We start from the raw sequence: 144,179 nt of genomic DNA on the forward strand, positions 1-144,179 counted from the left end.
CCTTCATGTATAAGTGCACGCGGCATCTCATGTTGATGTTGAGGTGGCATGACAGTCAAAAGTCAGGGGAATGTAAGAGAACCTTCATGTTCTCTTACATTCGCGTACATGAGATGCCGCGTGGGCACGCGGCATCTCATGTTGATGTCGAGGTGGCATGACAGTCAAAAGTCAGGGGAATGTAAGAGAACCTTCATGTATAAGAGCACGCGGCATCTCATGTTGATGTCGAGGTGGCATGACAGTCAATAGTCTGCTAGACGCTAGACTGAGAATGGTAGAGGTATTTCATCCGGATGCGGAATGCGTCCAACCTGGGCGGCAAATTACAGGGCATTCGCCAATGATGTTCAAATATTGAATCAGCGAGATAATGTGGCTTCAATTACCTACACCAGAAGGTCAACATGGTGATATTTTTAGTGGCTTATTAGATTCCACGTAGAGAATAATAATTGGAGAGCCTTTGTACAGGTAAAATTCATGCAACAATTGCAGAAAAAAATATGGACTATTTAAAAAAATTCGCTTGACTCTTTGTTTTGCAGTCCATTGATATACGACATCGACGTGGAAGAAGATTCCAACTTCACTACAGCTTTGCCCATACATATATTGACATATATTTTTTATACATATATGACATATATTTTTTAAAGTCTAATCAAGTATATTTTGACAGCAATGGTTCCGGTCGCTTAATTATATAGCTTGTCAAAATACAGCTTGTATTTTGACAACTATAGATAGGCCGTATTTACCCCACATGGTGGGATACAGGAGGCTACGAGATGTTACTTAATTGAAGTTTCGATCAAAAGGATGTATTAATTGACTTGAAATCCCTACGCTGCTTAAAAAAGCGAAAAATTTACTATAATTTTATGTTTTGTTCTGCGCATGCAATCATCATTCATTGAAGACTGAGAGACTGGTTTATCGAAATACAGAGACTGGTTTTACAGCAACACGAGTGGCAGCAAAAAAGCAAAGCAAGCATTCAGATGCAAAAGCACTTTTACCCAAGGACGCCTACGTAAAGACTACACAACCATTAAATCAGGTTAAATTAACAAGGAATTAAACCAAAGCCCAAAGGCAACCGCAATATTTCATGGATTAGAAGTGAAAATAAACCACGAAGGCACATGATTTTATAGTACAGATCTCTATAATCGCACCAAATAAACTGTAGCGACCGCTGTCCTCTGGGAGCATCTGAGCTCGGCATATAACATTCTAAGGCGATTCTATTTTGTTAACGTACTCAACTTTAGGGACAATAATTTGAGTTCGATTCAAGATACTTCACTGAATGAATAATTTTTGCATAGGCTGAATATAATATCTTTAAATGATCTAAAAGAAAAATTAAACGTCTATCTGAGTTTAATATTATGTCTGAATCATGCTTCAGATGTAATATGCAATTATAGAAACTAGAAGTAAAACAAGTTCAATAATGGAAAGACGTTTCCTTATGAATTCAATTTCTGAGAACGAAGATTTACAAGGAATGTCGGTATACTGTAAAGTGCTTTTGTTATATACATTTACTTATATAGGCATAATACTGAGATTGTGGGAGCCGTCGGGGCGGGACCAGCCGGCGATAACGTGGCAAATGCCAAATAGCTTGTGCATTATATAGGCCGCGTCGACAGCGCTACTATACATGAGCACTCGGACCTCTTGTATTCAATTTTCAGAAAGATGCCGCCTGCCCACACTATAAATACACGTATACAACGCAGCCTCCACAAAATTCACATGGAAAAATAATATTCGTAATTAAGATCAACAAGATGTTTTACAAATTTTTCGAATAAATGTAGTTCCACAGCTGCAATTAAAATGACATAATTAGAAACGTTACTTTTCAGTACTGGTAATAAATATATTGCAGGGTCGTGTTCCGTTCAGTTTGATAAACGCCGCAGTCCTTTTCTGGCACGCTGATGCCCTGCAGCGTTCGCAGCGCCAAATATTATTGACCAGCAGACGTGACCGTGGCTTTTACAAGGCCTAGCTACGCACGTTGACATTTAACGCGCCCGTATGCTGCTAGGTTATTGATAGGAGTTGATTTGACGTGTAAAATTGTCAACAACGCCCCTGGTAAGAATATGCATGAGCTCATTCTGGGATAAGGTTCACTGCAAGCAAAGCCAGCAGAATTTGATCTCCTGGAGGAGGCAAATAATAACATTACAACGCAAATAACTATTGAAATCAATTTAAACCTTCTTTTTTAGGAAGAGAATTTAAATTTTTACTGTTGTTATTTTTCGCTTTCTTTTGAAAAAAAGTGCAAAAAGAACAGGAGAAACCTGTTAAAAAATAAATGGATGATGGGTACGACTCTTATTTGATTCACGCATTCAGTAACCCATGGAAGGACAAGAAAAAAACTGAGGAGCCATGCAAGCACAAGCCTTATAATCGCTGCAAGTTACGAACTCGAAAATTAGACCTGGAGTTTAAAGGAATATGTCATGTCTGCAAGTATCTCCATGCACAAGTGGGCCTAAATTTTCAAGCGTTCCCCTGTGTACGGAACTGTTAAGTAATGCTCATATGTAGTTACACGAATGCAACACACTGATCGCAGGAAGATCGCTGTTCTAATAGCGGGATCAATGGACGAATGCAATTTTTAACGAGTTATTTAATATGGCATATGACGGCGAATTTGTCAACATAACTGTTGAAGATTTTTTTCCGATTTGATAACTTTTATAAAGCGATTGCCTTAAAATAAGCCATTACATAGGTACACAACAAAGTCAAACGGTAGAATTCTCCTTAGTGACTTATGTAATAATGGCTAATTAAAATGATTAGAATTAGTGGAGAAAATGTTTCAATTCCTTTGTTAATTACGCATAGTAATGATCGCGCTCAATACTAAGCAAAATACAATGATGCTTGCTAATAAAATATTCTTCTTGTGTTGTTGACTTGTTGTTGTTGCCCGGGGTCTGGTCACGGTATCACTGGTCCAGTCGTGGCTGGAGCCCACGCACAACAGCAGCTGGGTCTATCCAAAGATGCTGGGGGTGTTGGGTTGTTACAGGGCAGTCGAAGAGGTGGAGGCACATCATCCGGGAAGAGATGACAGTAGCTGCATACATTACTGATTTTGTTCTTGATTACGCTTTTGTAGCTGTTCAGGAGTATGCAGTGACCGCAGCGAAGTTTTGCGCGCGCCCGTATTTTCCCTGCGCATGCATTAACTGCAGCAGCCGAGATCTGGAATATTCTGGCGAGGGCAAGTTCGGGGTAAGGAGTGGCAGGTCCAGTTCTCGAGCACGCAGTTCATACGTCAAGCATGGATGAGTTACTGCAGCTCAAGCGCGATTATTGTACGCGCCCCAGCTATGATGGATACACAGCTTTTAATCGTGTCTGACATTATTTTTTAGTAATTTTTCAACTATTGTATACAAACGAATTTTATGGCTTTTATGAACACGTTTGATAATTTACAGACAGAATGGAATTAATTCACATATTACTCGTAGAAAAAAACGAAAACAATTAAATTATTCCAGTCTCAAGGCTCTAATTTTCATTGCAATAAAAATCGGGTGCAGTGTTCTTAAAGAGCGCCCGCTTACGATCTCGCGCTGCACGCCGCCCGGCATGGAGGCCATAGCTCGCCATCAGCGGCGTCACACTGCAGCAACAAGGTCATTGAAATAAACGACTATAAAGGTAAATAGTTATCCTCATTTTTGATGGCAGGAAAGCTGCTTAATTAACAAATACATTGCACGGATAAAAATCGGTGAAGCCTTTTCAGAGAATTCGGGTGGATAGACATTAAACTATGTTTATTCATATTCGTGTGCGGATGAACATCATAAAATCATGTACATCATAACACCATGAACATCATAACACCATGAACATCATAACACCATGAACATCATAACATCATGTACATCATAACACCTGTCTCTTATACACATCTAGATGTGTATAAGAGACAGCATCATAACACCATGAACATCATAACACCATGAACATCATAACACAAGGCATAGGCATATAATATCACCAGGAACATCTTAACATCATTACACCGAACAGTTATCACAATATGTTTACGTATATTTTTAGCTAAACGTTCGGTTATAATTATTTTTCAGTAATTTTTTGTGAGGCTTATTTGTTTTTGATCGTAAAGAAGCGAATTTAAATTTTAATTTGAGACAAAGTTCATATATTGCTGAAAATTTAATGAACACTAAATTTTATAGTTAAATTGTTGGCAAGCCTTACTGTATTTTTTAATAATGCGTCGCAACTCACAAACTTTGTCAGAATTAACCAATTAACCATCGACATCGTTCACAGGTGCTAGCACAAGTGAAGATCTCCATGTCAACATTCATATGATGAATTATCATATGATGAATCTGGTCATACACAGGCAACCAAATTGCAACCTTTAACCAAATTGCAACCTGAGGTGCGAATGTGCAAATATCATAGTCATTGTTTTGCCATTTAGGTTATAATAGTCACTGGTTATCATAGGTGAGCATAGTCATATTGCTTTGCCATTTTTGGCACAGGGGGCCACAAGAAAGCTACCCTACATGCGCGATCTGGTCAAATCTGGACTGTGCCAGATGGGGGAAGATTTTTTGCTTGGATTAGGAGAGGAATAATTCTAAATTGCAGTAATTTCCCGGCGCACTCTCTACAAACGAGTCTTGGGTCACCTTCAGCTGCATAGAGTTGCAGCGGGTTTTCCACGAAAGCCCAACACGAGAGGTTAAACCGCATCCAGGCCTCACGTGTACCTTTTAACCAGCTAGAAGATTATCGATGATGTTCGAGGTTCACTGCGCGATATTTCCTCCTATGTAAAAATATAAAACCAATTGTTTCAAAATAGGAAGGTTTATTAGATTAATATTCATTTCCTTGGCAGTCAGAGAGGACAAATTTTTTAAAAGCGGATAAATACATGGCTGATGTTAAATACCAAACAAATATGCAAATACGATATAAATTCAAGGCTGATGTTAAAAAAGAGTCGTACAGCATTCATGGTAGAATAATTTGAAATTGCGCATAAACGCATTCACACCGCACTGAGGCTTGGATAACAAAAAGTAAACTAATTATGCAGAAGCGCAAGTATTTCTAGGGTTCTTGATTCTATGAGCTAATCTCGGAAGAAAAAATTTAGGGTATAGGAAATTGAGTAAATGAGTCGAACAGGTCCAGCACATGCGTGATCTGCGCAGTAACGGCAATCCCAAGAGGGTAACGGCAAGGAGGGGTGAATACCAGCAGGGTAAAGGCATGGCGACCGGTTGGGATGACGTCACTCCTGCAGATGCACGTGCCAAAATAAAAGAGGTTCAAGGTTGTGTTACGGAGACACGAACAGGACAAGTACAACAACAAGCTTTGGCATTCGTTAAAAGCATAAAATATAAGGAAATCGGGCCAGAACCAAAAATTTTAGCAGCGAGAATTAAACGTAACTTAACCTTTACATCTGTTTTTTTCCCATTGAAGGTGAACTGCTCCGAGGTATTAAGGTATATATATGCAAGCAAAATTCTAGGCGAAAATTCTTCAGTCGTTTGTCGCGGCTGTCACTCATACAATCTTAATATAGTTCTTCATGCTTCGAATTGGTACGAATAAAACAAGCCGAGACCGTGGTTCACAGATCAATTTAAGTGTGGTACCCGCAACTACGGCAAGATCTCCGTGCTCAGTTCTTAGATAGGGCAGTTGTTAGACTCTAAACAACAATGTTTAATGGCAAATATTTACAACATGAAGTCTAATTAAGGAATTTCTGGCTTATTGCTTCGAGTACACTAAATTTTACAGCCAATAGTCTATCAAAAGTTCAAATTTTTAATGAAAAATACTAAGCCAAATTTATTATCATCAGGACTGTTGCAATGCTAATTTTACATGCGTTTTGCTATTAGCATTGATTGCAAATATATGGCAGAATAAAAGTGGAAAATTCTCATGGCTATCATATTTACGCGAACCTATTTGCTGAAAGAATCACGAGGAACCTGCCAAGCCTGTCCACCAATCATAGACAAGAAAATAGAGCGTAAATACTTACGTTCACTTAGCGAGTTTTGAAAGTATGGCCGCTGGCCTGCAGGCCTTTTTAACTCTATAGGACTATGTCGAAAATGCCAGGTTTCAAAATTTGCACGAAGATGCAAAATCATGATGCATTCGAAAGCCAAGCCTGATGTTAATAATCGATTAATATCCTGCTTGCTGAAGACCCAATCAATAACTACCAGCCCGCAACGAAAGTTACTTTCACTCTGCATTTGCAGCTGTTTGGTCTATCTTAAATGCGTATACGAGCCGGATAATTTTGAAACACAAATTTCAACAGAAAAATCTTTATGGGCTTCAGATATACGAGTATGTTGCGTCTTTTAATATTATCCCACAGACTTTTCTTTCGATACACTGGACAATACTTCTCTTAAAGGTAGTTAGAAAAAAGTATTGCATGCATGCATACATAGAAAAAATTCAATTAAAATTTCAGGGTATTTTAGAATGTTTTTGTTTATGCAAGATGGGAAAATGCTTTTGCAAATTTTGAAAGATTTTTATGTGTGAAGTACCGCTATTTGTCAGGTACATTTCGATTCACTTGTTATTCTTTTTAACATAGATTTCTAATGCTCTTTGCTTTGGCTCCTTATTTTGATTTCTAATTGCCGAGTATAGATAAAAATGGTATTTGGAATCAATTAAATTTACGTTAGCCTCCGATAACTTGAAGTCAGTCTTTTAGGTTAGCGAACAACGCAGTAGCTTTAGCAGTGTCAAACTTGTCTCCAGCTCGATTTATTTTACAAGAAATTGAATCCACAAAGGAATTTGATGCTATCTCTAATACAACATTTCAACGGGATCGATTGTTGTAAAAGAAATCGAAGCCATGCGGAAACACTGATGCGATATGTGAGATGACATATCAAATACATCGATTTATTCAAAGATTGAATTGAAGCAGCCAGGCAATGTTGGTGCGATACGTCAGATAACGCGATGGCTGAATTTTCCAATCAAGTTAACGCTTCACAGGCAATTTAAAATATCTGTTTTTTTTTTATAATGTTACAAGTAATTTTAGGTCTTAAAACGTTGGGTAGCACACTGGCGAGGATGAACTACAGGTGTCATAAGATAAAAACATACAATCTTGGTGGAATCATTTATAAATTCAGGATTTGAAAATACGTCTCTGAAAGTTAAAATCCTATCCTCAGTTTTACAATGAAAAGTTTCGATATTTTTAAAGAACTAGTTATAAAACTACCCTAAGTGTTAAAGTACAAGCAGTAATAGTCATGTACGAGTTAATAATAACAAACCCCCAACATCTATTTTCTGCAGACGATATGGACTATTCTAAAATGTGCAATAGCTCGTGAAGTAGAGCACGTGTACTAGGCCATTGGAAACAACATATTTAACACGCTATAAGATATATTCAAGATAATAATTACATGCATCATATATTAGCATGATTATCGTCATGCTGTGGACATGCAGCAGCTTCAAGGATCAGTTGGAGTGTCGCGATACAGTTATTTAAGACGACATATTGGTAGGGGTGACAGGCCTCCAGCCTCGAAGTGACAAATGCATTGACAGTTTAGCAGACTGCATCTCCATACAAAAGAAAATGCATATTTTGGTTACTACTTCCATCTACCACATACAGGTGTTGTAGGTCCTTATAAGTACCTCATACAGCTGTTGGGGGCTGGAACCATGTCATTTTTCATTTGCTGAGCTCACTAGTCCCAAAAATTTCGGTCGACCCAGACTGAATACATGTTATCACCTTAACGAAGACTAAATTTGCCCAGCTGCCTGCGGGACTGAACATAAAACAAGGACATATATACACAACTTTATTCAGCTGCTTCATACAGCTGATGATCCAAGTTTTCTGAGCCATGTTTGTTCTACTGTGTCTGATACTATAATGTCCGCGGTACAAAACAAATCTCGCAAGGGAGGAGGGACGCAATACAGACAAGGCTATGATCACGGGCAATTTTATTCATACGGAGTGCATTGCTAATGGCACTCCGGAATACATTCAATTTCATATAAATAACATGGAATGTAAGCTGTTGAAAATAAAGTATAGATTACCAGGTGCAGACGTATGATGTACTTGTACAATTAAAAATTAGCATTTAAATTATTAGTCTAGGAATAGACTCGCAGATAGATTAGGTATAGATAAAGTGGGGAAAAAATTGTTTCCCGATACTTAATTCTCTGCAGTGTTGAGAATTGATGAAGTAAAAAGAACTTTATCAGCTGAATTAAAAATTGGCAAGTTTTGGGCGACGCTGCATTTATAATTAACACCTAATTTTAATTAAAAAAAATTAACGCCTACGCTTCCAGTAAATATCGGCTTATGACACGTTTTCGCGTCAATGTGAAGCATGAATTCCCAGCATGCAAACAATTCGACCAGAAAAGCTCACACTTGCGGCGATACCAGTTTCCGGTGTGGAAGAATGCAAGGTAGATACGCGCGGTGAAAATTTGCGTTGTTTCTGCTTGGCAAAGCTGACTAGCAGATAAGCTTTCTGTGGAGATTTTGAATTTAGAACTTCAAAAATGCCGTTTTCCGAAACAATTTTTTTACATTTAGCCTTAATCATCTAATGAATAAAGAAAATAGCCCTGCAATTTTTGGTTTCGAATATTTGCATGCACAATTTTTTAAAAAAATATTTCCCTTGCAATGTGAAATAACGCGTATTGTGCGATAGCTGAATATTTCCCTGCAGCTACAGGCGCTACTCGTTGACCGTGACAGGGACAATTGTCACATTTGTTAGCCGAGCCTCCTCCTGTGCTGCTGCAATTGAAGGTTTTGCCGTGCTTATAACCGAAGCTAAAAACGATGACAATGACAGGTTCATAGTAATTTATATTTTGTTGTACAGTCTGTCAATCTTGAAAGTTGTGAGGGCTGCCTAGTAAATACATTCATCGATTCAAATCTAAATACAAGATTTGCAAGAGCATTCTTTGGCGTCCTCGCTTTTTCTGGAATTGATGGAAATATCGTCGTTAAGTCGTGTGCATACGCAGCTTGCGGTCAGCTACTTAATAAGTTAATAACCATGCAACTATTAATACGTATTGGTCAGAAAATATAAACTTGAACGAGTCGATGAGTCAGTCGAGAAACAAATTATTCCACGTCACACTGCTCAGATGTACTCACCGCTTGAATGGATCAAAGTTGTGCGGTTTCTAACAAGAACGCAAATCGCGTCACGGTCACTTATTTAAAAGTCACGTACTGGATGGGTCGAACTTTTGGTAACACGAGCGTCTGTCGACCACCAACCACACAGGGAGCTTCACTACATCCAACTGCAGCTCATCTGCCATTTCAATAAGACCACAACGCTGCCACCCTCAACAGGTGCAGCTCCTGCTCTCCGTCAGGAGAGCAGTTCAACACCACAACACAAGCAACACCCACAACACTAAGTTCCTCAAGTAACTTTTCGGAACAGCGCAATGCACCTCTACGATTACCTGCATAGTTTGCATTATAAAGCTTTATCGGTTGACATCGGCCATGCGTTTGAATAATGTTTCATGCCATTGCTTTGCGTCATCCATTAACAAAGACACATGAAGAGACGTCAAGTGAGCTTCTGTATGGTTGCCACATGCGACAGCTGTTTCCTATTCACTGATACATACACAGAACAATTGTCGTGTCACTTGTTCCTCACGTTCTTCAACCGGTTCCAATGCTTGTACGTTGAATATTGGTCAAATCCAGATGACAAACCATTTAAACTTATTCATTTAATTGATATTATTATGATCATATATGGAAGAAATTTGCAGATTGAATTGAAACAACGAAGTTGTCCAGGTGGGAGCAATACAAAAGCAATCTGAAAAGGTAGATGAAAACTGTCTGATATTGCATCCGCTTATTGCTTAGACTGTATTGCTGAAATATGAACTGCGGCATTGTAGAAAAATGCGGAAGGTTCTGGACAATACAATTCTTCTCGCTTGAAAAGATGTAATTATACTCCAAACGTAACATTTTTGGGAGGAAATACTCCGTCACTGAATTATTCAAAGGTACTCGAATTGCTGATAATTTCGTTAGTCGTAATCAAAATTATTATTAATCTGAATGTAGGTAGGATCACAAAACTGAAACGACGAATAAGATCCACCGTTTATTTATAAAAGAAAAGAAATAGATTGGAATGGCTATAGAAATCCCTTTCTTCAATTTCTTTTCGATTAATCATATCCAGAGTGTAAGTAATGATATTTACTCACATATTTATTCCACTGCTCGACACTTATTTAAGAATCGTAGTCAAGAGAATCTCTCGAAACACAAATATGTATTAGACTCAAATTTTAAAGCAGAAGGCCAGAAGCCGAACAATAACAGCGGTCTTTTCCGGTTGACGTCTACCTTGACACTAACACGGCTTTATTATTATGGCATACACTGAAGAATGCTCCTGCGGGTTTCCCCAATTACTTAAATTTTTAAGCAGCCAACTGGGCCTGAGATATCTCGGGTATTGGCCTTAAACTTATAGCATTTGGCACGTCTCGTGGACCTTCTTTATCAGAAAGATGCTCATGGAAGTTTCCTCTCTAAGAGACTATCGCGATGATCTCAGTTCCATTAGGCGCACACATTCCTGGATGTGAGGATAAGCAATTCACATCGGGATAAACTGATAAACTTTTTCGATAAATTTAGACCGTTTACCCAGGAAATATGAGTATGTACGTTAATGTACTTGTACATCATCAAGTTATCCCTCAATTAATCGACTGATTTACTACTTAATGTTCTTGCAACACAAAAGCTCTCGTCATGTAGCTTTGCCCTGAAAGACTTCTTTGTAGCTTGATTTCTTCATCCCTGCCAAACAACTGTGCCATTCGGGAATGCAATGAATATTTGGGTTCAATCTCACAGAATCATATGTAAACTTTATTTAGGACATCTAAGCTTGTTAGACTCGGAATAAGATGACTGCAAATAAGAGTGCCTTGGTGAACGGTTTCAGGAATGAAGCTACTATAACAAATATTTATCTAGAAAAATAAATGAGGCATCACAATTACGTCTATTACAAGTCAAGTCAACAACAAGCGCTTAAATAGAAGTAAATATACGTAAGTCGGGGGCCCTGCAGAGTACAGAGAATCGCTTGATAAGGACTTCAATTTCAAAAATCCATCGTATAAATCGATGTCGCACGTTATTGAGAAGGGGTATCTATGCAGTATAATAAATAATTTTAAATGAATATAAAACTGCTTGATATCGCCGTAGATCTTATATACAAAACGCGACAACAGAAAAGTATGGACGAAAGTCAGGTCGTTATATATGAAGGCACGTCCTGAAATTGTCGCTACTATCAAATGCACAATACCAGCTACATGAGACCCAAAATCATCGAACATTTGCAGAGAATAGTTACATCAACGTTGAGTTAACGCATTTCATTAAACACTTGATTACCAATTGTTATATTTGACGGATGTATAGTTAGGAAAATCCTTGATCCTGTGCCCGGTTCTAAGTTTAATTCCAAACCTAATTTATAACTCGTAATCTTAAACCTGAAACGGAGCTTTCGCCATCCACTGACGCATGTCCAATTACGCTTCAAACCTGAGCTGGACGACATCGTTCTTTTCCATTAACGTCTCCCGAAGAGAGTAGAGATTAAGACAAGAGAGCTTCATTGAAGTAACATCTCTTTCCGTGAACAATGAAGATAACTGCTCAATTAGCCCTAAAGTTTGGATGAGAAGAAAACCATGAATTTAATATAAAGACATGCGCTTGTGCTTCAAAGTCTACTCTACAACATAAGACCATAAGCAGGTTGCTGCCAAATCTAGGGTTCATTTTATTGAAATAATTTTGATTCTATTTATTTGTGCGCTGATCAGCATTAGAATTTCAAAGTAAACCATTGAATGCGCAAAAACCCTACGATTTTTCTCCTATATTCAAATACCGCAAACAACCTAAAGGTGCCGAGTTCGCACAACTATTCTGCCTAATGTATGTTAATGCGACAAGAGGAGCATATATTGGTGGTATACTTGGCACCCCATATAAAGAAACATAAAATTGACGTCATTGAGAGCAAATACAGTACACCGGATGCAATCTTCCCGAACGTCAATGTTATTACCTGTGATGTCCAGTAGCACACAACAACCTTTTAAACCATTAAAGTGAAGGGCAATTCTATGCCTGAAATTATGGTAGCAGTACCTTGACGAAATGACGATTACAATCGAACTTTTGTTGGGTTACGCGCATGATTCAAACCGTTTATCAAACATGCACTTACAGAAAGGTAAGTGTAACGAAATTAATAAATTATCAATTTTTACTCATATTTTGTAAGTATTTATTAACGAAAAATTGAAAAATGAATTGTTTGTTGTACTCAAATGCGAACCTCACCTGAGACTCGAAGGCGCCTCAGCCCCGGAAAAATAGCACTCGTCGTCTTCCGTTGAGAAGCTAAGACTGCTGTTCTTGCTGAGCTGATGTTTGTCTGTGCTATCACACAACCGTGCCTGCTTGCAAAGCTTCCGTCTGTCCAGCACAACATGGCGCTCGCTCAGCTCCGGTGTGAGATAAACACTCGCTTCATATTCAGTTTCTTCGCCGGACTCCCCATCTACTTCCTCCACCTTATCGTTTGGCCCCATGAGGTCGAACGATGACGTCATGAGCAAGGAGTCGAAACAATTTAGGAGAGTTTTTAGAACATCGCCATAGTAATTTCATTTGAATTCATTTTGTTCAGTGGCCATTTTCAGCCTTTGATCTGTCATAGTTACATGACGGTTTGTCTGATGAGAAGATGAACTAAAAGTCTCAGGATTTAACAGAATACAAGACATTCAAACAAATGTTACTTATGCCTGGGGGAACCATGTTGGTTCTCTAGTGAGCGCCCCTTTAATAACTTCAAATCTTAGCTCCTGAGCAAACCGCTGTCAAAAGAACACCGCGTTCGACTCTTTATTCGTATTTGCTTTTCAAAATTACTTTATAATTGCATAATCACCATATCTTTGACAAATTTAAACTGAATTACTTTCAAGTTAGGTTCTTTGATAGGAAAGTGCAGTATTTCCCATGACCAGTCGTGGCTACTATCCACAAGTTTTCTATGTTAGTAATGTAGAGGCGGTATAGTGCTAGAACAAAATAATTAAAATGGTCCTCATCCAATACAATGTCTCGCTACTACTCAAACAGAGCCGTACGCAGTTCAACGTTTTCTGATGGTCACTCTTGCTGCGTGTGAAAAGACCTGACTGAGATGTATTGCATTGGAATAGTAATATAGGCTATATAGCCACAGAACTATAATCTCCAGGTTACCTTCTTTCCTTATTTATTTAGTTATTTTTATGTTTTATGTATGAGTCTTCTGAGAGTATTTAATACATAGAAAGGTTGATATAAAATTAATAAAGTTGATTCTGTTTGGATATATGAATGAGCAAGCACCTTCACAACAACTGGCATATTGATTAACTTTAACTACCTCTCACACGAAAATGAATTTTGGCAAAAATACACCACGTGACTGCATGTCACTTTCCTTTCATTTACACACCGCTTTCTTCTGCACTCTCAGCCACTTGTTAACGCCTGCAAACAGCAGATCGGCTCTAGCAAGTTTATTCTATGCATTACCGAGGGTTAGAGCAAATTTTATTGTCTCTAATCACGTACAAGACTTTCAACAAGTCGTAGTGGAGCTGGCAGAAGCTACACATAAAGATGCACTGATCAGGATTACAGAATATCAAGCCGGTGATACGGCGAGACCGACCCTGAACTAGAACTGCCACAGCTGAGCGAACAGCTCGCCAGCGTCGTCTGCTATGCGTACTAGATTCATCCACTCACCCCTCGCTCCTCCTCCAGTCGCCATAACCCTCGTTCACCCACCCTCGCTCCTTCATCAACATCATCACGCACGCAATATCGTTATCACAAACCTCGTCTTTGTGTTATTTTTTACTCGACAGTTACTCTTTTCAACTCCGATATTTAGTCTGCATGCCGTAACTTGCTTAAGTCACTCTCATCCTGAATAAGAAAGCATGCGCTCCACTTGCTCCCCTTCCCCACTCGTTTCCCCCGCTCTGCCATACCCCATCTCAGTTCATTTCCTTCCCTCGTCGTCTATATTTGCGTGCGCCTCTTGACCTCCGGGATCTTGTCGGTGCCCTCACCGGTGCGTACTTGCTCTGGTCGCCTGCGCCGATGCTTGTCTCGCCTGCGCCTCGACCAGGTCGCTGCGTGTGCCCAGTCGCCTGTCCCGATGCTTATCTCGCCTGCACCTCGACCTGGTGGCTGGATTGGCTGTGTGTGCCCAGTCGCCTGTCCCGATGCTTGTCTCGCCTGCACCTCGACCTGGTGGCTGCGTATGCCCAGTCGCCTGTCCCGATGCTTGTCTCGCCTGCACCTCGACCTGGTGGCTGGAGTGGCTGCGTATGCCCAGTCGCCTGTCCCGATGCTTGTCTCGCCTGCGCTTCGACCTGGTCGCTGCGTGTGCTCAGTCGCCTGTCCCGATGCTTGTCTCGCCTGCACCTCGACCTGGTTGCTGCGTGTGCCCAGTCGCCTGCACCGCTGCTTGTGTCGCCTGTGCCCAGCTGAGTCGGTGTATGCAGTCGCCTGCACCGCTGCTTGTGTCGCCTGTGCCCAGCTGAGTCGGTGTATGCAGTCGTCTGCACCACTGCCAGTCTCGCATGTTTTGCACTACAGACGAAATAACTTCATACGCTAAATTTTTACGTTAGTTTTGAGCTATCGTTCGCCAAGTGTTGCTATCTAAGGCAACGGTTTCATTTCTAAACTTTGAAATTTGTACCAAACGCGAGGGCTTTCAAGGTAATACGCAAACACTTTTGTGTTAGGTAATGATATATAGTTCGTTTTTTAATTTCGACAAAATCTCTCCTGCCTAAAATAAAAAAAAAATCCTGTAAAGATTTGCAACTGTTGCCATACGTCACCAACCAGATCCCAGCAACCTCGCTTAATTCAAACTGTGTACCTAATTAATACCCCAATTATAGGAGCATTGGTTAAGACGAATAACATTACACATCTGCGAACATTTTTATATTATTGGAACGCGGTGGGACCCTGTGGTACGCGGCGACGGTACGACCTGCAAGTGCATGTACTCGGGCGCGTCAAGTTTGGCAACCCCAGTGCAGTAGTACCACTCATCTGCAACAATAATATAATCTGCCTAGTATATAATAGAGTAATATATATAATATTAACTAATATTTAATAATAATAATATAATCTGCCTGGTTACCTGGAGTTGAAGCTTGTCTAAATTTGGAGTTTATTTTTGTCTACTGTTTGTATGAATGTCAGTATATTAATAACTACTTGTCTATCCTTACTAGAATTATATGATCTGTCGATAATCTCCAATCGTCCTGAATTAATATTCGAAAAATATAAATTTAAATTTATTTACCTCGTATTTTTTGCTCCGATAAATCTCAGTTGTCCGAGCTGAATGATGTAATATTATCCAAGTTGTGTTTTTTTCAACTTGCTGTGTTTCATTCTAAATTATTAAAGCAATAATGAAGTGCTTCTATCAGTATCTTATCAAACTGAAATTTCATAGTGTCGCCCGTGTCGCAATACAACTTCTAAAATTTGTCTTCTAGTTCTTGAATAATTTCTTTGAATGCGATCCTGACGTCCAAGCCGACGCTCAACTCGGCGGGGACAACATTGAACTGCACACCACCTTGCAGCATGGTTAATTAAGTTCAGAGTCGTGACATCTCCAAGCTTCAGAGACGGGTTGATTTTCAACAAATTTCCTTGTGTTCGATAACTCTAGAAAGAGTTTATGACTTTTTGGATTTTTCTCCTGCAGTGTTTTTTTTTAAAAACTGATACCCATGTCCGGGTTTGCCGGCGCACCGTACGAAAAATCTCCAAACTGGGGCTCTAAACTCTGCGCTTTCTGTTGAAGAGACGAAACTCTTTTGATGGACTGCATAGCTTTCATTCAGAGCGGACCCAACGTTCAATTCTTTTAAATCTTCCATTTTGAAAAGCTCCTTTATTCCCAAAATGCTTCCTATTTCTTCATCAAGCGTATCAACTAGGTGCACTGTGCGTTTCAACGTCACATCTTCTCTTCTGAACGTTGAGACAGCCTCGATATACTGAACACCAACGCTCTTCAAGTCCTGCGTTCCGCGACCAAAGACGTCGCCGTTTTCTTCTTTATGTATATTGAAAGGATCGTATTTCCATTCATCAGCGAGTACAGTCACTACGTCAGTATGGGAACTGAGCGTGTAATGGAAGCCTCTTACTCGCAATCATGGCCACACAACTATTGCTTACATCTGAAGTGTGAGCCAAGTTTGGTAATTGTTACTACAGATCTGCTCGGATATCATGCAGAAGCCGATATGCAAGCGCATGTTATTGCATAATAATGCAACGACTGTTGCTACCTGCTATCCAACGCAGAGTAGCTCTGTTCTTCCTTGTAACATTGCAGTGTTTACTCCGACTCGGAGGTTAAAAAAAAAATTACGTGAATGTTTCTTACTCGCCGGTGAAAATATATTTTTGCAACAAATCTCAATGTTTCATTTAATAAAACTACGCTTATGAATTATTTTGAATAGCCGTTACTTGGACATTTTTTTAAAGTTCCTTAGAAATGATAGCCCCGCAATATGATTAGGCCACTGTAAACATAATAATAGAGGGGACATCGTTTATTAGGCCGTAAGTCTGTAGCCGTTTTTTTTACCTTCACAGAATATTCACAGCATATTGCGGTCTCGAACACGCAACTTACTGCTCCAATTTTGCTGTGCTTAACCGCCCGGCCTCCTGGCCAAATTTGACCAGAACTGTCGCACAGAGCTGGGCTTGAACCCGCAACTCTCAGCTCCAATCCTGATCCTCTGAGCTGTAACCACTGGACTTTGATTTTTGTTTCAGCTTTCAGCGTTTAGTAGGCCGTAGGCCTGTCGCCGATTCTTAACATCGCAGAACATTCACAGCATTTTGCGCTCTCGAACTCGCAACTCACTGCTACAATTCTGCTGTGCTTAACGCCCGGCCTCATTGCCGATTCTGACCAGAAATTGACGCTCAGAGCTGGGATCGAACCCACGCCTCTGTGCGTCAATCAAGGTACTCTAACCACTGGCACTGGGCCACCCTTCGCTGTGTGTTAATGAGGCATTAACTTTTCCATTGTGCAACTGACGATGGTTAGTAGACAACTGTCGTCTTAAATTAATTTTAAATTGTATTGATTATTTAACAATCACTAGTTCCAACCACGCGAGCAAAGAAGTGTGTGATTTCTATAAATACATAAAAAGATTTATAATATATGCAACGTGTAGTGATGTACAAGACAGTTCGCCAGTAGTTATGCACGAAAGTTCGTAGCAAATTATATAGAAACTCCCATACAATTGTCAGTTCATTTTCAACATTATAGATGAATAGCAAACAGTTTTTATCTTAAAGTTTTAACAAAAATAAGAATTATCCCTAAAATGAGTGTACTTTAATTATCAATGCCGGGTTTTCTTTCAGGGCTTACTGACGTAGACGGTAGAAATATCAAATATAATCAATCCCGAAAGTCACTAGAGGAGGTCAGTCAGCAGACTGTCAGCTGGTGCGTAGTTATAACTTCTGCTTATTTTTAAGCAAAAAAATTTTTTAGAATGATTTTACAGTAATTTTAAATATGATTCTACTTGTGCTCATCCTTCGCTGTGTGTTTATCATTTCATCTGTGTTGCTACTGTATTCATTCTCATTATGGTCGTTGGTATCATACCGGCCTCATCTCTTGAGGCTATCAAACAGTACCCAGAATATCTCCGCATTTGCTGAAGACGACTTAGAATTTCAGTTAGACCTTGATGTTGGATCAGAGCAAACGCATAAATCCACTCACGAATACTATCAGCCTGTAAGTGAAATTATATGTTTCAATTGTTTGTCTATTACTATTGCTGTTAATAAAGCCTGTTAGCTGTTATACCTAGCTAATCAGCTCAGACTCTCAGTTATAGTGAACTTGAACGGACCGAACCTGGCGTGTTTGTAAGGAACTAAGGATGTATTTTTAGTTAACCTATTTAACTTTTAAGCATTGAGGCACAAGCAAAAACTGAAAATTTTAATTTAATTGCATTCCTGCCTAAATTAAATAGTACCTATATTCATTGAATGAATAAGGACATACCTTCTTATTATAACACTTATCTTTAACATAACTTCACCAGTCTTGTTGCCTGTCTGCTACAAATCTTATAAGCAACATTTAACACACAGTACACACTTCTAAGTTCTACCCTTTAACACACTTCTCCAATTGATCTACCGTAGCTTAAGGCTAAGCTACCTACTTCTACCTCAGATCGTTTGGAATTTTGGAAAGGTAGAACTCGTAGAAGTGTGTTAGGCTAACTAAATGTTGCTATAAGATTTGTACTTTGTAGCAGACAGACAACAAGAACTGGAGAAGTTAAGTTAAAGAGAAGTGTTGTAAGAAGAAGGTATGTCTTAGACTTATACTTATAGTGAACTTGAAGTTGAATGGGCCAAACCTGGCATTGTTGTAAGTTTGTAAGCTGTAACTGTAAGGATGTATTTTCAATTAACCTATTTAACTTTTAAGCTTGAGGCATAAGCAAATAACTGGAAATTTTAATTTAATTGCAATCCTGTCTAAATTAAATATATTCATTGAATGAATAAGGACATACCTTCTTATGACAACACTTCTCAATTCTTATTAACTTAACTTCTCCTTTTCTTGTTTTCTGTCTGCTAAGCCTATGAAAGTTTGATATGTACAAAATCAGATACAGAGCATTGACTTGTATTAGTTGTGTACAGTGTACTTACTACTTAGTACAAATCATCTCCTAAGTCATAAGATAACAAATTAGTACTCATTTCTCATACCTAATGCTTGTTACCTAATTGATTTGAGAAATTTGCCTTGAATGTCTGAGATTAACTACTATGACAGTCTGTTTCTTAATTGCTGCTATGCTTAGAGTTAAATTAACTATAGGTATTATGCATGTTCTAATATTGTAATTAATAACCCCACATTTTTCTCAGGATCTCCACTTTCCAACAAGTGTTCCTGAACTACAAAATCTAGTTTCTGTCCTGAAGCTCTACCATGATGAACACTTCAGTTACCTCATCACCCTCTTCTCCATGGCTTATGTGTACAAACAAACATTTGCCATCCCAGGATCTGCCCTCATGGTAAATATTATAGTTTTATAGTTTTTATTATCAAGGTAAATATTTTAAAGTTTTTTGTATTAGATTGTGGTCTAAATTTTGAATGGGAAATATATCAATTCTTCAAGAAGCTTTTCACTACCTACTCATGTATGTATTTATTCAAAATTTTTAATGAAGAAATTTGTTGAAAAATGTATTCTTTTTTTTTTTTGTTCATTCATATTCGAAATTATCTTGTTTTTTCCTAATTTGTTATCAGTTTATACATGTTAAATTGATGGAATTCTGTCATTGGACACATGAGACACTACCTACTGTTCATAGGTTGATGCCCCCTTATCATGCAAAATCAAGATATCTCATAAAATCAATGATATTGATTACTGATAAGGTACCGTAAACTGGGGTAACTTTGACCACTTTTTTTTTCATAATGCCATTTTTTAACTAGATAAGTTAAACTTAAATTGAAACATGCAAAATACAGGTCTATACTCTAGCTTTACTCACCATAAATTGCTGGCTCCTGCCTCTCATAGTTTTGATGTAATTAAAAATAAATCGCTGGTCTTTTTTACCCCAGCTCTGGGGGTATCTTTCACCGGGTGGTCTTAGTAACCCCATTGGGTGTTCTTAGTCATCCCATCTTGGTTTAAGTTGCCCATAATGTTAATAATTTTGCAAGTATTTAACAAAACACTTTATTTATCTTCACTTACAGGGAATACAATATTAACTTTTGAGCAAAATACACACAAATTGAAAAAAAATTCAATTTTTTGAACATATTTCAAAGAAATAAACATAATAGCTAACTGTTCCTTTTGTAAATATATGCACTAACTTCCTTTTGTTAATAAGCATGATAACTTCCTTCCATAAATGTAATAACTTTTTTTCATAAACATAAAATATGTTCCTTTCGTAAATAAAGATCGAGTCACTGACCTAAGCTAATGCCTACAGACTTACATCAAGAGCAGCATTGAACACATACTGCTCTCTACTATTAAACTTACAAGGCACATCAATTATCTCACAAATGTCCTTCATCTCCACTGAGGCTGTGTCATCTTTAGCCACTGTAAATACAGTCTTGGATTCACTTGCATGGAGGAATGTGACAGACACCTCAGTCTCATCAAACTGATCAACAGTGGCTAAATATTTTCGATGTTTGTCACACCTGTTGTTGACATAGACTTTGGTAATCACAAAGCTACCCACTTTAAGTGCACTGCTTTTGGTTGTTGTTGAGGTAGAGGATCCTTCATCAGAGGCACTGATAGGAGCAGTTGCTTTTAGTTTCTTGGTAAGGTTGGGTTTTACTTTGTTAGATGTATTACCTACTGTAGGGGTCCCAGAACTAGGAGAGGAAATTTCTTTCTGCACCTTTGATGGTGTGCCTGCTGGTGTACCTGTATAGGGAATACAATATTAACTTTTTACTAATGAACACACGACTAGCAAAAAATTTTCATTTTTTGAACATATTTCAAAGAAATAAACATACCTAATGGCTAACTGTTCCTGTATTACCTGCTGTAGGGGTCCCAGAAGTAGGAGAGGGTATTTCTTTATGCACCTTTGATGGTGTGCCTGCTGGCGAAAGCATTGGTGTCAATACTCTGGCATTTCTGGAGCGGGTAGGCTTGACATCATATATTTCATCTGGGTCAGTATCCATGTCTGTGCTCTCTGACTCAGCATTATCTCCTTTTGCAAGCAAATCCAGTTTCCTCTTAACATTCTTTTGAACTGCGTATGCAAATAGATCTTTTGATGTTGAAGGGTGCATGTCTAAAGTGGATTGGCTAGATATTTCAGCTTCATCTTGGCTTATTGTTGACACAACACGAGTGCCAGCTTGAATTTTAATATCATTGGATACTCTCTTGCTGATCTCACTATGCCGCTTAATGAAGGACAGGGCCCAGTCTGGGCCTGGCAAATTCATAGAAAACATGGGAACAGTGCACCCTTCTGAATCAAGGTAGCTTTTGACTATGATGCGTAAGTCCATTGGTTGGAGAGGGAAGCCATAGTCACTGCACTGAAGTGTCCTCTTCACTATCAGGGCCTCCTCTACCTGTGAGAGAATAGTCTGTCGTCCAGGACTAAGCACAGTTTTTCCATGCACTCTGTTGAAAAGAGCACTTTTGCTGATGCCATACTGCTTTGCAGCTTTTGTCAAACTTTTTTCCTTTTCTTTGATCTTCTGCACTACTTGATCAACAAGATCTCCTTTGTAATTCTGGTAGGTACGAGCCCCCTTCGGACGTTTGTAGGACCTAGGCATCTTGAACTAAGGTTAATACTTATAAGTTTAAACTCTATATCTAACAATAATTAGAGTCTGTAGAGTCTGAAACATAAAGAAAATACATTAATAGGTGTATCAGACATAAAATATGTTATTTATGGTCATTTCAAATTAATTATCCACCCGGTCCATGTTACCCCATCATGGCTGCCATTAGGTGGTCAAAGTTACCCCATTGGGGGGCGGTGCCCCCCATTTGCAAACTATGACACTTTTCTCAAATTTGTCTTTTGCATATGTAACTAGAAGAGTTCTACTACAATGCATCAAAACCTGGAGTTATTTTGCCAAAAAATAAAAAAATTGGAGGGGTACTCTGACAGGCTTTAAAAAATAGCTTTTTTTCGTGGGTCACATTTGAATTTTTTTAACCTATTTGATATGCAAACTTTTCAAATCTTTCTATTGTGTTACGTAGCCTCAGTATTAGGTCTTTAATGCCCATTGACAAAATTTTTCTATGTCAAATGGTTTTTGAGTTTTGGGGGTTTTTGTTAAAAAAACCAAAAGTGGTCAAAGTTACCCCACCGGTCAAAGTTACCCCAGTTTACGGTAGGCATTTTCTAGGAAGATTTCTAAAGTTATACATTTTTATCCTCCTCAAATGCAGCAAGTTGCATATCAAAGCACTGATGATTAATCCAGTAACTACATATCTCATGTCAAAATTGCAAAATTGCCAATTCTATAGAATTGGCAGCCAGTTTTCCAAATCAGGAAAATCAGCATTTCTATACTATAGGAATCTTAAATTAGGTTAGTCAGCCAAGTTCTTTTCTTTTTAATATTTAAATATAACTGTCAATTTATTTTCTAACGCTAACCTTAAATTTTCTGAATTATATATGTTACAAAATAAAGCCTTCTCTATAGCCAAATAAAATTATTATTCCCATTTATAACCATTGTCTTGAAAAGTGATGATGGTTTGTGTATGTGTTCAAATCCCAGTTTGTGGATTGTTAGAATTATGTTGCTTAGTGTTGATGATAATATAAATATTTAGAAGAAGAAGTTGAAGCCTGGTACCTTTTACTATCAAAACCATTATTTTTTTTTGCCAGAATAACCATGGTTATTGTGTGCAGAACATTCTGGGTGGAGCTTTGCTGGGGGTATGGGTGGCCTTACCAGTGGTATGTATCCTCGCAGCTGTGGGGGCCTCCTGCTGTTATCTGCTCTCCAGCATCTCCCTGTCTCACCTCCTCATACACTGTGAAAAAGAGAGAGTAAACAAACTCCGAGACAGAGTAAGAATTTTTTTCCCACAATATACATGTTTCTGAGTTGTCCTTTCCTCTCATCAGTTATGCTCAGTCAAAACGTGTACAGGGGGAGTGAGAGGAGGGAGCATGTGTGCTTTACAAGTCATGGAATTTTGAAGGAAATTGAAGTATGTGATGGTGTAATGTAATGCTTACAAGATGGAAAACATGTAATTATGCTGGTGATCCTGAATATTGTTTTAAAAGTAGGTTGTGGGGCATTAGAAAATTGCAATGTATGTGGTTTTTTTAGAAGAAGCAATTGTGGCTGTGAGTGAATGAATATTGAATGTTAGTGTAATCCTAGCTACTGGCCATTGGTGCATTTCAATGAACTAGAATCAATTGTACTTTTACAATTGCATAATCTATGCTTCATTCAGCATGAGCATGAATGTGTACATCTTTGAAAGTGGGTTAGTGATTTGGAATCCATTTAATTTTAGGTAAAAATATGTGAACATTAGTCTTTATTGTGATAAGCTGCAACACCTCTGTTAGTGTTATGGAATTAACTTAGTAATCCAACTCCTGATGTCAATGGCATTTGCCTAATTTGATTTGATCATCTAAATAACTCAATGGTGATTCAACTTTATTCAACTTTAAAGTTCAATTTAACTTTATTAACTTTTTTTATACGGTACTCACTCTGAAGATTCGCGGCAACGACAGTTCACTCTTTCTGTTTCTGCTGTCACTGCGCATCTTTCCTGGGACCTCAAACTGGTTCCTGAACATGGCCTCACCCGTGGCTGATGTGCCGCTGCATCTATTCTTTTTTTCTGTATTATTAGGTCAGTAACCATTCACTGAGTTAATATTCAAATTCAATTCTGCTCTGATTTTCATCAAATGCTTTATCTTCCACTGTTAATGCTGCGTGTTACAATCTGTCATATTCCTATGTGAAGCTAATTACAGCATAGTCAGTTGTGCCAAAAAATATATATATGTCTTGCTCTACAACTTGTCTGACTTATTGCAAAGTTAACTAATTCTGAAATTTTGATCGTTTGAAGGTTCTGGTTTGTGTTCAAAATGTATATAAGTTCTTATATTATCAGTCTGCTTATATCGCAAGTTCACAAGGAATTTAAAAGCAAAGAAAACACCAAGTTTATGGTGAATTTGCTTGGTTTTTTCTTTGCTTTTATATTCCCTGTCCTCACTACGATAATGGTTGCTAATCCATGTCTGACGACAGGCTTGGCGCCCTACAACGCCGTGTGTGTGGTGGCGGGTGCTAGCGTATCTCAGCTGCGCTCCGTGTCAGACTTGTGGTCTGCTAACTCTGTAGCGACGCTCGTGGTGCTCGCTGTCATTGCCTACACTGCCAGCAGGCTCATGCAGCCCTACCGGTGCACCATTAGCGCTGCTTCAAAGAAGAAGAGGAGCTAACTCAGCCACGAGTCGTGTCAATCCATGTTATGGATCGGGCAGCTTATAAAAATGGTTAACTAATATCTTTATCATTACTTGCATAGCCCCTCTCAAATTTCAGATTCTCAATTCATTCACTAGAAAATTACTTAGTATGTTTCCTGAGTTTGCGTGGCTTATACAAGTTACTTGCAAGGGTTGCAAAAGAAATGTGATTGCCACCTCGTACCAGAATGCGTGCCGGCTTTTCATCAAAATGTTTCACCTGCAAGTAATACCTGCCACAATTTCGTTGTATCCGTTTTTTTAAGTTGGATGCTGCAAATTTTCACATGTCCTATTTTTCATTCATATGACAACAAGCTCTTCAACTAGGTATGATGTTAACCTCTCAGTTTTACTGGCGTCACTTTGCTTAGACGTCGCCATTGATCCATCATCACGTTTGGAATGTAATTAACCCATTCGTTGGTTGCGTCATGGTTGAACTAGTAAGAGGTTGACCCATGAGCAGCTCATTTTTGCGGATGTAGCTCGTTGTTCGCTTGTGACGTCACTGATCTGTGACGTCACGGGCATTAACTAATCACCGAAATGCGATCAAGCCAGTCGACCAATCCGTCATGGGAATGACGGGTTTGTTTACGTTTCTTGATCTACGTGACGTAACAAGAAAGCTGAACTGAAAGACGGAACTTCTCGTGGGTCAACCTTATATAGTTCAACCATGGGTTGCGTTCTGTCATGCAAGGTGGAAACATTGTGATGCCTTTCTCCTATTAACTCCTCCCTGATCACTCAGATCTTGAGCGCGTGAATTATTGGAGTAATGGAGATGAATATTCATGAAGTATAAATTTTGAAGACAATCTGCATAGTTATGCAAACATGCATACGCGCTCATCATGCTTTTGACACGTCTCTACTCTTCATTTTTGGGACAGTCACCGATTGTCGCTAATTTACCAGCGGAGAAAAACTACTTCCTTAAATATTTATTGTTATTTATTGAATAATAGATGATATCATTGAACTTATTTTTTTACACTAGTGCTGGTAATCCCCGAGGTAGCGTATTTGGGCTTTAGTTCCAGTTCGTGACGATAGATTGACTTTAACCTCTAAAGTGTATAGGTCGTTACCGTCGAGCTCGTTGTAATTTAGTAAATATATATTTTACAAAGAGAAAATTGGTAAGATTTTCTCTCAATTTAATCATTGCCAGATTATTTGGGGTTACTATTAATAGCAAAGAAGTTTCATATAACAACACTTATATTCAAGTAATTATTACGAATGTGAATTCAACAAATCTGAGGATCATTGGAAGGTTATCTTGAGCACCTGTCCAGAGTTTGAGTTAAAAGTATTGAGGCAAATCTACATTCATTTAGATCATATCCTGACATAAGCTATGCTCGATCTCATTTGGTTGCCACCGCAGCCGCAAAGAGTTTGTCATACATAATGGTTTAAAGAACTTGTGTTTCGAAACTTTCCACTGTAAAGTGAGATTCTGAATGTCCATGGTGCATGTAGCTCGATATTAGCCGCCGTGAAAGATCTAGTGTGATGCAGAGAGTTGGTTTCAATTTGGACTAATTCGGAAATTGCATACTACATCCTACATCCTGCCTGCCTTAAGCACATGTAAATTTTGTTAAAAATTAAGAGAATGTTCAGAAGGGGGCAAATAATAATATATAAGACATTAGTTGAATAACTAGCGCATCATATGGCATAAATTATTAATAGTCAAACACGAACACGGCTGTATTTGCCAATATCTAATCATGCCGAGTGGTTACAGTTTAGATTTTATAAGTGTCGTTTGCAAGGTAATGGAATCTGTTGTGAGGGATTGATTGATAGACCATTTGACTGCTAATAATCTCCTATCAGACTGTCAACATGGCTTTATTGCCGGGAGATCCTGCACCACTAACCTCTTGTCGACTCTGAACGAATGGACCCGCCTGCTGGACGAAAGGGAGCCAGTAGATGCAGTGTACCTCGATTTTGCCAAGGCATTTGACAGTGTTCCACATGAGCGGCTGTTGCATAAATTGAAGTCTTTGGGAATTGAGAGTAATGTACTCAAATGGATCAGAGATTTTCTAGTAGGCAGGCGACAACGTGTCAGTATTAATGCGTCCGTATCAGACTGGGCTTCAGTGCACAGCGGCGTGCCACAAGGAAGCGTTCTCGGGCCTATTCTATTCGTTGCGTTTATAAACGATCTGCCAGAAGCTGTGTCTAGCGTTTGCTCGATGTATGCTGACACAAAAATTTATAGTACTGTGAGGAATACGTTGCAAAAAGTACAGTTGCAAGGTGATCTTGACAGGCTGGGTGACTGTGCTGATAAGTGGCAGCTGCGTTTTAACGCTGACAAATGTAAAGTTATCCACCTTGGCAAGAATAATGAACAGCAAGATTACAGTATGAGAAGACACGGTTGCAACGACAGAGTGATGATGTCGAAATCGACAACGGAAAAGGATTTAGGAGTTAATATCGACAATGAGTTGAAATTTTCTAAGCATATTGAAGGTCAGTTAATGAAGCCAATAATCGACTTGGACTGATCAGACGCTCTTTCGAGTTCCTAGATGCCGAAACGATGAAGCAGTTGTTTGTTGCTGTCGTGTGCCCGAACCTAGAGTTTGGAAAGGTCGTATGGTCACCGAAATTTGAAAATGACAGAAATTTAGTAAAGAGTGTTCAAAGACGCGCAACAAGGAAAGTTCCGGGCTTGAAAGGCAAGTCCTATGAGGAAAGATTAAAGATTATGAAGCTTCCAAGCCTCAGTTATCGACGTCTACGTTGGGACCTCATTGAAGTATACTCATGGCTTATACTAGGTCCTTAAAGGATTACTAGAATTTGAAACAAGAACCAACACCAGGGGCCACGGCTATAAACTAAAAAACAGCGTTGGAACACATCCATGCGACAACATTTCTTCTCGCTTCGAGTCACCGACATGTGGAACAGCCTCCCTGATAGCATCGTTGACGCTCCGAGTATGAACATCTTCAAAAACAGACTAGGTAGACGAAGCTATGCAGGAGCATATGTTCAGTCTTAAAATGCCTAGCAAATTACGGACCAGGCAATAAGTCCAGCAGCTATCTCAATCAATCGTCAGAATGCCAAAATCGGGCAGGTGGCCGGGTGGGTGAGCGAACCATGATTGGAGCTGTTAGTTATGAATTCGATGCCTCAGGAAGATGTTCGAACTATTTCATGTCCTACATCTGAGACAACCTTTTTTTCAATTCAACGCTGACCCTAAACTTACTATTACCGCCGCTCAGAACGTAAAATGATGTTACAGTACTACTTTCCCAATGAAACATAATGATTATCCAAAAATCGGTTATGTTTACTTTTTAATTCCGGTTTATGATAAAATAAGAATTAAGAATCAGAATACGGTAAATTGTGAAAATAAAAACAAAACAAAAATTTGATTCATTTTATTTACCCTAACGTCGAGTTTGCTAGGGTAAAAAAGTTTCTACCGTAAACAGAGGGTGGGAGCAATGATGGCGGCGTGTATAGTGTTAAATAACATTGCCGTTTCTGGACCTTAGAAGTGATAAGGCAAGTTTGGTAGCCCAGCATGAGGGCAGTCAGGCATTATTGCGTCTGCTGCCGCGTCTCTAGAGAGAAAAAAGCTGGAATTGAATTATTATGTGGGCTACGAGCAGTGTAGGATCTGATGGCGGCAGCGAAGCTTGGATATCCCAACAAAAAGTGAGTCATACTAAACTTGGTGTGTTAGAGCAACAAAGTTTTAATTTTTTTACATTTGGTCAGTGGATTAGGATTTATTTAATTTCGAGGTTTTTCAATCTATTCTTTTTCTAAATTTTGGTATTTTAAGTCAGAATGAAGCTTCAAAGTCAACAAATTTGTAAGTCAACCATTGAGCAATGAAGTGAATGAACATTTAGAAAATTGAGCAGAAGTTGCCCATAAATGAGACAAAAATGCTAGTACCTATATGCAGTCATCTTCACCCCTTTTTATGGCCTTTGCCTAATTTACTTTATGGAAAAGTATGTTAAATTGCAAATTTTTGCCCTAAAATATTTAAATTCCCTTTTAATGACAGTTTTTACCAGGAATTATTGAAAATTATGCCCAATATTCCATGGATTTCTGAATAGGTACCTAATATAATGAGTTCTGTTTGGGTACGGTAAACGCTGTATATTCCGTCACATTAAGGTCATTAAGGATGCATCGAGAAATGAAAAACTATAAAAAAATAACCGTATGCGTTACTCAAGTTCTGTTTGCTTTATGTGACTCTCAAAACACCACACTACGTGTCAGCAACAACGAAACGTCACAAAATGTTGCCATATTTATTTAAAAGCCTTTAGAATGCAAACCTACCAAATCCCTATATTCCGTCACTGTGTGCGGCAATATTCAACACGTGGTGAGGCCTATTCCGTCCACGCTTCAAATTCTACTGATACGTAATGCCGTCATCCACGTGTTCGAATTCCATTTGCTGTGTGAGCTGTATTGGAATACAACACGGCTTTGAATTAGAACACTAATGAATATTGAACACTACTTAATTATGCTTTTAATTAACAACTATTAAGCTTTTTAATTAAGCAAATTTTAATTTTTGTACACAGCTTGGAACGATCTGTGCATGTCCAATTCAAGTTGTGACGGAATTAGTTTTCATGTGTCGAAATCCATTTCTCAACTTGATCATCTATTAATTTATTTACCACTTGAAATCAGCGAATACAACTATACTTAAAGGATTCCTAATATATTCACAGACGTATTTAAAAGTCTCAAACCATAATATTCTTCCTATACAAACAGTTATTCACTATTTGGTAGAGCAAAGTCAACTGTAAAATTTGATACATTTTTTGATGATCTCACTGGGTAGCGTGCATTGTCTCTCTTTGGATCTCAATATTTTCCCGCTAGATGGCCAAGACCTAGTGTTTTGGCAGTAGTTTGACATGCAAATGTATGATGTCACCATTTCAACCATCAACGAATGCATGGAACTAAAACAAAGCTTAATATAAAGGAAAAACTAAAGAGGTGACGGAATTACCCACGATGTCGGAATATACCGCGTTTACCCTAATGTCAAATTTTATTTCACAATGAATAGATTTGATTCACACTGAGATTTAGGTATATGATAGGAATTCATTTCAAAATTTAAAACCCTCTTTATAGTCTACTCATCCAGCTATGAATTTTCTTGTGTTTTGCATGATTTTGTAGATGCTGTTGTACTGACTTCACTTCGGATCTTGAATGATTTGACTTCTATGTTTTTGAACGTCTTGTGTCTTTTAGAAAAAGTATGTTATTTATAAGCAAGACTTGCAGTAGTTTTATAAAAAATATTTAAAGTGCATGATTTGATGCATAAATAGCTAATATTGATAAATGCAATAAATATGATGCAAATAAATATTGATCAGTTATGAATATGAAAAAAATATTAAAAAATGTTTCACACAATTTATAGAAACAACGCCTAGATGAGTCAACATGACAAAGTATTTTTAATTTTATCATATTTTTCTTAGTTTTGTTTCATCTCTGTCTGTCATCAAATTTTATAAATAAAAAACGTAAAAAAAAGTTATCTTAAAGGACAAAAAAGAAAAACATTAACTCTTACGTAAGATTAAAGTTATGTAGGATATTATGTAAGAGTTAGTTTTTTTTTTGTCCATTAATAAAACTTGGTTTTTGAAAGTTTTTTATTTATTTTATTAATCCCCAAGATTCAATGTTGCCTTTCAATTCAATCCCCTATTGCCTTTTCTCAGAAGTTTGTTCACTAATCAATCATTTGTAGAACAATTCAATTGTCGTCCATTGATTCCAAATTAAATGATACTAAAGGGATCTAGTAAATAATTTATGAATCCCTATTATATATACAAATGGAAATGAAAATTTCCCTATTATTTCATAAATGTTTCATGAATGAATATGCTTGTGAGAACCAAAGTAGTATTGTAGTCAATGGAATCTTCAAATTGACCAAATAGGTAATTGCAAGTATTCAAGTATGAGAGTGAGATGGTCATAAGATTTGTAAGAAAAAATGGTGTGGTTTTTAATATAAAAATAGAATGTTTTTATTATTAAAACACAATTTTTTTAATATAAAAGAAATACCAACATCCTCAGTAGTAATTAAAATGAGCCCTTGCCCACTTAGCAACTGCCAACTGAAATGTCATTAAGCATTGGCATGTTATTAACAATGAAAATGTGACATACTTTTAGGTTTTATTGTAGCTGCTAAATGATATTTTATCCCTGCACAGATATGTCTAGTTAATTTTTCAGTGTATAACTTACTTTCTTGCCATATGCCAATGAAGTTCTCTTTGTCAACAAGGAATTTCAGTTCTGCCACAGAGAGATTTATAATGCAAAAGATAATAAGATATTGATAGTAATGATAATAATTCCATGTTAATACATAAGATTTATAAACACCTTGATTTATCTGTTTTTTATGAAGCACAGGGAAACAATTTGCTTAGATTGTTGCTGCTGGCTTAGGGATTAGAGTGGTACCTTCTAATGCTAATTGTGTGGTACTGTTCTACAAATATGATGCTAGTTTGAGGAAAGCAATAAGAAAAATTCATCTAAATGAAAATGTGTGTCTAATAATTTGTTCTATTGCCTCAATACCTTTCTTTAATTATCATGTGATACATGAAGTTTATTGCAAATATTATTTCAGCAACATGAAGATGAATTTTGTTATGATTTTAAGCATAAAAACCATTAATTCTTAAATTCCAGGATCTAATATTCTGCTGCATATTATTAGATTGTATGTTACCCTTACCTTTTTAACAGGTGTTCAACAAAAGTAACTCAGGAGGCAGTACAGAGGCAGGCAATGGAGCATATGGCAGTGAATCAGAAGACCCGATTGTCCGGGCTCTTGAAACCTGCCGTACCAATCATCAGTTCATTGCATCTCAGGCAGAACATTTGCAGCGCCTGAGGAGCCAATGTGCTACCTCAGCTCCTATAACTCGTCAGGAGATTAGAGCTCTAGAGGTAATGTATGTCCTATTGTGAAATTTGGCTTCTTCACTTCTATATACACAATTGATTGTGATTAGTGTGTGAACAGTATAGGTATACTTCAATTGTTTGAGCATTCCTATATACCTACTCAATTTTACTGATTTATATCTATCTTATTACTGAATGTAGGATGTCTGCAAGTATTGTATCAGCAAAGACTTGTTACAACAGGTGAAGTTGGTGCGGTTGTTTGGCCAGCAGTTGGCATGCAAGCGTCGGCTGCTTGTACATCAGATCCCGGATGAGCTCAATGCATTTCCATGTCTAAAGCAATGGCTCTCTGTTGTGGGACTGACACCAGAGGCTGTTCAGGTGACAATTAGTTAATGTACTATACATGATTTGATAATATGAATACTGATCTATTATTGTCTTATGAATTTGAATAATTCTCACCTCTTTAATCATGATATTTCATGTCGTCCTGAAAGTATATGAGTATGTATATATAGGTAGTTGTATAATATTGCCATTCCAATGGTCTTGTAAGCCAATTTTGAAGACTAGCCTCACCTGACCAAATTCAAAGTTAATATAAACTTTTCTCAGAAGTTTGTTCATGGATCAAACATCTTGGCTTAAGTTTTAGCACAAAGTAAGCATAGTTTTTACAGCTATTGTCATCTACTAACTTTTCCCTTATTTGGTTAGTTTACTGGTTTACTGACAATTGAAATCAACTCATAATTATTATTATTATGATTTTAACCGATTTGTGTGCAGGCATTGAAATGGAAAAAATTCACTCTTCTTATTTTTGTTTATTCTATTCACTCTTCTTATTTTGCAAGGAAGGACCAACTTCAATTTTAGAAATGTTTTGTAGTGTGAAATGTGAACACACATTTGTATGGTAAAAATGAATTTTTTTACTATGCAATTTTGTAGAACTGATATTATATAGGGTACTTGTTTAAATATGTTCATCTTAATATCTGTGCTGCTGCTTCTTTCCAAATGCCCTTATTTCTGAAGCATTGTAGCGAGTCAGGTTATTATTTATGGGATGATAACCGCATGATAGCACAACTTGCAGAAGCATGTTTATGTAACCTCGGGCACAATACATGAGATATTGGGGTATATTTGGATAGATTTTTGAAAATTAATTCAACTCCCCCATCTCAATTGCTTTATTTACAGTATTTGACTCCAAGTATTAATCTTTCATGGCCCAAATTTTTTTATGCAACTAAAAGAGAGGCATCTTTTTGCATTATTGGCCTGTCTGAAAGCACAGGAAAATTATTACTTAGGTCTTCATTAATTTCCACACGTGTTAAAAAAATGAAAGTTTTGCATCATTGACTTGAAACAGCAATACAGCATTGAATGAAAGTTTCACTATGATAAAATTATTGAATAATGAAATATCTTAACAGCAGAATATCAAAGACTGTTCTTTCCAATACTCAAAAATTTTAATGTGATGTATGATGAAACACCGCATCACTTGTTACTGTTTCCTTGAAAATCAAGCTGGTAGTGGGCACAAGTTCACACAGAAAATGGTTTTGTTGATGCACTTCCTGATGCACTACCAAATTATACATTTGATTTTGATAATGAGGAGTTTAGTCCTAATTTTTTTTATGACAAATCCTAAACATAAAATTCTAATGCCAGTTATTAGATATAAAATCAACATTTTGTCAGGCAAATATATGCAGCCCGAAAATCTATCATTGTTAGAAATTAATTCGCAAGACTTTAAATATTAGTAGTTGCCAAGTTGAAAAGTGAAAAGCCAATTTAACTTCTAGTTTGTTCATTCAATAGGGATACTTGTGGAAGCCATCATGATATATCAAAGTCAGCCTGTGATTGCTTCTACGTCAATGTATTTCATCTCGTTTGTAATTTACAGGCTGTGTGTCATGGAATTTCAACATTGGAAGAGCTCTTGGCTTTGGGGGAAACTGGGATAGCAACGTTGTTGGGTCCTGTCATGGGTGCTTCTGGCCAGACAAACAAACTGCAGCGTGCACTACACAACCTGCGCCGATATACAGGTAACGAGCTCACTTAATGATGCAGGTGTAAACTGCAGCGTGCACTGCACAACCTGCGCCGATATACAGGTAACTGAGCTTACTTAATGATGCAGGTGTAAACTGCAGCGTGCACTGCACAACCTGCGCCGATATACAGGTAACTGAGCTCACTTAATGATGTAGGTGTAAACTGCAGCCATTACTCATTTGATATTATAAGTGGCAGCTCACTCAACCGTTGTGTTAAATTTCTAGTTCTTATTAGCCCCTGATGTATGGTTTTTAGCTATACTTGTTAAGTATTAAGAAACGTCAGTGTATTGGTTGCTGGTTTCTTTTGTGTAGTACCTACATTAAATATTCTTGTGAAATCTCAGATTGTTCACTTTGCTGCAAAGTATTCCTGAAATTTGCAATAGGTCAGAGGTGAACAAGCCTAATTCAGACAGCAATGTTTATGGGTTTCACCATTTCTGATGGTTTGATTTGGTTACAGCAAGTCTGATGAACAACAGCAGTGGCAGCAACAGTTCTGAGTCAGATGTGCCCCTGTACTGGGACTCGTGGGATCATCACCAGCAGCGGGGTTCATGCCCCTCCTCCCCACGCACCCTGCACCGTAGCACTCCCCACACACCGCACCGGGAAGCGCGGTCTTCTGTATCATCTTCAGATGGCGATACCTCGGACATGGGGAGCTCAGCGAGTGGCTACTGTGGAGGAGGCGGCGGCTCGAGTTTCTCCTCTTCTTCAGGTACTGTCAACCACCATCACCACGGAGGAGCCTACCATCACCACCGCCATCATCGGAGCAGTGATGAATCATCAACTCCTTCATCACCACCAGTCACAGGACTCTCTCACCACCACTCGAGTAGCACTAACCCCAACAATGCGTCGCCTAACATTCCTCCTCCAAGTCCTCTCCACCCTCCTTCCACTCCTTCCTTGACGCTCCAACTGCCGCCGTCTTCAACTCCTCACGATCTGCGCTACACGCCTCCAACAACCCCGCCCGTCATTAAAACTCCTAAGCCACCTGGTCAGTGATAGTAAATATATTTAACATGTACTGATATTCAGATATTCAATTAATTCCTGATTTTCGCCTTTGTAGTAAAACTGTCATAATTTTTCTACTCAAAAACACACTATTGTAAGTTCTGCGTGGAGCATTATAGTTATATATTTTATCTCCAAAGGAAGCATTCCAAATGAGATGACAGAAAGAACTCGTATGTGAAACTTTGCATTCTTACCTAGGTATTGTTTGAGCGAGTGCTTTAAAAAGAGTGAATACTGAACAATGACGTTCATGTTCCACAGATAAAAAAGTGTCAACACCTCCTCCTAACAAGAAATACTTGTTGATCAATCCTCCATCGTCTACGTCTGGTTCGATTGGTCGGTCTACGTCTCACGAGAGTCAACTGACCACACGCGAAGGCTCGGACTCAGGCATATCCTACAACACTAATTACTCCACGGCCTCAAACACTCTCTCCAGTGTGTCTTCGAACGCTCACAATGCCAATGACCTGCACATGATCTCGCCTAAGACTTCTGCTGTGGCGTGAGTACTGTGCCTGCCAGACATGCCTAATTTTCTGGTTGCGTACGAGAATTACAGCTTCAAAATTATAATCTGGTCACTATTAGCTAAGTGTATTCAGTGAACAAAGTGCGGTAGATTTATTCGTCTAAAATCTAAATTATATATTTTACATTTAAATTAAGCTTTTGTTTCATAATTTATATTGGTTGTTGACTCATGACTGCTTAAACCCAATATGAAAACAATATTAAACTGTAATGTAATTCAAATCTATTTCATGTATCATTGTTCATTGTCATAACTCAACTGTGATTAGCCTGTGCATGCTAAGAAGCTTGCAAGGACTTTATGGTATGAAAATTTATATGCAGGTATCACATGCGGCATCAGTCAGAGTCATCAGGCGAGGTGCCGCTGCACCCAGCATTGGCTGCGGCGGTGGAGAGGACCTTCAACTCCTCCGCTTCAGTGGCGTCCCCCACCCGCCAGCACTACACTCACCAGCATCCTTACCATCACCAATACTCAGACGATGACAACTGCAACAAAAGTTAGTTCTTATGTGGCCTGTGATGCATTTTTCATTCTATGACATGCTAGATAATTTGTCCTTGCGGCAAATCAATGTTTCATATGTCATACTTGCTCAATGTCTATTGAAAAATAGCAAGTGATTGCATGTTAAAATGCAGCTTAGCTGTCATCAAAATGAGATGCGATAAGGACATCGTTAGTATTGGTTTATAGTATTTCTACTGCACTTATTTTCGGAAAATGTATCGAACTTATGTGACTGAATAGTTAATTTACCATATTTTGTCACCAAAGTAATTTTATTTAGGTATTCTAACATTTTGTCACTGCTTCATAGCTATTACAATTGTAAAGCAATTGACGTGATGACAAAATTTAGCACTACACCGCGTTTATTTCGAATTAATCTCTGTCAATTATTGCAAGTATTAACAACACGATGTCATTGCAGACGCATCAGTGCCCCGGTCACCGCGCACGCCTCCTCTGCAAGGCTCGATGGTGCACAACGTTCAGCATCGCTTCACTAAGAGCATCAACATCAAGCCTGCCACCTGCGGCTATTGTCATCAAAAGTTTCCCATTCTAGGAGGTAAGCAATGCCATATTTTGACCGTTTCATTGATGGTCGTAGATAATGGGCGTCTTGACAATAGCAAGCTACCAAACAAATTGCTTGTGAGCTATTGCTCTAAAGTCACTTATTCATGCTGCTTTGAGAAAAGCTTGCTTTTTCAGCGGCTAACTTCTCGTGTCTCACCGTATGAAATACTTCATACGTATGAAAGAATTATGTTATGATAGGTTTTCTGTAGTTGGTAGCTATAAATTATGAAGCAAATATTTCCTGACATCTTCAATTTTGGGGGGAAATCAGTTTAAGACAGTCACTCGATTCTTATTTTTCTTATTGTCATCCATTCTTATTTTTCATCTACTGTCCATCAATGTCATTTCTTCTTTATTCCTGCAAATGGCCTTTCTAATCATAAGTTTCGTATTAGAGTTGCACATTATCAGTTACTGAAGCTTGTTCTATCTTTAAGGTCTGCGATGCAAAGAATGCAACTTCAAGTGTCACCGCGAGTGCGAGTCCAGCGTCCCTCCTTCATGTGGCCTGCCGCATGAATACCTAAAGATTTTCACTGAGGTTAGTTAAGATCAATGCTTGGTTTTGTTCCAAGGTGATCATATATTGTTAGAAGCTCATATGTTCTGGCAAAGCTGAAAGTATTTATGTTAAAATAATAAAGTTATTAAACTAAGGGCCAAGCAGTTTATCATGGGCCAAGCAGTTTATCAATTCATGATAAATAATTTCATGGGCCAAGCAGTTTATCGATTGCATGATAATTTTTCTTCTTGGTGTCCTATTTTTAGTTAGGCGTACAACCCACTGACTGGATGTGCGTACATCAGCGTTTTAGATGTCGTGAATCTTCTTCTAGTGTAAACTTAATAATGATTTCTACGTTTTTTTTTGAAATATTCCGTCATGTTATTATATTATTTTATTCCCTTCTCTAAACATAATATTTAAAAAAATACATTATCAATTATTAGGATCACTAAATACTTGTGAAACTCTATTAGGTATTTGTCAACTGAATTGATCCATTGTCAAACCAATTTTACCACGTTTTTCTTAGCTCGCTTTCGTGTCCGTCTGTGATGATCAAATCTTGCAATCGATATTTCACCAACTTTCCCGCTAGCTAGCGCTCTGAAACTTTTAGGGAAGCTCAGCTCCCGATGACAATACAATAATCAATAATTTGTTGCACGTTTTCAGGCGTATTTATTCAATGAAATGCGTGGAATTTATTCAATTGGTGCATGAAATGAAATTACATGCACCAATGTATCCCCTCGAATATAATTTTCTACAGAACTTCGAAAAGAATTTTCTTTCGTGCATTTGCGTGGCCAACTGAAATAAAATGAATATTATGTAGGTCTAAAAAGGAGAAAATGAAATACTTAAAAAAAACTTTTTAAAAAACCACGTTTTTCTTGTGGACTAAAAAGTAGAAAATAAATTATGGCTCGCCCCAAAAAACGTGTGTCGGGCAGATTTATGATTAAAGCGAAAAGCACACAACACACGAATTTTGAAAATTTGATGGTGAACGTACAGCCCGACCCACGTTTTTTGGGGCGAGCCATATTTTATTTTCTACTTTTTAGTCCACAAGAAAAACGTGGTTTTTTAAAAAAGTTTTTTTTTAAGTATTTTATTTAATCTAAACTTTCTGTATAATTACATTACAATGTCGAGACTCCTAGGTACTAGCACGATCTTCTAATTCTGCTGGCCAAGTTTTTTTCTAAACCACGATGATTCATAAGCGTCTATTTAATGTGTGACGCCTTGGCTGTTGTGCAGTCCGTGAACAGCCACCTGCAGAACAGCAGCCGCGCTGGGGGACTTAGCGGCGTCTCTCCTTCGCACCAACCTTCAGACAACCTCAGAACTCCTCCTCTGTTGCCGCCCCATCATCACACTCAACACCAGCACCACTCATGCCAGGTTCGACGATTGCTATCAAGTGCATCATCTCATCACTCCTCTTACTGATGTTATTGAGAGATTTATTTTCTTGGCTTAGGGTACCCACATAGTGAGAGCAGGTTGCCAGCGTGCTGGTTACCTGCTGAGGCTGGCGCCTGAAACCATAGAATAAAGAAGCCTATTCGTACAGGTTTTCACTGTGAACACTTACATTATTATCCATGTTCATTCTTGTGGCTGTTGGAGTAGGTTGCACGCACGGGCAACCTGCTTCCACTGTGTGGGTACCCTTACATATGATGAGACCACAAGCTAATTTTGGTTGCTAGAAGTGAACATTCCATTTATATTTAGCTTGTCTTTAAAATAAAATGAAAGGTATCAAGGATTGTCCTTGATAGTACATATTTTTCATTAGTATGTAATATTTCCGCTCACTTAAAGGTTGAATCCTGCCATAGCTTTTGAGTTCAATAATATAATTTTGCTCTGATGGTATCGTCTTCTTTTTCTTGTTCTTCATTGTGCCGAGTATTCTTTCTTCTCCATTTTGTTTAAAGGATTATGGTTTCAGTCTCATGCTCTTCCGATGATCTACGTCGTTTATTGTTAATTTTTAGTTACATTCATGATGGTCTAGCCACAGGCTTAATGAAAATAACGAAAGAGATTGAAACTACATCAATTTGATTTGTATAAATAAGAATTTTGGTTCTTTATAAACTGGTGAACTATTCTTTTGGCAAAAGTTAACATATTTAAGTAAATTTTTTTACTGGTGTAAAATGAATGAAGACCAGGTTGTTTTGCAAGTGAGAATGTAAAAGGTTATAAAAACGCGTTTAGAAGAAGTAGATGGCAACTAACTGACATATATCCCGTTACAAAATTCAGTTTCTTCTTTTAGGTTTAGCCCATCAATGGTGGAGCTGTATTCCATATTGAAGCAACCATGATCATAAAGAATTATCAATGTTCTGGATTCGTCCCTAGTAGGTACAGAAAGTATTGTAGCTCAAAATCTTGATTTTCCTATCTTTTGTTCACTTTGTACCTTGATATTGCTAAAAACCAGGGTGTAGAGAGCTCATCAAACACTTCGAGCTGCAACTCCTCGACACCAAGCAGTCCTGCTTTGCTGCCGCCAGTTAGCCCCGCTGTCCCGAGTGGCAGTGGCAAGCTTCACCGGCCTCCTCAACAACACACGCCGCTCTCCTCCGTCACCACTCACGAAGCGTTCCACTATCCAGGTTGAATTGCTGTGCTCATTTTTTGCTTTAAACATTAGAGTCTATGAGAGCCCAAGTAAATTTATGATCATCCAATAAATTATTTGAACGCTCTTAAAGATTCAATTGTTAAAGCTTATTTGCCCCGTTTGCTTGAGTGGCACGAATTCATTTTATGATAACAGGTTCCCATTTACTGGTTTATTGTTTGTGACTCCTGCTATTGGCTTCTCATACCGGCGTTTTTTTGTTCTTCTTTAGACGTGACAAAGCAACATCGAATGCCGGAGTCGTGGGTAAACTTTCCCCATCGTGGACCTTCTGCAACAGCTTCTGCCGCCTCCACCATCCATTCTCTCACTAGTACAACTTCCTCCACTCTTTCTGCCACGTCCTCCACCCGCAGCGAACTTATTGATTCTGATCGCACTACAGTTTCTACTAACTCGGGGTGAGTTGGGCTGCTGATTCGTAATGAGTTTTGTAGGTTCTCATTAACTGGACTTAGAATGACGTGGTTTGAGTTGTTTCCTTGGAGAAATTTTCTCGTATTTTTTGACTATTCCGTCTTTCAAGAGAGATAGATTTGCTAGATTTTGTTTTCTCAACTCGTAATCGATTACAAATTTCATCAATTGAAAATATTTTTAGGGCATAGTTGCAAAGGAACATCAGGAATATTCGCATGGCATTCAGAAAAATCCGTCAGGTTTTTTATCATTCTTTTAAGCATTGTTATTTCAGGTCTGGTTCAACTGACGACTCTGAGCGTACCGTAGCAGAGCGAGTTGACTCGCAAGACTCGACCATCTCTGACGGCTTGATAGACAGCGTCGGAGGTGTGGGCAGCGTTGGCGATGGCGGGAGTGTCGGCGGAGGCGCGGGCGGCAGTTACGGCAGTGGCAGCATTTCTGGCATTATGAGTAACGAGGGATGTAGCCGTCAGAACAGCGTATCTCAAGGACTACGAGAGTGGCACATTCCTTACGACGAACTGGACAAGGGGCAAGTCATTGGACACGGTCGTTTTGGCACGGTCTATTCCGGCAACTGGCACGGTCAGGTAGCGATCAAAGAGCTTCACATGGAGCATGGTAATGATCAGTGCACTCTCGAGGCCTTCAAGAGAGAAGTCTCGACTTTCCGGAAAACGCGTCACCAGAACCTCGTGCTCTTCATGGGTGCTTGCATGAAGCTGCCTCGACTAGCGATCATCACTAGTTTGTGCAAAGGCAGCACACTTTATAAACATATCCACATTCTCAAAGATAAGTTCACTTTAAGCGTAACTATCAACATCGCTCAGCAAGTAGCCCAAGGTATGGGTTACTTGCACGCCAAAGGCATCGTTCACAAAGATTTAAAAACCAAGAACATTTTTTACGAGAATGGAAAAGTAGTTATTACAGACTTTGGTCTAGTGAACTTGACACGGCTGTGCCGAAATGCACGTGTTGGTAGTTGGCTTAGCATCCCTGCTGGGTGGCTGTGTTACTTGTCGCCCGAGCTCATGAGGTCGCTGCAGGCATCCTCCCCCCAACCTGCTGCTCTGCCTCACACCACGTGGACTGACGTCTACGCTTATGGCACCGTGTGGTTTGAGCTGCTCTGCAATGAATGGCCTCACAAAGGCTTACCTCCAGAGGCCATCATATGGCAAGTGGGCCGTGGTATCAAACCTTCTCTGGCTCATCTTCAGGCCTCCCGTGACGTTAAGGACATCCTAATGGAGTGTTGGGCCTACAAGCCAGAAGATCGACCCGACTTTGCTTCGCTTCAGAAGTTACTTGATAAATTACCCAAAAAGAAGCTCGCACGGTCGCCGTCCCATCCTATTCACCTTTCTCGCTCGGCTGAGTGCGTATTTTAATCGCATTATCACCCAAGCTTTACAATGCACGGATCACAATTCTGAACATACCATGTATGTACTAAGTTAATGACTTGGTCAATATGAAAGCAAATTGATCTACCAGTATATATTTGTTCTTCGTGCGGTCAATTCTTGAATTTTACTGGAAGATGCCCTCTGCTGGGGCTTGGCTGCCAAAACTTGGCTGGGTGCCCAAATTTTTTGGATGGCATATTCCAATTACCATTTTTTTCATTTGCCAAACTGCCAATTACACTGAAGACTAATGCCACGGTTGATCATGCATCATGTTCAATTTCGGAAATCGTGATCTTGAACAACACTTTATAACATGTGAGAGTTTGCACAATTAATATCGGGTTTTGATTCAATACGTTAGGCATAGCCACCCAATTCTTTACTTTGCTGGTTCTGCACTGAAATTCAAGCGGAAGTAATGAGTAGAGTATAATCAGTATATAGTTTAATGGTAAGATCTCTTTTTCTTAAGAAATCTTTTTTCGTGATTGTTCGTGGTCGTCGTCACCAAATTATTTTTTAATGGAGAGTTTTGTGCCCTTAGTTGTACATATCTCCTACTATGGATAATGAAGAGTGAAGCTTTTGTCGGTCTTGTCAAGAAGCAAATTTTTGTGCCTAAAACTTTTAAATTGCGTGCGCCACGAGCAACGGTCTTTTCTTGCTATAGTTCATCCTCACTTATTCGAATAATAAGAAAGAAAGAACTTCTTTTGCAAAGAAGAACTTCTGCTCGTCTCTTGATGCTGCATGAAATATTCCATTGTCGTGAATAGATGTATCTTTGTATTTGTTCATCTGTTATCTTTGAAAACTCGTAAATTCGGTTTCACCAAGTTTCAATGCATATCTCTCTTTCTTGTGTATTGGAATTGATCTTCAATGAGGCTTTCTGGAGCCTAAATTACTAGCCATAACCACAGCGTGTCATTCGTTTGCATTGTCTAAGGCCCTCGACAGAATTGCTTAGTTTCGAGTTGCAAGAATTGAACAATTAGTGGAGTTGTAATCAATAGCAAATAATCTAATACGTGTCTACGTCACATCATCTGGACTTGTGTTATTTATTTTCAAATATCACAGTCCCGACTTTTTCTTAATAATTTTTGTGGACTAGTTTAATTTTTGACGGAAAGAATGCATTTTATCCCAAGGCTCACGCTGTGAGCATAATAGTCCGTGCTGCAAGTCTAGTCATTTCTTGGGTTAACTAGTGATCATAGTTAACTTAGGTTAACTAGTGATCTTAGTCTTATTAAGTAACTAGAGCAAGAGTAGAGGGTTTCTGTGTGTGCTTAGGGCAAGTGAGTGGTGCTATTTCTATCATCAAAACCTACCTGCATTGCTTCAACTTCGTTCGTGTAAAAATGAGTCTTGAAGTTTAACCAAAATTGATTCCTCGATATTTGCTCTCTTCTAGCTTTGATTCTGGTGGCCAAGTCTTGAAAACCGTCAGTCAAAGTCGTGAAAATTGATGCCTTGAAATCAGATATCTTCTCATTTTTGCCGACGATCGACTTGTGGGATGTTAGACACTCCACTTAAAATACTGTGAGGGAAAAGGCATGTTAGAATATCACATCTCCGTCTGTCCGATATTGCATAGGCTAATTTTTCCCAAGGTTGTGTCGCAATTAGAATGCTGGTCATGAATCTATTTAGTCTTGAAAGTGCAAAGAGGGGCTAATTTAAATCCGTATATTTTAAATTCATGCTGCTTCTTCTTGACGAAAAGTGTAAGCAGAGTTCAAAGTGCTAAAACCATTGGCGTTGTGTTACGTTATTTTTTTTTTTTTTTTTGTTTGGTTCAACGGATAAAATTACTGTGATCGTTTCTGCGTCCATGTTTTCTTCGGTGCGTGTTCTTCGACTTGAACCTGAATACTTTAGTGTATCCTTACATTCCAATCACAGCTCTAGCGCAACTCAAGACGTAGAATAATTTTATTTTATTTGTGAGTTGATATTCAAGTTACTTGCTCTAAAATCGAATCATAAACCTGGCACACATGCGTGTTGTCAATTTTATTCCTCTTTCTCAAGGCCTCCCACTTTTTTGGTAGAACATTTCTAATTCTAACTAGTTATCTGTTGTTGTGCTTAGCTCAGTTCCATTCTCTTTGAGCAAAGATGGTGTAGAAGGGAACAAGTATTTGTGCGTCACCGTATATGTAGCGACAGACTCCCATAGTTGTCACTTCTTTGTAGTGGACTTAGAACCTTGCTAGACTCCCTGCCCTCTCTAGCCCGAGTATTTATGACCCATGTAGTCGCTATCTTGACCTGGCATTCATGCTTTCTTTACTTGTACGTGCATGACCATGTCTTCCCCTCCCTTCAAACTATGACCCATAGGTATGTGTATTTTTGTCACCGTATATTAGCGACGATTGCGTCTTGTTATTCAGGTATGTTTTGCGTCATAGTATCGAGGGATTCTCTCACCATCCTAATTCCCTTGGACTGTATTGCTGCATTTAAATTCTTCCGTGGTCTCCATGTATTTGACCCAAACAATAACTTTACAATTTGTGCAATGATGGAATAGTGAACGATTTTCAGCTGTTCATGTAGGTCTCAAAAACGAGACTTGTGCGTTCTTCTGAATTGTGAAAAATTGCCGCGCGACGCTCATTGTGAAAAAAAAATCTGTGCAACCCAAAGAAAATATGTGAACATGAAAATTCCGGCACGTTGTACCAAAGTATTTCTAATGTGAACTGTCTAGTTATTCGTGACAATTGCATCGTATTTCATCTGCGCCAGCTAACAACAAACTCTGTCATGAGGACAATATCAAGGTGGTTCTGCACTGGATGTTCGTTCAATTGTTCATGCCTCTATTTCGTCAGTGTATCAAATCGGACCACAGGCGAGCATTGTGAACATTATTTATTGCTGGTGTTCTGTGAGCCCATAATCGAGAATCCGAAAGTGTATGAAATAAAGTGCACTCTATTGACACTCTAATTTAAGCATTATCGCACTATCTGTAATACTTCATTGTTAGTTCAGCAGGAGCTAGGAGTCGAGGATGTGGTTGTTGGGATGACTGCGGCGACGAATTTCCATTCCCTCGGCGTCTTCACTTGCCAGTGTTGTGATAGCCGAATTTCCTTCTTGAACGATATTGCTTCAATTTTGAACTATATCGCTTCAATTTTGAACGATATCGCTTCAATATTGAACGATATTGCGTCAATATTGAACGATATTGCGTCTATGTTGAACAATATTGCGTCTATGCTAACTCGTCTATGTTGAACGATATTGCGTCAATATTGAACGATATTGCGTCAATAATCGTTTTGCCATGACTTGAAAATTGAATGTGTTGGGTGTGGCCCGTCGAAGACGCGAGATGTGCTTCACTTCAGGCAGTACCTCCCCCGCTCCCTGGGTGGACCACGAGCGTCAAAAATTCTTGTTAAAATTCCAAATGGGAATCTTAGCCTGTTATCCATTCATATTTTTGGTCACCGAATTCACTGGGATATGCTTGCGATTGTATATTCATGATGAATAGTGTGTCTCGTCATCTAATGTCAGTCAAAGCTCGGTTTTATGTTTAGTTCTTATCGGTATACCGTTTATATGAGTAGGCTAGAGTGACATGCGGTCACTTGAGTGTTTACTCGTTTGAATATTTGTGGGAAGTCATTTTTTTAATGCCATACGAGTGGACTGAAGTCTGGACGCTGTGAGCGGAGCGATCTCCCCTGTTGCTCCGCGCACGTCGCCACCGGACCAGTTGAGAACGTCGAATGTATTCCATGGGAGACTAAATTGTAATTCTTCACGTTTGGTCCGTGTGCCTGCTCTTCATGATGACGTTATGGCTGATTTCATGTTATATTATAGCATCAATTAACAGTAAGGATGCGGAGAGTTGGACGTGTGAGCAGTTTATAGTGTAGCCGCTTACCTCAGCTCGTGAGGATACAAAGGTTTGAGGAGGTCGTATGTGAGAGGCTCGAGTGCAGGGCTCCCGCCTCCCTCCCCAGCTGGCGCGCGCTCTCTACTCTCACGCCCTCGCTGCGACAAATGCTTTAGGTCGCTCATCCAAATTACGTCCAACCTATTTAATTTATCGTGCGACATACCATACTGTACCAGACGACCTGGTATTCTTCAAGAAGATGAACGTTTCATCATATGTTTTGGTGCTCGGTGGCTGAATAGTTTCACTTATACGTTATTGAAAATAATTGAATGCTTAGGTACTTGCAAAATGGATGACGGACAACAAGCGTCCGGACCGTAATATTAATGCATGAACTAAACTCTCCAAAATAAATGATGTTTAAATTGAGGCGTGCAAGTCTTGTTCCGTATTCAAAGAAAAAAAATGCTACCAATAAGTTCTGTTCATATTCATTTACATAATATGTCTGGTTTCTCTATCATTGATATGCCTGGAGCGACTGCATCTCCTCAGACCTCGCCTCTTCTCGAAGCCACTGCTCCCGCAGAGCACCTTGCACTGCGTTGTAGTCTTACCATAGTTTTTCTCTGTCGAGTTTTAACTGATGATATATATAACTGATACATATAATACGCATAAATATAAGTAATTTATTTGTGAATATCGAAAATGTGAACCAGATATAGTATCGTATGTATATAATGTGATGCATTAATAACGAATAAAGTCTTTCTAGGTGAGAACTGATATTTGATTCTTCCAAAAATTCGGCATTCGGCCAAATATGGTTCGTCAACATAAGCACTTTAAAATAGCAATTGCATTGGCGTCAGAGACAAATTTCAGCGGTGCGCGCGTGAAGGAAAAGAAGTTGAATCAAACGTAAGATAAAATTAAATTTATTTCCACCTCCAAGAACTTGTCAAGTATCACATAGGGACATACCGGATTGGTGATAAGTCGCAATCTCAGATAATTGTAAAATACTTCGAAAATTCACGATAACAAATGACATAACGTAATTATTACGCAAAAAATAAGGTTAAATTTTGTATAGTTCCTAAACCTGGATAACATTTATACGAACGAACAACTGCGTGTGCCCACTAAAAATTTTTAGGGTTAATTCACAAATGTTCGACTACGGTCCCTCACCAATTAATTCAATTTTAGATTTAGAGAAAAAGTCCCAAGTTTGGCAATTATTGAAAACTACGGAGTTCTGGAGTTATCTTTCTTCTCAGGCTTTAGCACCAACATGTATACTTTAAAGAGTTGCCGGGGGAACTTCTTCTGCTGCACCAATCGAACCAAAGTAAGTCCAGCTTTGGACGTTAGCTGCAAAAACAACGCCATAGGCCTGGTGACTGAAGAATCGGCCTCATCATGTATAACTTCTGCAGAACTGTCATCAGCGTCCGATGAGAAATTTTCCTTAACGACGATGACGCCGTTCGGTTTCAGCGAGTTAGACATTCTCCTGAAGAAAGCCACAAGGTCGTCATCTCTAAGGTAGCCCAATACCCACTGCATCCATACCACATCGTATGTTGCTGATTTTGGCACGAAGTCTTGTAACCCAATGCAATGAATTTCACCAATTTTGCTGTTATTGGCAAAGACTTCTTTAGCTTTTGCAACAAATTCAGGAGACTGCTCTACCAAGTCCACCTTGCCAAAATTCCGTTGTAAAAGTCGCTGAGTAATTCTGCCAATGCCTGCTCCACAGTCAACACACCGGCCGCGTCCAGGATGCACTTCTTGGCTAAAGATCCACTTGAGAAGAGTGTTGGATCCATTGATGTCAGTGGTGGATATACGAGCAAAACCACCAAGCATTCCATTGACAGTGGCTGGGATGGTTTTCCAGTATGACGTTGCCAGACTATAGTCAATCTTGTCATTAAAATCTGGATTTGAAACAACAGTTGATACCTTCTGATCAGCGCCGGCGCCTCGAGATTCGGCTGAGCTCTCTTCCGCATTAAGCTTATTGTTTCTTATGCTAATATCTAATGTAGTTTCTTTATGAAGCTGTGTAGTAGGCACTGTACGTTGTGTTTCAGTCAGGCATGTTTGCGCTACAGCGACATTGTTTTCAGCTGCGGCAGAGACTGAAAAACATGATTTCTTCTCCCCTTGTGCCAACAATTCTTGGTCTAAATCCATGGGCGTTGCAGAAGCGGCAGTTGTCATGGAAGCTGCTTCTGTGCAAGCATTAAGCAGCAAGCTGGTCATGCCTGGTTCTTTTACTTCCTGTTTTTCTGTAATAAAAACAATATTGAATGAGTCCAAAAGTCCTTGCCTCTCATTCTCTGGATAGAGCGTAACTTTGCATCAAACGATGAACAACAGAACACCAGAAAAGTCTTTACTCCATCAAATTAACTTTTCTGTTAACTGTAATCTATTAACATGATTTGAAAAAATAATTTGCATACATTACTAATCTATAATTATATTAGGAAACCTCACAATACTGTAATGTTATTTCTCCACTTAAAAGGATTGCTTGTAGAAAAAATATACGGCGGCTTAGCATATTTTTAGTATGTAAATGGTTTTTATAGCTAGAGCATATTTATTATTCTTGCTTTTCACCAGAGCATATTTTTATTTGGTTGATTATGATTTGATTCAAAAAGCGTCTCATCCATCTTTTCAAAGGCCTCTATGACTTTTGCAAACAATGAACAAACTTGGTGGTTTAAAAAACAACCAGGGCAACTGTCAAAGTATTTCTTTATCTGGCCTGAGTTGTGGGAATAAAATCTGAATGAGGGTCAACCTAGCCCATCCAAGAACTTTATATCTAATTCAGCATACATGGAGAAGAAAATTGTAGATATTCTCATGATTTTCAGTCCCCAATTAAGTAAAGTCACAAGTTGCTTATTTCTGACTTGTATTTAACCCTATAAATCAAGACAGAATGTTCAGGTTGTATAACATTCCATTGCCTAGCGCTAGCCAAACATGAAAAGACTTCGAAGAGGAGGACAGAGTGAGTGAACATGCCTACAAATACACCACTTGCTGCTGCAACAGTTGTCTGAGCTCCAGTTTACTGGCAGGAACAGAATCAGTGGCCAAGTCACTGAAATTTATAGAATCATGGAATGACATGGAGATCATGGACACAGTCTAGTCCACTTAAGCTTTTCAATTAAATCAAGAAATGCACTAATATTATACTGCAACAAGTAATGAAGTGGAGGAAAAATGCATGGAAATGTATTCATTGTAGGTACTGGAAATGATTGACAAAATAAATTGAACTCACCAATCACCATGAACAATTTTTAAATTTTAGGTTTTAGGTCTTTTAGGTCTTAGACTTAGGTTTTTTTACGTCTTAGACAGCCATGTCAGTGTTGGAGGCTTGGAGGTGGTACTAATCATGGCAGGCTCAATGGCATTATGGCAACTGAAACACAAAGAATGCTATGACCTCACATCACAAGTCAAACAAAACCCTCCCCCCATTCTCATAGATGCTGGGGCCTGGGGGAGAATACTTAGTACCACACATCACAAAAATATCCACCCTCACTGCGCCCACACCCAGTATTTGTTTAAAAACAGTTTATCATATTTTAAATCCTAAATGTTCATCATTTCATAGTTTCTACAATAAATCTCCACCTAGAATTTAAAAATTGTTCATAGTGAACTTGATAAGTTAGTAAACAGTGCTGAGGCATATGACCTGATGAACCACTTAACACATAGTCACATACACATGACATGGTCACATGAAGGTGAGCTGTCAGCTGAGCATGGTGATTATGCCGGTACGTAAAATGGGATAACTTTGACTACTTTTTTTTTTTAAATGATGCCATTTTTTACTAGATAAGTTAAACTTAAATTGAAACATGCAAAATACAGGTCTATACTCTAGCTTTACTCACCATAAATTGCTGGCTCCTGCCTCTCATAGTTTTGATGTAATTTCAAAAAATTGATGGTCTTTGCTACTCCAGCTCTTGGGGTTTCTTTGACTGGGTGGTAAAATCAATTTTATTTTTTGGTAAAATAACTCCAGGTTGTGGTGCATTGTAGTAGAACTCTTCTAGTTACATATGCAATAGACAAATTTTAGGAAAGTGTCATAGTTTGCAAATGGGGGGCACCGCCCCTCAATGGACAAAATGTGACCACCTAATGGCAGCCATGATGGGGTAACATTGACTGGTTTGGAAATTAACTTAAAATTACCATATATAAGACTCTGTAGAGTCTGAAACATAAAGAAAAAACATTAATAGGTGTATCAAACATAAATATTGCATATGTAACTAGAAGAGTTCTATTACAATGCATCAAAACCTGGAGTTATTTTACCAAAAAATAAAAAATATTTGGAGGGTGGTACACCAACAAGCTTTAAATAATAGCTATTTTTTGTGGGTCACATTATTAATTTTTTAACCTATTAGATATGCAAACTTTTTAAATCTTTCTATTGTGTTATGTAGCCTCAGTATTTAGTATTAGGCCTTTGATGGCCATTGACAAAATTTTTCTATGTCAAATCGTTTTTGAGTTTTGGGGTTTTTTGTTAAAAAAATGAAAAGTGGTCAAAGTTACCCAGCCGGTCAAACCGTCAAAGTAGCTAACCCCATTTTACGGTATATAAAATGAATGAACAGGATCACCTTCATCCACAATTTTGATTGTTTTTTCCCAATCACAAATTGAAACCCAGCCTAGTAACCAGTTGGCCTTCAACACCTTGATTTACTACACCTTTTCTCAGTTTCTCTCATCTCAAGACCAATTTAGGTAGTACCTACCAAACATGCACCTGTGCCGCCAGGCAGGAAAGAATGTTTTTGATTTTGTCAATGTTTTATTATTAAAAACCTTCAAAGTCACGGTTCTCATCAGTCATCAGACTTACTGAATACAGCCAGTGATTTTGTGGCCAAGGCCTAGGGTTGTTTCCCCTGTTGGCAGCAATAAATAAATGGCAGGTGGAGTACCTAGTCACTAGGTTAGAATTGGAATTGGTTTTGGTTGCACAGTGCACACTAAACTCTGATATATTATTATTGTGATAATTGTCCTATCAATGGACGGGACATTACATTTACAGGACTAATAACAGTTGCGGTTTCTTAACGATGAACCATTGAACCTGGATTTACAAGGGCACCAGGCAAAAAATGAAAATAAGTAGGTATGAAACTTGGAGAGAATGAGAATCTTCATCTATGATATGTACTATTATCAATATGTAGTAGCCTAGGTATGTACTTAGGCTAGGTAGTTGTACTATAAAAAAGTACAAATAAAGTACACACTTTCTCATCAGACGGGCACAAAAACAATTTCTATAGACAGATGGTTGGGCCTTGAGGGACAGGATACTGACGAGTGACGAAGTAGAGACGAGACTCGCGAGAGTCATCTACGATCTAGTAGGTATGTCGTGGACGACTATCACGACAATGACGACATCACAACAGTCGACAACTCCAGTAACGACTAACCTGTGGTTTATCAGCGCACATATTAAAAAATCCCTTCAACGATAAGTCAATGCAAAACATCGAAATAGATAAATCGAATAATCATTAGAAAAATACCTGATCGTTTGATGGAGCTATTCTTTGTTTAGGCTGGCTGGCTCGTACTGGGGACTGGGAAGGTTCGAGGTTGGCGCGTTTTGCGTTGAAGTATGCTGACTATACGCTCCCGAGTCCGCCTCTGAGTCCGGATAATGTCGACTGGGCCTGGGTAGATTCCAGCATTCAACCATGTTTTCCAGCACAAAAATGCATAGCTCCAATTATTTTAGAGCAATTTAATTTTAATCAGGCAGTTATATTCCAATGCGTGGAGAACATTTACAGAAAGTATACAGCTGTGAGATTTCATTTGTTTATATATTTGGAGTCAACAGAGTCTAATTTAAGTTAGATAATTTGTTACTAGTCCAATATTTATTTGTGAGCTCAAAATTTTGAGTGCAACGCGTTTTCGTAGCTAGTTCTGAGTAGTTCACCGCCAGCTCTTCTTCCGAATCGGAATAGATTTTTACGACGGATATTTTACATTGAAAGCGACGATGATTAATTCGATGGTGAATTTTCGGGTGCTTGAAAATTTGAGTAATATAAAGGAAATAATTAGTGTAAATCAGTTTTGTATCATTGCCGACCGATTAATTATTATATTAAAACCTTTTGAAGTCAGATCAAGCAGAAGAGTTTAACTTGTGAACAACTGAATCGACACTTTTGCGGACTCGCCTGCGAACTCGCCTGCGGACTCAGCTCAACCGAAGGACTCATAACTCCTACAATACTAAACGGATTTGCTTGAATTTTGGAATATAAGTAGTTATTATTGATACGCTGCGGCAGGAATTATTATAGATTTTTACATAAATTAGTTTTCAATTAAAATTAATAAACGTATTTTTTAATCAACCGAAGGACTCATAACTTCTATAATACTGAACTGATTTGCTTGAATTTTGGAATATAAGTAGTTATTATCGATACGCTGCGGCAGGAATTATTTCCGATTTTTACATAAATTAGTTTTCAATTAAAATTAATAAACGTATTTTTTATGCAACCGAAGGACTCATAACTCCTACAATACTGAACTGATTTGCTTGAATTTTGGAATATAAGTAGTTATTATCGATACGCTGCGGCAGGAATTATTACAGATTTTTACATAAATTAGTTTTCAATTAAAATTAATAAACGTATTTTTTAATCAACCGAAGGACTCATAACTTCTATAATACTGAACGGATTTGCTCGAATTTTGGAATATGAGTAGTTATTATCGATACGCTGCGGCAGGAGTTATTACAGATTTTTTCATAAATTAGTTTTTAATTAAAACTAATAAACGTATTTTTTGATCGACCGAAACACTCATAACTCCTTCAATACGTAACGGATCTGCTTGCAATTTGGAACATAAGTATTTGCTGTAAATTCGCTAGTTTATGAATAATCAAAATTAAATAAATATCCAAAATTTTGGGTTAAGATGAGAAAACTTGAACATTGACGCAATAGTTTCGAAGAAGCGCACGGTGTTCATACATTGGGTACGTTATATAATGTTAGTCGTGTGTGTTTGCCAAGTCTCGAGTTGCGATAGCTCCACAATAGTTATTTAAATTGTTAAATGGGCCTTGCACGACCGATAATTTCCAATTGTCCGGATGCCGTTAGAAGAATTGTAGGATTATCTCATAGAAATTAGTTCCCAATTGTCTGATCAACCACCTAGGCATTGTTCAATATTATATTTTTACATATCCAGGTTTTGAATTTAAAATACTCAATGCTCCATAATGCCATTAAAATGGTTAATATAGTGATTTGAAAAAGAAAAATTTTTGTATACCTCTTTATTAAAAATTGACACAATCATAATTATATCAGTTAGGTTTAATACACTATTAATTAAAAGTTTGAATCCCTTTCTTCACTCATCAAGACACACCTGCAGCCGACGCCCCAGCGGCCGACACACCTGCAGTCGACACACCTGCAGCCGACGCACCAGCGGCCGACACACCTGCAGCCGACGCCCCAGCGGCCGACACACCTGCAGTCGACACACCTACAGCCGACGCAACCTTCAAAACAATGAAGGAAATAACGGTCCATTATCTGGCCCAGTACCCGTCATCGCTATTTTGTATTAAAAAAGAACTTCATTTGTGCTTCGAGTCAGAATCGCAAAAAATTAAAGTGTTCATGTCGAACACTACCGAACACCAACGACTGCTACAGGCCCTGAAAAACGTTGAGCCAAATTGCGTATTAAAATTCAGTGGCTTCAAGACAACGGATAGAAGTAAAGAAAGTACACGGATAAAGCCATCACATTCCTTTTACATCAATTGTGCGATAAAGGGGTGTGTATTGCATCAAAGAATAGTACATTTCGAAGGCCACGATGAAAATACAAATATAATGAACCTTGTTCTATTAGAAAAACAATCCTCTGCAAAGCCGCACCCTATAAATAAACGTGAATTGGCAAAATTAAAACGAGCTGAAATGGCTTTGAAGGCAAGGGAATATGGTACCTTACACGTCCACCTACATCAACGAGACAAAGATATGAACAACTCTGAGGAAATTCTGTCGCGTGACGCAATACAAAAAATGAAGGAAAGACTAGAAAAAAAATCCAGCTATGACCCAAACCCAATGATCGACTTGTGTCAAAGAGTGGGAACGCTGCATGCTGGAGACACAGAGAGCAAATGCGTAAAGGGGTGGATGCAAGAAATAGATACTCAATCAAAAACCGTAATAATGCAGTGTGAAGGTGAGTTACTGGAACTCGATAAATGCTCTCGCCTAGTGGTTCATATGGACAGCACAGGTGGCCTTATAAGTGGAAAACATGAACATCCGTTCTTGTATACGGCACTTGTATTTCAGAGTGACAACAACAAGACTCCACTCACTGCAATAAGCCAGCTTAGTCAAGTGAACACAGAAGAGAAATTCCACGCGATGATAAGAAAATTACAATATAACTTCAAGAAGGTACATGGGAGACCTATAATTATTGACGTAATAGTAACCGACCATAGCTATGCAAACATAAACGCTATAGTTTCTGCATTCAATTTCGGCTCACTAAACGAATACTTGGACAATTTATGGACAAAACATCCGTGTGACAATTTTAAGCCTATCATCAAACTATGCCATTCGCACTTCACGAAGGATGTCTCTCGCCAATGCAACAGACATTTACCTCTGCTGCGAGCACGGGACAAAGATCCAATTAAAATTCTTTTTGGAATCATGGTCGCTGCTACAACGAAAGAAATCCTGTGCCAAGCTTACAAAGATTTGGCAACGCTATTGCAGAGCGAATACTTGCATGAAAACGTTGAAAAAATTGTCAAGTCTTTGGACGTTGACGAAGAAGTTGAGGAAGTAAAAGAAGACATTAACGTAGATGAAATTGAGCTTCAACATCCCGACAGCAAGACATTGCGCCAAACTACAATCAGTGGAAGAACTTTCAGCAAAATAGCAGAGGACGTACGTTCATCGGTGCCTACGTCTGGCGAGAAGAAGAACATTCTTTTTTCACAAAAGTTAAATGAACACTTCCTGACCTTCATTATGAGTCTGGCACCTTTGTGGTCCAGTTTGTATAGACCAAGGATCACAAATGGCTTGGTGGAGTCCTGGCACGGCATTGTAAAGCAAAAGATACTGCGGGGGAAGATAACCACTGTAAGTGCATTTGTTGAAACGATGTACACTGAGAGTAAACTTCGTGTGGCCGAATGCGCCTCTGAGAATCACCAGAAAAGAAAACGAAAAGGAAACACTCAAGTAAACGCCGAACCACGTGAAAAATGGTGCAAACGAAAGAAACCCACAAAAAGAAAACACAGCGATGTCGGTCAGATAATTGCCGAGAAGCGATTTGTAAGACTTGATGCAGTGAAGAGAATGAAACTTGAATCTGCTACTAGCAAAAATGATGAAAAGTCACCAACAAATAACCTCCCAGAGAGTCCTGACGTCGTAACGTATTCAAGCTCACGAGTTGACGCAACACCTGTCGAGGAAACATTACAGGACGACAAACCACTAATTACTCGAAAAAAATACGGTAACGGAAATGAAGAAAATTTTGGAACAGGTAGTCCATTAACAGGGCAAATCAATGCCGTGCTAGCTAAATTAAACATAAAAGTAGCCAATTTTGCAGGTAAAAAGAAAATTTCAAAGGCGAAAGAATATAATAAAGCAACTAAAATTATTGACATAACTAATGACGATCAAAGCGATACATTTGAACCAGTCGAACGCACATCGTCTGGATTAACTGCAGAAAATATCGTTCGAATCTTAACCCCTGGTGTATATCTAACTAGCGACGAACTCGACTTTATAACCCCGCTATTGAGATCCCATGCTCCTGACATTAATGTGCCAACCCCGCTCCATGTATTCAATCCAACCGCACTGAACCATCCTGAACAGTTGTTCATACAAATTATTAATACGTCATATAAAAGCTGTGAAATAAAAGTTATTCAGGAAGGGTACGAAAGGGCCCAAGGTTCTGGTTCTCACTGGCAATTAATCACTAACATTTCCCAATCAGAGAATGTCGTCAATGCAGACGAAGGAATATGCTCTGTTAACCTACTTTGTTCATTGCCCGCAGAACCGTCAGACGACGTAAAATTATTCCTCGCAAAATTATACATGCGAGAATGCGAAACGGTGCGAGTGTATCAGTTGTCGGTACAAAAGCAAAAGGACAGTAGCAGTTGTGGACTCTTCGTATGCGCCTTCGCCACATCCATTGTGTTTGGACAGAATCCTTGCCTCATTGAATATGATAGAAATAAAATGCGCTGGCACCTTTACAACTGCATAGAAAAGCAGTCGTTGGAGCCATTTCCTTCCAAGAAATTGCAAAGAGAATGGAATATGAAGAACGGCCTTCAACGTGGCCTGCACGGACGTCGCGTGTTACGAGTAGTGAATGTAAACATCAATGAAGAATTGGCCAAGGAAGAGGCAAGGCTGAAAAAGGAAAAAGTGGCCAAGCAAAAGGCAATGATGAAAAAGAATAATCGGCCAAGCAAGAGGCAATGAAGGAACAATGGATAATTGGCCAAGGAGGAGGCACAATTTAGAACAAAAATAAACAAATTATTTGCGATATTTGTTAATAAAATAAAGTGGTGACATAATATCGAGCCCATCTTCTCTTGTAAATTAATGAACTGTATTTGATGTAAACGCAAGATGGAAAATGTTTAATTGTCGCTAGGAAAGGTGTCGAAATAGCATTATAAAATATATTTGTAAAAATTATAACTGAACTTGAACACTGAGTAGACGGAAGGGTTGGTAACATAGGTTAAGTGCATTGAACGAAACGATTTACGAATAAGCATTCTAAAGCTATACCTTCAGCGTGGCGATGTAATATAATGGACGATTATGTGAGAGTTTATACAGATCGTGTAGACGAGATAATAATTTGGTAGTAGAAATATGAATGCAATGTTATTATTTCATGCATTATTTCATTATTTAACAAACTTAATGAGTGAAGAAAGGGATTCAAACTTTTAATTAATAGCGTATTAAAACTAAAAAAATTAGTCCTAGGCTTTAGTTTGGTAAAACTAAGATATCGCTTGTGAAAGAATGTATATTACAATTTCCATTGTGAATCGCGGCATTTATGTCCATGTTAATAGAATGGCAAGAAAGAACTGCAAGGCTGAAAACAATTTCCTAAAAATGTTTCCTGTCTATGCTAAGACGATAAAATGTTTATTGTGCTGTGCTATTGCTAATATATGTATATAATTAACGGCGTAATCTTGATGATCCGTTAACCTTACTACTTAAGGACTACACAATCCCGCGATTGAAGAGAAAAGGCAGATATTGCCTAAAGTGTACGCGTGGATAGTTATATGATATGAATTTCGATGGCAAATGGACGTGTTGGCCAATTAACGTAGTCCATGATGGAAGGCGGTGGTTAGATATATGGCTCGATCACTGGCGCCCATGGTTCTGTAAGGTTAAAATTACGAGAATGATGTAGTTCCATGCACAATTTCTGAGGTCAATATTCTTTTAGAAGATGGTAAACAAAATACTTTGTAATATTTGACGAATGCTATTGAGTTATTTCTATGTTGGACGACATTGGTTGTTCCTAGTGTGAAGTAAGTAGGTACATATATACCTGTTGTATGAATAATGCATCTGTATTGCAGGAAAAGAATACATAAATTATTGAGTTCAGTGTTACTGCCTATGGCTTTCGAAACTGTTTTGGCAAATGAAGCAGAGATACTATTTTGTGGTGAAGACTTAATGATCCTTTAACTTGGTCAAAATAAAGTATTGCAAATGTCAGTCCATCATAATCATCATGATAACTTAAAATAAATAGCACTAATATTTGGTACTTGTTGTATATCATTTAATAGTATTTCTTGAACTGATATAATTATGATTGTGTCAATTTTTAATAAAGGAGTATAATAAATGTTATCTTTTTCAAATCACTATATAAACATTTTAATGGCATTAAACAGCATTGAGTATTTTAAATTCAAAACTTGGATATGTTAAAATATATGAAACAATACCCAGTTTGTTGATCAGACAGGATCAGGGAACTAATTTCTATGAGAAATCCTACAATTCTTCTAACGGCATCCGGACAATTGGAAATTATCGGGCGTGCAAGGCCCATTTAACAATATAAAAACGGCTATAAACTAAAAAAACAGCGTTGGAACACATCCATGCGACAACATTTCTTCTCGCTTCGCTTCGAGTCACCGACATGTGGAACAGCCTCCCTGATAGCATCGTTGACGCTCCGAGTATGAACATCTTCAAGAACAGACTAGACGAAGCTATGCAGGAGCATATGTTTAGTCTTAAAATGCCTAGCAAATTACGGACCACAGACAATAAGTCCAGCAGCTATCTCAATCAATCGTCAGCTATAGAAAGATTGGGTTCCAAAGGCCGGATCCCTTGTGAATCAAGTCACGAAAAGTTGAAGAATCGGCAACAGGCCAGGGGCCTATTTCTTCAGTGCCGACACTTCTATTCTATTCTATTCTATATAACTTAGCCATTTTGAATTTAAAATACTCGATGCTGCTTAATGCCATTAAAATGTTTATATACTGTAGTGGTTTGGAAAAGAAAAAATTTAGTATACTCCTTTATTAAAAATTGACACAATCATAATTATATCAGTTCAAGAAATATTATTAAATAATATACCACAAGTACTAAATGTTAGTGCTATTTATTTTAAGTTATCATGATGATTATGATGAACTGACATTTGTAATAGTTTATTTTGACCAAGTTAAAGGATCACTAAGTTTTCACCACAAAATAGTATTTCTGCTTCATTTTCCAAAACCGTTTCAAAAGCCATAAGTAGTAACACTGAACTCAACAATTAATGTATTCCTGTTCTACAATACACATGCATTATTCATAATATTCATGCTATGGAAACACAGCGCAAATCAAATTATATTATTCCAGTTTTATTAGAACATTCCAGCCAGACCCAGTAGAAGCATCGACATGTTTGAACGAATGTCACAGAAAGCTCGATCGAGTAGAGTTGAGTGCAGCTCCTCTTCTTACTGAGAAAGATGATCAAAATTCGAGGCTGGTCACGAAAAAGTTCCGAAATATTTAACTATTTCGACAAAAACTTTTGTTTAACTTCCAAATTTTCACTCAATAACAGAGATGCGTGAAAAAAATTAATATTATATTTGATCCCCAAAAGATTTGAAATATATATTGACGTCAACGATCTATTTCGCGGTTTCAGTTCGTCATTGCGGTATACCCGCTCAGTAATTAAAGAACTTTCCATGCGACTCAAACCAATTAAAAGAAATATGCTGGTAGGTCTTAACACGAAGTGCTTCATTATAATTAATGGCAGCAAAGTTAGTAAACGCCATGAGCCTATATCAGGCCCAGCAAAAATTTCGCTGACGCTTACACAGCATCAGGCAGAGCCAACACGAAATGTACTGAGCTACATAATGATCTCTTTAACAACCAAACCTACAGATTTTAATTTTTAACATCCGATTTGTTGATGGCTTATTTATTGAGATTAAGCCTATGTAGGATTTTAGGTGTATGTGAATTGACTTATTCATAGATATTCAGTATAATAAGTGGTGGTTATTAAAAATTAAGAAGTTCAATAACTAGATTCAGTCTCAAAGATGACACTTATAGAATACTATTAATTTTAAGCCCTAAATCAAGGTTTTAATAGTTCTTCAAGTTGTGTTGTGATTCCACTGAACAAAAATAATGAAAATTGCAAAAATATTTCTGCCAACAGCGGGTAATGTTGAAGATTTACACTTTACACATAAAATTTTTAACTTGAAAGGTCTTTTTAAAAATTATGGACTGATACATGAACGTATATAAGTATTTAGCAAAAAAAATATATTGAAACATGAAGGTTGTAATCTATAGATTTGGACGAATTATAACGCATATTATATAAAAAAAAACAGGTATTGAACGACACAATTCTGTGTGTTAAGCACAAATCAGGCAATTACACACACTACTCAATTATAGGTTTCATTATCGAGCTCGTATGTTCGAATGACTCATTATGTAAATAACACTAAGTCCGGCACGCGGTCAGAAACTTATTATGCGTGTCCTGAGCAACATCGCAATTGGTGCGTCACTGATGATAGAATCTCAACGCAGCGCGCAGAATTACAGACGAATTTAACAACTTTTAACGCTGACACTTACTTCTTATAAAAAATCGGGACTTGGAAAACTTACGGTAATGAATTTAAGTTACGTATTGCTAAAATATCAAACTTTCGACATTATAATCTCAAACAAAACATCCGTTTACCACGATGAGCTCATAATCTTAATCACTGAATTTATTGTTTCATTGCGTTTGCATTTTTTAGCAATTGACGTTTAATTGTTATTTTAGTAATTGACGAGCTAATTGTTTTTAGTAATTGACGAGTTAATTAGTAGTTGACTGAATTCTTATGACTTCTCTAAGAAAAAGTTCGTTTGACATGTCTTTCAAAACGTGGCTACAAGAAAGGAAGGAAGGAAGGTAGGGAGTGAGGGAGGGGGGAAGGGAGGGAGGGAGGGGCAGCCAGAGATTGATAAATGCGCGTTGATTGGCGCCGCGCGGGCGGCGACCTGCGGGTCACAGGGCGGCCAGAAGGTGGCCACAGTAAACGATCAACTCAGCTCATGAAAATGCTTAAATAGTCTTAATTTAATATCTATCAGTGAATTTGATTTTCATGCAGCAACATTCAAATTTTTAGCGTCGTCAAGACTTGAAAAAAATTATTGTGTTGACGCATTCTTCCAAGGAGCATATTCAGTGTAATGTTGGTTAAAATCAATAAGATAAATAAGCTAAATTAGGGCGTTATGCAGGCGAAAAACTTTATTCATAAGAAATGGAGGGGTAACCGCACTCGTTCCACTATCCGGTAAACCTGGCACAATAACCTGCCGTAATATCCTGACGTGTTAGCCTGGCACAATAACCTGCCGTAATATCCTGACGTGTTAGCCTGGCGTAATAACCTGCCGTAATACTTTATTCATAAGAAATGTAGGGTTAACCGGACTCGTTCCACTACCCGGTTAGCGTGGCACAATAACCTGCCGTAATATCCTGACGTGTTAGCCTGGCGTAATAACCTGCCGTAAAATCCTGACGTGTTAGCCTGGCGTAATAACCTGCCGTAAAATCCTGACGTGTAAGCCTGGCACAATAACCTGCCGTAATATCCTGACGTGTTAGCCAGGCACAATAACCTGCCGTAATATCCTGACGTGTTAGCCTGGCGTAATAGCCTGCCGTAAAATCCTGACGTGTTAGCCTGGCACAATAACCTGCCGTAATATCCTGACGTGTTAGCCTGGCGTAATAGCCTNTGTAGGAGTTATGAGTCCTTCGGTTGCATAAAAAATATGTTTATTAGTTTTAATTGAAAACTAATTTATGTAAAAATCTGAAATAATTCCTGCCGCAGCGTATCGATAATAACTACTTATATTCCAAAATTCAAGCAAATCAGTTCAGTATTATAGAAGTTATGAGTCCTTCGGTTGCATAAAAAATACGTTTATTAATTTTAATTGAAAACTAATTTATGTAAAAATCTATAATAATTCCTGCCGCAGCGTATCAATAATAACTACTTATATTCCAAAATTCAAGCAAATCCGTTTAGTATTGTAGGAGTTATGAGTCCTTCGGTTGAGCTGAGTCCGCAGGCGAGTTCGCAGGCGAGTCCGCAAAAGTGTCGATTCAGTTTGTGAACACCGGATTTGCGAACTAAGATCGGGATCTACCAGGAGAAAAAAAAATCAAGATTCAACAACTACAATATCATGCAAACAAATTGTTTTGCTCAACATATAATGTGATGCCCAAGCTCGTAGTAACGCTGTCAGTGGCGTGGATTTAGATTACTAGATCATTTTTATAGAAAAAAACATTTGTCGATTGATATAAGAGGAAATAGACTCCAACATCTGAAAGATAACCTTACACTTTAGCATAAATACGCTGAATTTTTACTTAAAACAAGATTTCTGTGAGAATTTGCTGCGCAATACTTGAAATTTGTCCCGAAAATTTGTTAATTTTTAATCAATACATATAAAGGGTTGAACCAAAGAAATGCTTGATCGATAGTATTTGCACATCTAGCAAATGTCCACAACAGGGTAAGTGAGAAGACGCAGCTCTACAAGCATATATACTTTTATCCAGACAAAATTCTTTATTTAAAATCCGAGAATGACAGATAACCTAGGAGACGGTTACTTCCACAGGTGCTCAGGAGGCGGAGCTCGGTTACGAAGAACTGGCCTATCATTGGCTTGCACCTTTTGCATTTCCAGTAGAAATGGCATCAGTCATTCAGTCGTGGGTCAGACAGTCGTGACTAGAACGTCGTGGTGATGAGTAGCAGCGAACTGTGGGTCCGAGTGCTTTCAGTGCCTCATAAAAATGTATTCTACGTTTGAGTCATATAATTCGGAAAAACTTAAACGTGCGCTTGATCGTTAAACAAAATAACTCGTGTCTGTAAATTTTGTACATGCATCGAAGTATATTTTCATCAAGAAACTATAGCATTATTATTAAACTAAGTCTGTGATTATTTTAACGGAACCAAAACTGCCTCTCACATCGGTCTCTAAGTTCAAGTACACGTGTTTCATATTAACTTAATAAGCCGAGATCATGTGTCAAATAAAGAGACTACGTTGGGACAGAACGATTTTAAGCTTTTTGCTGATTGTCGCCTTCACTAATGGGACTAATACTGGTAAGAAAGAGTTTACTTATGAGAAATGAGCGCGTTAATTGTTCACATTTCCTAGTGTATATGAGTGTAACTAGGACACAAAAATTAGCAGCATTAGAAAGAAATGTTTAATTAATATTGGTAAAATTAGATATAGTAAAATTAATTGCTTATGTATGTATATGCAAGAGACATCGCATATTTATTCTTCAATAATTTTTCTTGAAACGTCAGGCTTGCACAAGTATATACAGCACAAAACGTCATTTGCATGCACCAGTACAGCACAAAACATCAGGCGTGCACCAGTACAGCACAAAACGTCATTTGCATGCACCAGTACAGCACAAAACGTCAGGCGTGCACCAGTACAGCACAAAACATTAGGCGTGCACCAGTACAGCACAAAATATTAGGCGTGCACCAGTACAGCACAAAACGTCATTTGCATGCACCAGTACAGCACAAAACATTAGGCGTGCACCAGTACAGCACAAAACGTCAGGCGTGCACCAGTACAGCACAAAACGTCAGGCGTGCACCAGTACAGCACAAAACGTCAGGCGTGCACCAGTACAGCACAAAACGTCAGGCGTGCACCAGTACAGCACAAAACGTCAGGCATGCACCAGTACAGCACAAAACGTCAGGCGTGCACCAGTACAGCACAAAACGTCAGGCATGCACCACTACAGCACAAAACGTCAGGCATGCACCAGTACAGCACAAAACATCAGGCGTGCACCACTACAGCACAAAACGTCAGGCATGCACCAGTATAGCACAGAACGTCAGGCGCTCACAACTACAAGTTATATCTCTAAAAGACATTCATAGATATGATGTAATTGTGTGTGATTAGAGGCTGGCTTGAGAGTTCACTTTCCATTGTTTGGGTGACGGCGAAACATGTTATCGTAAATTTTAAAAGTGTTAAACGTTATGTTGATAATGATAATTGGACGTATGTCTTCTTACGAGAGAAGAGCAATTCATGAGTGACTACAGAAACTTGATACATCGTTGAAATTAATAAGTAAAATTAATTTAAACTTTGAAGACTTTACCGCTGTTTTTGTTAAAGCGCATCTCCCGTGTGCTTAGCCTTAAAATTTGCACGAAAAGATGAATTTAGTTAGGACATTCATGCATCTTCCTCAGCAAACATCTTCCTATAAGCACAGCCCACTGCATTAATCTCTGTAGCCGCTGCCTTGATTCAACAGGAGCCTTTAGCGGCTTGGGCGAGCTTGTGAAGCTAGTGAACGATTTTATTTAGCGAGAAGTTCATAGGAAGGCAATGTGATGCCGAGACTTCGCATTGATTACCTTTACAACAGCCGCGGTGGCGGGAGCCAGATCTTTTAGGCGAGTTAATTGTACGGGACGTAAGAGAAGATGGTATCCTATTGCATTGGCTGACCTCCGCGGTCAGGTCACGGTTTATTGATAAAGTTGGCCTTCGAAAACCTTTAAATCAGGGCACAATAGGGTTTCGTAGTTGCATGTAAAATAATAAAAATAAACAGTAGGATGAAACGTATTAATTAGTATATATGATATTGACCAATATTCTTGCTGTTTTTGTCGAGCGTTTACCAAGAGCCCTGCGAGAGTTTTTTTGCTCTGCAATGATTCAAATTGGCACGAAAGTGCGTTAACAAACGGGAAAGTTGTTTATGATTGTTATTCGTCAGTTCTATAACTTAATCATAATGACATTGCTATTAATGGCGAAAATTTTCTTATACATACCTGGAAAAACTAATTAAATTTATTTTAGAACATTATCGTTCTTTTTCTGAAGCGTCAAGCAAAGAACTGCCAAAACAACAATTGTTACGAATGCTCTCCTTCTCCCGGAACTCTACTTAATGAATACCAGAAATTCTCTATATCAAAATATATGAATTTCGTCAACCTAAAAGCTTTGCTGTCTTTGTTGAGTATTTATAAATAACTTTTCGATTGATCATTTTCGTATTGTAAGCTAACTAATCAAATCTGTTGTTCTGGTGCTACCAACGACCATGTGTGAGAGAAACTCCTTATGGTCAATAGCGGACTAATCAATGAGCAGCGCTGTGGCTCGGCGCGCCTAGGCGCACGATGTCAAGTGCGCGCGGATCGATTTTCCTGGTGTCTGTATTCCGGAGTCAATCCTATCATACGTCAGAGCTGGAAACGTACGAATAGGGACAATATCAGCTTTTTCCGGAATTATTCTTTCTTCTACACGGGGGAAAGTTCGAGGCAAATAACTTATGGGTCATTCATGATATTTGCTTGCAATTAAAACTGGAATCATAAAATTGACGCCGTAGAAATTATTCTCCATTAGACTCAACCAATGGACTCATACAAACAAAAGAGACCATAATATCCTTCACTAGAACTAGTTTACTCGGCATTTTCGTAATAATTTTTTATATGAAGAGATGTAGCCTATTATGTTAGCCAAGAGTCTAATATGTAAGGAGACGTGGCCAATCATTTTAGTCCAGATAGTCTTAAGTCTGCTGGTCTCGGCTCATTTCTCCGGTGTCCAGGCTAACAGGAAGTTTGGGTGACCAGTGAAGCTACACAGATGCCAGCAACACAGCCTTGATAAATCACGAAGCTCGGAACTAACTAAGCTTTCTTCTTTACGTCGCCCGACCATAGAACGGTTACAAATGCGGTGACGCCGCATATGATGTAATATGTTTGTATAGAAGCGATCTCATAAGCGAGACTTGAAAAATGTTACTGAAAATGAAATTATGATCAGCAACTTCATGAGACGGCAACCTGTTCTGTTTTGTCTCGTCGGTAACCTGTTCATTTTAAATCTGGAAATATAAGATTAGCAAATTAATTAATAAACTTACTTTTGGAAACCAGCAAACTTTTATTCTATATGAATTTGTTTATACGGAATAAAAATTTATTCTGTATGAATTAATTTTATGAAACCGCTGAACACAGAAACATTGCAACAAGGACAGACTAGATGGCGACCTACACATGTAACTAATCACTTAATATTATATCGAAAACAAGACTGACATGAACTCAACCTATAGTCATAGTTCCATAAGTTCACTCCTACCGAACCCTGTCCGCAGTACCAGTTTTGTCACGCGGAAGAAGCTTGCGCGCGCATTCACGAGTCCGAAGAATCCCGCGGTCGATGGGTGCAGCGTGTCCTGATTCTGACGAACAGCCGTGACTCAAACGCTCGCCACCAGGGGGTCAAACAGGACGTTGGTGCGAGGCAAAAACGGACAGGAGATGCCCCCTCTTGATGAATTTGTTCGCTTGCTCGGATGTTTTCGTCATGTGAGGATAAGGTAGTGGGGTGGACCACAGGTCTGAGGGCAAATATGTTCTGCTGTTATCGCGTCCGCGCACTCGGGCGCTCTTCAAACTGTTCACACTGTCAGTGGATAATGACCAGAAACACCATGTTTTATATAGTTGCTTCAGTAAAGAATTACTCTCCTCAGCTGTTATAGTAAAGATTTATACTCGGCTGTTTTCACTTTCTCTTTGCAGAAATATAATGCATCCCATGATCTTGGTGCGAATCTATACTATCGTTGAATCTAGTAGTGATTTGATGGAGGGCTTTCAATTAGGTACTGTCTGCTTGCCAAAAGTGAATGATTGTATTTGCAATGTTGCCCATTCTCAAAATATTTCTTGCAAAAATTTATAGAGGTCGGGATTATTCATGAAAAAGAATTTGTATTCTCAAACAGCACCTCGACTATGTTTAGAATTTGCGGTAAAAAAGCTTGTGAACAGACAATGAATTATGAGGCGCGGGTAGTAAAAGCGTAAAGTTTATTTAAATAATGACGATGAAGCTGCACTGGGTCACAAAAAGTACGTTAAATCAGTTTTTCTGATGACAATGCGTCGCGTTTCGTCAATGAACAATGAACATCCTCGATGACGCATCCTTGGTCATCCACCATATGAGTTCCGTACTTAAGAGTAGGGCGTGTGGAGTCTGTGGACGTGTGGGAGGTGCATACATCTAACAGATCGATTCACTGCGTAGAATGTAGTCTACATGAGCAAGACATTTAATTGACCTTTGCAGTGTCTCATTCTTCGTAACAATTCTTTCGTAACAATTCTTCATGAGCACAATACGAGATTAGCACAATGCATGGGGAAAGTTAAAACTAAAAAATTGCGATGGAAAAATTCGAAAGCATTGTACACGTCTTAGCTCACAACAATTAAAGCCTGGATCATAACGTGAACATCCACAAACGTCGCAAGCGAGAGATCGTTGCCTGCTCGCCGCCCATCTCGACGCGGCCTTGAGAGTTGCTATTGGATCGGTCACACGTCCAGACTACAGTTCGTATCGACCGCATCACGCTCACTGAAGTGTCACAATGACTAAAAATTGAATTCATTTGGTATTTTTATTCTAACCATTCTATTAGGTGTCAAATGACACTATTCTGTCAGACATGTTTTTTATTTGATTTTGACATTTGTTGATCATCCGTTGAAATAACTCAAAGAGTGCGCTAACGGGAAATAACCTTTCCGTATGTTTATCCATTCACTCATTGCTAATTTATTTCATTTTGAATGTCCTTATAATTGAAAATAGTTGTCTCGTAAAAGTCGTAAGAATATTTTCACATGGACCGCCTCTGTCCAGCGGTGTACTTCCCGCCATGACAACAGCATCGAACTTGTGATTGATGTATATACGCTTGCCGCAACTTTCAGTCTCGGCAAAAGTTTGGTCGTACAAACGCAATATAGCAATTTTTTACTCGTAATTTGGGGTCATTTCGATACGGCGACCTGAAAACGCTCGCACATACAACTTGTTGCCGCTGGAGCGCTCGTCATCGATTAAGGCAATCAGCGAAGTTTCGAGTCGTCCGCTGATTAGCTGCACGACAACTGAACATTTTATTTAATCTAGAAAGTGACAGCATTTATGCATGGTTGAACTATACTAGTTCAACCATGGCATTCATGTACCCATACATAGTGTAGTTAGTAACTTACATCGTGATGAATTGTCGAAAAGCTTGCTAAAGTTTACGTGAAATTATTCTTTTTCCAACAGGAAATGCGCTAATATCATATTGAACCAATTCCTACGCGAATTAACTTGCTTATATTCGCACGATATTCATGTTAGTATCAACACTCTACATATTAAACGGAAAATGAAATACGACTAGAATTGATCAAGGGTTCTGAAATGTAAAATCCGTATATTTAAATAAAAATTGCATGACCTAATACTGCTTGTTGTGTGTATACCGAGCCAGTGGTCGTCACTAGCGATGCACAAGTAACGTTCAACTCTCACAGATTTATCACGGTATTTTATGGTAAAGTGCCTAGCAATTTGTATCACTTTACCAGCTTTAGTACGGGAACTTTGGCAAAGCTAAAGCACAAACCACAGTTGGTATAAATCGCCCTCATTATTAAAAGAGGCTTCCGTTATATGGCTATGCAATAACATGAATTCTGCCATATGGATATGCAATAACATGAATTCTGCCATATGGGTATGAAATAACATGAATTCTGCCATATGGATATGAAATAACATGGGTTCTGCCATATGGATATGCAATAATATGGATCCTACCATATGGATGTGCAATAATATGGATTACGCTATATGTATATGTAATAATATGGATTCTGCTATATGTACATATATGCACCAAAAAGAATTTTGCCATATGGATATGCAATAATATGGATTCTGCCATATTTGATATTGATTTGCAATAACGTGTATTCTGCAATATGGGTATGCAAAAATATGTATTCTGCCAAAGGGAAATATTTTCTCTCTGTTATCGATTCAAATTTACTCTTTCATTCACATCAATACTTGCGCACCCGTTCAGTTTTTTTTATTTAGTAGAGGGCACTGAATGTTCATGCTACCCTTTCTAATATAAGTTTTGAACGAAATAAATATTTTTGATATATTTTTTGATACGCAAAATCAAATTAATTAAATGATTTACCACATCATTCATCACAAGGGATTTTGATTGCAAAACCAGACGGCACCTTTAATTCTGAAAAAATTAGAAACCAAATCGACATCTAAAAGCGTCATGTTATGTCGTATATTGCACTTATTATGAATAAATTTGAATAAATGTATCATATATTGTAGTAAATGAAACTACTCACCCAAACCATTCACGCATTAATACTATCGCGACACAACTCACTGAGACGTGCCCAATGAGTGCTTTTAGTGGTGCAGTCACTGCACCATTAAAAGCAGTAGCCTCATAAATATTAAAAAAATTCTCTTTTACGAACGCATGTACCCAGCAGCAGCAATAGTTACGTTCATGGCATCTCAATTAGACACGTCATAGCTAAGCACAAACATAGACATGACAGCAGCAGCAGCAGCAGCAGCACCAGCACCAACACCAGCAGCATCAGCAGCACCACCAACACCAGCAGCAGCAGCACCACCAACACCAGCAGCAGCACCAGCAGCAGCAGCAGCAGCACCAAGGTCGCCGTGGTAGTGTTTATCTGTCGTTAGGGAGACGCCGAACAATGGGCAGAATTCCAACGGTGCATCCATTGCCGTGACAACGAATTGATTGCGTCACTAGTCCGTCGTCGATATTGGTGAAATTTGACGAATTTGTATATCTTTCAAGAATTAGCGTACGAATTGCATGATAGCCTAAAATATTACTTTGTGCTGATAAATCTGTGAATTAAAATAATGTCTAAATATTTGGTTATTATATATTCTGATATTATTTTTTCTACTTCAATTTGTGATTTTCTTGTAAGAAAAGTTTTAAAGCTTTACATTACCCTTATATTAAAGTTTTAGCCTAAAAGACGATGAATAATTTAAGTGTTATTGTTTCATAATCCCGTTTTCAGCTATCTCGTTCGTCGGTCGTACACGCACTCAGGAACGAATTTTTTTCTACCTAAGATAGCTTGAAAAATAATGTGTTATCTCAATGAGTTGAAAACAAATTCACTTGTCCTATTAGCACGTAAGATTGCATAAGAACAAATAATATAATAAATAACAGTTAAAAATGACTTTTCACATTGATGTCAATGTCAGTTGTTCTTAAGGTACAAAAGGAAACTTGCTGGTGTTTCCCCTGTAAAACATTCATGCCGCGCACAACTGACGACTCGGGCACTGAGCGGCAGAGCAATCAACAGCAAGAATTTTATAAACGCACTACGCCTGATTTGCTTATTCGGAACTGACGCACCTATGTGTATTCAATCGTTTTTTTCACGAGTGAGTTCATTTATTTGAATTTTGTTTGACGAATGACAGACTTGAGCCTAATTTTGTAGCATAGTTATTCGCACGGCACTGATGTCAATAATAGTACGGCAATGTTTGTTTTCTTCTGATGAGGCTAGGAAAACGTTTATATTCTTGAGACGGTAAATGCAATTTATTAAGTGAATCAATAGTTTATTAGAAAAATTGTAATTTTTAGCCTCTGTAGAATTTGTACTAATAAGTTACTTAGTTGTTATAATAATTAATTAGAATTTGTAATAATATGTTCACGCCAGAAGCTTTTCTACAGTTAACCATTATACATTTACCTATTTATGGACATAATTTCAAAATTAATCGATTATTCATGTCATGTTTGCAGCTTCTTCAATTCAAAAACGAATTTGTAATTCATTAAAACATTTTAAATTTCTAATGAGTTGTTAACTTTGTTATCAGTTGTAAAGTTTCTTAGCAGTTATTAACTTTAATACCACTTGTAAATTTCTTTTCGCTTGTTAAGATTGTTGGCAGATATTTCTATTAGCTGTGTGTATATTCTGTTGTTAACCCTCACCACGTCTAAAGCAAAACAATCTTGAATTAATGAGCAGAAGAAAGTGCTATAAAGATGAACGCATTTCAGGTATTGGGGTATGCGGTGAGAATTTGGATCCCCAAGTTTCCAACTGCTCTTATTTTTTGAGATTGTACTCAAGCCACTGGCATCACGGAAAAAAATTAACGGAAATATTTGCTCATAAGATATATGCCTTTAGTGTTTTTCTTTTGTCAAGGAAGTGGACTCAAAAGCTATAAAAAATCCACAAAAATCCTTGTGAAGTGATCAGAACTTGTGCGTATGATTCGGTCCCATCCATTCACAATTGGCTTCACGCTTCTACACGTTCAGATAACTTCACTTAAATATTTTAGGTCAAGAAACGAAAAATAATCGAGACCAACCATTATTTTGTCACACCATCCACGTCACCGATAACTTTTACGGTAGCTCTTACTTGTGAAATTGTCAATCAAGGTTTGCGAGGCCAATATTTTGTGCGATTGGTTACACTGTACACGTGGCAATTTAGGTCACTACTAATGTGTACGTGGTGATAGTTATGGTTTGACGTTGAAGTTTCATATTATTCGTCGCACAGAATATTTCTACGGTAAAGATTGACCTAAAATTGGTTATGAAGGTTTGTGACTTCAGCCATTTATTTTTAATAAGTAGTTTATTCCCTCTTTGCCAATTCTTTCAAGTTTAGCAAAGCGTTAGAATGGATATATTTAGAATAGTTAGCAATCTTCATGTGGTATTTAATAATCAATATTACACTCAGCCCCACCCTGAGTAATATGAGGTTTAGAATAGAGTTAATCATAACTCTCCGGCTCAGCTGTGCGCAGAGTAATTTAAATATTATGCTATTTGTCCGTAGACTTTCACTGCGTTCGTTCGCTCGTGCAGTTGTAGTTGCCGTTGTACATTTGCAGAGCCAGCGGCGCTGGTTTGATGCTTCAAAGAATTAGAATTCAAATTAATTCGGTGCAAAGCCTCTGGTCTTTCTTTAGTAATGCGTTAAGTTTAACCCAAAAGATAGGAAGTTAGCACCCCACCTTTGTTTCACTCGAAACATAATGTTGCTGACGATTTCACTCAAAACATAATGTTGCTATAATAATCAAAACGCTGACGAGATAATCATGCAACGAACTCCGATCTCTTAATATCAAAGTGCCCTTTTTGAGGCCACATGTTCGTTTCATTTCACTATCTTCTGACGCGGTCAATCATTTTTATTCGGAACAATATTAAATTAATACATCCATAAATTGATATAATTTGTGGCTGAGGGGCGCTGAAAAAGGATGAGTCAGGCTGGCGGTGCAGCGTCGCAAGCTCTTCACTAATTGCACTATTTGCATTGATCCAGTCTGCCTTGCTGTGTAGCAAATATTTTACTAGCATTAGCCTTTGAAGCCTGTCAACCTTTCAGGCTCGAGAGCTTCAGAAGGATAAACAAGTAAGATATATTCCAAGTTTTTCTGTGGAAAAATTTGAATTACTTTTCAAAGAGCAAGTAATTTTTATTAACGCATGAGAAGTACTGTTCTAACAAAACGGAAACCTTTGGAGGCAGCTTCATTGAATTTTGTGAAAAAAGAGTGGTGAAAAACTCATTTATCAGACTTTGTATTATGAGGTCGCTTTAAGATGTATCAACATTTCAAATCGTTAAAAATACTGGGCTCTTAAATTCCTGCAAAATAATCTCGCAATTCTTCGGAGACCAGAAAACAAAACACTTGGCAAGTGAGAGTCGAGACAAAAGACGCTCCGAGGTTGCGTGCGTTCACTTCAACACTTTATTTATGCAGTCAATATCGATTGTGCAAACTATGATCCAAGGACAAAGGATAATGTTGACATCAGGAGCAGTATCTCAGTCACGGTAGTAAAGATTATCACAAACCATGCTTGTGTGACCTTTTGAAGTTACAAGCTACTGCAGGAAAAGAGATAATCTCGGTTGTAATGACAATGCCAAGCATGCTGCTTGAGCATCGAGCCTGTTTGTGCTAGAACCATTTAGTCTTTCACAAACAGAAAAATACGATCAGTTTCATATTGTAAAATTTCGTAAAGCTCTCTCTTCACCGTAAATTACCAGACATTTTAATTTTTGGCCAACTGTAAAATTTTGGCTATGAATGCGCCGAGAATTATCCCGACTTTATGGGAATTAGAGAGATTCTTCAATTCCAAACATTTCAATTGGAGATGGACCAGTTAAATGTTATTATTGTATGGAAAATGCTATATTGAAGACGAAAACTCGACTATACTATATAAACTATATTGATATAAACTCGACTATAGACTATATATTGCTATAAAACTCGAATATATCAAGATTGAATATAAATCTTGCAATCTTGAGCATCGATATAAAGCTGCTGTGAATGCGTGATGAAGCCTCCTCACCACCTCCCATATATGGCCCTCTCACACAATAGTTGACTGATGACTTGTTCAGTAAGCTATGAATATGCTAGTGGCCTCATAATGATGGCTTTCCAATATTAATATCACTGTAATATTTTCACCTGCCAAGCAACATCGCTCAGATTTGGGAGCTCCACAGAACATTATTAATTTAGAGCTGCCAGTAATGAAACTTTATTATAGTGTAATAATATACATGGTGAAAACGAACGTTTGGTGCAATAAAATCCTATTACAGGTCTGCGAGGCTCCGCAAAACGAAATATCATTTTTAGAATCTATTTATAAGCGTCACTCTGGTTATGACCAGGATTGAATTCAGAGCTGGGCAGCGCTACCGCTACCGCTACATGTTCTAAATGTAGCGGGCGCTACCGCTACCGCTACACCCGCTAGATTGTAGCGAGCGCTACCGCTACCACTACAGTAAAATGTAGCGCCGCTACATTAGCCGCTACAATGGCCAAAATTATTGGAAATCTCTAAATATTTATTGTTCTGCTATTGGGATTTACTCAGAAACATTTAATGATAATAAAACATATTCAAAACATATCGATGCAACTTAATTACAATTAACCGAACCGAACTAGTACTGGTTAGATACAGTAAATAAAAGTTACAGTTATTTACTTATTTTTATGTTTTACCTTCCCTACATGGATGTCAACTTTAATCTACCAATCTAAAAAATTATCCACATATACATATAAAAATCAGTCTTATTTGTATATATATATGGATTATTTTTGAGATTGGTAGATTAAGATAGACATCCATGTAGGGAAGGTGAAACATAAAAATAACTGTAAAAATAACTGTAAGCAAACTGAAATATGAAAATATACCTGTAAGTGGTGACTGGTAACAACTTAACAAGTAACAACTAACATGTTGACACTAGTAACAGGCTGAGGTTGACAACATTACACCGAAATCTTTCGTACAGTGTTATTCTGTAATTTATATTATGTATGTGTCGTGCTAGTTTTTAAATAATATTTAATACTATTAAGTAAAATCTAAAGGCTTTATCTATAAATGTAGCGGTAGCGCTGTAGCGGCAAAATCTCGTATCGCTACTTAAACATGTAGCGGGCGCTACCGCTACTGAAAATGTAGCGGCCGCTAGTAGCGGCCGCTACATGTAGCGCGCTACTGCCCACCTCTGATCGAATTTAGATCTGCTATGAGAATCTTAACCAATCTCTTTGCAATAAAGAGATACAAATGTTAATAACTCATATCCTGATTGAATACCTAGAATGAATTCGCATCCGGAAACTTATCGCCGATCGAGATTTGCTATAAAACTACATAAATTATTATGCAGGATAAATAAATTGAATTGATCACTCATACATCTTACATTGAAAATTGGAATGCTACGATCGATGAAGAATAACAGCCTCCAAACTAAAACGAAATGATTGACATTTATATAGACGCGGTAAAGGTACCGAGAAACTCCGTTTATGTGAAGCCAGTACGTCTTGACATTTATTTCATTTGCAAATGTCAGACTAACTGCGAACAATTTGCGCTCAATAATTCAGCCTTAATATTTAGATCGTGCAATATATTTTGTCTACGCTCGTCTGTGCGGCATTAGCGATCGTGAAAAATATGTCGATTAGTTGGCCTGGCCACGGGTCATTTCTGACAAATGTGGAACTGCGCGGTCATTGCTTAAAAATATGGCACTACGTGGTCATTGCTGTTGCTGACAAATATGGCACTGCTAGTTCAAAAAATTTATGTAGAGCTTTGTCAAAAAATTGTCGATGGTATTCGTCAAAAGATATAAAGAAATTAGTCTTAGCGGGTTACACACGCAGCAACTTCAATCTAATATCAACGAATCGAAACTTAGTCACCAGCATTTCTTGATTGCTTAGAGCAGCTGCCCAGCAATCGCTGCTCCAAACCATGCATATTTCAAATGAGTCTCACACTCCGTGCACGCTCGTACGCGTAACATGTGTCGACTGTAGCGTGACTTGCGCAGCAATCGAAGGCAGAGCTGTGCGGGGCCTGGCTTTAAGCTTTGTTAACGCCATGGACTAGGCATGTCGTGCCGGCCACTTAAGTGCATACTAGCTCTAAACTTAAAAATTTACAGCGAAGTTCGACTTGCGACAACTCTCATTTATTAACTGTACGTCTTGAAATATAGGTTGACCAAATAAGGTTTGATCAGAATCGAATATAGTCTCATAGAATAAATTTAAAAATTTTTAATTGGATAGGCGGATGGCGATATCATGCTCACGGTTATTGAAAAAACACACACGGAATAATTAGCGCTGCATCTGACCTCGTCCATCAGTTTTGGGAACCTGCTGTCATTCTATTTTAAAATGAATAAATCAAAAGCAAATTTTAACCCGAAACTTCTACATAGTTTAGATTATATGCCTATGCTCCTCACTGATTATAAAGACAATAATAACTGCATGGTGAATAATGTAGGAATTATTCAAATGCGTCCTGGGAGGTTTCAAAGGGACGGTAGGAAATACAACACAACTCCTTAAAACTAATCAGAAATGTCATCTGACAATTAGTAAATATCATTCTTGAGTTTGCTTACATGGTTTATAGAAGAGAAACAAATATGGCTCACGTGCAAGGGGCAAAAGAGAAATTTTGTAGTGAATTTTAATCGAAATGGCAACATTGAATAAGAATGTCTTTAATTTGTGAACATTATTTTTCGCAGGAATTGAAAACATCTAATGCAACCTAGAAAATAATGACGTTAATTAACTTAATTTACACGCATCACAGCCGTGTGATGCCAGCGGTTACGGATGTGACGTGCGCTCATGTTTTAATAGCGTAATACAAGAGTGGTTCCAAAGAACGGAAAGTCTCATAACAGATACTTAAACATAATATAAAATTGTACATTTCGATATAGGTACAACTTTCTTACATATAAACCAGAGAATCGTTTAACTATTGAATATGAGGTCATTTATATGATCTTTCTTTATGGTTATGTTTATGATCTTTCATTATTCCTGTCTTTAAAAAGTCTAGTTTCTCTAGAGCATTCATATAGTGACAGAAATTATTCAGTAAACATTAACAATTGGAATCAATGTTGTACGTTGTATTCTAGAGTCAATAGATTTTGGCCTCATGGTGTTTATTGTCATCATTTATAACCATATAACAATGGAGCCATCATGATAAATTTTGTGGTCCAGCTATCATATTTTCACGTCTTGGTTTATTGATTGAATATTATTTACCAGTCGCACGTAGACCGTAGTCGGTCGAGGTTTCGTAAAATGGCTAGTAAACAGCCGTGCTCTCTTCCCACGTCAATGACTGTGAGCAGAGTGCATGTATTGGAAAAACATTCGGGAGACAAGTCACAAATGTTTAAAATTCCCCGGTCAACTTTTGCCGATTCATTTAAAAAATGTAAAAAGTTCACTTCTTTATGGTAAGATGATCGAATCATCTTTACTAGACGTTCTCGAGCCGCCAGCGACTCCGTTAAACCGACTTTATTTATAAATCTCTTATAAGTTCCCCTGGTAAATGTACAAGTAACACTTACCAATACAATAGTGGAAGCTGGCATAGAAAAATATAATGAATGAAAAAATCAATATGAGTAAACATAAACGCAAGTCGCGTATTTTGTAATCCTATTTCTATTGCCGGTCAATCGCGAGATGGATCGTTTGCCAGCAAAGTACCGGCGGATCCAGCGACACATTTGTTTAACAATCTGGACCACCTGCCAAATATACAAATATGAGGCATTTTTCTGGGTAGATTCAGCATGATTCGAACTTCGATTAAGTGAATTGGGGGAGGTTTGAGCAAATGTTAGAGATCTGGACGAAAGGAATTGATGGGTGTTGGGTATATTGCATTTGATCGATACATGAAACGTGGCGCGATATGCGGAACTGTGACTGGTAAAGAATTGTAAATATTTTGCGCTAGATCTTGGTTCTGATCAGATGTTTTATTATTAAGACGTTTGACATTATAGTCAAAACTTTGTATGCATGTGTATAAGACCTTCTATGTTAAAAGATTTCTAAATTAGGTTTGTCATCAGCTTTATTTTCTCTGGCAGAGGACCAGTCGTATCGCTGTGATCTGAGCCTCGGGATGGAGAAGGGAGAAATTCCAATCACGGCCATAAGGTAATTAAGTTGAATGGATAGCTTTCAACAATACGAATTATCAATATGTTAAAGTTTCTCATATGGAAAAGGAATGTATCCAGCCTTACGAGTAATTAACATGTAACTGCTCCCCATATGAATACAGATAGTTTCTAGCCATTCGATTCACTAACGTGTAACAGTCTTCATTTGGGAAAGGGAAGTTTTCATTAACATGTAACCGTTTCTTAGATGGAAAAGGAAAGCTTTTAATAAAGTTTTATTGGTGTGCTACATGAATTTCACCAATAGATTAAATTTTAGCTGCTTGTAGGACTTGCGATGTTCTCATCTCAAATTGCCTAGACAAATAAATTCTATTCGACTCATATGGATAACAATGATAGATTTTAGCAAACTTACCCAAAGAGCCAACTTAACGCTAACTTCCTTATACGTAATAATTTATTAATGATAACTATCATTTCATTTCCAGCACAAGCCTGCCCAGCAGCTCCGTGTCAGGCATCCGCCTTAACAGCAACAGTGCGTGGTGCTATAACGTTTCCTCGCTGCCTCTTGGCGCCCGCGTTACGTTGACCATCGACCTCGGAAGAATGGCGTTTGTGTCTGCAGTGCAAACTCAAGGGCCTCCTGCGTCCCTTCATGGGCCCGAGTACGTTAATTACAACCCCTTCAGGTTGTACAACTCCTCCAAGTCCTCTGCTGACGGCCCGATACCGGACGACAAATGGGAACTCTGCTGTGGCGATACGAAATACGTGAGTTTTGGCAGGCAAAACAGATTTTTCTGTCGAGTTCTTAGATTGCCTATTACTGTTACTGATCATATATGTCTGCGATTATTCATCATTACAGGGCACATGTACATACTTTTTCAAGTCTTGGGGAAATAACGGTAACGCGTTACATGTTTTGAATGATATTTCTCATACCCGGTCTGATCTTGTCGATCAGTTCTACGCTGAGGACAAGCATGCGGAGGTCGACGTGATATCAACACACGCGTTCGGGCTGCTCGTGCTGGCGCGCTCGCTCAAGCTCGAGTTCGAGAGCGGCCTCAACACCGGCGACAGAAAATGTTATAGAATCGAAGTCCTCGGCTGTCCGTCAGGTGCTGGCTCGGACTTACTTAATCGTTACTACTTAATTCGTAATTGTTAAAGTTTAGGACTATTAAATAATTCATAAATTTTTATTTCTCTATGCTGTTAAATGTGAGTTTTTTTTAAATCAATATTACGAATAATAATTCTGATGAAGGAAGTACAGCTATTTCATTCATCTATTTCCTGCGAATAATTCCACTTATTTCCCCCAGGCCTGACGCCCCACACAAACCTGACCATCTCGGCGCTGCCTGCTGGGTACCTACAGACGACATGGCTGGCCTCGACCGTCGTCCTCCCCACGGTGTCGGGGACGGAAGTGTTCCCCCTCATGACGCCCGAGTACAAGGTTCGTGCGATGAAACTGCTCCACGTTCTTATTATTATTTCATAAGCTACGATTCTAACTTTATTTCTTGTTCGTACCTTCATAATTAGAAATTATATTGTTGTGCATAATTTTTTGCTTGATCAGCCAGGTATTTCCTAAAAAATTAAGGCTCGACAGATTTTAAGGTAGGGAATATTTGCTGAAAAACTCCTGCCATTGAAATTTTAGCCCCAAATAATTTCCCTAGGGGTGAATTCGACGTATTTTCCAGTTCATTTATGGCTTCAGTGTTTGTTATATCTGTTGTCAGGTGGTAACAGATCGCTGGGGCACGACGCTACCCAACATGACGACGGTGCAGCATGTGGAGGTGGCGCGCGTGCTGCTACCTAACCCTGTGTGGGGAGCACAGTACAGGGTGCAGATGACGTGCATACATCAGGGCGTGGCACTCCCTTGTGGCACTGCCCAGCTCACCGCCTTGTTACCAGGCTGCTCACCGTGCCAACCCGGCGAGGGATGTGAGTTGCCGGGTGCTTGTCTATACGGCGAGAGATGTGAGTTGTCGGGTGCTTGTCTATACGGCGAGGGATGTGAGTTGCCGGGTGCTTGTCTATACGGCGAGGGATGTGAATTGCCGGGTGCTTGTCTATACGGCGAGGGATGTGAATTGCCGGGTGCTTGTCTATACGGCGAGGAATGTAAGTTGCCGGGTGCTTGTCTATACGCATGTTGGTCAAGTCATTCCTTTATGTATTATCAATGCTAAATTATTACTATTTAATCGTGATGCGGTAATGTTGGGGAACGATGTGGCAATAAAATCAAAATTATGAGTGATGTGGATTCATAAATTGCATGGTGTATTGTTACAGGACTGACTCGTTAAGTCAGTGTTATGTGCTCAGCCATCAGCATTTTACTGTGAAATCGTCATATTCATTGCTGTTTGGTGTTTTCATTTATCACTAGTGGTGTTCCGGAGGCCACAGCCACTTCGGGGGGCGGTGGTACAAGACGGCGCCCCCAGCTTGCAAGGGGCGCTGGTGCTGTGGTGGGAGGCGACGGGTGGGGGTTGGATCACCCCCACTGTAACCCTCACTGTGAAAAACAAAGCCCAGCAACTCATGTCCATCGAGACCATCGACACTAACGTGAGCTCAGCTCGTCAGTCGCGATGATTAATTTTATTTTTTCGCTCCCATTAGACACAATAAGTTGGAAACACTCATGAGTTGAGTTTATGATTCAAATCTTGAAATTTCACAAGGACAATTTTTATCAACATTATCAAATAAGAAGTATTATTACACAAAGAATTTATTGTCCGAAATATTTGGGTTTTTCAGAGGACCTATGCCATCGTGAAGGGTCTCCAGAAGGGGGAGACCTACTCCGTGGAATTCACGCCCGTGACCAAACTCCAGAATCCACCAATTTTCACCTATCCGCTCTATCTCAGTGAGTGTTCTTAAAAACAATAATTCTCAATTTTCAGATATATTTTTCCAAGTATTCCAATTAACAAGCATCACCTGATGCACGCATATCCATTTGCCTTTTTGTACATCAAGAAGCAATACGATATTTAAAGGTGGTAGTAAAAATGAGATCCTAATTCAAAATGAATAATTGTACGTTACGCCTTAGTTGACGTTAGCTTATTTCATAAGTAAGATAATTATTTTAATATCATACGAACCTCCAACAGTTCAATGGTCAAATGTTATAAGCACTTCTGCCGACTCCGGATTCGGAGCGTTCCTTGCGGATCTGAGTTTGGAGGCGAACGTCCTCTGGAACGGCACCCTGCGGGTCACCTGGACGCCGGGGATTGTGAGGGGGACTTTAGAAGTGCCGACCACGGCCACGACTGTTATGACATCAGCGTCATCTCCGATATCCACGGTACCTGCTGCATCCACAACATCAGTGACTTCTACAACATCTGCGACATCTACCACGCCTACGGCATCTGCTACATCTACCACGTCTACGACATCTGCCACATCTACCACGCCTACGACATCTGCCACATCTACCACGTCTACGACAGCTGCCACATCTACCACGTCTACGATATCTGGCACATCTGCCACGTCTACGACATCTACCACATCTGCCACATCTACCAACTCTGCGACATCAGCCACATCTAATACATCTTCGACATCTGCTGTACCTGCAACAGCTACGACATTTACATCTACTACCTCTGCTGTATCTACACGAGTAACGACATCGTCGTCCTCTGTACCGTCGAGTAACACGAGTACTGCGCAGAATTCGACCGGCACCACTACAATTACTACAGCGAGAACAACACTAACAACTTCAGCAGGTAGCACGAGCAGTGCCGCCTCATCTTCTCAATCGTCGACGTCTACTAACTCGACACTTAACATAGCCTCTTCAATAAGTACTTCCCCCAGTAAGTCACTTACATATTATGTTCTCATACCCGTTTGGTACTGTTATTATATGATCTGAATAATACTCATAAGTAATGCAAATCGCCAATAATAATTGGGCTGACCGAAATTTTTTGTCTTCAGGTACCTCAGCATCAACAAGTTCCACGCCACTCACCCCCTCCACTTCAACTGTGCCCCCGCGACGCAGCGTCACCTCCGCCCTCGCTACCTCATACAACATCACATTGTTGCAGAACGGCACCGGTAATTGCTTAACCAGCCCTATTTACTCATTAATTTCTAATTAATTAAGTTAAGTCATTTTGTTAGAGACAATTTTAATCGCCCAAATTTGTTAGAGACGCGAGCATGAGTCCATGGATTGGTGTGTCGTATCAAAGATATCGTTACTTGTATACGATATCATCGCGCAGTACAATATTCCTTGAAGTTTAACGCTCCCAGCGGATGGAATTTAACTACTTACTTTATTGCGTACTTTAGTTCCGACGGGTTTTGAATGCCCAGTTTCTTCGTTCTATTTTCTTATTAAATTAGTTTCTAATAACATAAAAAAGGTGCAATGCATAATTTGTGAGATTTTATTATTTGTAATACGACATACAATCTATGAGTAATAGCATATAATTATTTAATTCGGTTTTCTGAAGCATCAAATACACCAAAGATTACGAAAATTAAATCGACTACTGTTAAATTTCTCAAGAGATGCACGCTTCTGGCGAACAGTATATACAACAACAACGTTTAAGAACTTTGAATCTATCGTAAATGTATTTTTTATTTCGTTTTTCGAAAAAATGGTGTTCAGTTATGGCAACGGTCTAAATTTTTGTGCTCGAAAACTACGATAATTTTGGATTGTTTCATTTTCCAGCAAGGTTCTCTACTTGCATGACCCTCTGAACTGACTTCCTGAAAGAGGAATGGCCTTCTTTCTGACTTGTTATACACTAGATAAAGAGATATTTACACTAGCATTTGGCATTGCAGTGGTGAACTACGCCGTAGTGCAAAGCAACGTCACCGAACTGCGGGTTGACTTCCCGTTGTTGTCGCTGCTGACGGAGTACACGGTCGAGATGAAGTGCTACTTGGGCAGCCTCGAGGTCAACTGCAGCAACGTCAGGACCGTCACGAGTGAGTTCAGCAGCGTGACATTTGAAATGTCAAGTTAAATAAACAAATCAATATGAACTTGCTATATAATGCCTTGTTCATGGACGACGCTCTGGAATTATTTATGGTGAATACATTCTAATCTGTTTTTTATGGCAAACGTGGGTTCATAATTTTAGCTAACATGACACTTTCTCGTTGGTCAGCTGCATGTGCCTTAAAGTGCGTGCGATTTGATGCACTTAACCGAACGATTTCCGATGCAAGTAACGTTTTCAACGGAATAACATTCCAAATTAGCTAGCTATCATTATGAAGAAGAAGTACATTGATATATGATACCTATAATTTCATCTATGACAATAATATATATTGTACTTTCAGGTTTACCTCTGTCGTGGACAGAGGTAGGCAACGAACTGAAAGTGTACATGGGGCAGGATTCAGGCGACAGCTGGTATGAGCAGAGACAGAAATGCCTGCGTAGTTCGTCGCTGCTGGTTTCTCTAGCAACCAGAACTGAAGAAATGCTCTTCATGGAAGCCATGAAGCTCAGGGACTCGAAAACCTACTCGGAATTTTGGCTTGGGTCCAGTTTTTGTCAAGACAACGGAGGTCAGTGATCGGGGAACGGTGATTATTTTGGCTTTCGGCCCGAGTAGGAGGACGATTGCTCGTTGGTCAAATATTTTATTTTGCTGTAGGGCAAATAATTTTTCTCTAATTGTACTTTGCGATGAATTTTCACTGTAGATTCATATGAAAAAAAATTGACAGAGGAATAAACTTTTTTTTAATAAAAAACAAGATTGGGATATGCATGCAAACAATTTAAATTGTTCAAACGGGCACCACATGTCAGATGACAATGATTGGATTATACCTGGTAATGTGGTAGCCAACATATCAATGCGAAAAATTCAATCATTGGCAGCAGTCACGTGAAATTCCGCATGACTTGTACATTATTATGCCATCAAATAAACGATTCACTAGGAGAACATTGTCAAAATCCAAGAATCTACCGACAACGAAACAAATCCACGAATCTTAGCGAGTTTTTGACGATGCTTCAGGGAAGTTGTGGGAGGATGGGTCGCCGTGGTCGTTCTCCCGTCTTCCGACCATCAACTCAGGAATTTCTTCGAGCACCTGCTGCGTGAAGGTGGTGAAGACTTCTGCTGCAGACGAGCCATACGCGTACAAATGGCGGGGAGAGCAATGTGGCGCCATCTTGCCTGCTGTGTGCGAGCACACGCCACCAGGTGGAGCTTGCAGTTTGGAAGTTAAAAAATCCATTTCTCTTGTGCTGCTCATAACATTTATTGCTCCGAGAATTTGCTCACCCTCGGGCGGTTGCAGAAGTTGGCTTGGTGGCATCTGTGATATCAAATTTTAGACAGTCGCACTCGCCTAAAGACCTTCCCAATGTTTGAATGTTATAATGAAGATTGGTATTATGAATTCTACAACAGTGTGTCTGTAATACCCTATGTATGCAATGGAAGGGTCATGTGTTATTCAGCATCTGCGTAAAGATATTGTTTATAAAAAGTTGCTCTCCTAAACAATGCCCATTTATCCCACAATGTAAATCTCTAGCTACGCCTGCCTAACCAGCCATGCTTGATTAACCTGCGGAATAAGCTTTCAAACTATTAAACGATATCTCTCTAGCAGCGTTGGTTCAAAATGGAAATAAGATATATTCGGAAACAAATTTTCTTAAAGTTTCTTTTAGTGTGTATATTACTTTTTCATATCGGACCACCGTTTAAATTCTGTGGAGCATTGTTTTTGTGTGTAGCTAATATTGAGTTCCTCTGCATTTTTCAGGACTGGTGGGCTCGATAAAGTCTATTAATCGAACAAGAGCCAACATAACCTCAGCATCAGTCACCTTCACGTACACTCCTCAGTACTGGCAGGCTACCTACATCAACGTTTCGTACGCGCCCACCATTGACCTCGAGACCAACCTACCACTACACAACCAATCGTAAGGCCAGGAGTAGCTCATATATCTTATAAAGGGTGCGCAGCCGTAGACCAGCAAATTAACGCTCAAATCAGCCCTGGAGCCAACATCAACCATCTAAATGCTGTAGATATTGTCATCCTGGCACCTAAGCAGCTGTAGTCAATTGACCTATCTCACCACACGAACTTTAAACCAACACTGCTTCAGCACAAAAGCTGCTACTCCACATAGTTGACGGTCAATACGTTGTTCTTCAATGCTTTATAACCCATACCATCACTTCTTACACATGCTGTTATCCTAAGTGTCCGCTGACCACACTGCATTGCCGCAAATGTGAACTGTACCAAACGGTAATGCGTCATCACCTTACTTACTCCGCAAGACATGAACCCAGCGTCACTGTTTCCCGGCCTTACTATCCCCCAGCATCTTCTTCCCCCCACACTTACCCCGACTCTCCACCATTATCGCATGGCTAACTGGAGGCTTTTCTCGCAGACCTTTGATGCTTATCCGAATTAGGTTAGGTTAGGTTAGGTTACATTAGTTTACAACTCGTATAGATCCTCTTTTCATAGCGTAATGCAGTCAAGTGAGCAGAAACTAAGAAAAGCCGTCCGGCAGTCGGTGAAAAAAGGCGGGGAGACGGGGTAAGCGTGGAGGTAGAGTTATGCCGGGGGAAAACAGCTGCGACGAACGGACGGGCTGGAGTGCTGGCTGTGTATCAACAGCGGTATGGCGTAGGGAGTTGCTTACCGAAAATCGTGAGGAGGTTAGACGGCATGGGATAGAGCTGTTGGACGGTTTTCAATACGGCGTAGAGCGATTGTATTGGTGGCTTACTTCTCATTAGCTTGCTGGTTAATTTCCATGAAGGGGATTTGTACCTTTGGCTTTTAACTTGTAATCCCTTAGTCTACTCTGCCCTTTAGCAGGCTTACGCACGGAAAGGAGGATGAAAGATATGCTGGTCTTGGGCTATGCTGGCCTCCGGCATGCATCCCCTTATAAACATGCTCATACATTAAAAAAATTGCGGGTACATTCCTCTCTTTTATCTGTACGCAGACAAGCGGTGCAATGCCCCCGTATCGATGGACTTTAAAATATAGTTTTCTTCTGCCGGTGTTTCCCACTTGCTCATTTTTGAATTTCTGAACATTTTTGAACAGAAGCCAAATTTTAATGCCGGCTTTAATTCATCTTTTCTTGAAATTGTGATAGTTTCGTCTACTTGTAACTATTTCATGTTGCCAAATAATTTATTTATAAGTTTTAGCTTCATTATGTATGCGGTGGACTTGATGATACCATATTATAGATAATATTTATTTTCACAAATTTTAAAATTGAGCGGGCCTCCGAAAACTTTTATTTAAAAACATGGTAAAGATTAGTGACATTTTCATTGTTTTTCTGAATCTCTTATTTTTATTGGATGAAAATTCTGAATAGAATGTCATCATATACGACCAATCTTGCCTTGTTAATTCTCAATCTACTAAAATCCAAAACTACTGAACTGAACAAATATCTGATTACAAATAAAGTGCATGGCAATACAACGATTTACGTAGATACCAGTCAGTCGAGAATAATTTTGATCTCGGTTAATCCCAACATTCGTCTAATAACGATAATTCTCATTACATAGCCTTTAGATACAATTAACATTGCAAAAGATTAAAAGCCAACTGTTCCTGGATATTCTACTACTGCGTATTCTGATCCACATTGTACTGGTCAGGCGCACGGACATGCTGCTCGACAACAGCTCGAAGAGTTGCACGGCCGCTGGACTCCTTGTCTTCACCGAATACTTGGTCTCGGCCAGCGCCGTCCTGCAGCCTTTGGGCTACTCTGGCAGATCGGCGAACATTACCGTCAGAACATGTGTGTATACTTCATTCTTTGACTTGTTTGGCGATAAGCATGTTCACGTTGACCATGTTGACCATGTGTAACCATGTTCCACATCAGGCCTACTCTTCAGCGCCGACATCGCGATGTTATATAATCACATACCGTTCTATTTCGCTCATTTGCCGCTTGTTGGCTTTCATTCAGTGGGTGTACGAACGTTTTCGAACTGCTGATTTGTGATTGAAAATGAACTCTCTAATATGTGTTTTTCCAGCAATTTAGAGTTCCAGCATTACATGCATGAAACCAATGCAACATCAACAAACTACTTTTAGGAACAAAACTGGTGCGATTCACTCATTGGACATTGTTTTTTTTTTTAAATTGCTGTGTTCATTAACTGTTTATACCTACTCCAGATCCTGCAAAACCGGTGAGCGTATCCATCCTCAGTAGCGGCCGAGTGGCTTACAAATGGTCTCAGAAGGTAATTACGATTTGGACTGAATGTTGATTCGGGTTAAATTGAGACGAAGGAATCACATGTCTCACAGCACATATATCGATTCCATTCATCAAAGCCGGCGTAATAGAACCGTTTTGTAGACATCAGTTGATATCATATGATTGAATTCACATTGCTCATCATTACATGTATTTTCAGCCATGAGCTTTTTATACAATTTCGATAATCCATATTTTCACCTGCGCCTCTACAGCCTAATTATTCTTCTTAACGCGCCCAAAATAGCTGGTTTAAACAGGCGCTCGAATTCTGGGCATATTGTCGATACTTTCATTCGCACTCGTGCAAAAAATATTTTTTTTCAAGGTCGATGGTTAGATTAGAGTCATTAGACCAAATATTATCTCTTTCAGATCGCTGAATTCGGAGATAACGATAGTATTTCCGTGAAGCTAGTCGGCGGGCTTAGCTCCTCTCCTGACGCCAGCTTGCCCCCAACTGAGGTCAAAAGCCTGGCCAGCGGAGGGATGATTGGGCCGCTCAGAATTGGGAGAAAATATCACCTCATCATGAAGGAGGTGGCGGGAGTGTCCGGCGCCGAACCGAGAAACGAAACGTTCAACTTCACGGCTTGTGAGTGCAATTTTAAACCATATTGCCTTGTAGAGACTTGCACAGTGTTGAAAATAATTTATAATTTGTTTCGTGACATCTCGAAAAGTCGAATGAAGTATCTGCTTATTCTATGATGATGAACGACGTTCTATATAAAAATATTAACGGTTTGTCTATGGCTGAAGTAGAGTATCGATGGAAAAAAATTTTAATGTTAATTTTGCTCTGTGCATTATAATAAACGGTTTATTAGTTTCGAATGTAAAATTAATCCATCTCGCATTCCTGATTGATATATCTCCATACATTTGGTCTTACAGGAAGAAATTCGTCGTTGAGATGTTTAAATCGCGATCAATGAGCAGCTCAATGTTTATGATTTTATTCTCGTGCACATGAATGTTGCCCAAGATCCGCCGTGCGACTGCCAGGACTGTCAGCTCGGCCAGCAATGCTACGTGGTAACTCCTAACAAAGTCTCCGCAGCAGCAGCGAGTGCCTCATGTAGCGCCTTCAGTACACGCGTCACGGCCACCAAGTACAAGACGACCCTGGCGCTCCTCATCAACATCGCGCAGAAAGTTGGCGACGATCTCTGGGTGTCCTCTGACTCTGAGATGGGCATAGGCTTAGGTGAGTTCACTGAAGTCGTGTATCAAGAAATTAAACTATTGTTGCGCTGTTTATCAAAAGAAAATAAAAAAAAATGAAATTTTTGGGCCTGAGTAACGATAAAATTACTGTGTCTACAGATGAAGCCTCTGTCCAAGTCAAAGGTTCTTTAACCTTGGAATCAGAAGCTGAAGTTGTTGGAAGTGCTACCACGGCATCCTCGAACTCTAGCAAGACTACAACAAGTGTCCCTATCACCACAACCACTACCACTATCAAAACTACCACCTCCACCACCACCACCACCACCACTAGACTTCCCACCACATCAGACGGTCTTTGCAAGCTCGTTTCCAGGGCCGCAAGGGAGGTCGTCAAGCGGCCCTGCACTGAACTGCACTTCGCCTCGTGTGTCTACCAAGCCAAAAGTAGGTTTATGTGGAATGAAAAAACAAACGGAAATGATTTTTAATGATGGAATTTTCCAGACCTGATTTATTCCATGTTAATGATTCTGTTTTGATTTTCAGTTGCGTCGGTATTCCCGCCTGTTCAAGAGATCGCCATCGAGACGGGTGACAGTTGGGTCAAGCTCAACTGGAACGCCTCCATCACCGGATGGAGCGCAAATTATTCCGTGGAGTTTTGGCGGTCGCGCGACCACAGAGTCAAAAGACAGACTCAGGATGTAAACTTCATTTCTCCTCCCGGTAAAAAATTCTCATTTGTTGCGGCTTCCACTATGTCTTGTGGTATTGATACGGTCTCCATGCCTCACCGAGGTACTAAAAAAACTAAATTCTAAAGCCGTTGCAAATGATTCAAAGAGGCGCGGTCGTCATATTTCCATTACAAATTCAGCCATATACCAGGGATCACACAGTACTTCAAGCATTACTCGGAGTTAGGATGCTACATTTATTTCATGTAGTATCCTTACTATTTAAGTTAGATTAAATATTGTATACCTAACTCACAGATACGTTTTTCACTGTATAAGTTTGATGACACATCGTATACCTAACGCACTATATGAGTTAGATGATATATAGTATGCCTAACTCAGAATATAAGTCAGGTGATGTATAGTATTCCTAACTATATGTTCATTACACCATATAATCTATATAACACATTGTATCTCTCAGTTACGATCGACGGGCTGCAGGCCAACATGCCCTACTCCATGTCCCTCGTGGCGGCTCTGGGTGACGACTATTACTCATCCACACCTGAGTTTAAGGTCAGCATTACAATTCATTTCAAAATAAACTAACCAACTCTACTTATAAGAAAATAAGAATCTATGGCATTACTCCCCAATTTAAATTACATTTTCTCCATATATATTTTTAAGATGTCCGATTTTCATTTCAGGTCATCACGGGACGCCAAGCCTCTGGGTACCTCCAGCCTCTTGGGGTAAGTCGAGACTTAAATAAGTATTAATTTAGATCTTAGAATTTTATCAACTTTAAATAAATTTTCTAAATTGATGGGAGCACACGTACGTCATCTTCTATCACCTGTTGAACGTTGAACATTTTGCTGTTAGCCAACGCTCGTAAAAGCAATTGAATTTGCGGCCCTGAGAAGCTGCATGGAATGTTAAAAAATATATATATTTAGTGTTATTATGCAACTTTGGTACCCCTCAGGGGGGACTTCTGACGGGTGTCTGTGCTCGTCAGAAGTCCTATGGGATTTCGCGTTCCTAGGGGGATTGTTTCTGAGCGCCCCACCGCTGAGCTCGCGGTGTCTGACTGTAGGTCTCAGTTGTGGGGTTAAGTTATTATGTAGGCAGGATTCCTTACATTTCCCTTCTCTGTCTCTCTCGTGCGGGCGGCCGACGTCCCGTGTAAGAGACCTCTTGTTCGAGTGTCTTAGTTTCTGTTGCTTTTCACCTGTCCCTCCTTGTCACTTCGTCTATTTGAGATGCTAACGCTGCTTCTTTCGAGCCAGCTTCAGCGGGCTGGACAATTGAGACCTTCTGCCCCTTGTGAGTGATGAATAAGTGAGACCTTCCACCTCTATGGTGATGTTCATCTTGACTTTCGGTTATTGTTGACGTAGAGGATTAGGGGTTAGCATGAGCGGGATACCGTTAATCGCCTTGCGTCCAAATCAGCTAGCAAATTTTCCTCAATATTTTTGAGTGTAAAGAAATTATACATGGCTTCGATTTAGCATAAATTTTATTCGATTGAATAATTTTGATCGTTTTATTTAAATAATATTTTAATATGTAAGTAGCTAGTAGAGATATTTATATTCACCTTATACTTCTGTAACAATATGTTTGCTAATTGCCAATCCTGCTATTGACCTGCCGATGCTGCAATTGACTTACAAAAACAGGTATTGACTTATCAATATTGCAAATGACTTACAAAAATAACTATTAACTTGCCAAACAGCTATGGACTTGCCAATCCTGCGATTGACTTTCGAATCCTACTATTGACTTGCTGATACTAGTATTGACCAGCCAACACTAGTCTTGACCAGCCAACACTAGTATCACCTAGTACACGGTGTGGTGCCCGATAGCCCCACCTAACTAGTATCCTCGCTTCAGGGGGCAGAACACTAGTATTGACCAGCCAACACTAGTATCACCTAGTACACGGTGTGGTGCCCAGTAGCCCCACCTAACTAGTATCCTTCACTGCAGGTGGCAGGCGTCGGCTGGTCCCACACGAGCGACGTGTTCCTGCTGCAGCTGCTCGCCAGCAGCCTCCTCGTCACCGCCTGCATCGCCACCATGCTGCTCTTCTTCTCCACAGGGTCAGGCTTATATGCTCCCTTATACTTATATTACGAAGCCTTATCGTGCATATTTCACATTTACAACATAAAAGAATAACATAGTCGCATGTAGATTAAAGGGCTACGTTTTTGATTCATCAGACAACGCGAGTATTGCTCAGCATTGTTCACTAGCGAAGGTTTTCTATTTTACTTGCCACAGGAAAGTCCCATCAATTGTTGGAGGTGAAAGTTTTTATCGAGCCTCGGATTAAAAGAGCGTTACTTGGATCCATGAGAAGATTTTCGGACATTGACGTATCGTTGTTGTTGTGCCCATCCTGGTAGTGGCGACTAGGTAAGGGAGGGGGTGATAGGTCAGTTTTTCCTGGCACTTAATGCCACTGGTAGTTCTACGACCATCACTGGCTCGCTGACCCGCCAGAACCATTTTATTGCAGTACACAACAACCTGGACAAGCCAGGTACTCATTTATCAACCAGAGTTGGATGAATAGCTGAGTTGACCATGAGCGAGCTTCCCGGTAGAACTTGTCCTCAGTGGGACTCGAACCCGGGCGCTGGGTGCGAGAGACGGAGTCTCTCACCACTGCACCACAACAGCTCGTCATGACCCTCACAAGACGTATCTCACGTATCTTCACTACCCTCACACTACCCTCACTACCCTCACACTACCCTCACTACCCTCACACTACCCTCACTACCCTCACGTACCCTCACCACCCTCACACTCCCCTCACACTACCCTCACTACCCTCACGTACCCTCACTACTCTCACGTACCCTCACTACCCTCACTACCCTCACGTACCATCACTACCCTCACGTACCCTCACTACCCTCACTACCCTCACGTACCATCACTACCCTCACGTACCCTCACTACCCTCGCAGGATGTTCTACCAGGACTGCATGGCGCAGCTCGGCTTCCTGACGTGCCTCATGGTCGCCTTCCTCGTGCTCGTCCTGGCGCACGCCAGCGTCGTCCTCAGCTACGACGAGGTCCGTGATTATTCCTGCTGATTAGTGACTATATCTGATTAGTGTTATCCTGCTTGGTGATTATTTACAGTTATTAGTGGCGATAACTGACAACAGCTGATTATTGTTATCCTGCTTGGCAACTATTGACACTGTATAGTGGCAATAACTGACAACAGCTGATTATTGTTATCCTGCTTGGTGGTTATTAGCACTTATTAGTGGCGATAACTAACTAATGTTATTCTGCTCATGACGAAAAGCTGTCACTAACGAAGGAGGAGAAGCATTGAAAGCAATAGACAACAGATTGCAGTCCATTAATTACTCTCACACTCTTGCACTATCCGGCGCAAGTTATTTATTGGAAAATACAATTAAAAGTATTGCCGTATCAAATTATTGAGATATTTCGTAATATGAAAAAAATGTTGTCCCAATCGAAAGCAGCTCCATTCGAGCTCTTGTCGTCTTAGAACTTTAAATGAAGTAATTCGTCTAGCGCTCAAGTGCTACGTTCGCTAATGTGAAATTTCATTTTTAAGTGATAGCAAATCATACGTTAGAGCGCAATCTTCTCAGCTTATGGTCCCTGTAAATGTTCTCACACGCAATAAGGCGGCGATGGTTACACAGTCAAGGTGCGAGTCTCTGAACGAATCGTGTAGCTAGACACCATGCTCTAGCGATGACGTATCTCACGGAATATAATTGTTATAATGAAGTTTTATGCTTACTCTTCATATTAGAACGACATCGGAAAAAAAACGCAAACACTTTTACTAAGAGGTTTTTAGAATTGATTTTTACAAGGTGAGCGAATCACTGATAATTCATTAGGCAAAGCCTGTAATGCGTTAAACATTGATGGCTCTGATGTTGTGCAGAGCGGCTGTACGGTGCTGGCCGTGGTGCTCCACGCGCTCTTCTTGGGGGCCTTCATGTTCCTTACACTTGAGAGTCATGCCATCTCCTTTCTGCTTGTCGGCCCCATCAGCAACCCCTTCCAGGTAAGCAGCTATAGAATGAAGTGAACGATTCCTGCGACCTGAATGTGAATTATTAAACACGGATGTGAAGATGCACACGTCACTCGAGTGTATTGAGGGTACCTAGATTGAACGTGTTGCCTGCATACGGAACGCAAATATCGACTGTCATAAGATACTCACAACAGGCAAGTTAAGTTTACATTTCATGAGATACTCGCATCAGACATTTCAAGTTGACTTGTCATGTCAGGACGAATTTACGCCGAATAATATCCATTGAATTGTTAGCAGAGTCAGTTCCTCATTGAGTTGTTTTCATGCTGGTCTACAAGCTATTAAGACGATATGATAGTGAGTGCACTTGAAAAATTGCTAATGCAAACTGTAATGGTATTGGTATCCCGCTAGTGCGTGGTGCGCCGTGTGATCAACCGAATCAATCCTGTAATTGTAAGCATAGCCAATGTGGACGCGAAGGCCGAGGCCTCCGTCTTGATCGCTCTGTGTTGAACCATAGCTGACAAGCCCTGCTTAGGCCGTTTCCCCTTTGAGGCCTTTACGATTTTGATCCATTGTACAATTTTACAGTTTCTGGATATCACCACTTACAAGATTGATTAACACCTTGTAATACAGCTTTCGAAAGTTTCCAATAAGAAGCACCGACATTCACCGTTTGACATTCACTGACGTTTGATTCTCCTTGAGATAAGGCCAAGCCTAGTAGTGAATGCCATACGAACCTATACTGCAGAGCCCCAGCTCTTTTGAGCATTTTACCGATGGCTTCGATGGCTTGAATATTACCGATGGCTTTCGTTACCTGCAGAAGAGCAACTGGCTCATGGTGCTCATGGGAGTCATGATCCCTTCTGTGTTCTGCCTCGTGACGGGGGGCATCATCAACGTCAAGTACGCCGACGTCGTGAACCAAAAGTGAGACCAGCGCCAACCAAAAATCCTTTTCGTTACATTATCTTAATCAAATGCATCAAACTTTAGAAATTTTGAAAAAATTGGCATGACTATAGAATTGCAAATAACAGTAAATCCTTTGCCGCACCATCGAAAATAGTTATAAGTTAAGTTCTTACCTACGTCAGTCAATCGGTTACAGCTTTTTAAGCTAAACCCATCAATCACCAAAGAGAAATCGGCCGCTACGCGCACTTAGACAAGTTTTCAAAGCACGGCTTCTTGTATTTAATTAAGTTTGAATCCCCAGCTGCTGGTTACTGCCGACGGGCCCCGCCGTGTACGTGGAGGCGATCCCCAAGTTCATCCTGCTGGTGGCCACGCTGGCGCTGCTGGTGATGACCTTCACCACCACCGGCGAGTTGCCAGACCTGGTCGAGCTGGAGGACCTGAGGGGGCGACAGAGGTGAGGCAGGACTGCTGCTTGGTGACAACGTATCGTTTGATTCAAATTAATTTACTACGAATAATATAAACATGTCTTTTTCCCATGCGGGTATTTTTTTATCAGTTTTAATTGTCATTTTTAAACGAAAAATTTGAACCGTGTTTCATGCATACTACGCACTTTACTTCTCAAATATTTTCTGTAAATTTTCTTCTTCTAAAAATCTATTTCATACCTGCGTTTATTCCGTATACGTTATGTATCGATTCAGGTGGTCTGAACTTTGATATTTTTGTCTTTTCTTTACGCTAGCTTGTTCTGAATTGAATAAAAAAGTGAACATAATTTAATTTGAAATATGTGATTACTTCAATTTAACGTCTTAAATTTCCTTGAAATATCCCAATGTGAAAAAAATCGGGATGTTTAAGGGTTAGGCTGGAACTAGGTTTTTCTCTCATTAGCAGAACTTAGGTTGAGAGTTAAGATGATCGCTGATAGTTGATTACTCCTTGGAGAGCAAATCGAGCCATGAAGCAGTCTGCTGGACAGGATGGACATGGAAAGTGTCTAGTAGGCCTATTCACAATGCCATGTGATACATATTCAATAACTTACTCGCGTCCCTACCGAGAGCTTTCCTCAGGATGTGTGATGTTGCTTGCACCTTTAAGACAGACAGTTTGTTGATTATTTAACCCAAGCAGCATCGGGTCACCCCCTCTAATTATCTATAATAACACTTTTCGGATGGCATAGATACAATTATACTTGAACTTTCGATACGATCATAACGTTGCACCATAACCTTTCGTTATGCACCATGACCATTGTTAAACAAATAATATTGATTGGTTTAAATGGTAGTTCAATAATGATCTACACTCATGCAACTCTGGATTATTGCTAGTGAATTATAAATTAATAACTTAAACAAAATAATATTGTATTTACTTTTCTGATTGTATCGAAAAATTTCCTCTCAGTGACGGCCGGAAACTGCGATGGGTGATCGGCGCCGAGGCGCTGCTGCTGGCCCTGGTCTGGGCGACGGGCGTGGCCGCCTATCACACCAAGAACGACGCCCTCCACGTCGTCTTCGCCGTCGCCACGCTCGTCCTGGCCATCGTCATCCTTTTCTTCAGGACCTATATGGACGAAACTGTGAGCAGTTCTGCCCCAAAGGGCTTGTTATTCGCAGGACATGCAGCGAGGAACGTAGTTTTTTGTGTAACTGCTTTCCGTGCGTCAATTTTACTCCCATAGAGATGAGACTTACAGCTGCATGAGGTAAATGTATTAGTAATAAATCTTATGACACTCAGGCACTTTGTCCAAATATCGATGATGCACTTTTTGCCATTGTTTTGCCTATGACCCGGTAATGAGCGTTTCAGAAATACGTGCAAAAATGTATCACTGTTAGGACAATGTAACCCATCAATTTTGCCGACGTTTCAAATATTGAGCAACTAGATTCAAAGAGGTGGTTGTGTGCACGCAGTTCCGGAGCAAGTGGCATCGGCTGTGCTGCGGGACAGAGCTCACCTACAAGCGCAGCGACTTGGTCGGCCTCAGCGCCCGCAACAGAATCTCTCCGCACATTATCGACCCACGGTGAGGAACGGCCTAGCGTCATTAGTTTCTTGTATGATGACATCTTCAGAGTTTTTTGGGTGTTGGAATCATCAGAGTTTCTTGCGTGTTGGCATCATCAGAGCATCTCGCGTTTTGGCATCATCTGAGTTTCTCGCGTGTTGGCATCATCAGAGCATCTCGCGTGTTGGCATCATCTGAGTTTCTCGCGTGTTGGCATCATCAGAGCATCTCGCGTGTTGGCATCATGCAGAGTTTCTCACGTGCTGGCATCATCAGAATTTCTTGTGTGTTGACTTCTGGATGTTTGCAAGGCCAACTATGAGTACTAAAAATTGTGCAGCATTGCGATTGCTTTTTATGGAACTAGAAACTAAATGGAGCAAAATGAGATTTAATTTCATTATGTGGAAATACAGTGATCACCTTCACTCAGAAACGATGGTGAATCAGTAACGTCCAACAGCGGGGCCAGCGAACATAAGCCGTGACAAATATTTTACGTACATGTAGGCTTGCTAGTTTTTATCTGTATTGTTGAATCTGATTGTTCTTTGTCATTGATACATTTTGATTTTATTATGGATGTGCAAGTGCAACCTACGAGTCACTCATGCATGCATAATGCACAGCATGCAGACTGACCCGCTTCATCAAGACGGTCTCATTTAGTTCCTTTCTGTCCAATTTCTCTCCGATTCTTGGTTCGTGATCGGTACGCTTCCACTAGACGACCTCCTCCTGTTCCAATCCAAAGAGACGCACCTCAAGTTCACGCCCGTGCCTCTCATCATCGGTCGATGATCCCTGTTCTCCGACGGTGGGCTCTATTAGCACTCACTGGCTGGCGAAATTGTTTATGTCCATACTTGTCATGAGAAAATTGTTCGATAGCTGGAGACTTTCATTCTCAAGAAAGTTGTAGAATCTTGGATCTGAGCACAAAATGTGCTTCAAATGCGGTGAAGCATTTGTTAGTTAGTTCTGCCATTGAATGACCACCTATGATATAATTATCAACAACGTGAAGTTTCATTTACTGTGTGAATTGCGGTAGAGGACACAGCTTGCTTAACGAGCTTTCCTCGTTCAAAGATGAACTGTATTCGCGTCCTTTCAATTTTTGCTCCTCATGTCTTCTTGACATCAATTACTTGGGTGTAAATCAGTAAAAGGTTTAGGTGGGGTTGTTTCAGTTGCAATTCTTCGAAGTCGTCTTCACTAACGGGCTTCTTCCCAAAGGCCCGCGCCCACCGTACCTGTGTCGAGACACTCTCCGTCGACGTCTGCGGCTGATACAACAAGCGAAGAATGACGCGTACATTGAGAACGAAGAACAAAAGTGCATGAAACACACCGAAAGTCCGCTAAAACTATAAACAATGTCATGAAGCCAAGTTTGAACATTAGTTAATTGCTTTTAAAATTGGTAATGCAGAAGTTGACATGGCCATCATACCGTAACATTGGCAAAGGTCCGCCGGCCTGACACGATCAAGATTAACCTCCTTCCAAACCTCCGGGGAAATACGCCATTGCTACCCAAAAGAAAGGCTCAAATAACTGAAAATAAAATATATTATTCCTACAACGTTGAAGGAACATAGAAAGTTATATTGCTCATACTTGCGTTGGATATTGAAGACTCTACAGTCTGCCTTCTCAAATATTGTTCTCATTCCTCGTCGAAATCTGTCGCCGCTGACGCCTACATAACAAGCCGTATACAAGTTTGTTATTCGTATTATCTCGGCATGAAAATTTGCTCTTAAATTAATTCTAGCCTTCTGGATCAAACGACATGTAATTAGTTTAACTAGCATCGATTTAGACTAATATTTTTCCAGTGCATGAGAAACTACGTTATTGAACTGTATCTTAGCTTGGTCATGTAAAAATACATTTTTACAGCGCGCTTAGTACTGCAATAGTTACATGAATATTCATACGCCTTTAAAATTTGCTTCGAACTTCATTGATGGTTAAGTGAATGATCTTATGTATGAATTACTTATTCGTTTCGTATCAGGCCATCACCACTGTTCTGTAGATTGCGTTTTTATCATCGGCTTGTTTATTATGTTGTTGCCTGACCTTGACTGAATAAGGTAAATTTAATGTTCATTATTATTAAGAATGGGAGCTATAATTGTTAACAGATTCTGATATGTAAACTTTTAAACTTTTGAATAGAATGACACGTCATAATTCCATAATCAACATTAATTCGTTTCCGTGGCCTTCACTGCTGTCAGGCACGACTTAGGTATAGAACGTAGTTCTGTGGTGACGGACACACGTATTCCTGAGGTTGTTTACTGTTCTCTGGATTCTTACTAATACCTATCAAATACTGGATGGAGACTGCCATTGTACAGGAGTCAGTTTCAACACTTGGACTCCTGTATCGTAACGGTTGTGAGCTTTATGAATACTTCTGTCACACGATTTTACTGCATGCTCAAATAATTATTTTAGTGGACGAGTTGGTTTGATGCAGGTCTTCAGTTCGTTCATCGCTCATGAGTTATACGTTTATGTTCTGCATGCGTAGTGGAGTGCTGTATTGAGTACTCGTATGTCTAAAGTGTTAAATTGTCTGACCGTAGTTGTGTATGGTTTATTATTCCCTTATAAAATAGGTATTCTTCTAAGTAAAGAAGTATAGTATTCTAAGATAAGTATAAGTAAAGTAGCTTCTTCTGCTTCAAATGAAATTTTGCTGTTTTCTTCTCAGGAATGAGTTATCATGTAATGTTGAGTTCAACTCATTCTATGCAAGTTTTAAAGTTTTATTCATCATTCTTATTACCATGTGATTTGCGCAATTTGTCCGAATGTAGAAGACGATTGCCGCAAATATTAAACTCTTCTGCGCTGTTGTGTTTCGCTCTAATCAAGTTATTCTTCTTCCTCAGACTCAATTTAAACATTGAGATATAATACCATTATTTTTTTTTTGTCTACAGAGGCCATAGCTCAAAATCGTCCTCAGCTCAGACGATGTCCTACAATTTGCCCCACACGCCCCCTCAGGATGACGACCGGCAAGTTCTCGTCAGAAGGACATACAACTTCGACCATTAATGCAAGATGGAAATGCTCAAGCGCTTATTGGGGGCACTTTACTCGTAACATTGGGTGTATATGACTCAGAATTCATAATATAATTGAATGTAAATATGCTTCTCCCTACGTTGCCCATATATTTAACTATCCGAGCTTTTATTTTACTTATTTTAAATTGATATTGTTATATGTGAATCTGGACTGGTGAAGTTTTAATCGATTTTAAGCTTCTTTGGAACGAAACTGACGTGTCTTTGGTCAAGTCGTTCGTCCGCAGCACCTTTGTACGTGTATATATTCATGTAGGACTATGTATTTATTGATACTTATATAATATTTATTATATTGATTAGAATATTCGTTGACTCAATTAGAACCTATTGGGACACAATAGCTACATCGACGAGATTGATGTGATTGAGTACTTAATTACTTTCACCAGCGTGCCTTGAATAATGATATTAAAATCAGAAAATTTTCCTCAATATTATTATTTGATCGATTAAAAATGTCGCAACTTGATGCATTTATACAGGGTTCACACCAAAATGCCCGGCATTATGGTGTGAACTCTGCATAAATGTTAATCACTACTTATCGACTTCAGATTTGACATTAATTAGGCAGACAACTAATATAGTTAGAACTATATAACTTATATAACTAACTTGCAGAAACATAGTATTTTTTTGTTCCTATTAATTTGAGTGCAAAAAAGCGTATAATGCCTCGCGTATATCAGAAGGCCGTGATAAATGTGAATGATGAATGTTGATTATTCTATTTGGTGGTTAAATATGCAGTATGCTTTAATTAATTTATTAAATGATAATGAATGTCGTGTGAACCCAGGCTATGTCAATTTTTTTGTTCCTGATTCATTATTAAAGATGTGAAAACGTGTCTTATCTTCATTTTTTTATTTTCATTTCTTAACAAACTTTTTCAATGCATCAAACTTATTGAGAAAGTTTCAAGTCATAGATTATTTATGGAAAGTTATACAGTGAGCTTATCTATCGTATTAAAACCGTCAGCGGTAAAAACCCAACTTTAGCGCCACCGAACAGCTCCTTCAGTTCTGAAGCGATCTCTCTGAAAGTTTAAACAAACGTAATTAGAGCAGTGAAAAATGTTAAAATTTTTACCCTTTGCGCTTTTGATCAAAACAATACTAAAAAATATAACTTAGTACTCACTTCAGTGAGTGACAGAGAGCGCATTTTCTCGTCGACGAAAACTTGAGGTCACGGACAGACGGACGGACGGACAGACAGACAGACGGACATGGCGAGCACAATAGTGCATTTTTTCCATAAATGAGAAAATGCGCTAAAAATACTAAAAGAAAGTAAAGTTAATTTAGATCTAAACGGCAAGGATAGGTTTATAATAGAAGTGTCGGCGTTGAAGAAATAGGTCCATGGATAGGCCATTAGGATAGGATGAATTAATTTCGGATAGATTTTTTTATGATTTAACAACAAGTTACCTTATCTCAAAAACCACAAACAAAAATTGTTAAGGTTTCGTTTCAATTGAGAACGGAGTGACGCAAAAAATATGTGGTTATTGAATAAATTTGGTGTAAATCAGTTCAGAAGTGAGTGACATATGAGCTTTTCTGTTTCACATTTATAACGTTTTGCGTTTGAATCCGCTGACAAGGTAGCTGGCGAGCACGGAGAAATGTTCACCCAGCAGTAGGCTATTTGTCTCTACCCAACCGCGAGAGATTATAATTAAGTTCGCAATGAACTTGATATCTTGATAGTGCCCTCGTCCCGGGCAATTCTTCGGCCGTTCTTGAAGAACTAACGAATATTTTGGAGAAAATTTCTGCTTATAATTAATGTTAAGGTTAGACTAGGCTAAGGTTAGTATTTTCAAAACAAATATAGACTTTTCTCAATGAGCAGCCTGTCATGAATCATAAATGCGTCATTAGAGGATTATATAAAAAATCGTAAAAATCCATACCCTTCTATTTCATGCGTCATAACACAAAGCATGCCAAGAAGATTGATAAAGATTGATAACTCGTACAAAATTTATCTAATTACGCTTTTCATTTAGATAAAATTATATTTGTAGTAATTCTAATAATTATATAAATGACCCACGTGCCGAAACCGGTCAGAAGCATTATCAATCCAGATTTCATCAGTAAGCAAAAACTCCAACAAAAAATTCATTAAATTATTATTCAAATAATCCATTTACCATTAGAATAACCTGTAAAATGAATAAAGATTCTCTTTAATACGTTTTTTGTCTCAATGTTCAATTCCAATCCAAAGATCTTTGACTTCATCATTGGAATGTTTCAGAGTCTTTTAAAACACGCGCCGTGTCGTGTTGTTTACATCAAGACCTTGAGGAGAAGAAGACGGCGAAAATATTGCATATGAATACTTGGAAACTACAAGCTTTTGCTTATCAGTGTATCTCAAAGATAAAAATGTTTATTTGAATTTTAGTAATTTTCATTCGTTTGATAGCTCTTTGGTATTTTTCAATCACTCGCGTTTATTTTGGCCATCAGTGTCATGGCTGGAACTGAGGGGTAAGTCAAAGCCTACGTTGTTCCGACTTGCCTAAAACTAATAATTAAATTATCCTCATTTTTTAACATTATGGTTGTTATTTCTTAGTGTTTGTAGACAATATAAAAACGTTAAGGTTTTCAATGTTTACCTTATCTATTTACGCCATATGAATAGTAATTTCTATATGTTATACCGCGCGCATGTGGAGTTGTAAACCTAGTGAAAATGTGAAATGATTCCTTTAATATAGGCTACAAGTCTACAAATGTTGTAAAACTTTAAAAAAAATTACCGTCATCACTAAGCTGCTTAAAATTTTCTTTATTTTTCTGCATGTCTGAAGTCTGATGAATAGTAGGCTAGGTAGGTATGCTTTGTAAACTGAGAGAGAGTAACTTGATAATTTGATTTAATCAAAATCAAAAGACAGATATTTTTAGTCTTATTAGAAAATTGAAAATTGCATGTCCTATTACTAATTAGGAACAAGAAATAATTAGTTTTTAGAAATGTCAGGTATTTTTTAGTTGTTAGTGCCAAAGTGGCTTGGGTGGAATTCCAGAAATCAAAGGGTAAACGCGGAATATTCCGACAAATAAGGATGTAGCAAAAATTCCAAAAAAATGAATGGCTATAAAAAAGTCACCGTCTGCACAACTCTAGTTCTGTTTGCTAAGTTACGTCACTCTCAAAACACCGCACTACGCTCCAGCAACAATGAAACGTCACAAACTGTTGCCATATTTATTTAAGTCTTTAGAATGCAAACCTACCAAATCCATATATTCCGACGCTGTGTGTGACTAAATTTGGCATTTTGTGAGACTAATTCCAGCCATGCTTCAAACTACTAAATAAGTCTAATTCGTAATTCTGACCCTTTTGTGCTCTAATTCTGAGTGCTGTGTCAGTGTGTGAGCTGTATTGGAATACGACACAGCTTGGAATTAGAACACTATTGAATATTGAACACTACTTGATTAGGCATTTAATTAAGAGATATTAGGCTTTTAATTAAGAAAATTTTAATTTTTGCACACAGCTCGGAACGAGCTGTGTGTGTCTAATTCCAAGCTGTGTTGGAATTAGTTTTTATATGTCGTAAACAGTCTCTTAACTTAATCATCTATTAATTTATTTACCACTTGAAATCAGCAAATACAAGTAAATACTTGAAGGATTCCTAATATATTCACAGACTTGTTTAAAAGTCTCAAACCATAATATTCTTTCTACACAAAGTTTATCACTATTTGGTAGAGAAAGGTCAACTATCAACTTTGACATGTTTTTCGATGTTCTCACTGGGTGACTTGCACTGTCTCTCTTTGGATCTCAACATTTTCCTGCCAGATGGCCCAGACCTTGTGTTTTGGCAATAGTATGGCATGCATTCGCTCAATAGTATGACAGCACTATTTCAACCATCAATGAATGCGTGGAACTAAGACAAAGCTTAATATGAAAGAAAAAAGTTGAGAAGTATTGGAATTACCCAGATGTCGGAATATACTGCGTTTACCCTAGCGTCATAGCAGGGACTTTTTCAGGTTTTGACCGTTTCACTAATTTTTTTCCTTTAACTCATAAGTAGACCAGTAAAGTATCATAGATATCAGCATCAACTTACATAAAGGCCCGTTTCCACTACAGTACTGATTCTGAAGGATTGAGATTGGCCTGAGACCAATAAGCCACATGGCTGGACTTGGAAACTGGCGTGCGAGTTTCCACTATGTGCGTGTGCTGGGACTGGGACTGACCGTCTAGGCTACCGCACTTGCTGGCCTTTGAAGATAGATTATGCTACCGCTCTTGCTTTTACTAGCTGTTGTCACTATGCGCAGGAGGAAACAAAGATCTATTTACCTAATAGCAGTTATGAAATGAAAGAATGGTTTCAAACTTCTCATTAACATGGTTTATCAGTGTAATAACATGCATTCACCAAGGGATTAAGAAACAGCATTATCTTATTATACCTTTGATGTGTCGAGAAAATTTAATGTAATAAATATGTCACAATGTTTAACCATGTCTGGTTTTTGGTCTATAGATTTAGATGGTATCATAGCGTGTTTCACAAATGCTACTACTATTATTGGTTAATGTGTTTATTTACTATTTACTGAGTATACATACACTTTGGGTACAATAAGATAATTAAGATTTTTTAATTGATGGACGAGTGAATCTATGTCAATAAACAGATAAAATCGGTCAATGAGAAGTTAGGAAGTATTATTTCCATTTTTCGATGTTCGTGGATGGATATAATTTCTCCATTTCTTCACTTATTTTCTCTAATTCTCAAGATTCTGTCTCTGTAAAAAGAGCTTTTTACTTGCCAGAAGCAAGGTGCCTCTCTATATAAATTGATAAGCCTTTCAGTGACATCTCTGCTCCAGTCTCCGTCATGCGACATGGTCAGTTAAGCAAAGAGGCAGGCAATGGTGCGTCTATTGGAGCGCCCGCCCAGCACACAACCTCTTTGAATGAAAGTCACAGCAACACTGCCGATTGCCCGTCACGCAAGTCCAGTAAAAGATTGAACAGCGCATAACTCCCCGTCACTCCAGTCTCGATGGTCCGGACTGCCTCAGTCCGGACTGAAAAAGCCAGTTTTTCAATCGTCAGTCTCGCAGAGTCTCATAGTGGAAACGGGCCTTTAGACATTGGTTTAAATCTCTAGTAATAAATAATAAGAGTAAGAAACACAACAAATGAACTAGTACTCGTGACCCTGTAACCAACTATCCAACTTTGCTGCTTGGTGCCATGGTGCAATTATAGAATTGGTATTTGGTTGTACTTAATTCAGTCTTGGCATTGGCAAAGGATGCCCAGTCTTAGTCCCTTGGGGGGGGGGGGGAAAGGTAGTCAGTTGTGACAGGAGACAGGACTTTTTGACTGACAGAAGTTAAGAATTTAAATAATTTATTTATAGATCAAAGACAAAGTCACCAAGAATTCTTATGTTGAATATATAGTTAACTTAAAAAAATATAAAATTTAATATTTTTGATGTTTCATATTTAAAATAAAGTATATCTTTACAAGTGTTGATTGTCAAAGTAGTGAGTTGGAGCAAGTTACCATTTTATCAGAGCCGGCAGAGGAATACAATTCAACATACACAAAAGGCAATTCACATGGTAAATTAAAAAAAAAAAGAATCAAATAGTAAAATATCTTACTTCCATAGGTTGCAAAATACCAACAATGACAGACAAAATGACATTAGCTTACTTTCATAGCTTTGCACAGGCTATTGGTATGACTTCTAGCTTACTTTCATAGCTTTGCACAGGCTATTGGTATGACTTCAACTCAAGCACACTCCACTCTTTTGTTGTTGTTGTTGTAATTGCCCATCCTGGTAGTGACGACTAGGGAGGGGGGTGATAGGTCAGTTTTTCCGGGCACTTGATGCCACTGATAGTTCTATGACCATCACTGGCTTGCTGACCTGCCAGAACCATTTTATTGCCCTAGACACCCTGGACAAGCCTTTATTGCCTTTTAACACCCTAGACAAGCCAGGTACTCATTTATCAACCAAAGTTGGATGAATGGCTGAGTTTACCACGAGCTGAGCTTCCCAGAAGAACTTGTCCTCAGTGGGACTAGAACCCAGGAGCTGGGTGCAAGAGACAACTCAAACTCGGGAGCTGGGTGCAGAGTCTCTCACCACTGCACCACCACAGCTCCACAGCTTTCACTCCTTTGTTCTTATTCTTTGGATTGAAAAGTTCAATTGGAATCCAAACAGAATTTTATCAATGGGCAGTTGGCAGTTCCAGGAGTGCCATTCAACATGTTAAGTCATATTTTTGACAGATTTGGAATTTTTCAGTTCAATCCTGCAATTTTTGAAGAATTGAATGGGGGATAATTTATGTAGCAGGAATCTTGTCTTGGGGCTTCAAATCTGGTGGGAGAACTGAAGTTGTGGCTTGGAGTGTTGATTATATCCCATGCCTGGTCCAATAGAAGCTATATTAACCTATAAAATACTGAACCTAAATTTTTCACTAAGATCTAGACAGCTTTTTAATTCGTGTGTTGATCACTCCAGCTGGGTCCTTTGCTCAGTTCAAAAACATCCCCTGAGTTATAAAGGGAAGGTCAAGACCAGTTATTTCATTTCAATATGCCATGTGCACCTGTTCTTCAGTGAAGCTATCAAATGACTATTTGACGATATTTGTTGATGCACAAGAAGAAAAATTGATTTCATCTGAGGATCTTGCCAATGCATTTCTTTTTAAATTTCTTTTTCCTGCATAAACTGCCTCCTAATTGGCAAAAACCTTAAAGATTAAGGCATTCTTAGTGGCTAATCCTCAATAATCATAGTAACACTTTGGGCCTATAAACCTGATATTGGCAACATAATTGCAAAACTTAGCATAGTGGCACCTTTTCATATAGATGCTTGACAGTAAAGTGAGGCACAATATTGGTCAAGGTGTTGAGGATGCCAAATTCATTGCCTCAATGACACCAAGGTAGGATCATGGTGGATGGCCATTGTCATTTGGTTTCAACTTCATTGTAATTTACTGTTTATAAATGTGGCTTGATCAAAATGTTTAGTATGATTTGTAAATAATTGACACATATTACTATGTTTTAAAATAAATGTCTACTTTTCCTTGCTCAACTGATATGTGCTTCAAATTGTTCTAAACCCAATTGATTAACTCAAACTATTAGAACATTAACCTACCAAAAGGAAAAATTTCATGATTATGTTGGATTGTTAGGGACCACACATTTCTTGGAATAATTTACTTAGCATTTGTTGCAGTTATCATCACATATGTTAGCATTTGTAAGTACAATTGGAGCTACAGAATGTGCTCTATAATTGTTTATGAAATTTATTGTTATGTATCAAATTATTTCCATTACAATAAGCTGCATCCAAAATAATGTGTGCAATGAACATAATGCATTGGTAGTACTGCATCCCATGTATTAAAATTACTAGGTATCATATTTGCTTATAAATGGTTTACTTATAAAACCATATTAAATGAAAAACATTATATAACAAATGAAATTTAATAGGTCCTATCTAAGCAGGGTATTTCTATATCTCATTGTGGATTAAATTTCTATATTATCTGTATTTTCTAAAAGGTTTGTCATAGTTTTAGGAATCTACACTTTTTGGTCTGCCATTTCAAATTTTTTCTGCAAGGGAAAGAATCAATTAAACCATCAAAACTGTAATACCAGCCAATTCTTCTTTCTTTTTTGTGCAACTCTAGATTTTTTTTATATCGATGCAAAATTTTTGTACCTGTTTGTAAGCTGATAATATTTGCCAAAATGTGAAGATTCCAAATAATTGAAATTACAATCTCCACTCTTTAACTTCTTGTTTCCACTAGTAATGCCATAATTTCATTATATTTGTCAATTATAGAACTAACATTACAATTTGATGAGGTATTGCATGAAACAGTATTTCATTATTATTATTTACTGTCATCCAGGTACCGAGGTGGAGGCAATGGTGGAGGCCGATACAATGGTGGTGGAGGGGGCCGATATGAAGGAGGTGGTGGTGGGAGGTATGATGGTGGCAGATATGATGGTGGTGGGGGTGGTGGAGGTCGTTATGATGGCCGTTACAATGATCGAGGAGGAGGAGGAGGGGGTGGTGGTTATGACAGACGACAACCCAAGCCTATGCCCACTGAGCCGCCATTCACAGCATATGTAGGGAATCTGTCCATCCAATCAGTGCAGGGAGATGTTGAGCATCTCTTCGAGAGTGAGGGAGTGAGTATTGATACTTTGTCTTGTCCTTCATATTGTGTGCTTGATAAAAATATTCTGAAATTAGAGTTTCTGTTTTTGAGGTATAGCTGTAAATAATATTGAATAATGTTATGTTTAACATTGAGCATTTGGTGTTTCGAAACTAATTATTGCTTTCTAAAAATTGAATTTTCTTTCTTCTTTACAGCTGAAAACAAAGAATGTACGAATGGTTCATGACAGGGAGACGGGTAACTTCAAAAGATTCTGCTATGTGGAATTTGAGGATGGAGCCGACCTGGAGAAGGCATTAGAACTTGACGGCGCTCAATACATGGAGTGCTCCATTAGAGTTGATATTGCTGGTAAAATTTCTTCACTCTAATTTGGCTCTTACTTGAATTTCTTGGCATGACTCAAGTTGCAAAACCTATCTATATCAGTTGAGCCTAATAACAATGTTTGCTCAAATTTTGCTCACAAATATTTTTCTTTATGAGTCTAATTTTTCTTATTATCTTACATACACTTCTGCTCATTAGCATTGAGTTTAATTCCATTACCCTCTACTCTGCTTTGCAAGTTAATTTAGTTTGACATGGAAATTTGATCTTGAAATTTTGATTTGCTGGCTTAATCTCCTAATGTCTAGTCACTTTAGACAGAATTCAGTCATTGAGGAGCATATGGAGCACTTCACATGCAATGGATGGTATTCTTACACTCAATTACTCTACCATATTACATACCACGTTATTTAAGTATATTATTCCCACTACTTAACTTCATTTCCATTTGGGCAACTTGCCTCCTGCCTCACACTTTTAATAACTATGCAGAAAGAATTGTTATCTAAGTTTGTATACTAAACATATCGAGGTACGTACTACTTGTCACAGCATCTTTATCTCCAATACGCTCTGCACCAAAAGACCACATGTCTGGAATTAGAGGAGCATTGTTTTTAGCATCAGATCTCTTGAGATTCTTAGCCCATGTCACCCCTTGCCTGATGATCAACACAGTTCAGTTTACATTGCCTTGACTCCTACTCAATCATGTCACGTCTTTCTGCAATGCAGGGGCTCAGTAACTCTGAACAGGACGTGTATTATTAATGCTGCCACCGTCAGGAGTAGCTTATTTATAATGAAACCTTACCTAGAACAGCCACCATTTTGCTCTGCTAACGATCTTCATCAGTAGTAACTAATTTGCACTAGGAAGAACAGTACAGGTAGCTGTGGATGAAGCAACAAATGCTGAATTGCTGTGGAATGGCAATCAATATGTGACCCCATTTTATTTTGCTGTAAATTATCTTATTTCTTGCACACCTTGCAGATCAACCCAAGGGCCGAGGTGATCGAGATGGTGGTTTTGGGGACCGAGGGCGTGGCAGAGGCCGAGGTAGAGAAGACTACGGCGGCCGTAGAGATGATTTCCGTGGTGGCCATGGTGTGCTGTCTTGAAATATTTATTCTTGAAATTTGTACAATTTTTGTTTAGTATTTTTCCATTTTAAACTGCTCTTTTAGCTGCCTTCTTCACTTCGTTTTTAAATGTTATTTCTTTTAACTCAATATGTATACTGGATTGTCACCACTTGTTACTATCCATGCATCTGAAATTAAATTTTTGAGTGACATGAGTATAGCTGAAAATCCTGATCAAAACCTTTCAACATGAAATGTATATCCGGTTAAATGACGATTTCCTTTTCCAGCAGTTCTGCATTTTATTGTCGAGCTCAACTAGGTAAAACTTTTAATTTCACAGGCGGTGGTGACTGGGGCCCAGGCGGCGGTGGAAGGTACCGTGACGGCGGTCCTGGTGGCATTCGCGGTGGGTTCAACGATCGAGGAGGTGGTGGCTTCGGCGGCGGTGGTGGATACGGTGGGGGACGGTTCTCTGGTGGAGGCGGTGGTCCCGACTTCGGTGGTGGGAGACGCGAGCGGCGGGACAGCGACCGTTCCCGCAATGCCGAGGAATTCCGGGAGCCAACTGCCGGTCAGAATTTTGATTGCATTATCTTTCTATTGGTTTATTTTTTTTATGCAGAGGTATACGTTTTGATTGTTGTATTTTATCTCTTTCTCATTTCATTGTTTCCAGATGTCTGATAGTACTAATTTCTGAGTCCTCATTCTCAACTTCTCCTTGCAGCAAGTAAAAAAATCTATACTGTCCTATAATGCGCATTTTTGGTATTGGGCAACTTTCCTCAAATTTCCTTTGTGAAGTAATTATTGCTGAAGTGTCTTGAATAACTAAAAATATTTCCTTTATATAGAAATAACCGTGCAACCCTCATCAATGCCAAGCTCTTCTATGTTCAATTAATTTTTGTTGATATTTCAGAGGACGTGGCCAACAGACCCAGGTTGAAGCTGTTGCCGCGCACCGTCAAGGATCCCATCAACCAGATCGCTGCTGCTACCTCCAACGCCAGCATCTTCGGCGAGGGCAAGCCTCGGGACGAGACCAAGTTCTCAGCCAAGCCGTGAGCGTCTCCCATATCCCTTGATGGTAAGTGTGACGGCATTCCTGTGAGTCTCTGGCCGCAATATCAGAGTATTTTTTCCGTACAACTATTGACCATTGTTTAACTGCACCGGCACGAATGCACCGGCAGTCGATATGATTACCACTTTGTTACCATATAGTCGGTGTAAAATTATGCAGTGTGACAAGAGTCAAGTTGGTATGAAAATAAAATTCTGAAGAAATTTTAAACATTACAAATTAATCCATAGTAATTGAATAGTAGTTAGGTATCAAAGTAACTCAGTAAGCCCATATGGCAGATTGTAATACTTCCGTAAATGAAGACTCTGGGAAACCTGCGGGTACAACGAAGTGCAGCCCTTGAGGTTTTTAGGGCCCAGTGCTTAGGGCCCAGAAATTGGCCGACTGGTTTCCTTATTCCTGGTGTTTAGCAAAATCCCTTGGCTGTTTCAAATCGAATCGAAATAAATTTAACGCTTTTTCTTTATACCATCTCTAGCATCGGCAAGTCTAGAGATAACATATTGGTTCATACTCGCCATCTAACGACGTTGACGCAATACTGGCTTTGCACTAAGATATGCTTCGTGTTTCAGGTATGGAATTCAGGCGCCCGCACTTCGTTCAAGAGACGTCTCCTCATCTCTGCGCCTGAAGCGTCAGACCTACAGACTTTCCCCAATTACTAACTTGAAGCCCTCCTGACATCTTGGTGACATCTTCTCACAGAAATAATAGCTCTATGTATGGAAATTAATATCGGGTTTTAGTCTCAACGTTTCTTGCCATGATGGTCAGTTTTTTACTAACTCTTGATTGGCGTATAGGACGCTACTGAGTCTATATTTTGCACTGCCGTTTACTGCTACTCATTTATGTCAGATTACATTGAGTTGAAAGAAGCCATGTCATGATTTTGCCTAGAGACTATCTAGGAAACAAGAAGCTTTCTCCTGATGTTCAGGCTTTTCTATTCTGAAAATCCTAACCATTTCTCGAACAGCTATCTGATAATTTTGCGACTCTTTTATCTACTAACTTTTTTTGAGATGTACTCTCACTGCTGGCGTGTGGGGCTTCTGTGTGTTCCGCTTTTCCATTGAATTGAAGTTTTAGAGTTGTTTTGTTGATGTCTCGTAATAATATCTCTTGACGGTAAGTCAAGCCCGAATAACCGTTGATTATCTCGTTTTTAAATCCTGTAAGCGCGTGCTGCCACGTTCTTAGTGACAACAGTTGCCGGCATGTCTGCTACTTTGAGCCCTTCTTTTCGTAAACTTAAGATTAACTGATTTCTTAATATCTCCATCATCGCTCATGATTTTAAATTACTTGGTTTACCTTATAACAGTGGAAACTGCTTTCGCGGACTTGGAAACCTTGTCGAAAGTTTCCTGTGTCATGTGGTGTAGAGAATGAATGAAATTCGCTTAAACGATTGATACTTTATATTGTACGTTGTACGACCCGCCGTCTGGGGCTGCTAGCGTCATGGCTGGAGGAGATACACGCGCGTACTAGCTATTATCCTTCAAGTCTAGATAGTAGCTATTCTCACTACGTTCCTATACACTTCCCACAACTTTCTGTGCTTGTATTTTTTTTCTTGAATTGCAGACTAGATTGGACTAGAAGTCCTAGGTTCACGTGTTTCTTGATGCTTTTGACACTTCAAAAACACGACTGGTACCGGCGCGCGCTCGCGTCGCAGGTATCACTTTAACATGGAACATTTTTTTAAATTTCATAACGCAGCCACTGATTGGAAACTTGGGTTGTTCTGAGAACTTCTTTTATATAGATTGCTGCCCGGCGTTCATTCATTCTCTGTTCTTCCTACCTCACTTTCTTTGTTGGATTTTGTCAAAATAGGCACTAATGAAGGGAAGATTTATGCAGAAAAATTGAATGGTGGCAGCACAGCCCATGAGAAAGGGCTTTAAAACATAGCCCAATCGCTCTCGTTCTCGACCACACTACTATTCAGGCATTCACTCGGGAACATGAAGTGACAACGTTCTCATTCCAAACTATAATTTGGTGAGTATATGAAGTGTCATCCAATAGAATTATTCATTTGAAAACGAGCTGCTAAGACACGGAAACTGGTCGAGATCCAGAAGTTTGGCTGTAGCTGACGTTTAGCTTCTAAGACTTGTTTGGCTCTGAGCATCATTTGAGCTCATTTAAATCCTTTGCTTTTCTCCTGGAACTCGCTAGCTGTCATCCTATTGTCTTGCTTCACTTTCGATCAGTTGTTGCCTTAACTAGAAACATCGGAATCGACTGTGAAATGTAATATACAGTTTAAAAAGTTCAAATCTTATTCTAGTACTAATTCTATAGTGTATAGAAGTATTCGTCTAGAGAAGATTTAGATACGTCGAGGCGAATGGTGGAGTTTTGAGGCGCTTGCTCTCGCTCCGCTTCCCAAGTTATTAATGCAGCATAAATCTTAGGTATTTGTTCCTCATTATTTAAGGTGCTCAGTTGAAGGAACCTCTTCTCTCTTTCTTTAATATCTGCGGCTGTTTTGGAGCGTCCATATTGTTTGAAAACTATTTGCTTGGAACTTGGGGGTTTGCTTATCTTCTCTCTCTCTAAATCATCAATATATAGAATAGTTGTATTTAGTTGTAACCTGGTTTACGTGCGCTTTACGACCTTAACGCTCCGTCTTTGAACCACTATACCGGATTAGCTGTGCCAGTATCCCAATTCTATGGAACGAAATGTGATTTTTTTTCTTGCTATCGGGATTTCTTGATTGGTGGAATTAGTTGAAGGTGTCGAATCTATCCAGTGTTTTTGTATCGGCATTAGTATAATTATTTTTTTACATTAAATCAAATCAACATGGGACGAGGAGACTCGTGTTCATGTGTTTAACGCAACTATAATTTGCCTTGCCTCGAATCTAATCCGGCATGCACTATATTTTGTGCCGTTGGTCCGCAAGCTTTTTTTTACAATTGTTCCTAAAAGTAACCATTGCTCAGCAGCAGGCGAGTGTCTTAGCCTCGTGTAGGACATCCATAGCTTGCGTTTCATGGTCGTGGATTGTAAATTAGGGAGTCGACGGATTGGGTGTCATGCTCGTTCTCTGCTCTAATCTTTGGTCTGATGATTTTTAGTTGAGTTTCAGTGAATTTCTGGTTTGCGTGTGCGTGGAGAAGTTTACCTCCTGTTTAGTGTGTTAGTGCACAGCTGAGACTGCTAAGTATCTGGGGTTAATAATTTGTCTAAGATCACTGTACTATAGTACTATGCGTCCTGTTTTCAATACTTTCAACTTCTTGTAAAGAGACTAGCGATCTAAGGTTGGTGTGAGTACTCGCGTTAGTTCCAATTTAGTCTCCGTAATTCATCATGACTGTCGTGATATCATCTTTTTGTTGAGCGGCCAATCGTTGCTGCGGTGCGAAGTGTAGACTTTCGTACTCCATTAAAAAATCCATAAAAATGCAAAAGAAAAAAATCGATAAAGAAGTCATTTCTAACTTTTGCCTATGATAAGTGGAACGCATTTTGCATAGTCAGTGTTGTTTAGTAATAAATATGATACGATTGGTGTGCTTCATTATCCTGGTTGGGATAGCAAGAGTATCGTGCATCAGGTGGCCCAAATGAGGGTGGATGAGCGATAATCAGAGGCGGAGATCCATCGTGGCCTGGGACTGCTACGTCCCAAACAAATACTAAGGATACTAAGGTGTCACCCACTCAAACTATTATAGTTCCGTTATGTCGATTATGACCTACTTCCTAGACTTTATAAGGACTGTATTCCTCCGCTTATTTTTCGGCGAGTTTTTCGTTGTCCTGCAGTTGGCAATTTGGCGCCTAGCCAAGCACACGGGTCGAAAATGACGGGGAAACTTGACATTTTATCATAAAATGTATTCAGTGAATAAATATTTTACAAGGTGATGAAAGTCCCGATTTATTTGTTTTAATACTGTGAAAATTAAATCATGACGACGCCTTCATCATAACCACCTGATGATGTAAGTTACATTTCTCTCGGGAATAGAATGAAGTTGCTAGCTACACGAAGTCTGCGTCATCTCACTCCTTACGTCTTCAGTGACTCAGGCTCTATCACAACCAAATGGTCTGAAGGCTTTGCAATGAGCTCGCCCCTCGCTGTGTTAGAATTTCAGCCCGCGATGACCGGCACGCACGGCGGGAGGGGCGCAGACCACTTGCCTGTTCTGAGACACTTGAGCCGGTCAGGCCCTGCTGGTCTGTAGCCTGGGGAGCAGGAGACCAGAAGTTGGGCCTCCAGGCGGTAGCGCAGCAGGCGTGGCGACACCCGCCCGTTACGTGGGTTGCCCGGCGACTGACACGAGATCACACCTGCGTGAGTTTTGGAAACAATAACTATGCGCCATTGTTTATTTAACTTATGAGCGTGTATTAAATAAGGATGACAAAAGGCTGCGTAACATCTACCATCTACCAACCGAACACCTACATCTACTCGTCTACCTAACCCGAACGAGACTAACTCTGCAGTGAGTCGCCGCCAAAATGACGTGACATTCCGTTGGTCATAGTCAGCCTTTGTTGGTCATAGTGACAGGCACTAGCTGCTGAACTAGTTTTTGATTTCGAATATCTATGGCAAGGGACTGGACGTAGAAGGCCAGGTTTAACACTCTAGGAAAATGAGCACGATTTTCACGATGAAAAAATGTATGACAGGCACACGCTGCGTTATTAACAACGATCGGATTAATTTTACCTGGAAGTAAAATTTGTAAAAAAAAATCGTCATAAATATTGTTATGATGCTCAGACCGAAAATAAATGGATGCAAATGAGAATATTAACAGCACATCACATTTACGAGTGCGATTACGGCAAACTTACAATTAATGGCATGCGATAAGAACCCATCCAGCCCATTGGCCTCATCTGAGGGTTGACAACAGAGAAGAAGACGAGCACAGCGCTGTGTCTCGACCATTCTACTTGTCCTCGAGCTCACAGTCCCACTCACAGTTTGGTTTAGGCTTGGACCACGTCCCGGCGTTGGTGCACGTCACGATCCTCGGTCCCTGCAGCACGAAGGCCTCGTCACAAGAGTACACGGCCACGTCACCCACGCGACGAAGGGCGGCGGTACTCACGCTGCCGTGCTCTGGGCTCTCCGGCGCCGGGCATACAACCTCTGTTCATTTGTAGGTTTACGACGTCAATACTGGAAATATTATCGTAATGTAATAAATGGATTTAAACAAAGTGAAGTGATTTTTAAGAGTTTATCTCTTGACTGCATCAATCAAATAAGAGTATCGAAACACCATGTTTACATTTGACGTCATGTTTACATGTTGCATTAAATGCTCTTCGCACAACTCGAGTTCTACACATTGCATGCAAATGAGTAAGCTTATAACAATGAATTATTGCAACAGCAAAAGAACTACTCAGTATGTTTTTTAATTCAGAAAACATAAAATCTAATATTTGACAGAGTTCTCTGTCGCCCCCTTATGTGTGGGAAGCGTATACGCTTGCCTGTCATGATGCAAGAACGCGCTTGGTCATTAAAGTTCTAAATTTAGAAGTTTTTTAAACAAATCCTATCTCACAGGCAAAGAAGTCGGCACCAAAGCTCTAGTCACGTAAGTCAGCACCAAAGCTCAAGTCACGTAAGTCAGCACCAAAGCTGCAGTCACGTGAGTCGGCACCAAAGCTCAAAGGCCGCCTAAGAATCTTCCAGAGGGCAAAACATCAAAATTACTGACTAAAGATCACGGTGAGCAGCCTCTACATTAACCGCACATTGATTCTAATATTAATCCTGCTAGGTTTAATAAACGAACCTTTGCAATGAGGCACTGGGGCCGACCAGGTGCCGTTGGTGAGGCAGACGATGGAAGGCGCTGCCGTGAGCGCGTAGCTCAGGGGACAGGCGAACAACGCGACGCCGCCTGCGGTGAGCGAGAGATGCCGCAGACGAACCAGCGGGGGCAGGGGAGGGAGCGCAGGACACCTCACCACCTCACACGCAGGCGGGACTGCAGCCGACCACAGGCCTACCGATGATTAGTGAGCCTCATGTCTACGGGTGAAGTGTTGCGGAAGTTCATAATTACGACCTGCCTACTAATTACTGTTAACTGCCTCGGTTCGTGTGCCTATCCCGTGAGTGAGCAGAGCGGTTGTGAATGCGATACATCGGACTAGTAAACATGGTTTGTCCATAGGGCGGAAATATATTGCAGATGATGATAATGATAAACGATGTAATTGTACAATTGTCCAGCAATAAATAATCAGGCTTGGAATAACTCTTGTTAAATTTTTCGGACTTATATGGTCATTATCCGCGAATCATATTTAACGTTATTAATCGTGTATATACAACACGTCGCACAGAACGCTCCCGACTGATTTTCATTCAAATTCTGTTTCCTCATTGCCAACCCGATGGAAGACATGTCATTTGTTGTGGTCCATTTAAGACGTAGCCATCGAAGCACGTAAAGAATCGTGATGACCCCATGGTGGTGCCGGAGCCGGCGACAATGACGCGGTCATCACCGCGCGTCTGCCGCCGTCCGAACACCACGGCGGGCAGGGCGCTCTCAGGGACACTCCTGGCGACCACCAGCTCAGCGCACCGCAGCTCTGCTCACATTTTGCTCTGCTGTCTGAGTTTGTTGGGAAAATAACTCAACGACAAAAATTTCAGTTGTGATAAGTAGTTTTTTGCATATTATGTTTTACAAATGTGCTACTGTGCCCCGAAATTAATGCTTAAAAGGCCAAATACAGTATTTGTATCTTGCCCACCCGATCGAAAATTATTGACTGCTTCAGTGAGAATTTTTTTAACCTTACCATTCAATGAAGAGATGTAGTCGAATGCTGCCTAAAATTCATTGTTTAACAAGAATAGGTTTATACAATTCATGGTATAACGGGAGTATGGCTATACAATTACTTGCATAACGAGAGTATGGCTATACAATTGCTTGCATAATGAGAGCATGCATGGCTATACAATTGCTTGTATAACGAGAGCATGGTTATACAATTGCTTGTATAACGAGAGCATGGGTATACAATTGCTTGTACAACGAGAGCTTATAAAAGGAATTTTGCATAACAAGAGGCTGTACAAAGAAAGGTATACCTTTGACCAATATCGTGATGGAGTTAGTGAGCGCAGAAGGCGCCGTGCACGTGAAGGTGCCAGAGTCGTGCTGCCGTGCGTAGTACACGGAGAGGCGGTAGTGGAGGTCGCGCTCCGAGCTGCTCAGTGACCAGCCTGCGCGTTTAGGCAGGAGTATAACACACGCGCCACGTCAATTTTATGGTACTGAATCAACGCGAGTACAGTCGTAAAACTATAGGTAGTAAAAGAAATTTATTAATAGTAGCACGAACTGAGTCTCCATGAAGTCTGCACTTTAAATAGTTTGGCAAATATTTAAATTTTTATGCGTGCAAAAAATGGAATTTCTTATATAAAAATTTCATGCCCATGGCTCATGCATATAACAACTTCACTGGACTAACTTTTGCCTATTGCATGCAGGCGAAATGAAATATATATATAGTAACTCTATATAGGGATACAAACAAGTGTTGTAAGTTCCATTGTTCAGTCCTCGTGAACTGAAATTTTTCAGATCTCCGCATATTTTACGTTGAGGAGCATCAATTTTATGCCACGAGTCTGCTCAATTTGGAAAATGTTCACGTTTTGCCTTACATCTTTAAAACGAGTTCAAGACTTCCTATAGTCCACGGTCACGCAAAGAGTCTGTACTCTGGTCGCAGCTCGGTTATTAAAAAGCTGAGAATCCTGCCAAGTTATAGCGGTTAATCACGGAAAAATTGAAGCAGTGAGTTGCAAATTCAAGACCCACAACAAACTATGAATATTATGCGATGTACAGAATCGGCGATAGGTCTAACGACCTAATCAACGCTGACACTGCTATATTATACTATTATTAAATTATAAATTCACCAGTAGGGTATCTACGGTACTCAGGGGTCCAGCTCCAGGCCGGGTTCCCTGCCAGGCGAGGGAATAGGCAGTCCAGGTGCACGATGGCTCCTGGCAGCAGTACGAGCTGCCCGCCTGCTGCCACCACCGACACCCCGCCACCTGCCACGTGCCACACGATGGCAGGTGGCAGCGATTCTGCAGCCATCATGGAGAAAAAGATGTTACTTGCATTGAGTATTCAATTCTCATTGTAAATAATTGATGCATGCGATCATGGGAGCTATTTGATTGATGATAACTCAAGAAAATTTTCAAAATGGAGAACCAGACAAAAATCCGAATAATTTATTTACAAAAATTTGCTTTTCTGTCGATGGATATATTTGAATATTTTATAACTTCTTGATCACTTTCCACTTGATTGATTAATCTGAACTCGGTGAGTTTATAATTATTGACTCTTTGCAATTAATACAACTTACCTTATACGAGCGAAGCACCGTGCTGTAATAATGGCTTGTAACATGGCGGGTATAACAACTACCTGAGGTATAATTGGTGACGTGGTTGGTGTAGCACCGTGTTGCAATAGTGGCTTGTAACATGGCGGGTGTAACAACTCATACCTGAGGTATAATTGGTGACGTGGTTGGTGTCTGTGCATGTAACATTCCCCGACCAGCCCTCTGAGGTGCAATTGAAAGTATCACCGCCATTTTGTTTGAACAATCCAACATGGCGACATCTGATCATGGCGATATCATCGAGAGGGACGATCTGATCCATCTTCTGACGAACGAAAACAACAGCAGAAGTGAAAAAAGCTCCAGGGCATCGCCAAGATAGCCTGCCATTTCTAACAAATATGTTGTGTAAGGTAAAAAAAAACTACGAAATGGATTCAAATAATAAATCTAGCAACAAATCGTCTGTGTCTACACCAAGATTCGAGTCTGACAGTACACACATAAAAAATTATATTAATATTGATTTCAACTATATACTAGTTCCTCAAGTCGAATAAACCAGTGATCATGAATAACATAAACTATATTTTTTCATACCGTTGATTCGATTGGTCGGCCTGCGTAGGAATACACATGCTGGGGGTTGTGCGGCAGAGACGACAGCGGACAACCGCCGAATGTACCGGAGGAGTTCGTCGCTTGCACTGAAATTAATTTTCAAAGTTATACCAAACCTGCAGGTTGGCTTGGCTTTGCCCGGGATAGAAAAATAGTATTGAAATTTTTGAAGTCAGTTATTTCAAATTACTTCATGGCTTATCATCCAGAATTCAATTAATAATATTGAAAGTGAAGTAGGCTAATGTAATTTAAAAAAGACCCTTCAAACCTACATTTATCACCGAACCCTTATTCCAGTCCTGCTTTAATATTCAAATGACACCTGAACTTATAATATTTTCGTTAAATGCTCACTTATAAATGTAAAAATCACATTTAAATTTTTAAATTCTAACTCTTTCCTACGTTTTCCGCTGTGTCATGATTCCAGTTCTAATTTCAAAATTTTCGCTCAATATCCAGATAGGGTCCCAATAAGCTAACATTTTAGTGCAAGGTTTCAAATACATAAACTTCGACAAATATATAACAGATTATCAAAAACGACATTATAATAATTAATGTTAGAATAGGAATAGGAGTTGATCAATCATGCTAAATCCGCCTGTGTTAATTTTTAATGTAAATGAATTAAAATAATTGTTAAAAATAGGTTTTGAACCAATACCTTGATTTACAAATAAAATAACGATGCAGAGATGCAGGAAAGCGATCACGTTAGAACCTGCGTTGCTCTCCATAATAGATATGACGACTTGGACACAATTAGTAAGTAAGCAATTAATTCTGAAAATCTGTAACAAATTTGTACAGCGTTTCACAGTATCTGCTCACATCCTCTGAGATGAACAGAAAGAGATTACGTTAAAGATTAAACATCGACTGTCATAGAGGCATCAACAAGCTCCAGCCTCAGCAGCACTGCTTAGCACGCCAGTCTCAGCAGCACTGCTCAGCACGCCAGTCTCAGCAGCACTGCTTAGCACGCCAGTCTCAGCAGCACTGCAGCAGCACTGCTCAGCACGCCAGTCTCAGCAGCACTGCTTAGTACGCCAGTCTCAGCAGCACTGCTCAGCACGCCAGTCTCAGCAGCACTGCTTAGCACGCCAATCTCAGCAGCACTGCTCAGCACGCCAGTCTCAGCAGCACTGCTTAGTACGCCAGTCACAGCAGCACTGCCCAGCACGCCAGTCTCAGCAGCACTGCTTAGTACGCCAGTCACAGCAGCACTGCTCAGCACGCCAGTCTCAGCAGCACTGCTTAGTACGCCAGTCTCAGTAGCACTGCTCAGCACTCCAGTCTCAGCAGCACTGCTCAGCACTCCAGTCTCAGCAGCACTGCTCAGCACTCCAGTCTCTCAGCACTCTAGTCTCAGTAGCACTGCTCAGCACTCCAGTCTCAGCAGCACTGCTCAGCACTCCAGTCTCAGTAGCACTGCTCAGCACTCCAGTCTCTCAGCACTCCAGTCTCAGTAGCACTGCTCAGCACTCGTCTCAGCAGCACTGCTCAGCACGCCAGTCTCAGCTGGACACTGAAGTCTGTCTCAGGAAACAGTCGTCCTGGACGTGCTGTAGCAGATCTGCTTTAAGCTGGAGTTTATGGCTCTCCTGCTTTGGGGAATTTGTTTGTCATGGTGTTGGTTTACTGGGGCGTTGGTTTGTTGAGGCGTTTGTTTGTTTTGGTTTTGGTGTGTTTGGGCATTTGTTTGTTGGACTTGGGGCATTTGTTTGTTGTGGTGTTGATTTGTTGAGGCGTTTGTTTGTTGGGGCGTTTGTGTGTTATGACGTTTGCTCGTTTGATACCTGGGGCATTTATTTCATCTTCTCATTACACGTTATATCATTTTTCTTCAGATTTCACAAGTTATAAGTATTAGTGATAAGGACGGTCTAGGGAGGCCAGCTGCGTGACATAGTCGTTTCAACCCTTCCACACATGTTACGTCTCAGCTCGAGGTCACGTTGGCGTAGGTTAGGCATTGGATAGTTCATGGTAATAAGTCATCATATATATAAAATATAAAGGTATCGATGACATGGCAGTTCCTAAAAAATACCCGCATAAATAGAAAATTTCCACCGGGGCCGAAATGTTCTATGTCCAGGTCGAAAGAAAATGTAAAAATGTTCCTACATATGTAAGCCCACAAAATATAAGTCCGAATATTCCAAGCGTCTCTATAAATATCGCGCAAGACTCGGTAAATGGATTTTAATTCCCTCATGAGATGCATTGGAAACTGGGTAATTCTAGAATGATTATTATGTGACAAAACATTGTTGATCTTTTCGAATTATGACATCCTATTTTATTCTAACATTACCACGAGACGTAAGTGCAGGCTACCTAGGTACGTTTACAATTTTCCGAACATGCCTTATTTTAAAATTCATGAGTAATAAAATAATATATTTTGAAACGTTCACTACATCGTGTCGAGTGCTCTTTCTCAGTACTTGAAGCTCTAAGCACTTATATCGTATTGGCTACTATGCCCTCTAGCATGATAACGCTCGGAAAGTAATAGGTAGTGAATTGTGGACATGGGCTGTGCTGTCCTCTAGCATGCATCCTATCCAGACATCCAGCTCATGCATATTTTCATGTCACCTCCAATAGCACACGAGATGAAATATCAACACTGGGTAAAAACTCGAGAATTCCCTTCATCTGCATTCCAGTTTTAGTCGGATGGCCGAATTGCGTAGCTGTAACAGGCTTTCATTGAGAATTTCAAGATTCTTTGTGTGACTAGAGTCGTTGCAATCGTAACTTGCAAAATACGTACTTTTTGTAAAATACTACGCGTTTGGTAAGCAAATAGGTACCGTGGAAATGTGCTTTATACTAACTTCTAGCTTTACGAAAAACCGCCTAACAATTGTTTAATTGTCGAAAATGCGCGCCCTGTACGGCCGGGGTAGTATGTACGTAACTATATATAGGCCGCACGTTTTCGAGGCAAACTGTAGTCAAGGCAAAGCTATAAAAACGACGCCGCAACCTCGAACTTTCGAAGTCCTCAGTACCACCTGAGCTTCGATCAGTTTCGGTTGTCTCTTCTTCAGTTCAAGATCTTTAAAATCGGAACGCCATCAATGTTGAAATTTTTGAAGTTTGAACGTTGGACCTCGAATGATTAGACTCGAAGTGAACTATAGCAGAACTGCTTCACGATTTCAGCCTGCAACTATACAAGAGCTGCCAGCTCCACGTCTTAAACTTGGTTGTCAGTAGACTCGTTTCAGGCTCAGCAACAGAGGGTGTGGACAGATCGTCTTGAGACGCCAAAATCTCCCTTCCTAGAATTTGAAGAAATTTGAGGTCGGTAACTATTATCGCGTTAACATTGAAAAGGCTAGAGGTTTTGATAGCTAGCGATTCGTACGTGGGGAACGCGGAGACAAATGGTAATATTTGTCATATAGATTGGTCATTGACTCGAGATGACGTACAGCTTTGTCAAGCTACGCAGATTTTTCAATTGTGCGTTAGAGTGAAATTTCGTGGCGCATCATTTAGAAAAGAGATTGTTCCACTTAACGGTGATCATCTAAATTTTCTTGTCGAAAATAGCATAGTGCCGTAGTGATCACCAGGCTCTATTTTGTCTTAACACTGCTTGGATAACTGAACATTAAAAGTAGAACGATCGCCATACTTTAACATTAGCCTTTACTTGTTCCCTGCCGCACCGGCGTACAATCAAGGCAGCATTTGCAGGCAGAAAAGTTTGAACTTGACTTTCTGGAATATTTCACTTTACCATGGAAGATCTCGTCAAGTACAGACTCCAAGAAAAGTGAAAATCTTGACTGTTTTTTCGGTTAACTCGTGAGCAAGAATAACAGGGGGATCTTGAAAATCCGCCGACAGTGGTGAAGAACCTGCATTGATGATAGGACTTCGTTTTCCTATTATTAGTATGCGTCACCTTTTTTGAAATTAGGCGACGTAAGCTGACTCGCCTAAGAAGTAACCACATGCGGCGCTTTTTCAAGTTCATCTTCTGGCTCTGCCCACAATTTTGAGCACTTCGGTAGGCTTTAATCTGAGCAGCCGGTTGAAGTATCTATTCAAGCTCCATGTATAGGAATTTAATTATTGCTTTGATACAATTCGGTATATTGACTTGATGACCTACACGCATGCATTTCTAACCGCAAGAATCTCAGCGTAGTCCCGTTAGTTGAAGTAGCGTATGATCATCACCAGATTTTACGCTATGCGTTTTAAATATTGAAGGTTGGACGAAAGTTTCATTGCTTGCGCTCGGAACTCCCACGCGTTGGTGTAGCATTGGAAGAACGTGATACTACTATGAAAACTGCTATTATCAGCTAATCTGAAGTTCATTTAGACGGTATCTGGTATTATTCGCGTGCTCCTGCACTTACCATATGCACTTACACGTGCTGATCCCGGCAACGTAGCAACCTGTTACTCGCCGAGCCTCCTAGCAGTGAACTAGGCCTAGTCTTGGTCGACAAGATTTTCTCTCTCCTACCGTAGTCCTAGAGGAACTTGGAAAAGTAACAAGTAACTTCATCAGAATGTTCATTTTATTTAGAAAAATCAGTCTTGATAATCGTATATGCATACACTCTGAGAAATGAGAGGGGGTAGCTCTTCACATCTATGTACTTTCATCAGCATATCCACAGTTCCGTGCATTTTAATGCAGCATTTATAAGGCTCAGAGGCTTGCAGCTCAGCACTGCCAGTGTCCACGCCGGTGTTTCGGCGCCATACTTGGTCGCCCAGAAAGATGACTAGCATTAAAGTTATCCTGGTGCTAAACTTGGCACAGGAGCAGCAGCACTCTTAGTATGCTGGCAGGTACTGGACGGGAGAAGAGCGTGGAAAATATGGAGGTGAAGGGCCGTCGCTAGGAGCCCGGATGCCGGTAGTGGAATATAGAGGGTGAGGAGGCATCGTCGACACCCTACCATTATGGTAGACGATGTTCATCATTCCTATTGGAATCCCTGGTAATCGAATAGGTGGTGGGACCGAGAAGCGCGTGGGTCCGTCGTGAGACACTAGATAGGGGGGTGGTAGATAATTTGTACTTTAGAGGAATAGCGAGCGACGGAACAGGCGCTGCGGCCGGCCCGCCAAGGAGAAATTAAGTCTCCGGTTCGCTCTATGGAGACAAGTTTGAGAATTTGTTGACGACGCATTGATGACCACATGTCGAGAACATCACAGGCTCGGGGCTACTCACCTGAATGTTCAGGTGAGTGGAATATCGGGACGCTTTATTGCGTCTGGGGCCATGGTAGCTGGACTGTTGTGGCATGAATTTATTTTCTGCGGGTATTTATGTACAACTAGCAGAACGCGCTACGATATTATCCGACCAGCCTGCTTCATTTCTGCTGGCCTGATTTGCAACGTTCACACTTCCAGAATCTCCACGCATGGGAATAACAAGAGCCTGCTTGTTGATCAACGTTGTTTCCATCACCATTGTTTTCTCGTACACGGTTCGTTGAGCTGTCATGTACTGGTACGGCGTAAATTAGTATGGCGATTGCTAGCGTTTTGGTGGTTCGTAGAGTAGGTTTTAGGACGATCCCCCTCCACAACCTGCCGTGGCCTCACGAGACCCACGACCAGTCGGTACCCCGCGGGTTCCACGACCATTACCGTTTGCCGACATTTCACTATTTATCCACTCTGATGCACGACCTGGAACCTTTGGTTATCACTGTGGTGATCTGCATTACTTGTGCATACGGAAAATCATAACTAGATAAAAATTTTCATTTGTATTTGTACATTAATAAAAACCAATCCACCTGTGATTTGGCATAGGCATTACTTGCATACATCATTGACAAGCAGAAGAACTTATGATATTCAAATTTAGCCGGACAACACCCATCAAATTACACTCCTCGAATTAATTTAGGCATACCTACAAGTTTTTATATGCGCCAAATATTTGCTGCGTCTACAGCTCCAAAAGCAGTTGGCGCATATATGTATACTTGATGAGCTTGGTGTAAGACGCATTCACGTGCTCATCAAAATGGGTCTTATTGCCCGAAGTGTAGCCGCAGTAGGTGCATTTGTGTACTGGCGTCAGTTTAGCGATTTCAAAGGATGATATAATATCGGTACGAATATTGGAACTTTGTATTTAAGAATAGACTATATTTTTATAAACTGTATCTTTTTGAATGTGCTAGTTCTCTAATCATGATGCCTATGCTAAATTCTCGTTTACAGCTGACATAGTGCGAAGAATGGCGGACCGCAGCACACCAGATAACAATGGCCCACAGCTCAAATTCGGTTACATCCATCCTCATTGACGTCTAGGTGGCAACTAGTGTTCAAAGCGCGCGGTCTCGAGCTATCGCTTACAAACGTAGTGTGAACGGTTGTGCGCGGTGAGGCACTGCAGCAAACGACTCGAAGCGCATGTCGTTGCCACTAGTGTAAACGGGCCTTAAGAGACATGAGTAAAGGCAATTATTTTCACGTTACTCACTGTACATCTGGCGTCATCGGTTAGTCATTGAAGCGAATCTCAGGCACGACTCTTTTGACGATACTAAGGTCATCCTTTATACCATCGTCATCCTTCCTTATAACATAAAATTTCATATAATTAGTATCAATATTTCCATCCCTGGAATGGAAATAAAATTATTTACTTTGTTAATGATTCATCCATTGTCTCCGACTTAACGTTGCTAAAAAAACATTGAAAGCATTTAAATTGATTTTCACTAGAGAATTTAAATTGAACTCACTGGAACGTCCTGAAGAGCCAGCTTCAATTTGCCGTTTTCCTCCTTCAGCCGGCTAGTTTCCCTCATTGCATCTGCCAGCAGAAATTCATCGTTTTCCTGCCTCAGCCGGGTAAGTTCCGTCATTGCATCCGCCAGCTGAAATTCATACGAGAGAATGTACGGTTTAGTAATTGGTTCTACTTAATTACGCAATATGTCGATCCCTGGGTTTCAAAACCCTGGTTTTATAGAAAGCAACCACGATTATAGGGGTTTGGGGCGTGGTGACTCTGGGAAGAAAGATGAGGTGCTGTTTGCGAACTCGCTTCTCTTCCATAGGTTGGGCCGTCCAGACACTCTCATATCGAGACTAAACAAAAAATATTGGAAAATTCTCAAGTCCGAATACAAGCACGGATGGTTGCGATCTATTCCTACTGAATCCCGTATCAAATTTCATATCAAATCGTTGCACATGAACACAAGATTATTTCTTAAAATAACTTAAGTGAGCATTATCTTTTTGCTCTTTCTGAGACGCAATATTATTATCGAAAAACCTAAGCTGTGAGCATTAAACAACTACCCTCATATGCGATACTTGAGCAGGCCTGTGATGATGATTCCAAGGTGACACTCCAGCGTGGCCAAGGAATTTCAGGCCATACCCTGAAATTATAACAATGCGCTTGGATGTTCACCGGCATGCAAGCACTCAGTTATGTGGAAGCTATTTTCGGGCCGTCTCGCTCTACGTTTCAGTTAAGCCCCCAGATCGTAGTCTGAGGGCAGAGTGGCTCAGTGGTAACAGTTCAGAGTACCAAGATTGGAGGAGAGTTGTGGGTTCCATCTCACCTACCTACAGCAGTTCTCGGCGAGGTGGCCGGGCTGTTACCGAAAAATATAGGGAGAGACTAACTCCATTCGCAGCTGTGTTGTTAGAGGATTTTCCCGGCCCAATGTGTCGATTTGGGCCCTTTTCAAATTGAGTTGTCCGAGGAAATAATATAAAGTAAAATATGGCTTTAAACCTAATGTAAATTTTGAGTACCGCACATTTTTGAGGCAGATTAGACTGTAGTTGAGACAAAGCTATTAAAACGACGCAGGAACTTTGAAGTCCTCAGTGCCGCGGCTGTGTTTCGATCGACTTCGGTTGTCTCTTCTTTTTCAGTTCAAGATCTTTGAAATCAAAACGCTAGCAATGTTGGAATATTTGAAGTTAGAACGCTGGACCTTGAATCATTAGGCTCGAAGTGAACTAGGTTAGTTTCAATAATATTGGAACTTGTGATTGGGAGGCAATAACAGCAGTTCGCTCTGCGATTTTATCGGCTGCTGGAGTCGTTAACCGAGAAATTGTGTGTGAACCTTTACGTCTCGAGCATGAAAGTGCTGGGAATTTGTTGAGAATATTTGTAGGATGAACGTAACACAGCTCGACTGCATGAGATTTGTACGGTCGAAGTTACAGTGCCAGTAAAATTAGTTTCTTGAGGGCGATTCTGCACTCTAGTCTAGGTTCCACCGGACGACATTGTGACTAAAATCGTCAGCTCTCGTAGGTTGCTACTTGATAGTTAGTTTATCTAGTCTGTAGAATATCCCGACGATGGCGCAACTGCTGTCATTTATACCAATCATGCTCACCGGTGTTAGGTTTATTAATGATATACGAGCTTCATAGTCATAGCTCAATGATAATATAATGGGTATAAATGATCAACGTTCGTCGGTAGGATTCCTCAGCCCTGGTAAATAAATGTAATCTGGTCGTCACTCGTCAGGTCGTTAATAATCCCGTGAAACGAATGAAATTCGTAGTCTTGATAATCAGGATACATCCTCACCCATATACTTCACATTAGAATGCAAGATGTCGGTCGTCTCTTGTCTTGTATTCACATTTGAATTGACAAGTGATGACTGCTCGACACTATGCCGCTAATAACGTTCTCTTGAATGTAAGCATTTGACAACATGCAGTGATAGACAGGATGATATTTTTGCTACAAAGCTGCTCGACTATTCATGAGAGAACTGCTTCAAGAACTGACTTCTGCCTTCAGCTGTACAAGAGGTGCCAGCTCCACAATCTTATTATCTTAAAGTTATCAGTCTCGTTTCAGGCTCAGTAACAGGGGGTGTGGACAGGTCGTCTGAAGAGCGTCAATCTCCCTTCAATATGACTAGAGGTTTGATAGCTAGCGATTCGTACGTGAACGAGTTTGCCTAGGGAATGCGGCGAAAAATGGAAATATTCGTCATGGAGCTTGGTGAGGTCAAGATGACCTACAGCATTGTCAAGCTACGCAGATTTTGCGATTGTTCCTTAAAGCGAAATTTCGTGGCTTGGAATCCTTAAGAACATGGATCACTCGAGTCAAAGGTGCTCCTCTAAATCTTCCTGTCGAAAATAGCTTAGTGCTGAACTTATCACCAGGCTCTATTGTTTTACAGTTAAGGCCCGTTCACACTAGAGGCAACACACGAGAATCAAGTGCCTCAAAGCGCGTGCAGAGACGCTTTGCAGCCTCTGCATGCGCTTCTTGACCGATTGACGAGCTAGCGATTGACAGGGGGGTGTCATGCAACACAAGCGCGGCGCTTAGTAGACAGCTATTAAAGAATTGATATCACTTGTATGCTTAAATCGCAAATTAACTAAGAATTGAAATTAAATTAAAAATTCAAATCAAATTGAAAATTTAAATCAAATTAAAAATCTAAATTAATTAAATAAATTCAATTCGTTCTATGGTTTCAATGTATTAATTTGTGACTTCTGATTTGTGATACTAGATTCTACGAACTGACGATGGAGCTGGTCTCCGAAACGTTTTCTATAAAGATATGAATTTTTTGGACTATTCTTTGCTTTTAAATTCTTAGTTAGTAAATAGCTGTCTGTGGTCTAGTAAGGTTGATTGTGTACGCTGGTTCGGCACAACAAATGTTGACTAACACCACTCTCGTTTGGAGTCTCTCTAGTAGAGCGCCTAATTGATCTTTATAGAGAACACGAATGCCTATGGAGTGTTCGGTCAAAGGAGTACAAAAATCGAAATGCATATAATGCAAGTTATTTTTACATGACGTGTTTAGTTTATGTGATTGTAGCAACACCTGACAATTTATGCATTACCGTTTAGCGATTTCAAAGGATGACACAATATCGGTACGAATATTGGAACTTTTTATTTAAGAATAGACTATATTTTTTATAAACTATCTTTTTGAATGTGCTAGTTCTCTAATTATGATGCCTATGCCAAATTCTCGTTTACCACTGGTATAGTGCGAAGAATGACGGACCGCAGCACACCCGAGAACAATGGCCCACAGCTCATATTCGGTTACATCCATCCTCATTGACGTCTAGGTGGCAACTAGTGTTCAAAGCGCGCGGTCTCAAACTACCGAGTACAAAAGTAGTGTGAACGGTTGTGCGCGGTGAGGCACTGCAGCAAACGACTCAAAGCGCATGTCGTTGCCACTAGTGTAAACGGGCCCTTATACGGTTTTCAGTTACGATCTGCAAGTAATGTATAACTCGCTGTAGGTTAGCGCTTAATGTGGCATTGACCGTTATTTAGAATTTAGAGCGTAGTCATAGTGAAGTTGGTATAACTTTAATTTTCTGTAAGTCTGAAGCGAAAATGTGCGCTCTGAAAACGGTTGTAACTACCTTGAATGTAGAAATTCCTCATAAGTTACGACGGGGCTGTTTTTTGGCCTGTTCTGCCAGCCAATTTGGTTTTTTTTCTCTTCGCTCCATCTGGCAACCCTGTCAGGAACTTCCATATATAGTCCTGAGAGACAGCTCATCAGTTACATCATGTTCTCATCGAAGCCGCGTTATGCCGATTACTTCTACTTCGAGAGCGTCACAATTCTTGGCTGGGACCTGAGGTAACTAGGACGATATCTTTCGAATGAATGATGGGTATCGACTAACTAGGCAGCATAGTGCAACTATCTCGTCGTAATTCGTTGCATATTTTAAGTGGATTCTCCCCTCTGCGAAGGCATTCAAGATAGTCGTGTTGTACAATCGGCTATAATCTGAAGGTGAATAATTAATAGGTGAAGGTTGTTAGCAGGAGCATGAGGCGTTGCTAGGAAAGTTAAAAAACTGGCGGGGAACAAATTGAGAATAGGATACATTGCTAGTTTTCAACGGTCAACGCTATTTTTACCTTGAGCCCTGGACACTAGCTTTAATGGCAAGGCAAAGTTGCATTTACAGAACTTTAAAGTTGTTCCGGCAAAAGGGTGTTTTTCTCTTCGCTAATAGAGGCCGTGCTCACCGACAGTTTCCATATCTCCGACTCCAAAAACTGATTCTTCGCTCGCCAAGCGAAGAATTTGATTCTTTTTCAACCGAGAACTCGTCACCTGCTGCTGCAAGGCACCACATTGTTCACATTGACTGTCGTCTACAGCAATTGAGACTTTATTAGCTTCAAATAATTCAATACCGAGCACCGCATTTTCAGAATTAGGGTTAGCTAATTCTGCTTCTGGTAGTGCTTCAAATATTTTAATACCGAGCACCGCATTTTCAGAATTAGAGTTAGCTTTTGCCATCCTCGCAGGATTTTCGGATTGAGCTCGATGAATTAAGTTCGTCAGTGGCGGATTATATGCAGACCTCGTCAGTTCTTAACCAGAATCTAGCACTAGCTCCTTCCATTTGGACAACTCCACATGATCCATAGAATGTCGCTACTGTTCCTTAGCACACGTTTTATCACGTCACTGGCGCCTCTTTGATTCGAGTAGGATCGCGGTATAGTTGGTCGTCGTGTAGCAGGGTTGATTCGTAGGTCCTCCCCGATGACCGCGGTAGTGCCTTCCACGTCGATGCTGTTGGCAATGCATTAAAGCCGTGGCCGTACTAATTGCGGCTGGCGTGTAAACTGCCGCCGCCGCCGCCGACGCAAGTGTATTCTCGTGGTTAGTCCTGTTGACGTTGGCGTAGTTGAAACCATACCACTGGAAATTTTTGAGGAGCGGCTTTCGACAACACAAGTCCAGTTCAAGAGTGGTGTGCACAGAATTCACCACGGCTTTCAGCATCAGAAGACGAATAGAGGCAAGAGTCTGTACAACAGATGCCCTGAATGGGGCGCCCAAACCATTTATTTTTGCAGCGTGTACATGTGCAGCATTCCTGTACACTCAAAGTGTACCGCTATGTATAGTGGAGTTACCTCCTAACGTAGTATGCAAATTATTTTCACATCGAATCGCCGCTTATCTGGTGGTAGCTATTCTGATGGCGTCCATGAACCAGATCGACTGATTGGCGATGGCGTCCATGACTCTGCCAAGGCTAAGCTGCCCCAGGTTGATATTGGAGCCCTCGCCAGTCGCGCCTGCCTCCGGTTGTTCGCTACCAGCGAGGTGGACAAGTAGCAACCTGCCGGTCACTACCTTGTCGCTGCAAATATAATAGCCACTTGAGCATACATGCAAAATTTGATGTTTTTCATATTCAGAAATGAAACATGGTGTTTAGTCCCTTACCCACTAAAGTCAACAAAGAAGAGTAAGAGGGGCAACTCCCCTGTCTCCCAATGCTGCAGTATCACTGCGCACGATGACTGCTGCATGTGACCGGCTGCTCTCCTTCTTCTGGAGGGTAGAGCCCGAAACTCGGTTGTCACAGCCCTGCTCAACAAGAAGAAAAACTAACAGTGAACTAACTAACTTTAACAAGAACTCGTAACAATGAAGAAAGGTCAATATGGACATCACAAAAAATGCAATAAAAATTGGTACTGACTTGATCAAAACACCGCATGGCCTCTTCATAAGACGCCACCGGCACCTCTGTCAATCCCTGGATGAAGGTGGCTCCATTCGACTCACGAAAGCCCAGCTTAGAAATCACCCCTTGGCCAGTCGTCGCGAGCAAATCTCTCATCTTCTCTTTATAGAACTGCTAACACATAAGAATTGTGAATACTATAAACATTAATTTTCCACAGTATGATATTTATTATTATCAAATCCTAGCGGAAAAAGTTACCATCTGAGGAAATAGTCTGCTAGCAGAAAAGATAAATGAACATATTTATTTATGTTTAAATAAAACATATTTAAACATATACAACTTTAAAAATCAATCACAAATAATACGTATGACAAAACATTTTTATTGGCCTATGATGCTTTTTCTCGTCAAAAAAATGCATCATATAAATAAAATAGATGATTAATACACACAAAGAGTGAGAATATTACATGGACACAAGCAATGAATGACTTGCCTCAACAAATGAGAAGGAGATGTCGCCACGAGGTCGCTCCTCGATGTCTTCGAATAGGTCCTTCAGGACCCTGGGAATTATTCCTAAGTCTTCAGCCCGCTGCCGCCCCGTCCCCAGTGTATGACTCTTGAATTAGAATCCACGTGAATTTGAATCCAACGTTGAATTTGAATCCATAAATGCCAGCATAAACAGTACAATCAAAACAATATTAGAAAATGAAGTCGTCCAAAAAAAGACGCGTTTCAAGTGGCTTCTAGGTAGGCAAGGACAATCCGGGTAAAAAGTAAGAAAAACTAAGAGAACGAGGCGGCAGTAGGCGCCTCCTTGACGTCAGGGGTTTCAGCAATGGAGGAGCTTCTAACAAACGCAGCATCCATCGTTCTTGATCGATGGGTCCAAGTCGCGGGCAGGAGGAGGTTCATCAGTAATCAAAAGACGTATGTCGATATCGTCCTCGTATCTCCTGCAAATAAGAAATTAACATAACTGCGAGACAGAGGTGAATAATGGAAGGTACTCTTTACCTCATCGCTCATTGTCTCCGAAGTGTCTTCAATTAATAACATCTCCCACAACAGCCTTTGTAACCCCACACCATTTCTCATCACAGCCGTCCAAACCCCATACCATCTGCCATACAGCTGGTCAAACCGCACACCATCTCTCACTAAAGCCGGTCTAACCCCACACCATCTCACACTACAGCCAGTCTAACCCACCATCTCCACTATAGCTGTCCAAACTCCACACCATCTCCACTATAGCTGTCCAAACTCCACACCATCTCCCATTACAGCCCACCCAACCCCACACATCCTCACGAGTGGACCATGATGCGCGTGACGCCTGAATCGTAGGTGCGGACACCAGACACGTGCAAAAGCGCCAGCAGCCGCCGCTGCTCCTCCACCTCCAGGAGTTTAGGCTCCATAATCGAAATTTGACTGTACCCGTGGTACGATATTTATTTTTAATATATGAACTAATATTCTCCTGAATGCTGTAATTTAAGCACAAGTGACACCTACAAGCGAACGGTGGATCGGTTCCGCATATAGTGCGCGGGGAAATATGCTTCCTTGCCCCTGTGCGCGGCAACGAAGAAATAATGCGACGTATCGATGATATTATAGCTGTGCTTAACGGCCAATAATGATGGGAACCGTCAATAATTATCAATTGACCCATTACCTTGTACGAGTGTTATCAATATTCAAAAGTTTATTGAATATTGAATATGACGGAAATTTGTACACAATAATGGCTCCAGCCAACAGACGACACACTCACATTAACCTGCCACCGTACCAGAATAACAGCAATAATTATAGCAGTATTTTGCGATGTTTCTGCGAAAGGCAAAGAAGTTTTCAGGTATAGAAGGTAAAAGCGACTATACACATAAGTTCAAAATCATTGCCTGCTGCTAGACTGACCTCTTGCTGCTGGCTGGGAGCATATGCCTGTACCGTCCTGGCCAAGGCCTCCACTCCATCAGCCACACAGTTCATCACATTCAGCGCGGGAGGTCCAGGCGTGTCTGGCAGGGGCAGCGATTCCATGGCAGTGCTAACCACGGGCGTATAAACCGCTGTTGGACAGAAGAAAATGGAGTTGGCCCCTCGTGGCAACAAGCGTGCTTTCATTCTTTGGTGCTCAAAGCTTTGGACTAGCAGCCTCACACTCATTCGGATTAGCAACCTTCCATCAGTGAGCGTCGCTAGGGACGACTGTATCAAACCATTTGTTTGATTAGAGTTATTGCTCCCCCTTACCCCAATGCACAAGCAAACCCAATGCACAGGGCCCAATGCACAAGCACCTATAAGAAATATCTCAGCTGCCACAACGAACACCGCACACTAGCCGCCAATTGTCGATATCGCAAACAAAAAATACAAACAAACAAGCACAGAAAAAAAGTGCTCTATCTTTCTATTAAAGTGTGTGTTCTATCTTTCGAACACACAAAAAATAAAACGTATCTCGACATAGCAAAGCAAGCAATCAAACAAACAAAAATTCCACAACACAGCTGACACTGACTGACAAGACGCAACTAAAACTGACAGCAATATACTCGAAGCACATATCGCCAGCCTCTGCCGACAGAAGAGTTTTGGCACCATACTATTAAAATCATTGAAGAAGACGTTGACGCGACTTTTCTAGATAGAGACTCCGTTAAAATATTCAATTTCTTCTATAACCAACATGAAACCAAGACTCCCGACATAGACTTTAACCTCCGAACAGAATTTCTTGATGAGACGGTCCACACTATACTTGACAGAAAGGCAGACAGATAACGAGATCCTTCAGAACGTCTCTTATTTCCCCGACAGCCAAAATTCACTACGAAGAAAGCGAGCCCAGAAAACGAAGAATTAGTGACTCACAATACCGAGAATCACCAATCACCAGAGTCTCCGTTAAGCCGTGGTCGAGAGCGGACGCTCGTGCTCGTGGTCCCAAATTTCTAAATTTTTAACTTTTTACTGTGCCGTTTTCGGAACTCTTTTCGCATTTTTTTATGATCCGTGCCAGAGAATAACCGAATTTCAGTTCAGTGAAGTGAAGTCAGTAAAAGAGAGTGCAAATTGAATGGACAAGCCAAACAAGTGAAAGAGTTTTCATTTTTAAATAACGCGGACTTGTAGAGTCAGTAGAGGGTTGCCGCGAGGGTAACGCCCACGCCCTGGCCCACGCGGGACAATAAGCCCTTGTTCTCGCGCCTACCTCTTCCTAGCATAGCTCTTCCCTTGAACACCTAAGCCGCTGAGATCGCCGCTCTCTGAAAGCCGCTTGCTCTCAAGTCTGTAACAATTTTGAACAATCAAACAATTGGTACAATTTTTACTCAACTTGATTTCGGGTTTTAACTTGTGTTTATCTAGCTCTTGCATTTCAAGATGGCTGGTCAGAGAGGCAAAAGATTAATTCAGAATAGAATAGAAGTGTCGGCGCTGAAGAAATAGGCCCATGGCCTGTTGCCGATTCTTGAACTTTTCGTGACTTGATTCACAAGGGATCCGGCCATTGGAACCCGATCTTTCCATAGCTGACGATTGATTGAGATAGCTGCTGGACTTATTGAAGAGTAATGTACTCAAATGGATCAGAGATTTTCTAGTAGGGAGGCGACAACGTGTCAATATTAATGGGTCCGTATCAGACTGGGCTTCAGTGCGCAGCGGCGTGCCACAAGGAAGCGTTCTCGGGCCTATTCTATTCGTTGCGTTTATAAACGATCTGCCAGAAGCTGTGTCTAGCGTTTGCTCGATGTATGCTGACGACACAAAAATTTATAAAACAGTGAAGAATACGTCGCAAAAAGTACAGTTGCAAGTTGATTTTGACAGGCTGGTTGACCGGGCTGATAAGTGGCAGCTGCGTTTTAACGCTGACAAATGTAAAGTTATCCACCTTGGCAAGAATAATGAACAGCAAGATAACAGTATGAGAAGACACGGTTGCAACGACAGAGTGATGATGTCAAAGTCGACAACGGAAAAGGATTTAGGAGTTAACATCGACAATGAGTTGAAATTTTCTAAGCATATTGAAGGTCAAGTTAATAAAGCCAATAAACGACTTGGACTAATCAGACGCTCTTTCGAGTTCCTAGATGCAGGAACGATGAAGCAGTTGTTTGTTGCTGTCGTGCGCCCAAACGGGAGCGCAGCCGTGCACCACCAATTTTGTGCACCAATAAGCCCTGAATCGAACGCCTTTCATCTCTCCGGATATCCACCAATCAGCCGTGCACCACTCGGCTTTGTCCTCCTCCGGCCTTGACCACCACCTGCCGTGCACCACCAGGCCGCGGATCGAATCTCACTTCCGGGCATCGTTAAATTGCGTAATATTACGTTCACCGCATCTGAGGTTAGGTTTCAGATAGCATAGTTCTGTTCCAAAATTTATCGTCCTTCGACAAGTGGCCGTTCGACCGAGGGCTGGTTCGACCCACGGCCTAGATACGGACGGCTTAAAGTGTTGAAGGCTACTTTCCGGAAGGCAGGAATCATGATGGTCCATTACATCCAGGGCAGTTGTGGTCTTCGGCAGGCGACCCAGCCCGAACCTAGAGTTTGGAAACGTCGTATGGTCACCGAAATTTGAAAAGGACAGAAATTTAGTAGAGAGCGTTCAAAGACGCGCAACAAGAATAGTTCCGGGCTTGAAAGGCAAGTCCCACGAGGAAAGATTAAAGATTATGAAGCTTCCAAGCCTCAGTTATCGACGTCTGCGTAGGGACCTCATTGAAGTATACAAGTATACTCATGACTTATACAAGGTCCCAGAAGGATTACTAGAATTTGAAACAGGAACCAACACCAGGGGCCACGGCTATAAACTAAAAAAAACAGCGTCGGAACACATCCATGCGACATTTCTTCAAAAACAGACTAGACGAAGCCACGAAGATATGCAGGAGCATATATTCAGTCTTAAAATGCCTAGCAAATTACGCACCAGGCAATAAGTCCAGCAGCTATCTCAATCAATCGTCAGCTATGGAAAGATCGGGTTTCAAAGGCCGGATCCCTTGTGAATCAAGTCACGAAAAGTTCAAGAATAGGCAACAGGCCATGGGCCTATTTTTTCAGCGCCGACACTTCTATTCTATAAGACTTCCCCTTTGGAATTATCCTTGTTGCACGTCTTCGAACACTCTCAACTAAATTTTTGTCCTTTTCAAGTCTCGGTGACAACACAACGTTTCCAAACTCTAGGTTTTGGGCGCACGACAGAAGTGAATAACAGCTTTATTATTTCTATAACTAGGTACTCGTAGGAGCTTCTGATCAGCCCAGGCAGTTTACTGGATGTATTAACTTGCGTTTCAATATGCCTAGAAAATTTTAGCTCCTTGTCGACGCAAACTCCAAGATCTTTTTCCACACAAGACTTCTCAATCATAACCCTCTCGTTGCAACCGTGTCTTCTCATGCTGTAAACTTGCTGTTCATTGTATTCTTGCCGAGTTGAAGTACTTTACACTTATCAGCATTGAAACGCAGCTGCCACGCATCAGCCCAGTCAATCAAACTATCGAAATCATTTTGATGGTTTTTTATTTTACCATTACCACGAGACGCAAGTGCAGGCTACCTATATGTACGTTTACAATTGTCCAAACATGGCTTATTTTAAAATTTATGACAAGTAAATTATATATTTTGAAACGTTCACTACATCAGTCGAGTGCTCTTTCTCAGTACTTGAAGCTCGTAAGCACTTAATCGTATTGGCTACTATGCCCTCTAGCATGATTACGCTCGGAAAGGAATAGGTATTGAATTGTGGACATGGGCTGTGCTGGCCTCTAGCATGCATCCTATCCCGACATCCAGCCCATGCATATTTGCAGATCACCTCCACTAGCACACGGGATGAAATATCAACACTGGGTAAAAACTCGAGAGAATTCCCTTCATCTGCATTCCAATTTTAGTCGGATGGCCGAATTGCGTAGCTGTAATAGGCTTTCATTGAGAATTTCAAGTTTCTTAGTGTGACTAGAGTCGTTGCAATCGTAACTTGGCAAAATATGTACTATATGTAAAATACTACGCGTTTGGTAAGCAAATAGGTACCGTGGAAATGTGCTTTATACTAAGTTTTAGCTTTGCGATAAACCGCCTAACAATCGTATAATTGTCGAAAATGCGCTCCCTGTACGGCCGGGGTAGTATGTAACAATGTATAGGCCGCACATTTTCGAAGCAGACTGTAGTCCAGGCAAAGCTGTAAAAACGACGCCGCAACCTCGATTCTCGAGACTCGAAGTCCTCAGTACCAACTGAGCTTCGATCGACTGCGGTTGTCTCTTCTTCTTCAGTTCAAGATCTTTAAAATCGGAACGCCAGCAATGTTGACATTTTTGAAGTTTGAACGTTGGACCTCGAATGATTAGGCTCGAAGTGAACTAGGGGCTGCTGAAGTCGTCAACCAAGAAATTGTGTGTTAACCGTAACGTCTCTTGCACGAACGTGCTGGGAATTAGTTTAGAATATTTGTTGCAATAAATTGTTGGTTGAATATCACACAGCTCGACTGCAAGAGATATGTACGGTCGAAGTAAGAGCGTCAGTAAAACTAGTTACTTGAGCGCGGTTCTCCACTCTAGGTTCCCGCGGACGGTATGTGACTAAAATTGTCAACTCTCGTAGGTTGCTACGTACTAACTAGTAAGAGTTAGTATGCAAGAGCTACATATTTCAGAGCTAGATATTTCAGAGCTACATACTAGTAAATAATCGTTTCTCCGAGCTGCGACAGGGTCATTTTTGCCACTATGCCGCTCGACTGTACAAGAGAGTACTCAGAACTGCTTCACGATTTGACTTGAATGACTTCAGCCTGCAACTACGCAAGAGCTGCCAGCTCCACGATCTTAAACTTAGTTGTCAGAATAATATTGTCATTCACAGTCAGTCTCGTTTCAGGCTCAGCAACAGAAGGTGCGGACAGCTCGTCTGAGGAGCGTAAATCTCCCTTCCTAAAATTTGAAAAAATTGAGGTCGGTAACTATTATCGCGTTAACATTGATAAGGCTAGAGCCCTAGAGGTTTTGATAGCTAGCGATTCGTACGTGGGGAACGCGGCGGCAAATAGTAATATTTTTCATGGAGATTAGTAATTGACTCGAAATGACGTACAGCTTTGTCAAGCTACGCAGATTTTTCAATTGTGCGTTGGAGCGAAATTTCGTGGCGGAGGATCATTTAGAAAGTGATTGCTCCAGTCAACGGTAAGTAAATTTTCCTGTCGAAAATTGCATAGTGCCGAAGTGATCACCAGGCTCTATTTTGCCTAAATACTGCTTGGATAACTGAACATTAGAAGTAGAACGATCGCTATGCCAATTTTCACATCAGCCTTTACTTGTTCCCTGCCGCACCGGCGTACAATCGAGGCAACATTTGTAGGCAAGAAAGTCGAACTAAACTTGCTGAAATGTTTCACTTTACCATGGAAGATCTCGTCATGTACAGACGCCAAGAAAACTAAAATCTTGACTGCTTTTTCGGTTAACTTGTGAGCAAGAATTACTGGGGGATCATGAAAATCCGCCGACAGTGGTGAAGAACCTGCATTGATGATAGGACTTCGTTTTTCCTATTATTAGCATGCGTCACTTATTGAAATCAGGCGACGTACCTAAGCAGACTCTCCTAAGGTGTAACCACCACATGTGGCGCTCTTTCAAGTTTATCTTCTGGCTCTGCCTACAATTTAGAGCACTTCGGTAGGTGTTTATCTGAGCAGCCGGTTAATAGGTATCTATTCAAGCTCCATGTATAGGAATTTAATTATTGCTTTAATACAATTCGGTATATTGAGCTATGACGTACAGTCCTACACGCATACATTTCCAACCGTAAGAATCACAGCGAAGTCCCGTTGGTTTGAGTAGAGTATGAACATCCCCACCCCGCCCAGTGACTGGGAAGGGTGGCCCAGTGGTTAAAGTTCAGAGTACCGAGATTTGGAGCAAAGAACTGCGGGTTCTATCCCAGCTCTGTGCGCCAGTTTCTGGTCAGAATCGGCGAGGAGGCCGGGCGGTTAAGCAAAGTAAATTTGAAGCAGTGAGTTGCGAGTTCAAGCCCGCAACAAACTGTGGATGTTCTGCAATGTTAAGAATCGGCGACAGGCCTACGGCCTAATAAACGCTGAAACCGCTAAATTATAATAATAAAAAAATCACCAGATTTACGCTTTGGTTTTTAAATATAGAAGGTTGGACAGAAGTTTTAGTTGCGCACATCAACTCCCATGCGTTGGTGTAGCATTGGAAGAACGTGATACTACTTCGTTGAATACTGCTATTATCAGCTAATCCGAAGTTTTTAGACGGTTTAACGGTTTATTCGCGTGCTCCTGCGCTTACTATATGTAATCACGCTGGCACTCGTGCCAACCTCTGTATACTCGCCGAGCCTCCTAATAGTGAACTAGTCTTTGTTTGCACTATCCTGTCTTGGTTTTCTCTATCCTTCTGGCTGCCGTAGTCATAGGTGAAAATTAACAAGTACCTTTATCAGAATGTTCATGTTATTTAAATAATCAGTCTTAATAATCATGAAATAATCGTATATACATGCACTCGGAAAATGAGAGGGTGAGCTGTTCGAATCTATGTTCTTTTACCAGCAAACATATACCCACAGTTTGTGCATTTTAATCCAGTATTTGCTAGGTTCACAGGCTTGCAGCTCTGCACTGCCACTGTCCAAGCCGGTGATTCGGCGCCATACTTGGTCCATTGGATCAGTGGTCCCCAACCTATGGTCCGCGGCCCGGTACTGGGCCGTGGAACAAATGGTACTGGGCCGCGCCGCCGCGCTTAGAATCAAAATATTTTTTTGAAAAAATCGTCAATTATATAGTTAAAATAATCGTTCCGTTAAAAACGCCTTCACGCTAAGTTACCATCTATCTACATAATAATACCTCCGAAGTAAAACAACACCACACTGCCTTAATATGCGTCGAATGCGGAGTCGTTTTTTGTCAAACTGACCACTCACGAAGACGGTCTTGTCGTAACGTAGATAAGGCAAATCGTATTCAAACACGTTATCGATGTTAAAAGTCGCCCTCTGCGATTGAAGATCGGAGTCGAGACATCTATCGATTGAGATTCGAGATCTTGTGTATACTTCAAAATTGAAAATCGGGGTGTACAGCAAAACAGTGTATTAATGGAAGTATTTGAGTTCTTTCAACCAGTGATTCCTCAAGTTATTTGAAGCAAAAAATTGTAAAGAAATTTTTCTCTAAGGCGAAAATTTTTCAATTCCTCCATACAAATGACAGTATTTTCTACGAGTTTGAAACTGAGAGGCAATCTTGTATTCTCGGAGAGAAAAAAGTTGGCAACACTGATTTCAAATCAGTTCATCAGTAGCTCAGTATCTTCGGTGGGGAAAAGGATTGCGTCGTTATTCTATCTGTTTACCGGTACTTTCTCGCGTTTAACAGTGTTTAGTGTACGACATGTATATATAGTGTTTGCTTAAATTGCACTCACAAATTCGTTAAAATGAATACAAAACAGACGTCATTAGAAAGATTCCTTGGGAAAAGTAAAGGGCACAGTGATGAGTCTGAAGAAGGGCCTTCAGCATCAAAGAAATGTACTTATTTTAAGAGAAAATACCAGGAATACTACTTGAAGTATGGATTTTTGGAGACAGGTGATTCCCACACACCAACCCCGCTTTGCTTAGTTTGCGGCGACCAGCTCGCTAACGAGTCAATGAAACCTTCAAAATTGCTACGCCACTTGAATTCCAAGCACCCTGGATTAAAAGACAAGCAACTGGCGTATTTTGAAAGAATTAAACAGAAATACGAAGGATAGAAACAGTTTATGAAGGCCACCACATCAATAAATTAGAATGCATTGAGAGCATCATATTTGGTGGCAAATCGTATTGCCAAGGCTAAAAAGCCATTCACTATCGGTGAAGAATTGATCTTGCCCGCCACTAAAGATATTTGCCGTGAGCTTCTAGGAGAAGATGCTGTGAAAAAGATTGCACATGTGCCTCTGTCGGCTAGCACTGTGACTAGGCGCATTGAGGAAATAGCCGAAGACATTGAGACACAATTGTTGGAGAGGATATGTAATGTACATCACCATGGCACGCACTCCAGGCCGACGAATCTACAGATATCGACAACAAGGCACTTGTTTATGTGCGATATCTATTATCTATATCAGGAGGATGTGCATGAGGATGTTTTATGCGCACTCTCTTTGCCAACCAACACCACAGGAGCAGAACTATTCAAATCACGGGTTGGTTATATATCGGGAAAACTAAAATGGTCTTTTTGTATTGGCATATGTACAGACGGAGGTGCTGCCATGTCCGGACGACTTTCTGGTTTAGCTGCTCGGATTAAGGAGGTTGCACCTGAGAGTGAATCTTCGCATTGTATCATTCACAGAGAAATGCTTGCAAGCCGAAAAATGTCACCGGAATTCAACAGCGTATTGAATGATGTCGTTAAAGTTATCAACCACATCAAAGCACACGCCCTTAACTCGCGCCTGTTTGAGCAGCTTTGTGAGGAGATGGACGCAGATCACAAGTGTCTTCTCTTACACACAGAAATAAGATGGTTATCCAGAGGGAAATCGCTAACCCGAGTATTTGAATTAAGAGAGCCATTGCTAAGATTTCTCTCAGAAAAGAAGTCACCGCTGGCAGCCCATTTCAGTGACAAGGTATGGGTCGCAAAACTGGCATACCTGTGTGACATATTCAGCCTGCTCAATGAGCTAAATCTGTCCCTTTAGAGCAAAATGACAACTATTTTCAAGTTGGCAGAAAAAGTAGCTGCATTTAAAGCCATACAGGAATTGTGGGAACGTCGCGTGAACAGGGGCATTTTGGACATGTTCCAGATATTAGCGGGAATTTTAGGCGAGACTGAGCCAGATCAATCATTCTCCCAGTTGGTGCAAGATCACCTCTCTTTACTTTTGAAAGAGTTTGAGCGCTACTTCCCAATAAAAAATGACCCACGGACTGTGTTGTAGAATAAGACGCCTTTGTAATCCAAGCTTTATTCAAACAAATGTCGAGTTACCTGAAATTAGAATAACCGACATGAAACACTGATGATTAACACACAACGAAATATAACGAACAAAAGAAGCAATATTACAGCGAAATCAAGTAGCTATATACATGGCGGAGAACTTGCATTACATCTCGGAAGTAGTTAGGTCCGTACAGTTCGACAGAAACGTGGACACTGGCACGGTGCGAGACGCCTGGAAGCTAACGTCTGGTCTTTATCTTAAGATGAACAAAACTCGCATATAATACATTCTTTATTACCACATTCACCCCTTCCAAATTTTGTCGCTTAGGAATAACAAGAAACGAATTTAATACAACTGATTCCCGTAACGCTCGAAATAGAAAACAATTCAAACGAAAATTATTCATATACAGCTATACTTCTTAATAACCGTAACGATCTGGGGGTCTTCGTATTCTAGTCGATTTTCTGAGGACGGGAGACGGAGCGATTTCAGTTTCCCTGGCCTCTCGTTCCGTGGGTTGCTGCGACACAGTTTGAGGTTCTGCGGAGACTTGAGGCGGCGCAAGTTTAGGGTGCGAACCAGGTGGGTCGAGAGTTTGATCTTGGCGAGGTGAAGTCTGCTCGATTTGCTCACGATGATTTACGTTGTATGTCGCCGGATCTGATCGACGAAGTGGAGAGAGACGAGGACAGGGAGCCAAGTCCTGTACCGACACAGTCGACTCCCTCCCGTCCCGATATTTCATCCGAGCGAAGGTTGGGTTGCATTCAATTAATGCTACTTCATCCACCAATGGTTCTGTCTTTGAGCGAACGTGTCGTCAGAGTAGGAATGGACGAGGAGACGCCAGCCATGATGGTAGAGAGCGTCCGTGAGTCGATCGTCTGTCAAACTTGAACAAACGATCATGGGGAGTCGAGTTTGTTGCCGTTGAGAGCAGTGACCTTATCGAGTGTAGAGCGTCCAGCAGCACCAATTCCCAATGCTTTACGGCTAGATTCAGAGTCTCTAGTCTCAACGTGATTGATTTCCATATTACGCCGTTGTACCGCTCACACTGTGCATTTCCGGTACTGTGATAGGGGGTTGTTCTGCTCGTTGCAACCCCTTTTCGGGACAGATATGCCTTTAGTTCTTGAGACATAAACGATGTTCCTCGATCAGAATGGATGTAGCCAGGCATACCAAATAGCGCGAACAATGATTCCAAGCACTTGATAACTGTTCCTGTAGTCATGTCAGGACAAGGGAAGACAAATGGAAACCGTGAGAATTCGTCGACCACAGTAAGCATGTAAGTATTCCGTGTGGCGGAGGGCAGAGGGCCTTTAAAATCCATGCTCACACGCTCCATGGGCTGAGTTGCGCGAATAAGAGTTTCGTCCGGCGATCGGCAAAACCGCGGTTTTAAAAAAGCGCACACTTTACATGTGGAACAAACCCTTTTCACGTCTTCCGTTGAGAAAGGCAGATTTTTAGACCTGACAAAGTGTAACAGCCTGGTTACTCCGGAATGGCATAAACCATCGTGAACGTCATTCAAGGTAGATGTCGAAGTCGATAATGAAATCGTACAGCATGTGACTCGACTCATAGTATCGGGGGCGAAGTTTTCCTTCCCAGGCCTATACTTTACGCTGTAACTAAATGAGGCGAGCTCCAGCCGCCATTGTTGGATTTTGTTGTTTTTAATCTTTGTTCTCTTTCGGTTGTCGAGCATAAAAGCTACCGATCGCTGGTCAGTGATTAAGGTAAAGGGCCTTCGTGCCAGGAAGTGGCTCCATTTACGCACGGCCTCAATGATAGCAGTCGCCTCCTTCTCTATCGCGGAATGGTGCAACTCGCTCCCATGTAACGTCCGCGACATGTAGGCGACGGGGCGACCACCTTGATTTAGAATGGCTGAAACTGCCATTTCCGAGGCATCACACTATTCCACGAATGGTAAATTTTCGTCGATAGATTGTAAAGTAGCATTTAGTAGTTCACCTTTTAACAGATTGAAAGCATCTAGCGACTCCTTGCCGAGAGGAAAGGATTTATTCTTAATCAGGGGTTGGATCTTGTCAGAAAAGTTCGGAATCCATTTGGCATAATAGGCGAACATTCCCATGGCTCTACGCAGAGATGAAAGGTTCATAGGCGGTGGAAATTCTTGGAGCGGGCGGAGACGTTCGGTATCTGGTTGTATGTTGCCGTTCCCAACTTTGTAACCCAGCACATTGATCGATCTTACCGATTTCACAGTCTTTGAATGGTTCAAAGTGAGATTTCTCATTTCAACAACTGAAAGGAACTTCTCTGGTCATTTCTATCATGTTCGGCTTCATCACGTCCTGCGATTGTGACATTATCCAAGTAAGGGAAGGTATCTTTTAGATTCTCTTCCTCCACTTTCCTGTCCATGGCTCTTTGGAAGGCGGCCACTCCATTGGTAACTCCAAACGGATCCGGCGAAATTGGAGTGAGTGGATCCGGTGAAATTAGTACAATCTTCCCTTCGCTTCAAATGCAGTAAATTTCTTATCTGACTCTCGAATGGGGATCTGATGATAAACGCTCTTCAAGTCGAAGGTCGAGAAAACACTAAAGCTAGCAAGTGTATTTATCATGTCGTCGATTTTCGGCAGCGGATAGGCATCCAACTCTGTGTATAAATTTATAGTTTGAGAATAGTTGATGCAAAGTCTTTGCTTACGATGTTCATCTTTAACGACAACGACTTGAGCCCTCCAAGGCGACTTGCTGCTCCCGATGACTCCCTCAGCCAGGAGGCTGGATACTTGATCCTTAATGAAGAATAATTGGTCTTCTGAGCTGAAGCGACGGGACTTCGCTGCTATGGGCTTACATCGTAGGGGT

At 40.0% G+C, this 144,179-nt stretch overlaps 6 protein-coding genes and 1 pseudogene across 8 annotated transcripts; 4 read left to right on the forward strand and 3 right to left on the reverse strand.

Annotated features, from left to right (window-relative positions):
• Window positions 1-15,798: 15,798 nt before the first annotated feature.
• On the reverse strand, window positions 15,799-16,815 carry LOC125178670 (annotated as a pseudogene).
• Window positions 16,816-17,563: 748 nt separating this feature from the next.
• Window positions 17,564-24,913, forward strand: LOC108673282 (transmembrane protein 41A). Its single transcript, XM_018161082.2, has 6 exons — window positions 17,564-17,573; window positions 17,782-17,816; window positions 19,280-19,432; window positions 22,826-22,987; window positions 23,661-23,799; window positions 24,210-24,913. Exons 1-6 carry the CDS (start codon window positions 17,564-17,566, stop codon window positions 24,401-24,403), a joined length of 693 nt encoding a protein of 230 aa, XP_018016571.1. The 3' UTR covers window positions 24,404-24,913.
• Window positions 24,914-27,909: 2,996 nt separating this feature from the next.
• LOC108673289 (kinase suppressor of Ras 2) lies at window positions 27,910-45,899 on the forward strand. 2 transcript variants are annotated; one of them, XM_018161087.2, is made up of 13 exons: window positions 27,910-28,147; window positions 31,280-31,486; window positions 31,688-31,828; window positions 33,384-33,528; window positions 34,007-34,552; window positions 34,837-35,083; window positions 35,437-35,615; window positions 36,051-36,191; window positions 36,646-36,749; window positions 37,986-38,129; window positions 39,187-39,361; window positions 39,602-39,791; window positions 40,085-45,899. In XM_018161087.2, exons 1-13 carry the CDS (start codon window positions 28,085-28,087, stop codon window positions 41,208-41,210), a joined length of 3,408 nt encoding a protein of 1,135 aa, XP_018016576.1. In that variant the 5' UTR covers window positions 27,910-28,084; the 3' UTR covers window positions 41,211-45,899. The 2 variants fall into 2 exon arrangements, with proteins under 2 accessions (XP_018016576.1, XP_018016577.1); XM_018161088.1 differs by lacking the exons at window positions 27,910-28,147; window positions 31,280-31,486; window positions 31,688-31,828; window positions 33,384-33,528 and adding an exon at window positions 33,652-33,667.
• Window positions 45,900-46,039: 140 nt separating this feature from the next.
• On the reverse strand, window positions 46,040-51,119 carry LOC108673290 (N-terminal Xaa-Pro-Lys N-methyltransferase 1). The gene is made up of 2 exons (XM_018161089.2): window positions 50,751-51,119; window positions 46,040-47,420 (listed from the first exon to the last, which is right to left on the reverse strand). The coding sequence occupies exon 2, from the start codon at window positions 47,392-47,394 to the stop codon at window positions 46,369-46,371; it is 1,026 nt and encodes a 341-aa protein (XP_018016578.1). The 5' UTR covers window positions 47,395-47,420; window positions 50,751-51,119; the 3' UTR covers window positions 46,040-46,368.
• A 10,574-nt stretch (window positions 51,120-61,693) lies between these two features.
• On the forward strand, window positions 61,694-98,722 carry LOC108673283 (mucin-17). Its single transcript, XM_018161083.2, has 30 exons — window positions 61,694-62,074; window positions 76,460-76,529; window positions 76,987-77,272; window positions 77,469-77,625; window positions 77,833-77,969; window positions 78,262-78,472; window positions 78,924-79,105; window positions 79,301-79,412; window positions 79,663-80,382; window positions 80,507-80,629; window positions 81,380-81,526; window positions 81,890-82,120; window positions 82,582-82,770; window positions 83,342-83,504; window positions 85,237-85,382; window positions 85,772-85,839; window positions 86,232-86,451; window positions 86,845-87,066; window positions 87,186-87,473; window positions 87,576-87,755; window positions 88,194-88,288; window positions 88,423-88,467; window positions 89,720-89,832; window positions 90,712-90,820; window positions 91,687-91,809; window positions 92,621-92,727; window positions 93,017-93,172; window positions 94,141-94,318; window positions 94,659-94,771; window positions 97,720-98,722. The coding sequence occupies exons 1-30, from the start codon at window positions 61,990-61,992 to the stop codon at window positions 97,835-97,837; spliced, it is 5,094 nt and encodes a 1,697-aa protein (XP_018016572.1). The 5' UTR covers window positions 61,694-61,989; the 3' UTR covers window positions 97,838-98,722.
• Window positions 98,723-100,160: 1,438 nt separating this feature from the next.
• Window positions 100,161-112,219, forward strand: LOC108673291 (eukaryotic translation initiation factor 4H). Of its 2 annotated transcripts, none has more exons than XM_018161090.2 (7): window positions 100,161-100,385; window positions 105,876-106,164; window positions 106,352-106,508; window positions 107,488-107,601; window positions 107,923-108,153; window positions 108,505-108,672; window positions 109,248-112,219. In XM_018161090.2, exons 1-6 carry the CDS (start codon window positions 100,369-100,371, stop codon window positions 108,648-108,650), a joined length of 954 nt encoding a protein of 317 aa, XP_018016579.1. In that variant the 5' UTR covers window positions 100,161-100,368; the 3' UTR covers window positions 108,651-108,672; window positions 109,248-112,219. The 2 variants fall into 2 exon arrangements, with proteins under 2 accessions (XP_018016579.1, XP_018016580.1); XM_018161091.2 differs by having other exon boundaries at window positions 107,488-107,553.
• Window positions 112,220-112,585: 366 nt separating this feature from the next.
• LOC108673284 (locomotion-related protein Hikaru genki) lies at window positions 112,586-118,538 on the reverse strand. Its single transcript, XM_018161084.2, has 9 exons — window positions 118,382-118,538; window positions 117,691-117,797; window positions 117,253-117,415; window positions 116,645-116,821; window positions 115,802-115,936; window positions 115,090-115,293; window positions 114,486-114,698; window positions 113,657-113,827; window positions 112,586-113,010 (listed from the first exon to the last, which is right to left on the reverse strand). The coding sequence occupies exons 1-9, from the start codon at window positions 118,452-118,454 to the stop codon at window positions 112,811-112,813; spliced, it is 1,443 nt and encodes a 480-aa protein (XP_018016573.2). The 5' UTR covers window positions 118,455-118,538; the 3' UTR covers window positions 112,586-112,810.
• Between the last annotated feature and the right edge of the window lie 25,641 nt (window positions 118,539-144,179).

The sequence above is a fragment of the Hyalella azteca genome, unplaced genomic scaffold (assembly GCF_000764305.2).
Source record: "Hyalella azteca isolate HAZT.00-mixed unplaced genomic scaffold, Hazt_2.0.2 contig11760, whole genome shotgun sequence".
Classification (NCBI taxonomy): domain Eukaryota; kingdom Metazoa; phylum Arthropoda; class Malacostraca; order Amphipoda; family Hyalellidae; genus Hyalella; species Hyalella azteca.

Excerpts from the sequence above, each read along its gene's own strand:
- LOC108673282 (XM_018161082.2), top strand. Across the intron at positions 17,817-19,279 it reads AGTCAGCAGACTGTCAGCTG|GATCTCCACTTTCCAACAAG; the intron begins GTGCGTAGTTAT and ends CATTTTTCTCAG. Across the intron at positions 23,800-24,209 it reads CTTTTTTTCTGTATTATTAG|GCTTGGCGCCCTACAACGCC; the intron begins GTCAGTAACCAT and ends GTCTGACGACAG.
- LOC108673289 (XM_018161087.2), top strand. The coding sequence starts at position 28,085 with ATGTGGGCTACGAGCAGTGTAGGATCTGATGGCGGCAGCGAAGCTTGG. Across the intron at positions 31,829-33,383 it reads TGACACCAGAGGCTGTTCAG|GCTGTGTGTCATGGAATTTC; the intron begins GTGACAATTAGT and ends TGTAATTTACAG. Across the intron at positions 34,553-34,836 it reads TAAAACTCCTAAGCCACCTG|ATAAAAAAGTGTCAACACCT; the intron begins GTCAGTGATAGT and ends CATGTTCCACAG.
- LOC108673290 (XM_018161089.2), bottom strand. The coding sequence starts at position 47,394 with ATGACCAGCTTGCTGCTTAATGCTTGCACAGAAGCAGCTTCCATGACA.
- LOC108673283 (XM_018161083.2), top strand. The coding sequence starts at position 61,990 with ATGTGTCAAATAAAGAGACTACGTTGGGACAGAACGATTTTAAGCTTT. Across the intron at positions 89,833-90,711 it reads CTGCTCTTCTTCTCCACAGG|GATGTTCTACCAGGACTGCA; the intron begins GTCAGGCTTATA and ends CTACCCTCGCAG. Across the intron at positions 94,772-97,719 it reads CCGCACATTATCGACCCACG|AGGCCATAGCTCAAAATCGT; the intron begins GTGAGGAACGGC and ends TTTTGTCTACAG.
- LOC108673291 (XM_018161090.2), top strand. Across the intron at positions 106,509-107,487 it reads CATTAGAGTTGATATTGCTG|ATCAACCCAAGGGCCGAGGT; the intron begins GTAAAATTTCTT and ends CACACCTTGCAG. Across the intron at positions 107,602-107,922 it reads TGATTTCCGTGGTGGCCATG|GCGGTGGTGACTGGGGCCCA; the intron begins GTGTGCTGTCTT and ends TTAATTTCACAG.
- LOC108673284 (XM_018161084.2), bottom strand. The coding sequence starts at position 118,454 with ATGGAGAGCAACGCAGGTTCTAACGTGATCGCTTTCCTGCATCTCTGC. Across the intron at positions 115,937-116,644 it reads GTACCGTAGATACCCTACTG|GCTGGTCACTGAGCAGCTCG; the intron begins GTGAATTTATAA and ends CTAAACGCGCAG. Across the intron at positions 113,828-114,485 it reads CCCAGTGCCTCATTGCAAAG|AGGTTGTATGCCCGGCGCCG; the intron begins GTTCGTTTATTA and ends ACAAATGAACAG.